General features: G+C 38.9%; 1 protein-coding gene across 6 annotated transcripts; it reads right to left on the bottom strand.

Moving 5' to 3' along the window:
- Positions 1 to 7,867: 7,867 nt before the first annotated feature.
- On the bottom strand, positions 7,868 to 82,686 carry RPGR (retinitis pigmentosa GTPase regulator). 6 transcript variants are annotated; one of them, XM_043896964.1, is made up of 18 exons: positions 82,501 to 82,686; positions 80,057 to 80,182; positions 79,524 to 79,616; positions 77,333 to 77,395; positions 74,728 to 74,886; positions 73,236 to 73,385; positions 70,188 to 70,346; positions 65,110 to 65,265; positions 60,424 to 60,548; positions 57,791 to 57,976; positions 56,592 to 56,763; positions 52,681 to 52,778; positions 52,227 to 52,289; positions 37,308 to 37,442; positions 35,644 to 35,701; positions 34,267 to 34,355; positions 25,386 to 25,567; positions 15,562 to 15,719 (listed from the first exon to the last, which is right to left on the bottom strand). In XM_043896964.1, the coding sequence occupies exons 1-18, from the start codon at positions 82,661 to 82,663 to the stop codon at positions 15,704 to 15,706; spliced, it is 2,193 nt and encodes a 730-aa protein (XP_043752899.1). In that variant the 5' UTR covers positions 82,664 to 82,686; the 3' UTR covers positions 15,562 to 15,703. The 6 variants fall into 6 exon arrangements, with proteins under 6 accessions (XP_043752900.1, XP_043752899.1, XP_043752902.1 ...); XM_043896968.1 differs by lacking the exon at positions 15,562 to 15,719 and adding an exon at positions 49,028 to 49,963 and having other exon boundaries at positions 24,909 to 25,567; XM_043896965.1 differs by lacking the exons at positions 15,562 to 15,719; positions 25,386 to 25,567 and adding an exon at positions 7,868 to 8,263.
- Positions 82,687 to 111,331: the final 28,645 nt, after the last annotated feature.

Genomic DNA, 111,331 nt, shown 5'->3' with positions numbered 1-111,331 from the left:
CAGGCTCCTCTGTCCGTGGGGATTCTCCAGGCAAGACTACTGGAGTGGGTGATCATGCCCTCCTCCAGGGGATCTTCCCAATCCAGGGATCAAACCCAGGTGTCCCACATTGCAGGAGGATTCTTTACTTTCCCACCAGGGAAGCCCAGAAAAAAAAGCTAGGAATGTATATAGAAATATCTGTATTTGACATTTTAGTGATTTAGAAAGCCTTTGTTAATTTTAAGTGTCTGCTGACTGACACTATGGGTAGTGTAGTCAATGAGAGATCTCAGTAGACTAGGGTGGGGGTGGGCGTCAGGAAAGCCATTATAGAGGAGGTAAGGCTTAAGATAGATTTTGAAGGAGAGAGAGCAACGTGACCAGAAACACAGAAGTGGGTGTGTGCACTGCAACAAGCCAGGAGCAGAATGGTCATGTAGGGACACAGTGGGAGAGGCAGCTGGAAAGGAAAACTGGAGCCAAATTATATAGGTTTTTTTTTTTTTTTATATAAGTTCTTGAAGAGTGGCGAGAAGCTATGCACTTGATTCTAAAGCCTAGAACCTATAGGTGATTGATTCTCATGGAGAATGCAATATGGCCTCTTAGGGTTGTCAAAAATACCTGCTTCTGGATAGCCTGATTTGCACCACCTTGCCAGGGGTGCCTTTCTCCTTTGCTTCTTTTCCAGCATCCCTTTGTAGTGAAATAGTAAGTAACAAGCCTTTGTGGCTGATGGGTGTGTGTGGTTTCTCTAGGTATGCTGAAAGAAGAAAAAAATAAAAAGAGTACAAGTATCTATAATATGATCTGTAGATACATGTTTATAGTTTTTAAAAGCATGGAAGTCATATGAATAAAACAGACTCTGAAGAAGATGACTATGGCAGAGGGCGCCATGAGTAAGAAGGAAAATCTAGAGGTAGAAGCTGATGCCTCAGATGCTCTTGGCTGCCAACCCAATATCCATCCTTTGCATCTTCATTGCTGGCAGAGCCCCGATTTTATTCATTTCCCATCCATGCCCCACAGAATTAGGGGAGGGACTTCCCTGGTGGTGCAGCAGATAAGAATCTGCCTGCCAACAGAGAGGACACTGCTTTGATCCCTAGTGTGGGAGGATTCCACATGTCGCAGAGCAACTTAGCCCATGTGCCTCAACTACTGAGCCTGCACTCTAGAGCCTGGGAACCACAGCTAGTGAGCCCGCTTGCTGCAACTACTGAAGCCCATGTGCCTAGAGCCCATGCTCCTCAACAAGAGAAGCCACCACAATGAGAAGCCTGAGCACTGTAATGAAGAGTAGCCCTCGCAAAGCAACAAAGACCTACTGCAGCCAAAGATAAATAAATAAATAAGAATATGGGGAGTGTGACACCTTCCCCTGCTCCAGAGGCAAATCCTATTTGGTCTAAGTCAATCATGACAGTCCTGTTCTCTCTACCAGGAATCTGCTTAAGAGAGTGTTTAAGACACAGGGGTACATTGAGATTTGAGGGGATATCTGAGAAAGACTTATTCACGTCCCGTTGCAGATCAAATTCCCTAAAAAGCAGACTCTAACATTGCAATGAATATACATGAAAGGAGTATGTGTGCAAAGTCACCTCAGTCATGTCAGACTCTTTGTGAACCTTTGGACTGTAGCCCACCAGGCTCCTCTGTCCATGCGGTTCTCCAGGCAAGAATTCTGGAGTGGGTTGCCATGCCCTCCTCCAGGGGATCTTCTTGAACCAGGGATCGAACCCATGTCTCTTATGTCTCCTACATTGGCAGGTGAGGTCTTTACCACTGGTGCCACCTGTCAGTCAGTTCAGTTGCTCAGTTGTGTCTGACTCTTCGCAACCCCATGGACTGCGGCATGCCAGGCTTCCCTGTCCATCGCCAACTCCTGGAGCCTATTCAAACTCATGTCCATCGCGTCAGTGAAGCCATCCAACCATCTCATCCTCTGTTGTCCACTTCTCCTCCTGCCTTCAATCTTTCCCAGTATTAGGGTCTTTTCCATCAGGTGGCCAAAGTATTGGAGTTTCAGCTTCAGCATCAGTCCTTCCAATGAATATTCAGGACTGATTTCCTTTAGGATGGACTTGTTAGATCTCCTTGCAGTCCAAGGGACTCTCAAGAGTCTTCTCCAACACCACAGTTCAAAAGCATCAATTCTTTGGTGCTCAGCTTTCTTTATAGTCCAACCCTCACATCCATACATTACTACTGGAAAAACTATAGCTTTGACTAGATGGACCTTTCTTGGTTAAAGTAATGTCTCTGCTGTTTAATATGCTGTCTAGATGGGTCATAGCTTTTCTTCCAAGGAGTAAGTATCTTTTAATTTCATGGCTGCAATCACCAACTGCAGTGATTTTGGAGCCCCCCAAAATAAAGTATGCCACTGTTTCCACTGTTTCCCCATCTATTTGCCATGAAGTGATGGGACCAGATGCCATGATCTTAGTTTTCTGAATGTTGAGTTTTAAGCCAAATTTTTCACTCCTCTTTCACTTTCATCAAGAGACTCTTAAGTTCTTCTTCACTTTCTGTCATAAGGGTGGTGTCATCTGTGTATCTGAGGTTATTGATATTTCTCCTGTCAATCTTGATTCCAGCTGTGCTTCATCCAGCCTGACATTTCACATGATGTACTCTGCATATAACTTAAATAAGCAGGGTGACAATATACAGCCTTGAGGTACTCCTTTCCCAATTTGGAACCAGTCTATTGTTCCATGTCCAGTTCTAACTGTTGCTTCTTGACATACATACAGACTTCTCAGGAGGCAGGTCAGGTGGTCTGGTATTCCCATCTCTTGAAGAATTTTCCACAGTTTGTTGTGATCCACACAGTCAAAGGCTTTGGCATAGTCAATAAAGCAAAAGTAGATGTTTCCTGGAACTCTCTTGCTTTTTCGGTGATCAAACAGATGTTGGCAATTTGATCTCTGGTTCCTCTGCCTTTTCTAAATCCAGCCTGAACATCTGGAAGTTCACAATTCACATATTGTTGAAGCCTGGCTTGGAGAATTTTGAGCATTATTTTGCCAGCATGTGAGGTAAGTGCAACAGTGTGGTAGTTTGAGCATTCTTTGGCATTGCCTTTCTTTGGGAATGGGATGAAAACTGACCTTTTCCAGTCCTATGGCCACTGTTGAGTTTTTCAGATTTGCTGGTATATTGAGTGCAGCACTTTCACAGCATCATCTTTTGGGACTTGAAACAGCTCAACTGGAATTCCATCACCTCCACTAGCTTTGTTCGTAGTGATGCTTCTGAAGGTCCCCTTGACTTCGCATTCTAGGATATCTGGCTCTAGGTGAGTGAGCACAACATTGTGGTTATCTGCATCACGAAGATCTTTTTTGTATAGTTCTTCTGTGTATTCTTGCCACTTCTTAGTATCTTCTGCTTCTCTTAGGTCCATAACATCTGTGTCCTTTATTGTGCTCATCTTTGCATGAAATGTTCCCTTAGTATCTCTAATTTTCTTGAAGAGATCTCTAGTCTTTCCCATTCTATTGTTTTCCTCTATTTCTTTGCACAGATTGCTGAGGAAGGCTTTCTTATCTCTCCTTGCTATTCTTTGGAACTCTGCATTCAAATGGGTGTATCTTTCCTTTTCTCCTTTGCCTTTCGCTTCTCTTTTCTCAGCTATTTGTAAGGCCTCATCAGACAACCATTTTGCCTTTTTGCATTTCTTTTTCTTGGGGATGGTCTTGATCACTGCCTTCTGTACACTGTCAGGAACATCTGCCCATAGTTCTTCAGGCATTCTGTCTATCAGATCTAATCCCTTGAATCTATTTGTCACTTCCACTGTATAATCTTAAGGAATTTGATTTAGGTCATACCTGAATGGTTGAGTGGTTTTCCCTACTTTCTTCAAATGAATCTGAATTTGGCGATAAGGAGTTCATGATCTGAGCCACAGTCAGCTCCTGGTTTTGTTTTTGCTGACTGTATAGAGCTTCTCCATCTTTGGCTGCAAAGAATATAATCAATCTGATTTTGGTTTTGACCATCTGGTGATGTCCATGTGTAGAGTCTTCTCTTGTGCCTCCTGTACTTGTGGTCAATACCTGTGAGATCAAAGTGAAGGCAGCAAGATGTGGTAGAGGGCAAAGTTCAGCTATAAAGTAGCCTCCACAGAGGCCTCAGTCAGTCCACCAAGGAACTCTATGGTCTCACAGAGTTGTTCTGAGCTGGGTGGAAGAGGCTGGGTCCTTATACATTTGAGATACTTGGATGTGGGCTGCTCCCAGGTAGGCAACATGGACTTGGGAAGACAGTTATCTTCAGCAAAGAGCATTTCCAAAATGAGTTGACAGCTGTGGGCTCTCAGAAGGAAGCAATTTCGGTAGCTAGGAAAATAAGTCCCTTTAAGCCTGAAGAGGGATATAGGCAGCATCCACCCTACTCCTAAAAGAATCATACAGACAAGAGAAGTCCCTCTTTTCCACTAATGTTATGTATGGAGGAGATGCATAGAATGCATCAGCCATTTTCACAACCAGCTTGAGACTGGTGCCAACACACGTGGGGAAGGGGGGAAATGAAGAAAACTGCAAAAGAAACAAGCCCCGAGCCCAGATCTAGGATGCCTGTAGCCTACCTGGAATTCTGGAATGCTTGATATCAGTGGTAAGACATGTCCTTATTGTTTGTAATAGTTGAGTTAGGGTTTTCTCTTACTTGCATCCCAAGAATCCTAGCCAAGGAGGGGTAGTTCCAGCAACAGATAATAAAGTTTGGAAAAACACAAAGAATGGGAAAGAAGGCATAGGTAGAAGAAACATGACAAAGACAGCAGCAGGAAAACTGAGGTCCTGGCAGAATATGGGATATGATGGTGACTTCTTTTTTTATAGTTGCCACAACTTTGTTTTTGGAATGGTCAAATAAATTAGATGGTACTAGTATTCTGGCAAATATTTAAAGTGATTGATATGGTAGATATGTGTTTTGTGCTAGCCCCAATACCCCTTCCAAATAGTACTCCAATTTCTTTCTGGGGAACTCCCACTCCTGGACAATCACGGGATTTCAGGAGGTCACATTCATCAAATTCTTCCTTATTTCCCCAATACAGTGTAAGTTAGGTATCTTTTCTTGGTCATTTGGACCTTGAATCTAGAACAAGTAACAGAATAATGACAAAAAAGTTGGAGGTTTGTTTGTTTTTTTTTTTTTCCTTTAACCTAGGAGCAGTGCCCAGGTGTTCCTACAACGCCTGTTGTTAGGGAACTTAAAATGTAGGAAGTCTTGCTCAGACTTCAGAAGCGAGAGAGCAGGCCTCTGATCTGTCTGGACACTGCCCGGATTACATGCCTGCCCTCAAGCACATCAAGTTAGGCAGCACTTTAGATAAGAAAGAGAGTGGATCTTGAATCCTTTTAAGCTCCTGAGGGCCTGGCCAGCCCCACTGGGCCTAACAAGTTTTATGACTCACAAGGTAAAGCAAATAGCATTGTAAAAGTTAAACCAGAGCGGCATTTTTGCATGCAAACTGATGATGATGTCAGTTCGCAGCCTGGTATTTTAAGTGGGAGCCCCCCAAACTCCAATTTGAAGTCTTACCCATGGGATGGACACACTGCCCGAGACCTTTTTCCAACTGGGACTCCAGGTTGCTGTTAACCAGGGACTTCCCAGCAGTTTAAGTCTGGATATTGGTTGGCCAATTTGGTGATGTATGTGCTGTTACTTTTCTCTATTGTTTCTATTTCTCTTCTTTTAATGACTGCATATTGAAATGAAATCAAATAATATTCTATAAAAAATTGAAATTGTGTGTAATGAGTGGTTTCTTTTGGTAATGAATCCTTTGAACCTAAAACTAAAGTAAAACTTGTAGAAAAATACCTGTTTCCTGTGCGCCATGCCCCCAGTCAACACTGGCCTCCTTTTGCTTGTTTCCAAGTCTTTTTCTTCTGTCTCATATTGTGCACTCCTGGAAGCTTACTCATTTTCCACCAATACCTAGTCTCTCTCTTAAAAAAAAGAACTCCTACAAGGTCCTACTGTATAGCACAGGGAATGATATTCAATATCCTGTGATAAGCCATAATGGAAAAGAATATTTTAAAAAAGAATGTAGGGACTTCTCTAGTGGTCCAGTGGTTAAGATTCTTCCCTCCCAATGCTGGGGGCCTAGGTTCAATCCCTGGTCAGGGAACTAGATTCCTCATGTGGCAACTAAAATATCCTGAGTGCTGCAACTATGATCTGGTGCAGCCAAATAAATAACTAAATTTTTTTTTAAAAAAGAATGTGTGTGTGTGTGTGTGTGTGTGTGTGTATACATATATAAAACTGCTGGATAGCAGAAATTAATACAACATTGTAAATCAACTATACTTCAAATTTTTAAAAAATGACTGACACCACCCACTGCCAGAACTCCTGAGCTTTAGCTAGGCACTTGGATTCCCAGCTCAGGATGATATTTCATCTCTGTTTGCAATTTGGTGTCTTTATGAGGTTAAGTGTTGGTCACTGGAGTGAAGCAGAAGTAATGATATTTCCAATTTGTTCCCCTACAATGGAAGGTTCATGTGCTCTCATGAGCCTTTCCCTTTAATCTTGGCTGGGACACGATGAGAACTAGATCCAAGCTAACTTGAACCATGAAATAAATGGAAGCCCTCTATTGAGGATAGCAGAGCAGCTTTACTAGCCTTGGACTGCACATTTCTGAACTGAGAGAGAAACATATACCTTGAATAAGCCACTGAATAGTAGTTCTCTGTTGCAGCATCTTGACATGTGCCCTGAGTGATATAACTTCCAATAAGTTCTTAATTTATGATCAAATATATTTATCTGACATGCAAAAGAAACTAGTGTTAGCAATATGAAAGTTTTAATAAAATTCAAACTTTGGTGGGGTTTAGTATCCTAAATATTGGTGCATAAGAACTATTTAAACAGTTCAGCAGCCAAGAGAAGCTTCTGCAGACACTGGAATATTTATAGTGTAAGACAGGAAGAGTCATGGTATTTGTGTTTCCATAAGGCCAAGGAACCATTTTCATCTTGGATCCAATCTAGAAATTATTTTTCCTGCCAAAGCCCAACTTGGAGAAAATCCTCTCTTCACCAATGTGGAGCAGAAGCCATAGGAGGAGAAAACTGAGTTTCCACTGAAGAGAACAGAGCCACAGCACAGAGAATATGATCTTCTTTCCAGAGTTGTACGATAAAAGCCATGTGTTTTTTTGCAGGGTTGGAGGGGACAAGCCTGCCCAGTAATGTAGTTGCTACATCTCACAACTGTAAACTTTGAACAATTACTCAAAGTAGACATAATTTTCTATAAATTTTCCAAACAGCATATGGCACAGATATTTACTGACCACTATATATCTATGTGCTCCCCTACATTTCCCAGCCTTCTTGCAATTAGTCAGAAACATGGGGTTGATTCTGGTTACAAGTATAATGTATCATGCCTAGGTTCTAGCATTTAAGAGTCAACAAGTGTAGTTAAAAACCTCCCTATAAAGAAAATTCCAGGCCCTGTTGACTTCACTGGTGAACTCTACTTAACATTAAGAAATACCAATTCTCATAAACTTGTAGAGAAAATTGAAGAGGAGGAAGTACGTCCTAACTCGTTTTATGAGGCCAGCATTATGCTGATAGCAAAACCAGACCAAGATATTACTGTTAGGAAAAACGCCGCGGGAGGAAAAAGCCGCCTCTAAGGACCGGTGGTAAAGGCCTTTTATTAAGCGTCGCTCTCGGGCAGAACTCCCGGGGGCTGGTGAGTGAGGAGACAAAGGGAGTCTGCAAGGTATGAGGGGTGGGGAGGGGTTTTATAGTCTGGGCAGGCATCCAGGCCAGGTCTTTTCATATAAGGAAGAAAGCGCGGGCTACAGCGGTGGTCAGTGTCCGAGGGCTTTATGTTGGTACCTGATTGGGCCAGGCTGCAGGGGGCCAGCCCCTGGAAGTTTAGCCAGCCTCCGGAATTTGCCTTGCAGCACTTTCCCGGGGGCATGCCCCGACCTTTCATCCCGGCCTTTTTGTTATAGGACAAGGGGCGCCGGTTCTCTCTGGCTATTTCCTGCTGAACGGGGGCGACGAGGGGTAGGGGTCAGCCGGGACGAAAGGTCAGCTTATGCAGGATTGTGAAGTGGGTCTATGTCTTTTTGATTGAGTCGAATATAAGCTGTTAGGAGCATGGCCCGTCCGGTCGCAGCCTGCGCTATTTCTTGGACCCAGCGAAGAATAAGTTGGACGAGGCAGGGGCCTGTGGTGAGGCCCAGAACCAGCAGGAGTATAGAGCCTAGAAAGGGCAAGAGGTATGGGAGTAAACCATTGAGTCTGGTCCAGAGGGGGCTTTCTTGGAGCTGTCTGCGCCTTTGTTCCAGGCCTGACGGTTGGGGCCGATAGGGGATGTGGAGATGCCAGTCGATGTCCAGGGCCGTAGCCACCTGCTGGGAGATCTGTGAGAGTATATATATATATATAATTTTTTTTTTTTTGGGGGGGCCAGATGTTAGGAAAAACGCCGCGGGAGGAAAAAGCCGCCTCTAAGGACCGGTGGTAAAGGCCTTTTATTAAGCTTCGCTCTCGGGCAGAACTCCCGGGGGCTGGTGAGTGAGGAGACAAAGGGAGTCTGCAAGGTATGAGGGGTGGGGAGGGGTTTTATAGTCTGGGCAGGCATCCAGGCCAGGTCTTTTCATATAAGGAAGAAAGCGCGGGCTACAGCGGTGGTCAGTGTCCGAGGGCTTTATGTTGGTACCTGATTGGGCCAGGCTGCAGGGGGCCAGCCCCTGGAAGTTTAGCCAGCCTCCGGAATTTGCCTTGCAGCACTTTCCCGGGGGCATGCCCCGACCTTTCAATTACCAAAACACAAAAACCACCGAAGAAAACTACAGATCAATTTCCCTCATGAACACAGATGTAAAAATTCTTTAAATTTTAGGAAACTGAATCAAACAATATATAACATAAAAAGTATAACGCATCATGACCAAAACGAGTTTAGCATAGGAATACAAATATTTTAACATTCAAAATTCAATCAATCTATTTCACATTAACAGACCATAAAAGAAAAACTATATGATAATCTCAATACACGCAGAAAAAGTATCTAACAAAATTCAACATCCATTCCCCATAAAAATTTTCAGCAAACTTGAAACTAGAAGGCAACTTCCTCAGCCCAATAAAAAGCATTTATTTACAAAAGAACTACAGCTGATATTATAATTTATGATGAATGACTGAATGTTTTTCCCTTAAGATCACGATAATCACTCTTGCCGCTCCTATTATTATACTGAAAGAACTAAAGCAATCAGGCAAGAAAATGAAAACAAAGATATTCAGATTGGGGAGAAAAAAGTAAAACTGTCTATTCAAAGATAAAATGATTGCCTATGTAGAAAACAGAGTCTTCAAAAAAAATTAGAACTAGTGAGTTCTCTATACTATATATTATACAAACAATTGAAAGTTTAGGTGTAAATCTGACAAAAGCTAGTAAGATCTGAATACCCAAAACAATAAAATATTGCTAAGTGAAATTAAAGTTCATGGAACAGAAGACTCAAGATTGTTAAAACATCAATTCTTCCCAAACTGATTTATATATTAAATTTAATTCAATTCTCACAATCTCAGTAGACTTCTTAAATAGAAATTTACAGATTGATTCTAAAATGGATACAGAAATGTAAAGGGCCTCGAAGACAAAAAAAAATGTTTTAAGAAAAACTTGTAGGAACAACACTCAAAGATTTACTAAAAAGCTACATTAAAGAAGACAGAGCAGCACTGGCATAAAGGTAGACAAATCAATCAATGAAACAGAACAGAAAGTCTAGAAATAGGCCCACACATATAAGGTCAACTGATTTCTGACAAAGGTGCAAAAGCAATACAATACAAAAAGGACAGTCTTTTCCTTTAGTGCTGTAATAGTTTAACATGCATATTGCAACAAAAAACTTTGAGCAATACCTCACACTAAAGACAAACACCAATTCAAAAAGGGTAATAGTCCTGAATGTAAAACAGAACTGTAAAACATCTAGAAGAAAATATAGGAGAAAATCTTAGTGATCTTTGGATAGGCAAAGATTTCTTAGATATGATATCGAACGCACAATCCATAAAAAATATGTTAAAATGACTTCATCAAAACTAAAAACATCTGTTCTTTAAAAAGCAGTATTAGGAAAGTTAAAAGACAAGCCACAGATGGAGAGAAGATATTTGCAAATCACATATCCATAAAGAACTCTCAAAACTCCATAATAATAAACAACCTGACAAATTTGGAAAACATAATCCAAAGTAGATAAATAGATGACAAATAAGCACAGAAAATATTCTCAACATCATTAAGGAAATTCAAATTAAAACCATGAGAATGCTATGTACTATTCAGAATGGCTAAAATTCAAACGACTTACTGTATGCACGAAGTGTTGGCCAACCCACTTTGCTGATTCACACTGAATTTCTGATCTGAGCTCAAAATAAACCATTGTTAAGCTACTGGCTTTGAAGTTTATTTGTCATCATAGCCCATTCAAATTCGATTAGGAATGCAGAACCACTGTAAACCACACAGAATTAGAAATTTATCATAAGGATTAGATCTTAGGCGATTGTGGGAACTGGTGAGAACTCTAAGAAATGCTGTTGTCTCTGCACCTGGTGATGAGCCTGGACTCCCTGTAGATAGCAGGGGTAGCTATCAGAAAAGAAAGCTGAATGTGAAGTGGGAGAGAACAAGTGGAAACCGGAACATGCAAGGACAAAGTGAAAATTGTCTGTTATCACCATCTCCAGCTTCAGTGATGTGGGTGACCAGAAATTGGCATCATTTGTTACGCAGCTGCACATGTGTGTAGTCCAGAACTTGAAGAAGCTGAAGTAGGTCAGGCAGAAGCTGAAGAACCTGTGTGTCCAACTGACAAGTGGTGCTAACAAAGTGAGTCAGAGTATCAGTGGCAATGTGCGTGCTCGGCAGTATTCCCTGGCACCTTACACTGACCTGAATCTTTACCTTCTAAAATCTCTTGTGGCCAACCAGAAACCAGAACCATACAAAGGCAATTCTCAGAAACACAGTTCTGGGGTTAGCTAAGCTGACATAGTACAAAGGCAATACATGTAGCCTAACTCAATACAGACCCCAGCAGAGATGGCAACATGACCCCCAGAAGAGGACTTGTCAGCAGAACTTGAGTAACACAAAATAAAACAATACAGGATCAAAGTGATCATTTTATTAGCCACACCTGGCTAAGGATATTCATCAATTCTTCAGAGGAAAACAAAGGAAATTCATGTGGAAATGACTGTACACAATGCAAAGCATTGTGATTAACAGCACAGGTTTTATAAAGTTAGAAATCCGTTTAAAAGCTGTGTGTTCTTATGCAAGTTCATTATCTTCTCTGTGACTCAAGTATACATTGAAAATTGAGAAAATAAAACTCTTCTCATAGTGTGAGGATTAACTGACTTAATAAAAAGAAAGCACTTAGAACAGTGTGATGTAGCAATGCTTATTAACTGCTATTGTAATAATTATTGTATATAGTCATGCTTTAACTTTGTAATGAGATATACACATGTATGATTCTTGGTAAATTTCTGGGTTGTCTTCAAGAAGTTCTGAATGAAATGCTTCTTCCATGTGTTACGGTAGGTAGATACTTGGAATGGGAGTTTCTGCCTGATAGTTGTAGGCAACATTCTGGTGTCCAGAATGGGGAAAGTCAAGTTTAAAGTCTTTCTTGCTGAATGCTTCCATTTTAGAAGGTATCTGTTACATTATATACCTCATTAACATGAATTATTATCACTTCTACATATTTATATGTCTCATCAATACAGGAGTTCTGACATAGGAAAATGATATATTCATTCCATGAATAATCAGAGAGAAGGCAAAACTGTTTACCTTTTAAAAATCTCTTCTAAAAGCTGCCCTGTGTGTTCAGTGAAGACTTCTTCTCAGGTAAAGTCAAAGTAGTTAAGTGTGATTGCAGTTCATCAGACTCAATTCTGGACCTGGGGTGATTTTTCACTAGACTGTGTATACATGTGCACGTGCGTGTATGTGTGTATAAGACAGGCTGTTACCAAATGAGAGTTTGTATTTAGTAGATTTTCACAGCCAATTTGGTTGACTGTATTTTGCTATTTTAAAATAGCCAATACCTTTTGGGAGGAAGGCCTGGGGAGCCACGATTATGCAAGACCAAACTGGTTAAGAAAGTTTATATAAAATCATCTCTTTTTTGTAACCCAGATGTGGCTGAGCCTTTCAAATTTCTGTTAGCCTAAAGAAAAGAAGTCTTTAATGATATATAAAATATCATGGAGCTGCATCCTAATGAATGTCATGTCTGGGGTCTTTCCAGGGTCTCCAGAGGAGTGAGCAGGGCTCTTCTCTAGTACCTGGTGGTTGTGGACAATTTCATGCCATGGTTCACAAAAGGGGTCGAATCTGTCCTTTTGTCTCTAGCGGAGCCCATAAGAAGAAACATTGCCTCAAGTTCCCGTCTACTGCTGTCCACTGTTCAACTTGAAAAAATAAATCCATACTTAAAAAATTTTTTTTATTTTTTTAAAATTAAAAACAATTTTTTTATTTAATGGATTTTTTAAAACTGAGGGATCATTGTGGAAAATATTTGTTTGATAACAGAAGCCTGATTTTTAGCTAAGGCACACTGCTTCCCAGAATAAATGACTACATCTTCTGCCTCTGACCCCCCTGTTGTGGAAACATGATCAAGTTCTAGCCAATGGGATTTAGTAGAAGTGCAACTTTGGGAAAGTTGTTTAAAGGAGCTGAATCAGTTGGGGGTGGGGGAGGGCTTTAAGTAAGCCCTTGTTTTTCTTCATTCTCTCTCCTAGACTACATATATAAGTAATGGCTGAAGTTTCAGCATCCGCCTTGGAACATGGGTTGACCTTAAGGACAGAAGTAGCCATGTGGTGAAAATGGCTGAGCAAAAGTGAGGAGGATTCTAAATTACTGATGGATTTTATGGAGTTGTCATAACAATTGAAGACTGTCTACCTGTGAACTTGTTTTATGCAAAAGAATAAAACCATTGCATTCATAGCTACTATATTCAGGTCTCTATAATTAATTTCTGAATGCAATTACTGATACAGTTAGGAAAACTTGGGTTATTTATCTCCTGGTTCAGGTCTTTGCCAGGATGGTACCCTCTGTGGATCCTCCTTCAGCTCCTAATCTAGCTTTCCCACCTCAGGTTGGTGACAACTGACTAAATTCCAATGGTCACTGAATCTTCCTCTATATGATTGCCTCATTCCTTTCTACAGGAAGAATTTAACCCCTGGGTTTCTTCAAGCATCGAGCAGTATCTTTGATTTCAGCTAGTAGACCTGGATAGAGACCAGTTGTTAGTTCCAGAGCAGTCTCAGTTTTATGAGTGAGGATGGTCTGAGTCATCCAATTCTAATTTACACAGCTCCTCAGTGAAAACTGTGAAGTGGATGGCCCATTTAACTACGCCACCCATGGTATCAGTTTAGGTCCTCCAGAAAGCAACTGCCAATGTGAATTAAATATAGAAGAGATTTATTGGGGGTAACACCTGTAAAGGACAAAGGGAAGAGGATGAAAACCCACAGATTTGCCAGACAGAAGTGATGAATTTGGTTTGTAACAGAGGGGGAAATCTTCCCAGCTTTGCTACTCCAAAGCTGAGGTCCTAGTTTGGGGCTGATTACAGCCAGATATTTAATGGGGAGATCCTAAAACCAGTGAACCATAGCAGTGCTGAGGTAAGTCCACACCAACACATGGACTGCTAAACTAAAAATATGGGGAAGATCCAAAAGATCCTGGGGAAAAGTGAAAGCCAAGGGAAATACAAGAACTGGCTGCAAGTTGGAATGCATTCCTTAACCATGCACAGTTCAATCGGCAGAGGTTAGAAGTCCAACGAGCACAACTGTTTGAACACAACTTCTGCCAAATTAACTGGCTAACCAACTAAGCTATTCAGACACATGGGCAACCTTTAGGAAGTTGGGCTAAAATGTAAAACTAATTAAAAATCTGAATAGAGACATCAGCAGGTAGATGCTGAGTGAGGTGACATGGTGGGGGTTGGAGGTAGGTGAAGACAGATTCTATGGTTTAAGTTCAGACAAGTAACTAAGCATCAAACAAAACAACTATACAAAAAACTTTCAAAAAAATAAAACAATCAAGTTATTAGAAATATTCTATAAAATATTATTAAAAATGTCCACTTTTAAACCAAAAATTACTGGACAAAGAAACTGAAAAATGTACCCCAAAATCAGGAAAAAGCAGTCAATAGAAATCAACTCTGAGTAGACCTAGATGTTAGATTTAGCAGAGAATGTCTTCAGAGTAGGTATTATAAATTTGTTCAAGTAATTAAAGAAAACTATGTTTAATGAATTAAAAGAAAATATGTTAAAAATGAGTCAATAAATAGAGAATCTCAATAGAGAAATAAAAATCATAAAAAATGACCAAATGAAAATTCTAGAGTTGAAAAGTATAATAACTGACATAAAAAATTTAACAAAGGTGTTTAAATATCAGAAGGTGTTAAAAAAATTTAACAAAGGAGTTTAAAACTGTTTTAAGTTCCATTTTTTAAAGGCAGTTAGGATAAATTACTAGTCTTTTCCTACTAAAACAATTTCTAAAAGAAAATTATTTTCAAATGTTGCTTATGTTTCTATTTCCTCTTTTTCTGGGAACTTTTGAGGTGGTTAATAACTAATTGTTGAAATATTAAAATAATTTTCCAACTACACTGAGCCTTACACAAATATAAGAAGAAATTTCCTGCAGTAGTTTCTGAAAGGTCAGATTTTTGCCCCAAGACTTAGAGCATTTGGTAGGCTATTTTATCATTGATAAAACCATTTGTATTATTTTCAGAAACTTGGGCATGGCAGGTAGTTGCTCAAAGGAAAATGTACTATGCTTGTATTACGCAACCAAACTCCTTCAGCTTCTTCAGCTATGCTTAAATCCAAATGGTTCGGGGGCGGGGGGTGCATGTTTCTTTGCGTTATTTGGTTTTCCATTTCTCTTTCAACCATAGCTATTTCAATCCCTTCAAGGCCTCTTTTTACTGCCTATAGTTTACAAAATGTCACATTTCTTCCAACTTCTCTATTTTCTCTTTTATGACCATTCCCCTTAGTATTAGATACCAATCCTGACGAAAGCTAGGCCTCTTTTTGAGAATTCAAAATCTACAGAATCGGGAATTTTAAGGAAAAAGCGACATATAGGCTTGCAAATCAAACACCCACTGCCTAATTGACACTGATTTTATCCGTTTACATATACTTCTTATTCCTTTTTTTATTGCTTCTTCCACACACTGTCTGAACCCTGTGTCTTATATTTCAATTCTTGTTGGAAGTAAACGTTGCTGGCTTTCTAAATAAAAATCCTGCCACTGTGAAGTCATAACCCTATGATAGAGTTCTGACACTGACCTCATGCTGAAGACTCTGTGGTGTGGTCTTTTGGAGTACTTTCTCTTCTGACCCTTGAAAATACTTACTTTGATATATTTGTGGCTGGAGTAATCCCTTTATTAATGATTGTGAAAGATGGCCCAAATACCATGCAATTATGTTACTCTATTCAGCTTTGCGGGAAGGAGGCATAAAATCCCTTGTAAGCCATCTCTTCTTGGAAACAAAACTTGCTTTCAAATCAATGCAAATGGGGTCTGTTACAAACACAGGAAACAGACAAAATGTATTGATTATTTCATTTGTTTGATGTTGAGGCCCTTATATAAAAATAGGGGATAAACTCCTGTTTCAGTAGATCATAGATATTTTCTACTTTTCTATTTCTTCCTCTTTCTACCTCTTCCCACATGTACAAATGCTATTGCCATCACTACCACAGAAGCCAAAGCTTTTCTAGCATTTTTCTTTATGAAAAATGGGGTAAGGTTACATTCCACGTGTGCATTCTTCTTGGAGTACCTCTGTGATATTCATCTCACTGACCACATCCTATTTATCATATGTGCTAAGACATACAGTACACATGTTGTGGATATAGATAACAGTTTTATATACTGTAATAATGCATAATAAGTGAATTTTTCTCAAGTCCCTATGACGGCATGGGAAGTTTAGGAAGGGAGGAAACATATCTGTGTGGATCTTCACTGAATACACTGCAGAAGAACAGAGCTGATAAACAAAACCTAGAGGGCAAAACCATTCACTAGGGTACAAGGGACACAATCAGGGGTGATGTCAGCAGGTCCTTGTGATCAAAAGCAATAATAGGCTGAGAAATAGGGTGGGAGGCCTCCAAAGCCTAAATTAAACTCTTTTATGTATTTTCCAGTATTCTTAGTAACACACAACTATGCTTTGGAAACTTGGCTTTTTATGCTGTTGGCAACATCTTAATAATGAGTTTTAAATTATAAAAAGTATAAAGTATTCCACAGTCCTTCACTCTTATTTGTGAAAATACAAGGACATGCCCTCCATTGGCACACAGATTAAGTATATTCCATTGTGTAGAGCCCTTGTTTTCCTAGGCTCACAATCAGCCAACATTTTTCAGTTTCCCTTATAGAAAGTTGGGCCCATGCCATTGAATGCCAGTGGAATCTGGGCATAAGTGATATATACAACTTCCAGGCCTGGAGGATGGCAAGACTCCAAGGGAATACTAAAGCCACCAAATGATAAGAGACAAGGTTCCTGAAATACTGTGTGGAGCAAGGTCATCTATACACCACTGGTGTATTCTGACATGACCAAGAAATAAACACTCAGTGTTAACTCAGATTTGGAGAGTCTTTGTTACAGAAATTTAACTACTAAGACTAATACAACTAGGATCTTTCAAAGAAAATGATGTGGAAATCTCTTCTAATTATTATAGTAGTTTGCTTGTGAGAGATAACATTCTGAAGTTTTCTAATAATTTGTCAGTTCAAATAAATTATTCTACACTTGATGTTAGATCATAATTACCTTGGAAACTATTTTAAAGAGACATAACCAGTCCTAGCCTTGACCTAGTGAGTCAGAACCAGGTAGATCATAGGCAGTCACATTTGAAAAACTTTCCTGTGTTTTACATATACCCTTGGCTAAGAACTACTACTCTAGGATAACCCAAATTTTACCTTTAGATCAAAAGTTAGATTTTCAAGTCTCATTATTTAAGGTCCACCTAATTTATTTGACTGAATTAGGTGTTTTAAAAAGTGTATTTGATGTTATTGTAAAAAATCAATGTAATAAAATTGACCTTTATTGGGTGTACAGTTTTTATAATGTATAGTTTTAGGCAATACCACCAAAATCAAGATATAGAACAGTTCCATCACTCCAAAAACACTGCTTCCTACTATCACTCTGTAGTCACATTCTTCTCCTACTACAACCCACTGCAATCACCCAAGGTCAGCAGAAAGAAGAAAATAATATAGATTACAGAGGAAATAAAACAGATAAAAAGCAATAGAAAAGATCAATAAACCCAAAAGCTGGTTTTTTCTGAAAAGATAAAACCAACAAACCTCTAGGCAGGCTTATCAAAAAGCAAAGGAGGAGGATTCAAACAAACAAAATAATAACTGAAAGAGAAGAAATAACAACTAATACCACAGAAATTTTAAAAAATCATAAAAGAATACTATGAACTTATGCCAATAAATTGGACAATGTAGAAGAAATGAAAAAGTTTCTAGAAATATACAGCCTGCCAAAACTGAGTCAAGAAGAAATAGATAATTTGAACAGGCTGATCACCAGAAGTAAAATAGAAACATTAATTTAAAAAAAAACTCTCTGAAAACAAAAGTCCAGGAACAGATGGATACACTGTGAAATTCCACCAAACATACAAAGAAGAACTTATACTTGCTTCTTAAACTATTCCAAAAGATTGAAGAAGAAGGAAAAATTTCAAATTCATTCTATGAAGCCATCACCCTGATACCAAAACTAGACAAGAACACTACAAAAAAAGAAAATTACAGGCCAATACCTTGATAAATACTGATGCAAAAATATTAAACAAAATATTAGCAAAACAAATCCAATAATATATAAAAAGTATCATACACCATGATCAAGTTGGATTCATTCCAGGGTCACAAGAACAGTTCAAGACATGCAAATTAATCAATGTGATATAACACAGAAACAAGAGAAAAGAACCACATGATCATCTCAATAGATACAGGAAAAGCATTTGATAAAATTCAACATCCATTTGTGACAAAAACTTTCACCAAAGCGGTAGAGGGAACATAGTTGTATATAATAAAAGACATTTACAACAAACCCACAGCCAACATAATACTCAAAAGTGAAAAGCTGAAAGCCTTCCTGCTGAATTCAGGAATAAGACAAGGATGCCCATTCTCACTACTTCTACACAACACAGTAATGGAAGTCCTAACCACAGTAATCAGACAAGAAAAAAATAAAATAAAAGGTATCCAAATTGGAAGGGAAAAGGTAAAACTATTACTATTTGCAGATGACATGGTACTCTATATAGAGAATCATAAAGACTCCATATAAAAACTATTAGAACTAGGGAATTCCTTGGTGGTGCAGTGGTTAGGACTTGGTGCTTTCACTGCAGTGGCCCAGGTTCAATCTCTGGTCAGGGAACTCAGATCTTGCAAGCTGTGTGGCATAGCCAAAAAAACCAAAAACACAAACAAAAAACAAACCTAAAAATCTATTAGAACTAAGAAATTCAGTAAGGTAGCAGAATCCAAGATTAATATCCAGAAACCAGTTATATTTCCTTACACTAACAATTAAATATCAGAAAAAGCAAGTTAAAAAAATGTCAAAAAATACATATGAATAAATTTAATCAAGAGGTGGAAGACCTATATGCTGAAAATGATAAAATACTGATAAAGGAAACTGAAGATGATTAAGAGAAATGGAAAGATATCCCATGCTTTTGGATTGAAATAATTAATATTGTTAAAATGGCAACACTACCCAAAGCAATCTACAGATTTAATGCAGATTTTATTTCACTGCTGTACAATAGAAATTAACCCTACATTGCAAATCAACTATACTTCAATTTAAAAAAAAGTACATCACATACTCTGCTGAAATTCCATCACCTCCACTAGCTATACTGGAAGCAGTGCTTCCTAAGGCCCACTTGACTTCACACTCCAGAATGTCTGGCTCTGAGTGAAAGACTATACCATCGTGGCTAGCCACATCATTAAGATCTTTTTAGTACAGTTCCTCTGTGTATTCTTTCCATCAAGGAGATCAATAAAGATAGTGGAGGTGATGGAATTCCAGCAGAGCTATTTAAAATCAAAAGATGATGCTATTTTAATATGTGATGCACTCAATATGTCAGCAAATTTGGAAAACTCAGCAGTGGCCAGAAGACTGGAAAGTCAATCCTCATCCCAATTCCCAACAAGTGCAGTACTAAAGAATGTTCAAACCACCGGACAATTGCACTCATCTCCCATGCTAGTAAGGTTATGCTCAAAACCCTCCAAGCTAGGCTTTAGCATTACATGAACTGAGAACTTCCAGATGATCAAGCTGGGTTTAGACACAGCAGAGGAACCAGAGATCAAATTGCCAATATTCGCTGGATCACAGAGAAATCAAGGAATTCCAGAAAAACATCTACCTATGTTTCATTGACTATTCTAAAGCCTTTGACTATGTGGATCATAACAAATTGTGGAAAACACTCAAGAGATATGGGAATACCAGACCATCTTACCTGTCTTCTGAGAAACCTGTATGCAGGTCAAGAAGCAACAGTAGAACCATGAACAGAACAACTGACTGGTTCAGGATTGAGAAAGGAGAACAACAAGGCTATTTACAGTCATCCTGTTTATTTAACTTATAATTAGAGCACATCATGCGAAATGCCAGACTGGATGAGTTACAAGCTGGAATCAAGATTGCCAGGAGAAATAACAACCTCAGACATGTGGATAATACCACTCTAATGGCAGAAAGTGAAGAGGAACTAAAGAGCCTCTTGATGAAGGTGGAGGAGAGTGAAAAAGCCAGCTTAAAATTCAATATTAAAAAAACACTAAGATCATGGCATCTGGTCTCATCACTTCATGGCAAAAGAAGGGGAAAAGGTGAAAGTAGTGACAGATTTCACTCTTCTCAGGCTCTAAAATCACTGTGGATGGTGACTGCAGCCATGGAATTAGAAGATGATTGCTTCTTGACAAGAAAACTATGACAAACCTAGACAGTGTGTTAAAAAGCTATGAAAAACCTAGACAGTGTGTTAAAAAGCAAAGATATCACGTTGCCAACAAAGGTCCATATAGCCCAGGCTATGGTCATCCCAGTGGTCACGTACAGTTGTGAGAGCTGGACCAGAAAGAAGGCAGAGCACCAAAGAAGTGATGCCTCCAAACTATGGTGCTGGAGAAGACTCCTCAAAGTCCCTTAGACAGCAGGAGATCAAACAAGTCAATCTTAAGGGAAATCAACCCTGAATACTCACTGGAAGGACTGATGCTGAAGCTGAAGGTCAAGTATTTTGGCAATCTGATGCAAACAGCTGACTCACTGGAAAAGTCTCTGATGCTGGGAAAGATTGAGGGCAGAAGGAGAAGAGGGAATCAGAGGATGAGATGGCTGGATGGCATCACCAATGTAATGGATAGGAACTTGGGCAAACTTCGGGAGATGGGGAGAGACAGGGAGGCCTGGCATGCTGCAGTCCATGGGATCACAAAGAGTTGGACATGACTGGGCAACTGAACAACAACAACAATGGATATATATGTATTACTCAATTACTCAGCCATAAAAAATAATGAAAGATACCACTGCAGCAACATGGATGAACCTAAAAGAATATCACACTAAAATGAAGTCAGACAGAGAAAGACAAATACTATATGGGGGGCTCAGAGGTAAAGAATCCACCTTCTGATGCCTGCCACTGCAGGAGACACAGGTTTGATCCCTGGGTCAGGAAGATCCCCTGGAGAAGGAAATGGCAACCCACTCCAGTATTCTTGCCTGGAAAATCCCATGGACAGAGGAGCCTGATGGGCTACAGTCCATGGGGTTACATAGTCGGACACAACTTAGCGACTAAACAACAATACATGGAAATCTAAAAAATAATACAAATGAACCTATATACAAAAGAGAAACAGACTCATGGACCTTGGAGATAAACTTATGGTTATACCAAAGAGGAAAGAGAAGGAGGGAGGGATAAGTTAGGAGTATGGGATTAAGAGTTACAAACTACTGCACATAAAATAGATTAAGCAACAAGGATTTACTATATAGCACAGAGAACTATAGTCAATATACTGTAGTAACCTATATTGGAAAATAATCTAAAATATATACACACAAACACATATATAGCTGAATCATTTTGATGCAGACCTGAAACTAACATACTACTGTAAATCAATATTCAATTCAAATATGAAAGCTTCAATTCAATTTAAAAAGTTTTCCCAAATTAGTTTACATTTTTATATAACTTTTGTTAATTCTTAATTACTATATACAGTAAGTTAAATAATTATACCAATTAAGGAGTTAATATAAATCTGATGCCAAGTTGGAAATTATAAACTACCTAAAAATATGAACTGAAATATTCCTATGTACAGAATTTTAATGATTTTAAGCAACTGATAGACAGAAATTATAAAAGAAAACTTGTTATAAGAAAAAAGCTCATAGGGAAAATTCTGTAAAATTTTAGAAGTATTGTGCTAATATTTTGACAAATTCTAACAAATTACTTGTGAAGATTACTTCTGATAAACTTCAAAAGCTTTTCTAGAATATAAAACATTTTTTCACCTTGGGATAGGTATTTATCACTAAATCAGACAAGTTTTCTTAAAGTAAAAATAGTACCATCATTTAAATTTAGATATAGCTCTCTAATCCACTGCTAACCTTACCTTTAAGACATCTCATCTATCATACCTGGAGAAGGGAAAGGCTACCCACTCCAGTATTCTGGCCTGGAGAATTCCATGGACTGCAGTCCATGGGGTCGCAAAGAGTCTGACACGACCGAGCAACTTTCATTTCACTTCATCTATCATAACATACATATTTATATCATATCAGATGAAAATAAAAGCAAATTTGGGAATGCAGCTTGCCCTGGTCAGATAAGACTTCCTGCTGTAACTTTTGTAAATACTTTTAGGGTTAGGATACTATTTCCTGATGTTTCAGTGACTAGGATTGTGTATTAACAGTACGCCAAAGTAGTCATCCATCACAATTGTTGGAGGAACTGCTTACTATTAAGCTTGTTTGTTGTCTTTTAACTTTAATGTAGATTCTTCCAGGAGAAATATCTTACTTCATTATATTCAAGATAATAATATTCCATCATTCTCCCTCAACTCCCCATACTCCCAAGAAGGCTTAGTATACATTTGTATGCAACAAAAAATTACCTTCTTAGCAGAATGATCACTTTCTAAGTAATTTTTTAACTCTCATTTCCAGAGGCCAAACAAGGGAAGATTACAACTGAGATAAATCCAGGACCTAATTAATTATTTCAACATATTTTTCCTTGTAAACAAAATTCTCTTGCCAAAATAATGTACTTTGTTTAAAACTGAGGTCACAATTTGCCCTTTGTGGCCAAAATTGGGCCTGCAGCTACGGTTTGGTTCTCCCTGTTTATATACACATGCATGCACGCATGGACATGCACATGAATGAACTGCCTATATAAAACCCCGCATTTCCAGGGTGAGATGTATGGAGAGAGTAACATGGAAACTTACATTACCATATGTAAAAGAGATAGCCAATGGGAATTTGCTCTATGGCTCAAGGAACTCAAACAGGGGCTCTGTAACAAGCTAGAGGGGTGGGATGAGGTGGGAGGTGGAAGGAAGTTCAAGAGGGAGGAGACATATGTATACCTATGGCTGATTTATGCAGATGTTTGGCAGAAACCAACAAATTCTGTAAAGCAATCATCCCTCAATTGAAAAATAAATAAATTTTTTAAAACCCTACATTTCCAGCTTCTTTTGAAAACAGTTGAGTGTCTGGCAATACAGGGCCCAGTATTGAGAAATAGCAATTACCAGCTAGAACAGATTGGCAGCAGCTCCAATATGCTTATCTGTTTAGCCTCTGAAAATACTTTAGTTATGCGATCCCTGATTTAAATGCATTTTTTGTCCAATTTAATAAAATATTCCTTCACTCCCGAGATGAAGACTTTCCAACTTTCTAATCTGAGGCCCTTTCCCAGAATAAAACTGATATTAGCTTTCACTGCTGCATAACAATTTACCATAAACTTAGTGGATTAAAACGACATGTATTTATTATCTTGTAGTTTTCATAGGTCAGGAGCCTGGGTACTACTTAGCTAGGTCCTCTGTTCAGGGCCTCACAAAGTTGCAATCAGGATCAGCCAGGGCTATGGTCAAATATAAGCATTAAATTCCTCTTCCAGGCTCACTGGTTGCTGGAAGAATTCAGTGCCTTGCAGTTATAGAATACATAGGACCTTCAGATCCTAGAGGCGTCTCACTCTAGCACATGACTCTCTCTATAACATGGTAGTTTGCTTCTTCAGGGCTTCCCTGGTGGCTCAGAGAGTAAAGAATTAGCCTGCAATGAGGGAGACCTGGGTTCGATCCTTGGGTTGAGAAGATGCCCTGGAGAAGGGAACAGCTACTCACTCTAGTATTCTGGCCTAAAGAATTCCATGAAGTCACAAAGAGTCGAACACAACCAAGCGACTTTCACACACACACACACACACACACACACACACAAGGCTGCTTCTTCAAGGCCAACAGGAGATCATCTCTACTGCTTTGAATTGCTGTGACTTTGTCCAACTCTGATATCTAGAGCTTTTTTGATAGGGTTAATTCGATTAGGTCAGGCCCACCTAGGATTGTCTCTCTTTTGCTTAACATTAACTGATTAGGAATTTTAACTGTATCTGCAAAATATTTCACCTTCTCCACATAATATAACATAAGCAATGGAATGCTAGCTCATCATATTCACAGTTTCCCCCCTATACTCAAGGAGAAGGGATTACTCAGGGCACATATACCAGCAGGCGGGAACCTCAGGGGCCATTTTAGGATATCTTGCCTATCACACTTGGCATGTCTTAGTATTATTTGTGAGTTTCACTTCCACTTGGTTTCTATAGTTTATATTTTTGGCGAAGTATTCTTACAATATTGTACTATAGTGGCGACAGCAAACATTTTTTATTCAATTTACCTTTAATAATATAAGAATTCTACTAAATGTAGTATGAGACTGTTTTGCAAGATTTCAAAATCAGGTCTATTCTAGACTAACATCCTTTTAGCCCTTGTGCATGAAACACAAAGATGGAGTTTATCTGTTCAAATGGAGCAATGGTCGCTGTGATTGAATAAGAAAATGATTTAGTCAGAAGCTAGAATGGGAAAAATGAAGGCAGTTGCTCAATTTTTTTTGAGTTGCTCAAAGTAGCATCTGTGAGCATAGGAAAGCAATGTTTCTATTCGACCTGACTTAGCAGCTCTACCGTTCCTATTTCTTGTGGCGGAGCCAACCCTAGTTACCACTGTCAGTGCTAGAGACAGCTGGAATGAGCTGGCCAGGCTGTGTCTGCTTCTCCTAGGTTGGTGATCTGTGGCATGGTCAAACAGTGCAGATCACACCACATAACCTGCAGTGTTTTCATGTCAAACCTCAACAGTTTCTCCACAAAGATGTCCTGTTTACAGAGATGCCCTCCTATTTTCTTTACTCAAAGGTAGATGCATTTTATGTCTTTCAGTATTTTAAAATTAATATTTTTGCCCCTGTTTTGTATACTGATACCTCCAAGTACCCCCAAATTTTATTCATATTCATCCATGTAAACAGTGGAACTGACCAGATGTAGTTTATTAAAATATGTTCATTCAAAACAATTTTGACTCAGTTTTTGAAAATTGCAAATACATTCAAAACTGTTACAGTGTCATGAGGTTGCAAATATTGTCTTATGAAATTATAATAAAGTTGTTTAGCAAAACTATGAAATATTATAATTTAACTTTCACATATAAAAATATATTTTATATTGCAACACTGAACAGTTAAGGCCACAACACTTGAAGGAGAGCTTGAGATAAACATATTCTGAAATTGCTTGTCAAAACTGTCAGTATTTAAATAAACATCAAAACTGGTCATACTATTCAAATCAGATAAAAGATATTAAGTTATATCTTAAAAGTTTTTCATCAGAAATTTCTTTCAGAACTCAAGAAGTTTTTCAAGTATAAATTACAATGTGCTTGGTGACCATGAACACACAAACATAGATTCAAAGTATTGTACAAGATTTTGACCTTCTCTCCATATTGGGGGGTGAGGTATCCTGATGATTTTGCCCCATGTGGTTCGGGTTGGCATCTTTCTTATTTCTTTTAAAAGCTATTTGGTCTCCTATTGGTTTTATCTCTGGGAGTGGCTCATTATTAATCTGCATAATTTTCTGACTCGTCAATGACATTCTTTTAAAGAGGAAAATCTAGGAAAAAAACACACGCAGAGAATTCACTTCAGTAAATCAAACAGTTACTTAATAGTATTTAGAGGGTATAATTTTCAATAAGTCTTAACATTATTTCATCACATTTTTATGAGGCACCACAATGGTACATTCTCAGCATCCGCCAGCCTTTTTTCTTTTACCAATTGCTATCATGATTCTTCCCTAAAACAAGACCTTTTGGGGTTTACACTTCAACACTATCAGTAGTATTGATATCTGCTATTTGTTATATGTCATTTTTCTTCAAAGAACTAATTTTACTTTGTTTTGTTATAAGAGGAAAAAAGATGAAAACCGAGATATTCTACAGGAGGACACACCTCCCCGTTCCTTATAGATCAGAATTTCTGGCAAAATGTTACTGCTGCCAAATGAGTGGGAGCCCCAGGGGTCTGAGTAGGCAGTTCAACGCATGGACCTATGGCCCAGGCAGGGCCAGGGCTACAGCAGGCAGAATGCAGCTAACAGCTGAAGAGATCAAAGTACCTCATAACCCAGGGACTCCAGGTGGGCAGAAGAGACAGAAGAAGAAAAGAAACAGAGGAAATGCCTAGTGTAAAGGGAAGCAGAGGAAGAGGAGCCAGCACTGGGAACTGAGTTTTCTAGGAACAAAATCAGCATAAAGAAGGATCTCAGAAATCAGAGGAGGAGAAGTGGCCAAGAAGAGAGTGGCCATCAAGGCACACGCAAGACACATCAAGGAAGATGATAACTGAAAAGTGCCAAATGATTTAAGGCCTTTGAGGATTTAGCCAGAGAGAAAACAGGGTTCCTAAAGAATGACAATCCAAATAATGGTTTTGACATGATGCCAAAACCAAAAAAGCACCCCAAGACCTGGCTCTTTCAGAAATTAAAATGGTGCTAAAAATAATAGCTCAGCCTTCTTTATGGTCCAAATCTCACATCTGTACATGACTCCTGGAAAAATCATAGCTTTGACTATACAGACCTTTGTTGGCAAAGTGATGTCTCTGCTTTTTAATACACTGTCTAGGTTTGTCATAGCTTTTCTTCCAAGGAGCAAGTGTCTTTTAATTTCATAGCTACAGTCATCATCCACAGTGATTTTGGAGCCCAAGAAAATAAAGTCTATCACTGTTTCCAGACCATAAAGAAGGCTGAGTGCCAAAGAACTGATGCTTTTAAACTGTGGTACTGGGGAAGACTCTTAAGATTCCCTGGATAACAAGGACATCAAACCAGTCAATCCTAAAGGAAATCAACCCTGAATATTCATTTTAGGACTGATGCTTGAAGCTGAAGCTCCAATACTTTCACCACCTGATGCAAAGAGCTGACTCACTAGAAAAGACCCTGATGCTGGGAAAGACTGAGGGCAGGAGAAGGCGGAACAGAGGATGAGATGGTTGGATGGCATCACTGACTCAATGGACATGAGTTTGAGCAAACTCTGGGAGATGGTGAAGGACAGGGAAGCTTGGTGTACTGAAGTCCATGGGGTCGCACAGTCAGACACGACTGAGTGACTGATCAACAACAAATATTAATAGCTTAGCTTACCTTTAAAGAATGGAGGAATGAGAATGAAAAGTTCTAACCCAAAAAGTCAAGAGTCTAGAAAAAGAGTCTATGAACTAAAATGCAATGTTCCTGTTAAATGTTCCTGTTATTGTGTAGGAATACACATCTTGAAAAATTCTGCCACTACAAAATAACTAAGAAATGCTGAAGAAGTATACAAAATATAATTTTATACTGTGTAGGCAAGCTCACATAAAAATGAAGGGAAATTCCCATGGGCCAAAAAATGAAGAGGGAGCAGGAAGCCTCAGAGATAAGTTGAGTATTGAAATGTTATTTATTGATCTCATAACTCTTGGATTTTAATGATTTGATCTCACAAAATGTGGAGAACTAGAACTGAGACTCCTGTGTAAAGTGGGGGCCCTCTAAGGACTAGGCCTTTAATGTAAGTCTATCTACAAATATTGGAAGATAACAAAATAACATCTCTCTCAGCTTAACAATGTTTTCCTAACGTGAGTTTGGAGTTCACATGTACAGTAATCATGGGAAACTCTTAACTGAGACATTAACTGAAAATGGTCCTGGAACGGTAACACTAAGCGGAGCTAACAGAATTTTATACAAATTCTCTATGGATTGACTTACCCTAATCTAAGCTTTAAAGCATTTCTACAAAAAGTCCTGGTTAAACATGAACTCACAATCCAAATTTAAAAATACAGAAGGAAACAAAAGACCATTAGCAAGTGAGCCAAAGCCACAAACAGGTTTAGACTCTGGAGGATGTTTGACATTGGAATAACTATATACAGAATACAAAATAAGTATGCTTACATTACTTACAGGACTATAATAAAAAACACAAACATAAAACAAGGTAATATCAGATAGATTTGAAAAAGAGTTGGAATAGAATATCTCACTTCAAAATGTGAAAGATAACCGAAATTAAAACTCAATAGGGAGGTTAAATAGCAGATTAGTCTTTAGATGAAAAGATAACTGTGAAAAAGACAAGCCCTGAAATTCCCCAAATATCACTTAGATATAGAAAATATTAAAGTAATATTTAAAAGACACAGATAACAGAATGAAAAGTTTTATTATATTTGACTTGCAAAGAGAAGAGAGGAAATATTCAAAAATATAATGGATAAGAATTTTCTTAAAATGATGAATGACATGAATTTTCAGATTCAAGAGTCATAATGAATTAGAAGTAAAAAAAAAAAAAAGCCTCACATCTAGGCATCATATAGTGAAATGAAGCACATCAAAGACAATGTAAAAACCAGCCAGAGAGAAATGACAGAGTATATGTGAAATTATCAGACAATATACTCAAGCAAATGTCTTAATAGTAACAATGGGAGCAGATACTAAAAGAAAATAACTGTCAACCAGCCATAATATCATTTATTTTCAAGTGAAAGAAACTGAAAAAGTTAACTACAGAAAGAAATTTATGACAGTAACTTCCAAAAGATTTCTTCAGGAAGAATAAAAACAACATTACAGAAAGGACATGTGAGATGTGAAAAGGAGTGGTGAATAAAGAAAGCGGTATAACAATAACATTATTTGATTGATGAGGTTAAAAAACTAAAATACTTGATACAATAATATGTAAAATGGGAAGAAAGGGGTGATAGAAAACTCTTCTAAGATCCTGATAATATTTGGGGAAAAGGAACATTCATTAGCATTAGATTTTAGGTACTGTATATGTTAACACTTTTAAAGTCAGAATCCAGCTTATAGGCATTTACAAGAGACGCATCTAAACTACAAATAAAAATATAAGAACAAAAAAAGATATATCTGATAATATAAAGTAGCATTTTTTTTTAGGGACCAAGAAAAATACTACCAATGGTAAGAAAATAGACTTAAACCTAATGGCATCAATAATCAGATTAAATATTAAATAAAGATTAAATATAAACGGTCTAAATACTCTAATTAAAAGGCAGAGATTTTTAGATAAGATAAAAAAAAAAGCAGGACCCATTTATGTGCGTGCGTGCTAAGTTGCTTCAGTCATGTCTGACTCATTGCTACCCTATGGACTGTAGCCCTCCAGGCTCCTCTGTCCAATGGGATTCTCCAGGCAAGAATACTGGAGTGGGCTGTCATGCCCTCTTCCAGGGGATCTTCTCAACCCAGAGATCAAACCAGCATCTCTTACGTCTACTGCAATAGCAAGTGGGTTCTTTATCACTTCTTATGTCTCCTGCATTGGCAGACGGGTTCTTTACCTCTAGTGCCACTGGGGTCTAAATGCTCCAATTAAAAGGCAGAGATTTTCAGATTAAATAAAAAAGCAAGACCCATCTACATGTTGCCTAAATCAAATGTACTTCAAACGTTAAATCACAAATGGTTTAAAAGTAAAGTATGTTAAAAGATAACTCTAATTCAAAAAAAGCTATAAAGTGTCTATATAATATCAGATCAAGTAGATTTTAGAGCAAAGAATATTATTAGGGATAAAGAAAGTCATTTCATGATGACGGAGTCAATTCAGAGGATGTAACAATTCTAAACATTATATAGAATACAACCAAATAACAGCTTTAAGACACATCAAGCAAAAATTAATAGAAGCACAAGGAAAAGTAGCAAATCCACAACTCTAGTAAGGGATTTTTTTTTTTATAAAGTTTTATTAAAGTATAAAGAAGATAGAGAAAGCTTCTGACATAGGCATCAGAAGGGGGCAAAAGAGTACCCCCTAGTAAGGGATTTTAATACTTTTCTTTCAATAACAGAACAAGTAGACAGAAAAACAGGAAGGAAAGAAACTTGAACAACACTATCGACCAACTTGACCTAATTGCCACTGATAGAACACTCCTCCCAACAACAGTATTCTTCTCAACCTTCTTCTCAAATGACAACTTACCAAGATAAACCTGATTCTGGGTGATAAAACATGTCTCAATAAATTTAGAAGGAATCAATTCATACTAAGTATTTATCCAGTCACAATGTAATTAGAAATTAATGACAAAAAGATGACTAGAAAAATCCCTTGCCTTGCTAAGACACTTCAGCCGTGTCCAACTCTTTGTGATCCCATGGACTATAGCCCATCAGGCTCCTTGGTCCATGGGATTCTCCAGTCAAGAACACTGGAGTGGGTTGCCATTCCCTCCTCCAGGGGATCTTCTCCACCCAGGGATTGAACCTGGGTCTCTTACTCATCCTTAGCAGACAGGTTCTTTACCACTAGCACCACCTGGGAAGTCCAGAAAAATTCCCAAATACATAGAAGTTAAATAACCCATGAGTCAAAGAAGAAATCAAAAGGGAACTCAGAAAGTATTTTGAACTGGATAAAAATGAAAACACAACATATCAAGTACTTCAGGGGAAATTTACAGCACAAAAAGCCTAAAAGAGAAAAGAAGAAAGGTCTTAAATCAGTGACCTCAACTTCCATGTTAAGAAAAATTTAACAAAATATTGCAAAAAGAAATTTGAAAAGACATCAGTAAGAGAAATGTCATGTTCATGAATTAAGAGACTTAACATTGTTAAAATATTAATTCTCCCCAAATTTATCTGTAGATTCAAAAATAATTTCAAATCAAAATCTCAGCAGGCATTTTTTTTTCAGTCATTGACAAATTGGTTGTAAAAATTCACATTTTTAAGTACAAAAGGTCTAGAATAGCCAAAATATGTCTGAAAACGTACAAAATTGGAGGACTAACTTTCTGATTTCAAGACTTATATTAAAGGTATAGTCATCCAAACAGTGTGGTACTGGCACAAGATAAACAGATCAAAGGAACAGAGTCCAGAAATCGGTTCACACATAAAAAATCAATTGCTTTCTGAAAAAGGTATGAAGGCAATTCAGTAGAGAAGGGATAGGCTTCTTTTTTTCAACAGATGATGCTAGAATAATTGTCCATATGCAAAAAAAAAAAAAAAAAGAACTTCAATCCATACCTTTACCACAATAAGAAATTAACTCAAAATGGAACACCACTCAGCAATATAAAGGAATGAACTATTGATACATGCATGGATGAATCTCAAAACAGTTATCAGTGATTTGCTGAGTATGGCAGGGGGATGTGGGGTGTAGACAGAGATTACAAAGAGGCACAAAGAACCGTATGCTCATGATGGCACTGTTCACGCTCTTGATTGTGATTATGCTTTCACGGCCATATATTATGTTAAAATTAATCATACTACATACTTCAAAAATGCATAGTTCATTTTAGGTCAATTATATCTAAATAAAGCTATTTTTAAAAAGCAGGGGAGTAATTATTGGGTGGGTATGAAAGAGATCCTCTCATGTATTAAGCCTGAGAAAACTGATAGCAGCAGGAAACTGTAAGTGTAATTGACCTAAGATTTTCTTCACGACACAGTAAAGCTGTGTACTTGGGGCAAACGTGCTGAGTTGTGCTGCCATGGTGAATAAAGCATAGTATCAGAGAAAAGGAAGCCATCAGGAAAGGTAAGACCCCACATACATAATTTTTGGTGGAGAAATTCTCATCTCAGCTTCTTGTTATTTACAGTCATGACAATAAATAAGAAATCAATTGACTGCACCGGTATGGGGAATTATCCAGGAATCTGCCATGTTCTAGCTAGTTTCTGAGGGACAGCAGTGGTTTTTTAACCTCTGTATACCTGCAGCTTTCAGCCTTGTGCCTGGCACATAAGAGGCTTCCAGTAAATATATGCTAAATAAATACATGAATAAACTAATTTCATGATGGGAAAAAATTATTATTAATGGCTAAGAAGCTTCCTGCTTTTTTCATTAGCTTACTTAGGTGGAAATTAAGCCAATAACACATTTTTCTTAGTGGCTAACTGTGGATCCAAATTTGGGACAGTTTAGAAAAGCGTATTTGGCAATTTCCAGATATAACAATCATCAAAAATCTCTGCCACCAATTAAAATCATGGGTCCTAACCTGGCTATCCGAAACATTTAAAATCATCAAAACAAAATTCAATGGTGAATTCCGTCTTGCAGACACCAAGAGTGTAATTATTTCTTTTCTTTTTTGTTTTTTAGATTATCTCTGGAGTGGCTGTCTAATTAAGGGAAGGGATGTAAAATTTCAAACACCTAATTATTTTGATATGAGTTAATGCATCATTTACTTCCCAAGTTTTAAAAACAGTTTGATTTGTTTGGCTTAGATGGTACAAACAGGTTAGAGACATTGTAAATTAAAATATATCATGTGGGAAGGATTGGAAAAAATCTCATCCAAATCATCTACTTCCTTTTTAAAATATACAGAATAACAGCCTACTCTTTAAGTTCGAAGTATATTTATTACTGCTTGACTTTTAAAAATATAATTTCCATTACCTTTTGTTTCTTTTCTTTAACATGTATACTTACTGAATTATATTTTTCCATTAGGTATAAATGAGAAATTAAGCAGAATCAAACCTTGAGACTGAATTCGTCAGCCCGGCACTCTGTATCCTGGCCCGGCCTCACCTCTGTCGTGTGGGCTGGCGGGGCTCCCTGCTTGGCCCGCTGTTACAGGCGCCTGCCACACAGTGTTCCTTCTCTGGCTCAGGCCTACCCTGTCCCGTGTATTCAAATGCTACCATCTATCGACAATGCTGAAGACTGGAGAGCCTGAAACATTCCCTAAACTCGACCACGTATTCTAGAATAAGCATTTTCATTTGGTCAGAGGTGTGTTTCAGTTTTTTTTTTTTTTGCTGCTTTGTTTCACTTTTCCTCTCCTTGGGTTCTCATGTCTCCTGACTCCTTTACTTTTCATCCTTCTCCCTCATATTTGATTTTCTTTGCCAGACTCTCTCCCTGAGCTCTTTATAACTGAAAAAAGTTTTCACAGGAAAGCTACAAAGTGTAGTGGTGGAGTATCTGTTAAATGTTCTGTTCTACTAGACAGAAAATCTAGGAAGTTCCTAAATCCTGATGTTCTAGCGATGCTCATTATGATTCTAAAAAGGATAATAATTCTGAAGTGTCCTTTGAGCCAGGTCAAAGACATCCTTAGGTACAGTAATCCAAACTTATAAGATACTTTTAGAAAGACAAAAATGGTCATGAAAAAATTTTTAGTAAAAGATAACAATATGGATATTTGGGCTAAAATAACTGTTGACATTTCTGAAGTAATTCTGAAAGAAATTTCAGAGTGGCATATTACCCACAAAGATGGCAAAAGACGACTGTTTACTACCCTAACGATGGCTCCTGGCTTTACCTTCATTCTTTCCTTTTTCTTACCCCCTTACATTTTACAATTCATTGTCAACCAAAAATATTTACTGAGCATTTGCCATATACCAGAAACTATGATGTGCACTACTAGAAAGCAAAACAGAAAATAGTTTCTGTCCCCATGGAGCTGAAGGCCAGTGCGGAGACAGAGACATAAAGTAAACAAATATACAAATGACTCTGTAATTGCGAACTGTGACAAACACTAAGAAGTATAAGAAAAAGGGTGCTATGTAAGAGAATAATAATGAGACATAATTTAAGTAAGTGCTGTTGGTCACAAAAGGCCTCTGTGGAAATGACATTTAAGCTGAGACCTAAGGTTGAATAAGAATTTAACAAAGCTTTTCATTTTTCTTGTCTTCCATGTTTCCTTCTAACACTTCTACCTGGAAATGTGGTCTCATGATTAAATAAAGTTCTTCTTCAAGTAGAAAGACTAATTTACTTCCAAGAAGAAGAAACGTATCTATCAGACTTGTAAAAACTCCAAAACAAGTATCAGTCAGGAGACACTGAAGTAGCATGCTGTCTTCTAAGCACAATCATCAGTTTTTTTTATCCATACTATTTCTTGTCTTACTCAGCCTTACTCTCTTCTAGACTCTCAGGATATTATACTCTTATAATTAAGCAATAGAGTTCTTTAACGTATCTTTTCCTGTATGATAAATCAGTATGCATGGGATGATTGAAAGGAACATGCTATTACATTTTGGCAGAGCAACTTGAATCAGAATCTTGAATCATAACGTCCAACAAGTCAATAGGCACGTTAAAAATGTGAAACATCACCTGGAATTCATCACATGTTCTTGGGCCACCAAAACTCATATTAAGGGAGTTAAATTATGTGGATCATTATATAGAAGTAGAAGAAGCAATTCAATACTTTGGCCTTAACACTAAATGAAAAATTCATTTCACTTACCTTCGATTTTTTTATGTCTTTAGCTGGTGTTGATTCACTATCTTCCAGGATTTCTGAAGAACTACTCTTGGCACGATCACACATATTTCCTATGATAGGATATATTATGAAATATTTTTTCTAACTAATGAGAAAAAGAAAAGTCCTGCTGCTTTCTGTGAAACACTATCAACCATGAATTATGGGGTAATACTAAAGAGTAGTGGACAACTGCATATTTCTTGAAAAGTTAAGGCAAAATTATCAGAATGACCTAACCAATGCTGTAAATGTTTAGATGATCAGTACCCAAATATAGCAAAGATAACTGTAAATGTTAGGGAAGACTTCTGTAAAATATAAAGTACCTTTTAAAATAATAAACTTAGTTGTAATGAAATTATCTGTACCCAAATGGACATGTTATATCTTTTGGTGTTTCATATTAATCCGTATGTTACATAGCTGAATAATGATCTTGCAAGTATACTCATGAAGCATGTGTATTCTTCTAATTTTATATTATCAACAGCCTAAATCTGAAATTTAATTTCTTTTTAACACTTTAGGTTATAGGATGTAGAATACTTAGCAATGACAAATATTTTAACATTTTGCTTAAAATATTTTAAAACTTACTATCTTTCTGCAGAAGTTAGAAGGAAAAAAGTATTAGGGGAACTACTCCTTCTTTTGCTTAAATTCAGATGAGATATGCACTACTATGGAGAGTTATTTGTAATGACACTGCAGCAAAAGCACACAGTGATGTTATGGTATGGAAAACAATATAGGGCTCATAGAGCAAAAACACCAATGGTTTGGGTGTAGAAACTGCAGGTCTCAAGGGCAGTCATAGTCTCTTCTGTTCTGCGGCACCTGTTCTCTGACACCAGCAGCAAGGCGTGGGAAAGGATTCCTCTGAAGCGCCTGTGGTACCATCAAAGACTCAGGTCTAGGCTCTGGGGGAAATAACTGGATGGCTTGCTGTGGCTCTAGGCCAGCATGGACATTGGTGACAGGGTCTGGCAGTGCTCACCAGACATATAAATGGGGATCTGGGACAAATGCCCAACTTCATAGTACTGATTGAAAAAAACAAGTAGTAAAAATGCTGTTCTAAATCACTTAACACTGACACATGAGCAGCCATGAGTGATGGGAATATTTCCATGTAAAGAAGCCATGGTGGTGATCAATGAGAACACGTAATACTGTGCCACATACTTCATAGTTTATGAGGGTCATGTGACAATAAAGTGTACAATAGAATATATGTGTGTAAGCTATGTGCTTAGTTACAGCACATATATGTATACATATAGGTACATATGAATGTAGTATGCTACATATCTAGCCTTTTTAAAAGTATGCTTTTGAAGTCAAATATGCTCACACCTTTTGGATTTTCATTGTATTCATGAATGGCTCGTTCTTCTTGGTTGAGTCTTTCATCCTGTAAACAATAAAGAAACAATATAATAAGAAACATATTAAAAAAAAAAAATAAAAAAAAAAAAAAGAAACATATTTGTGCTGGGCTAGAAAACCTAGTCTTGGTTTTAAGCAGAGTTCTAGAGTCGGTCTCTAGCTAATAACATAAACGTGTGACAATTACTTCTCTTTGCTGGACTCTTGCCTTAGATAATTGCTAATGTCCTTCGCTAGCATAAAACTGTATGATTAACAAGAAGTGTATATTCAAGAATTCTACTCAAAGAAGATTCAGGAACATTGACTGGTATATGAATTAGCTCAACATTTTATAATGTCAAATTGGAGTTTAATGAATTCTATACTAAATAATTTCAGGGACCACCATACCTGGAACTCATAAATATTCCTTATAAAACAGAATTTTCCCCTTATTCTGAAAGAAAACAATAACTGCTAGAATGTATTTTTCCCTCAGTGAAAGGAGTCTCGGAAAAAGAAGTAAGGGAGAGAATGACCTCTAGAGCACAATACCATTTCGTAAGTTAAAAATACATACATACAAAACAGTACATGTTTTACAAATATACATTCAAATAAAAGGAAAGCATGTTTTAATGGTTGTCTATGTTGGCATCCCACTCCAGTGTTCTTGCCTGGAGAATCTCAGGAACGGAGGAGCCTGGTGGGCTTCCGTCTATGGGGTCGCACAGAGTCGGACACGACTGAAGTGACTTAGCAGCAGCAGCAGCATGTTAAGGAAAAGGGGAATGTGGGGCTCAAAGGGAATCAATTTAAATAAAGAGAGAAGAGCCTCGCACAGACAAGTGATGGTAGTGTTTCATTAATGAGATGGCATGATTAACTCAGAGCTCTTTGCAACCAATCTAAAAAATGAAATGAAAATGAATCAATACAGTATCATTCGGTTTGGGTTTCTGAATTCCATACCTCTGAAATGAATCCAGAGTAGTGCTAGAAAATGAATGATTTCAAACCTACCACTTGTCTCCTAGCAGGTTCACTCAGGGAAATCTGCCTGTTGGAAGAGATGGTTTCGGCATCTCTAGCTCCACTTTCAGTATGACTTTCTTTTCCTCATGGAGGCCTCCTCCCATTCCTCCTATAAATACTTTCTCCCAGACCACACCTGTGCAGAACCAATCACAACCTCAAACACTGCTGTGAACAACTTTCATTTGTCCATGGCCATGTAAAAATACACGTGTGTGTGTGTGTGCACATACACATCCCATTTCTGCCACTAGTACTGGGCTGCTAATGTTGTAATTTTATCATTTCAAGGACCTGGTACTGAATCTCTTGGTTAATTTCTCAAGAGTGTACTATACTGGCCCATATTAATTTACTTTCACTCATCTGAAGAACGGAATGCTACCAAGAAGTGTGGAAAGAATGCTAGAGGGAAAAAAAAGGTGCCTGATTCATAAATCTGCCTAAGTTTTGTCCTACAGCACATGAACAATGTCATTCACAGAAGTATTTCTGTTCTCCATGGAAGTTGGAATCTGCCCTCTGCAGAGACCAGGAGACCCATAAGCTTTTTCTTGAGCAGGATCTCAGGATTTAAGCACATATCATCATACATTTTCAACGGTTGTCAATACCTTTTTAACTGAGTTGTCAGTGTCACTGTGATTGTCTTCAGGAACACTGTTATTGTCTTCGGTATCTTTCTTCTTGCCTTCTGTATATTCACCAGTTACCTCAACCAGGTCTTCATTTTTGAGAAGTTCGTGATCCTGTGACAAAATTGATAATCAAGGAAGAGTTAAAATTTTCTTTCTTAACAAAATAAGAGATGTGATATTGCTGTCATAAATAATTTACACCATTTCAGAGAACACACAGACTATGAATTCAAATATGAAAGTCAAAGAAGTAAAATACTGAATAATCCTTGCCCCATATCAAGTTACTATATTACTGAGGATTTTATACATGTTACTCTATTTCAACACTTTCAATGACTAGGGTTCCCAAAGTTCTTTTCTGCACCTACAGTAAGGTTAAAATGGAAAAACAAAATGCTTTCTGGGCTGTCTCAAAAGAATGCTTTTAAATATTAGAGAAGTTCAAAAGCTTTCTAGCATACTGTAGCATTATAACATAATCTAATCATATGTATATACTATGTTCATTTCCCAAAACATAGGGATTTAAGATCACTTCAGAAGTATAATTCACCAGTATCCAAGAGAGAGGTAACTATAATTACTTACATTCTGGGAAAAAGATAAAAGGGACATAGGCAGTTTAAGTGGTTTGTTCTTGGTTTTTTGAAGCAGATGGAAAACCAAACAGAGGCAGAACTTTGTCCATCTGGCTCCTGTCCTGTTAATCCAAATTATAAAATAGCCTGTCTACGGATTTGGTAGACTGATAATAAATCATGTAATGCTCGTTAAAGGCAGAAAATATTAGTTTTACCCTTTATTCTATATTGATTATATATTTTTTGCCATTTCATGTTTTGGGTGGAAAACTGCTTATTTATTGTCACTAAGAGACTGGACTCTTTATTGGACATTTTTACCTACATTTTTCATTTATGCACTTCACTAAAGGCACAATGGCCCCTAAAACAGGTAGTTTTAGGCCCCTAAAACACAGTAAGTAATCTGTGCCATTCACTCCTTTGAAGAATGTTTTTACAAAGTTCACCTTAGCCATATTTGCCTGAGACCATATAAGTCCTTTATATCCCTTCAACACTGTAACTAGCTGCTCATGGTCACCTTCCTAGTGGCTCTTTGGCTAAGGAGAAGCCTGACACCTGACAGAATCTTTATTGGGTGGTTAGAAAAGAATGTCTCTAATAATTAACTCACTTTTTTTTCCCTGGCAAAAAATATAAATTGTGAGAGCTCAGGCTAGGGAAAGAATGTATTTCACACCTCAGTAACACATAGAAGTGGCATCCTCAGGCCAGTAGCACTAAGGGTATGGCCTGACAGCACTCCCACTGAGGACAAGCAATCCAGAAGTGAAGCCTTGAGATTGTAATAAAGAGTTTCAGAAGCTACTGTGGGAGGGCTTAATTTCAGCTAATCAAGGTCATGAGGTAGTGCACTCAGGAGGGGAATACAGGAGGAGGCAACAGGGTAGAGAGTTACACTGAAGGATGTGCTACATGTTTAGGTTGGCTAGGGTTCATGACAAAGTTGCTACCCTTTACCAAGGACTCCTAAAGCTTTCTTTTTCTTCTGCATGCTTTCCCCTTTAAGTGACTTCTATATTATGGCTAGCCAAATGCACATGACAGTTAAATAAAATAATCAGAGATCACTTTACCTTGGAAGAGAACGGGAAACAAGATTACTAGAGTTAAGACTTAGGTCTGATAAGTAGATGTATTCATAAATGTACATTATCTGAAGGCCAACCAGAAAGGAACAGAGCTCTTGAGACAGAGAACTTCAGACTCTGCTCACTTATCTCCCAGAGGGAGGAGCAGTGAGCTGTGTCCCATCAAAGTCCTCATTTCTTGGACAGTTTGGATAATCTAGGACCTGGATCAATTGTAACTGTGCTAGTCTACTAAGGTATTAATGTAACCATAGGATATCATGCTCTTATGAAAAGAAACATGGAGTTTTACCTGATTTTAGAAGCAAGACATCTTGCTTTTTTTAATAATAAACTACTGGGTTGGCCAAAAGGTTCTTTTTTTTCCCCCATAAGATGGCTCTAGTAGCACTTAGTTGTCTTTAACTTCATTCAAAACAATTTTGCTAGATTGTATTGTGATGGCTATCATATCAGCATACATTAAAAAAACTTATCAAAATTGGTGAATTTTTGTGTAGCCATTTTGATATTGAAGATGGAAGAAAAAAGCAACATATTATGCTGTATTATTTCAAGAAAGGTAAAAATACAATAAAAATGTAAAAAAAAGATTTGTGCAGTGTATGGAGAAGGTATGGAGAAGTGTACAGAGAAGTGACTGATTGAATGTGTCAAAAGTGGTTTGTGAAGTTTCATGCTGGAGATTTCTTGCTGGATGATGCTTCCCAGTCAGGCAGACCAGTTGAAGTTGGTAGTGATCAAATCGAAACATTGAAAATAATCAATGTTATACCATGAGAGAGATATCTGACATACTCAAAATAATCAAATCAAGTGTTGAAAATCACTTGCACCATTTTTGGTTATGTTCATCACTTTGATGTTTGGGTTGCACATAAGTGGGAAAAAAAAACCTTCTTGACTGTATTTCTGCATCCAATTCTCAACGAAAAACAAAAACATTCCGTTTTTAAAACAAACTGTAAGCAATTAAAAGTGGATACTGTATGATAATGTGGACTGGAAGAGACCACCAACCACACCAAAGGCTGATTTTCATCCAAAGAAAGTGATACAGTGTATGTGGTGGGATTGGAAGGGAGTCCTCTATTATGAGCTGCTTCCAGAAAACTGAATGATTAATTCCAACAAGTACTGCTCCCAATTAGACCAACTGAAAGCAGTACTCTACAAAAAGCGTCTGGAATCAGTCAACAGAGAACGCATAATCTTCTATCAGGATAATGCAAGACCACATATTTCTTTGATGACCACACAAAAACTGTTCAGCTCGGCTGGGAAGTTCTGATTCATCCACTGTATTCACCAGACATTGCACCTTCAGATGCCCTTTTGGTCTTTACAAAATTCTCTTAATGGAAAAAATTTCAATTCCCTGAAAAACTATAAAAGGTACCTAGAACAGTTTTTTGCTCAAAAAGATACAAAATTGGGGGAAGATGGAATTATTAAGTTGCCTGGAAAATGGCAGAAAGTAGTGGAACAAATCGGTGAACACAATGTTCAGTAAAGTTTTTGGTGAAAATGAAAAATGTGTCTTGTATTTATACCTTAAAAACCAAAAGAACTTTTGGGCCAACCCAATACAATTTTACTCATTAACTTTATATAAATCTATAACAATGAAGAACTGCTGGAACTATGTCATTTTCTAAGTTTGAGAAAGCTCTTAGAAAATGCATTGGTGATAGAAATCACATCATCAATTGCAGCACTTTGCACCTAATTAAGCACGTTTAAAATTAATCTATACACATCTGGACAACTACTTTAAGTCACATACATCACTTACCTTCAAACTGAAACAATTTAGGAGAGACTGGCAGAATACTGTCATTTCATAGAAAGAAAGGATAAAGTTTAAATACATTCTTGTCACCAGAACCACATCAGATGTAAAGAGGTATTCTGGAGTGATCAGGGGAAATCATCTTTGTGCTAGGACCCCAGTGAAGAAGTGACTGGGCCTGACTCCCGCAAAAGAACCCTTGTTTCATTGGTCAGACACAGCGAGGGTACCTGCAGTCTTTGGTCTAGACCAGGGCAATAGCTTTTACATTTCTTAGGGGAAATACTAAGAAACCAAATGTTTCTCAAAAGGTTTCAGTTTCCTTAAGAAATGAATATACTGTATGCTTTAAGAACTAGAGATTGCAATCAGAAGTTGGCCAAGTGGTGACCCTGGAGGGGGTGGCAGATGGGAGGGGATTGAAGAGGCGCTTCCTGGGAGCCGACACTGTGCTTTTCCTTGATCTGGATGTTGACTATATAGGTGTGTGCAGTTTATAGAAAATATATTGAGCTATATATGCATGAGATATATACTTGCCTATGTATTAACTTCAAAAGTTTTTTTAAGTTAAAAAAAGACTATAACGTGTAAAATTTTGCTCTACAATTCTGGATTCATGACTTGCCTCAGTGTCACAAGGATAGAAAATATTTTCCAAACAACAAAATAAAATATAGCATAGAACTTTATACCTAAATCATCAGGTGGGAAAGTGCATATTTTAAAATCTCAGTTTCAAGGCATTTTTTTTTTTTAGGACAAGAAGAGCTGACATATAAATGCATGTTTTAACTACACTAGAAATAACTGAGGCTGGAGTGGAGAGTGGGAAGAGCACTAAATACAAAGATCTCAATACTGTTTTCTAAGCCTTGCTCCACCACTCTTGGCCTGAGCAAGGCACCTACTTAATGTCTGTCTATAAAATGGAAAAATTATCAAATGTTGACATTTATCAACCCCTATCTAGGAGGGTCTGTATCAAGATGAAAAAGACTATTTACAGAGAAAATAACATGAGCAAATAAGTATTTGTATGTAAACAGAATTGATTTTGTGAAGTCCATTCTATAAAAAGTAAGATAGAATCCCAAGTATGCATGGAGGATTGTCACAAAACAAGAAGCTTGGACACTTTTTGCCATGTCCCAGATCTTATCAATAGAAAGTAGTTCATTTAAAGTGTACAATTCTCTGTTCTACCCTCTTGTAACACATCCCTTTATTCTCTGCCAGGTGCCTGGCAGCCAGAGCAAGAGCGGGACGAAGGTCTGTCAGGAGGCCTCCACTGAGCTATAGGCCTGTGTTGCCACCGGGCATGATACTCTTAGATACTCAGGTTTTCCAAGCGAAGCCCACAAAACAGTATTTTCAATGTAAAATCTGATATGTCAATGCTGGCATCTGATTCAAATGTTTATAAAATCACTATGTATACCAAACAAGTCTATAGGCTGGAGTGCACCCAACAGGATGCCAGTTGTGACTTTCCAATTCTTTGCTTCTAAGGACACCATTATCTCTAAACTTCCCCTTCTTTCTATGTGCCCATCTGTTACTTCATTGCTAATCCTATATTTTCAGCAGCAAATACGTTACAGTAAGACTCTGAAAAGAGGCCTGAAAAAAGGAATGTAGTCTTATTCTTGTTCTCAGCTTTACTCTATTATTTTTCCATTTTTCCTTAGAAGATTGATCTTCCTCTTTATCTTAAACAAACACATGATCTATGATTATAATTTATGTGTCTTATTTTTTAACTATTTGATAAAAAAATTAGGATACAGAGGGAACTCTGGTCCCCTGACAGCACTAATATCTAAATTTTAGGCTGAGGCTAACCATGTGAATGCCATCAGCCTTTCATCATGGTTCAAATGCTGAGGGGCAGCATTTGACTCATGTATGGTGTGTAACAGGAGTTTCACTCCACCCCATAGTTAAGGGTTATCATTATTGTAATCTATTTCATTCCCATGGATCTACCTCCATAAGCTAATTTTTGAGGGGTTGCTATGTTGTATTTAAATAAAAGTAAGGTTTACAGGCACATGAAACTATACTGATGCACATCGGCCAGTGACTTGGAGATTCATGATGATAGCATTGTACCTAACCTGATGTGATCAGAGAGGATAATTAGAGTGATACAGATTAGCATTTGCTGAGTATTGCTAACATGTTCCATGTGTTAACTAACTTAACTATTAAAAGACCCCCCTTCCTTTACTAAAAGAAGGAAGTAAAACTCAGAAATGTTAAAAAAAAAAAAAACTTTTCCAGGTGTCCACTCAGCTAATCAGTAAGGGCTGGGACAGGAACTCAGGCCTACTGGACTATAGAGCCCATGCTCTGAACCAACTCTGCCCAAATAATTTGCAGACTGTAATGGCTGCCCTCAGAGTTGTTTTTGTTTTTAAGAAACCCTTACTGATATTTAAAGCACTGCAAACGTTTTTGTTGATAAGCTTCCATCAGTAATATCCTATTCTTATGTATCATCATATATAATAATAGCAGATAAAAATTGAGAATTTTTCACCCCAGAGCTCCAAAGTCTCTTGAATATACATCTCCCTTCCTAAATTGAGAAATATGCCAGCAGAGCTCTTTGATATTTATTTCTCAGAATCTAGTTCTGATTCTATGTCTCTGCAAGGCAGACCTCTTGGAGTTCACTCTTTGATGAAACGTGGGCTCTGCCCCAGCCCTGTGGCCCTCCACTGCTCCTTCTTCCTTGGCTTTGGGGACCCCTGTCTCCTAGAAAGTGTTCTTACCCTCGCTCCTTCTTAGACTTCCCTTTCTCAATCTGCCCTTACCTACTCATGTTTCCCTAAATTCTCTCTGCAGTTCTCTTTTCTTTTCACATTCTGAATGCTGCCTCTCATTCAAATCCAGTTTTTAACTACATGCATAAGCTGGTGATACTCAGCATCTTCCCTGAGTGCCAGACCCTGATGTGTATTTGTCTAATGAACATCTCCTGGATGAAAAAGCCCCAAGCAGTCTCCTCAATTTGCCCCTACTCCTCAGTTCTCAGCCTCCATGCATAGCAGTCTTTCTTCCCAATTCTCCAAGCCAGAAACAGGAAAAGCTTGGCCTTTTCCCTCCCTCCAAGCTCCGTATCTTTACCCAATTCTACGCCCTCCAATTCTATCCCTATATCTCTTGTAATGACACGTTTCCAACCCTCCATCCTACTGTCCTAGTCCAGCCCCGCTTCAGTCTCTGCCTGTTCAACTGTAACTGCCCTCTGACTGCTATCCCTGACTCTGGTCCTCTCCCTTTCTATTCCACCCTCCATCCTGTTGACAGATGGATGCCACAAAAGCCCAAGTGTGACCAACCTTACTCCTGTTTAACATCTTTTATAAACACAGAAGGTCTCACGCCTCTCTGTCTAGTCCAAGGGTACTCGAGGCTGCAGTCACACTGAAACACTCTCCTGGCTTCCATCGCCCAGCCCACTCTTTGCCGGGATAGGTTTTACTTTTCATGACTCACTTCCCATTTCCCTATCACTCCCGAGAAGCCCTTGCCTTGTCTTTCTCGGTGGCAGCTGAAGTGCCACACCTGAAGCACTCTATTATGCTGATAAATTTTCTGGTCAATCTGCAGAAACAGCTTAGAGTATAAAAACCACGTTCTTCTTATCCATTAAGGGATTTAATGGAGGAAAGCCAGAGATTCATCTTCAAATCGTATTTTTATCATTGGGCAGATAAAACTATCTGCCCAAGAACACAGGGGTATCGGCAAATACAAGGGCACTGTTAAGCAACAGTTCAGGCAGAGTTATAGGAACTCTTTCATCCTGGTGTTCCTTCAAGAAATCTATACCTACCTAAAGTCCCTGATAGGTTGGAGGGCCACAGGAGGTTAACTGAGAGCAGCCCTCACTTCTTGAGATCCATCTGATTTGGGGTAGCTTCTGTCCTCTTTTTGGTGCTTGGTACATAAATATTTGTTGACTGAATAACATGCACCAAATATAAGTTATGTGTCAGGTACTGGGCATGAAATACAACATTTAACTTTCACAATGGAAAGAAGGAAAGGACGGAATTACAGCACCTTCCTCCGTGGTAGCATTTTATTTTTAATCTACATGTATACAGTACAGAAATCAATGATTTCTATAGTGAAACAATAGAGAACATTTCAATTACACTCACCTGGAGTGCTGCTGGTCCGCAGCGGCAGATGTTTCTGTTGTCCTCCTTTGTATCTTACCTTATTTTTCTGCCAGAGTGCTCATTTGAAACTGTAATTCAATGGATTCTACATACACAACTCACACTTGCCTCAGAAATGATCACTGATATTGCCTCAGAAATGATCACTGATAAAGTACAGTAAAAGCCTGATCAACCATCAGATGTGGACAATAAAGAGGGAACTAGCTACTCCAATCTACCCAGCCAAGTATTAATTCAGGTCTGAAGATGAGTAGGCCAGTGCTCTTTTAAGCAGAACACTAGGCCTGCATGAATAAATGCTTCTAAAAGAGCACAATTTTTTTGTTTGTTTTTGGCTAAAGAAAGGTAAAGAAAAGGGTACGAAATGCTGTTTACAAATGGCTATCTCAACTGGTTCAAATACTGAGATGGACATATTTTAAGAGCATCATTTCAGTATTGAGGGCTGATTATCTCTTGAGTGGAAGATGAACACCCACACCTTTACCACTGTACTTGAGCTGAAGAGTTTCTCATCTCCTTGGAGGTTTTTCCTCTATGAACTCCACTTCTGTCATCCATCCTATTTAATCCTAAATCTACTTCTAAAACAACCACGTTTGGCACTAGAATCAACACAACACATACATTTTAATCTAGGTATTAATTCAAGTCTAACACTAATGAGTGTGGTAGAACACTGCAATGCCAAACCCACATATTTGGTTAGTTAGTGGAAGCTACCAGAAAGTCTCGCAGCTAAAAGAAGATTTACAACTACCTTAAGGAAATTTTCCACTTTCTGAGTCTTTCTCCTGATGGAAAATCAAATGTGTAAAGAATTCAACCTACACAAAATTCACAGGATGTCTACCATCACAATCCTCCTTGATAAAAGCAAAGTATAAGAAATCCATCATGTCTAAGATATTGAAGGGGCTAGGGAAGGAAAGCTTTGAAGAAACAAACAAACTGGCTGCATTATATACAATGGAATTACTCTAGTGGAAATCTAGCCTCTCTAAAATTCAATATCTAAAAGTTTCTCTTTTCACAAACAACTACTGACTGTATACATTTAATTTTTATTTTACTTGAAACATTCTGACAAACAACAAACAGAGAATTACAGAATAGTGAATGAAGAATACATTGACGATAAGTAATAGACATTGGGAATGGCAGTACTGGGAACAAAGGTCTGACAGTATAGTGAAAGCTCAGAAATTATAGGGGATGGAAATACAGAATTACAGAAGACAAAAGATTATTAAAGCTGTCATAATTTAAGAGTAAATAACATTTTATAGAAAACTGGATTAATTGTAAAACATGATTTCTCTCCCTTAAAAATTTTCTTAAGCAAATCACAAACATGTTAGAGTGAAAGAATCTAAGAGTTACAAAGGGCTTTAATCATTATACCATCTAATCCAGTCTATTTTACAGATAAGGAAACCGAAGCCCAGTGAGTAGCTTTGCCTGGCCAGCAACCACTTAAAAGATTTTCATACTTCTAGAATATATGTTCATTTTCATTTCATTATATATTCTGTCATTTACCAAACAGTAACTAAAAGAGACATTAGAGTCTAAACTCTGAACCCAAGTGTCACTTTGTAGACTGTTGCAAAAGGGACACATTAAAGGTAAAAAGCACTACTTTAAAAAAAAATGTGAATTCCTCATTTAGCTTTAAAATAACACCCGTTCTTATAAAATTATTCTATATGGTGGGCAAACTGTAGTCATAGACTGAAAAAAACTATGCTAACATAGATAGTTATAAGAGATTAGACATTTTTATAACCCTTAAAGATCTGTGCCATTTTTAAAGGGACTTACTCATATACACAAACAAAATACTTTTATAATATACTCCTTCCTAAACACTGTCTTTAGTGAGGAATTAGAATATTAACTATATGCTATGACCTTTTGATATTTTTCAACTATATATTTATAACTTGGGGGGGACACCAAAATATTAGTTTAAGAGAAGCCAAAATTTACCAGTGCCTCAAGTTATCTTTATGTACCACATGTAAAGTAACCATGACACAAAATCAATGTAATAGAATGAGTGCCTATTATGCATAAGATGTTAAAATTGTTTGGCTGGACATAATCAGGTCAAATTTTAAATCTGTTACTTCAATTCCAAATAATGTGGTAATACATTATTCCAAAATTTTTTGGAACCTGGTGGCCCATTTTCTAAAAGTTGTTTTGACTGCACTGGCATTTTGAACCTCTGTACTTCATGCCCTTCCCCCTTCCCCTCCCTGTGAGTAGTAAACTTTTTTGGATGTGTTCTATCTTTGTCATATTTCCCAGATCCTCTGATTTGGCTCACTTTGGATTCCCTTCCCCCACCCTTTCTTCCCTGCCTTCCACTTTCTGCACTGCCTGTCTCCTGGCACTTTCCCTTCTCTTCCTCATCGTTCTCATCTTCTCCCTTCTCCTCTTCTCGGCCATTCTCCTTCTCTTTCCTCTTCCCCACTGCCCCCTCCTCCTCTTCTCTCTCACTGCCTTCCCTCTCTCTCTCCTCCTCTCCTTCCTCCACTCTTTCTTCGCCCTCCTCTTCTCCCTCTCCCTCTCCTCCCAGTCCCTCCCCCTCTTTCTCTCCTCCTTCCTCCTCTTCTCCCTCCTCTTCCTCTCCTTCCCCCTCCTCTCCTTCCGCCTCTCCCTCCTCCTCGCCTTCTCCCTCTTCTAACTCTTCTTCCCCCTCTCCTTCTTCTTCTCCTCCCTCATCCCCTCCCCCCTCCTCTTCCTCCTCTCCTTCCTGCTCCCCATCCCCTTCCTCCTCTCCCTCCCCATCTTCTTCCTCCTCTCCCCCCTCTCCTTCCTGCTCCTCCCCATCCCCTTCCTCCTCTCCCCCCTCTCCTTCCTGCTCCTCCCCATCCCCTTCCTCCTCTCCCTCCCCATCCCTTTCCTCCTCTCCCCCCTCTCCTTCCTGCTCCTCCCCATCCCCTTCCTCCTCTCCCTCCCCATCCCCTTCCTCCTCTCCCCCCTCTCCTTCCTGCTCCTCCCCATCCCCTTCCTCCTCTCCCTCCCCATCCCCTTCCTCCTCTCCCTCCCCATCCCCTTCCTCCTCTCCCCCCCCATCCCCTTCCTCCTCTTCCCTCTCTCGTTCCTGCTCCTCCCCATCCCCTTCCTGCTCTTCCCCCTCTCCTTCCTGCTCCTCCCCATCCCCTTCCTCCTCTCCCTCCCTATCCCCTTCCTCCTCTCCCTCCCCATCCCCTTCCTCTTCCTCCTCTCCTTCCTGTTCCTCCCCATCCCCTTCCCCTTCTCCCCCTTCTCCCTCCCCATCTCCTTCCTCCTCTCCCCTCTCTCCTTCCTTCTCCTCATCCCCTACCTCTTCTACCTCCCCATCTCCTTCCTCCTCTCCCCCTTCTGCTTTCTGTTCCTCCCCATCCCCTTCCTCCTCTCCCTCCCCATCTCCTTCCTCTTCTCCCACCTCTCCTTCCTGTTCCACACCATCCCTTTCCCCTCCCTCCCCATCTCCTTCCTCCTCCTCTTCCTCTCCTTCCTGCCCCTCCCCATCCCCTTCCTCCTCTCCCTCCCCTTCCTCCTCTCCTTCCTGCCCCCCCTCCTCTCCTTTCCCCTCTCTTTCCTCTCCTTCCTGCCATCTCCCCTCTTCTAACTCCTCCCCCTTCCCCTCCTGCTCTTCCTCCTCTTCTTTCTCTTTCCCTTCTTCTTTCCCCTTGTCTTTCTCTTCTTCCCCTTCTTCCTCACCTCCCTCCTCCTCTCCCTCCCCACCTCCCTGCTCCTTCTCTTCTGCTTCTTTCCTCCCTGTGCTTCTTTCCTCCTGGTGGCCCTGTTCCCTCTCCTTTGGCTGTTGTTCCTCCTCCTCCAGGTCTTTCTCTCCCTTCCCCAGGCTCTCTATTACTCCCTCTCCCATGTCTTCCCCCTCTTCTCCTTCCTCACTTCCTGTTCTACTTCTCTGTTCTACTCCTGAATTACCTTCCTTCCTGATTCCCTCACCTCCACCTTCAGGCACGTGTTCTGCCTCCCCCGCTAGCTTTCCCTTGCCTTCACTCACCTTAGCTCTGTCTGTAAGGTCATCTGACAGGAGCTCTGCTTCCTCCTCCTCTTTTTCTCCACACTCCTCCTCATTTGCCTCTATCTCTTGCTCCTCTTTTCCACTTCCTTCTGAATCATCTTCTCCTTCCTGTTCCTCTGGGATCCTTGATAAGTGATCACACTTAAACTCATATTTTGCCATGATTCTGGATAGCCTGTGTTTGGCCTCTTCACGTTCAATAAATTTTCTGCTATACCACAAGTTTTGATCAATTTCCACTTCATCATCCTCTTTCTCGCCATTGCTAAATTCTATTGACTCAGGCTGCTCGAAACCATCAGCTATACTTTGCTGACTTTCACCTTCCAAATAACTGTCTTCCTCCTCTATAGATTCTTGTTCACTGACAAAGATCATATCTGGCTTGTTCCCTTTACTTTCCTTAACAAAATCTTTATCTTCTTCATCCTCAATATTCATGTCTCTATTTGGTAAGTCGTCAAAAAATGTATCAATATTTTTTCTATTCTCTTCAGTTTTTTTTATATCCTTCAGATCTGTCATTTTCACCAGATCAGTTTTCATATCAGAGACTATTTCTTTTGCTTCTGAATCCTTCTGACTTTGTCCTTCATCACTTTCCTTTTCTATTTCCTCACTATAAAGTGGATAGACACTACGCTTATTTTCATGTCTAAAGGTCCCTTTTTGCAAACCCTCTGCACTGGTGCTGGTCTGAGGACTTTGCAGGTCTGAGTCACTACCTACGTCCTCGTCTGAAAATGCTTCCATAGATAAAGCCGCTGGCATCACGTACATTCCTTGTGCCAAAAGTTGTTTATATACTCTCCCATCTGTCACTTCTGGGGACATCTCTTCATTTTCATATTCATTACTATCATCATTTTCAGTATAAGTTGTATGCTGCTTCGGTTTCTCAATTATTTCTTGTTTCTGTAAATTTTTTGAAGTAATCGTCATACTACTAATTAGCTGATAAAGGTAACTTATTTACTACAAAATACTGCCAAGATTTTGAATTATCATAAATTTCACCTGGAGAATTAAAATGCCCAATTTTACCAGACATTTTCCTCAGATTTTGGTGGGTTTTTTTTGGAGGGGTATAATTTATGCCATTCTCTGTCTGTGGAGCATCTAATTTTGATTCAGTAACATGAATCTGTGTTTAACTTTCAAATTTACCACCTGCCTTAACTTTGCCATTACTCACAGTACCAATATTAATCTCTGCCCCTTTTCTTAATCTGAATCAATTCTTAAATATGTTTCCAGACTGATTTTGAAAAATACTGTTAAAAAATGCACTCTTTTCTACTTTCCCTATTGTTTTGTCAAATTTTGATTGGTCTTTTGAGTCCACAAAATTCTCAAAATCAAAGAAACTAAATGAAAATATGAATTTTTAAAAAACTTGAAATAAGAAAAAGCTTATTTCTAGAAGAAAAAATCTGAAAATTACAATGAAATATTTTTATCAATGCACTACATAATAATGAATATGTTTTTCTTTTCTAAACAACATCTTTTGAGTTTTCAAATTTTTGACCCTCTTCCTTTTATTTACTATATTCTTTAATTATAATAATTTGCATACATAAAAAACTATGAGAAAAATACTGAAGGCAAAATATAAAATTTTATAAGCTTTCTATAAAAACTTATATAATGAACCATTGAGGTTTTAATGATACATTAAGAATATGAAATTAACTTGTTGCTAGACAAAATAAGGCAAATCAAATTGTTGATCTAAATTCTATAAGCTAATGGACTGAAATAGTCTCTAGATAGTAAAAGCTCACTAAATCAAGTTTTATAAATTGTGAAGAGTGCTAGACCTAGGAAGAGGTCATTTTTTTGCTAAACAAATTATTAAAGCAGCACACGTTAAAAATATATAGAAATGCTATAATAAATCTTTTTTATTCACTAAAGTAGGCTTGGTAGGGCCTCTACGGAAAAGGACTATGTGAAATATAAAATACATATTAGTTTAAAAGAAAGTGCCTTCCTTTTGTTTGTTCTAGGTCTTTTCTTTAAAGTCACAATTCTTTCAATAGCCTTAAGACAGAGGCCCAGCTGTCAAAAATGATTTGTAAATGCATGTGCCTTTATTTCCTTAGCACAATAAAGCAGCACAGAAGAGGCAGCGCCCAGAGTCTAAGAGGAAGGAAAGACACACAAAAGATGTCTGCTTGGAAGTACAGTCAAGTCAACAAATCACTGAGCTTTGACAACTGTGTTAGGAAAAAAGCCCTCCCATATTCAAAAAGAATGCTGTTACTCAACATGCCTCTCAGTAAGATAGAGATATGACTAATGAGGACTGGCACTAAATTTTTATAATTTACCCAGATTCTCTTGCATTTCAGTGACTTTCATTTTAAGAATTTTTAGTTTAACAATGTGGCAAAGGTACTAGAAATATAAATGAAATGCGTTCTGTAGCCTTTGTCCTTCAATTTGCATTTCTCCAATTTATGTTTCTAATCCTGAACCCTTCATCATTTCACCTCACTGGTCTTTCAAGCCAGAAAATGCAAATGATTTCAGGTCAGGTTTTTATCTCTCCAGGATTGTGAAAAAACAGAATATTCCCTCCTCTTCTATTCATTTGTTATTCATTAAAAGTCTCTATCACTAATGCATGGTTTCTGACTAATTTCCAAATGTTCAATATTGTTTTTATGCTGCCAATTCCTTGATAAATTAAAGCCTATTACAAACACTGTAAAAGCAATTAGCAAATATTTTAACTAAAAACCACAAAACTTTAGAACTGGAAAAGAGGTTAATATCATCCTGTAAAGTCAGCAAGGTAACTCACCCAAAGTCACACTAAAACAAAGGGTGAGAGGCACTCATAAACAACTGGAGCCTCTTCTAATACTTAAGAATGGTAATAAATATCTTTTGCCTTGATGGTAACAAAGTATGGATACTGTCACTTATTAATGACTTCAAAGAGCAAATTTCAGCAGTGAAATTCTGCCAGTCTTCTTGTATCACAGAAAATACATACCAACAGAATAAGCCCAAATGGAGACTATACATATTGTATCCCCGTCTTTTAAATCCTAAAATAAGTTGAATACTTACCTTTCTTGAGTTCTTTCCAGAAACCTTTCAACAAAAATATAAACAATTCAAACTGTTCTTCCCACCATAGTAAAAATAACTCTCTGTATCATACCTTTTGCTTTTGAACTGGCGATAATTTTAGTTTTTCATTGGAATTCAGGTGCAACATGTGTGTCTGAAATAAATTTTTAAAAATATGTTCTAAAAAAATAAAGACTATATAACTGATTATATACTTATACATATGATTATATATTTATATATCATTATATGTTGATTTAAAATACATATAAATAAAAGTAATACAAAATAGTTCGGACAATCATATAATCAACTTTCAATTGCATACTAATAATGAGGGCTGAAATTAATTTTACAGTACTTAATCTATACTTTACTAAATCTGAGTTTAAAATAATGAATGAAACCAAGACAAAAACAAAAAGCTTTTTTCTATGTATATAATGGCTTAGGAGGTACACATATACACAGACATACACATACAAATACATGAGGAACTAAAACTCAAATTTGTATCTATATTGCACAAATAGGAAAACCAGTACCATATTTAAGATATCAGCAGTTTCTCCAAGGCTTTCTGAATCCTCTGCTGAAAGACTGTCTGTTTCTTTCTCTTTGGTCATTTTATGTTGAAAATAATCTGAATGATTAACATAGAAAAGATAGAACCAGATTTCAACAGAAAAGTGAAAGACAACTAGACAATAAACAGAAATTATTCTGCAATATAAAAGTACAGTTATAATTTTACTAATAGGTCAGTTGGTAAAGAATCCGCGTGCAATGCAGGAGACCCTGGTTCGATTCCTGGGTGTGAAAGATCTGCTGGAGAAGGGACAGGCTTCTACAGAATACACTCTGGTATTCTGGCCTGGAGAATTCCATGGACTGTATAGTCCAGGGGGTCGCAAAGAGTTGGACACAACTGAGTGATCTTCACTTTCTTTCACTTTCAAATGTCTTTTAACCTCATACTAAGGGAACTGAAGAGAATTCATTCACAGTGATAGCAGGTTTTAAAATCTTTCTGAAAATTTAAAGACCCTGACACTGATAAGATAACAACTGCTTCATTCATATGAACAGAGAAACATTATTCCTTTGGGATAAATACTACGAGGTATCAAGCACTATGATGGCCAGTGCCCAAAAGATCCCCATCAACTTATACCCTCCTGCTATGCATACACTTGTGTAGTTCCCTTCCACATTTTACCAGGTTGGTCTGTATGGCCAATAAAATAAGCAGATCAATTTGATGTTACTGTGGCTTATGTCTCAGTCCTATCTCGCTCTCTCCACCTCCCCCCCTCCCTCAGATCACTTGGCTCTGGGAGAAGCCATGCTGTGAGTATACCCAAGGAGAAGCCCATGTGATAAAGAAGTCCAGCCTCCTGCCAACATGAGTGAGCTTGCAAGAGGAGCATGAAATATCCTGACCCAGAATCACTGTTAGACTGGTCCTGGATTCTTGACCCTTAGAAACTGTGTGAGATAGTAAACGTTTGTTGTTTTAGCCTAAGTTTTAGGGTCACTGCTCATGTAGCAACAGAAAAATAGTACAGAGACCCAGAAACTTTCACAGAAAACCATAAGATTATTACATCATAAAGCAGATAATGGAAAGTTACAAGCTTCATTTGACCTTACATTTGTCTCAATTACTATATCCCCATTTAGCACATATATACTTATTTGAGAGGAGCTCCTTAATAAAGTCTTCACTGAAAATGCCAGTCCACAGTGCTCTCTCCCTTATAAATTCGTTCAATTCCAATGAATGAACAATCAGTTTGTCTTCATTCCATGTGAGGTATTAGGTAGGGGATACCAACTTAAGTAATTGCTAAATCTTAATGAACTTATAGTCTATAAGGGAATACAAAATATGTGATATAGGAGAATGAGAAATCCCATCCAAATGTGGGAGATGAGGAAAATTTTTCACTAAGGAGTTACAGGGAATGATGGATGAGTAGAATTCTGAGAGGTAGGGATGGAGGTAAATGGGGAAGAAAAGAAGTCTAGTGCTAACAGAAGCTGTGGAACAGCTGCCCTGAAAGCTTACCATGTGCTTGGGACAAAGGCTTTTATACATGTCAAGTTAACTTCATGATAATAAGAGAGGTAAGTGTTATATCCCCATTTCACAAATGAATACATTAAGGTTCAGTGACACTCTGCCTTCTGTCCTGATCTTTCCCTGGAACTACTCTTGTCAGGATCACCAAAAATGTCCAGGATGCCAGATCCATGGGATGCTTCTTTACACTCCTTTTTCTTGAGCTTTGAGCAGTACTTTGAATTTGTGACCCTAGTCTCTCATTTCCCTCCTTCTGCCCTACTGGCTGATAAGGTTGAGAAAAGTGGCTTTGCTGGTCTTCCCTCTCTTACCCTCTAAGCGTCAGACAGTCTCGAGGCAAAATGCTGAGTGCTCTTTTCTACTTCCATGAATTATAAATACCATCTCCACATTGACGGTTTCCAAATTTCTATTTCTTGTCCAGACCTCTATTCTGAATGTTATGCTTTCATTTTCAACAGCCTGCTTGATATTTCTACTTGGATGCCTCACAGGGATCTCAAACTCAGTTTTTAACTTTTTTCCTTCAAAGCAGTCAACCACCCTCCTGCCTACACATCTATGTGTAATTTATGAACAAGTTTAACAAGTTCACCTGGTTCTATGTGTAAAATATATTTCCCATGGGCTCACTTTTATATCTACTGTGAACACCTTAGGTCTGTACACCATCATCTCTTGCAAAAGGTTCTCAAGTTTTCTTCCCACCTCTAGTCTGGTATCCCTGCATCCACATGTAGGCAAAAATGATCATCTTAAAACATAAATGGGATTGGAGCACATTACTCCACTGTTTAAAATCCTTTAATGACTTTCTATTACACTTAAGAAAAACACTCAAATCACTTAGGCCTCTCATGGCCTATAAAACCATGATTTTTTTTTGCTGTCTCTTTTTCCAACATCATCTTGCCCTGTCTTTTCCTTCACTCTTGATTTTCCTTCACTCACTTTCTCTTCAACCCCAATGATCTTCTTTCCTTTTCCTATAGACTGCCTTTAACTACATTATTTTCTTTGCCTGGAATAGACACATCCTCTCTCTTTGTGTGGTTATTTTCTTACCCTTTGTTTTAGCTTAAATGTCACCTTGTCATCCATGTCTTCCCTAACCTCCTTATCTCCATAAGAAACACTGAAGTCTGCAAATAATTTAGAAAAAGTCACATTATATGTTGGATGTGTGCTCAGTCACTCGTGTCTGACTCAATGTGACCCCAAGGACTATAGACTGTCAGGCTCTTCTGTCCATGGAATTTTGTAAGCAAGAATACTGGAGTGGGTTGCCATTTCCTCCTCCAGGGATACAACTTACAAAATACTTATTAAGTTTGTTTTAGTAAACAGTCACAAGAAGATAAGGGATGGCTTTTCCTTTTACTCTAAAAAATTCTATCTTCACATTCTAATCTCTGGAAGTGGCAAACAACTTGCCCCAAACCATAAACTTGTCTTTTCCTTGCACACACTGTTGTCAGAATCTACTTTTCCCAGGTACAGGGCTGAAGAGTACCAGTGATTCTTATTTCCAAAGGAAACACAAAAGTTGTGGCAAGATGTAAGAAACCCTGCTCCTTATCAAGGTCCTGGATGTAGGGAATATTCCATTCCCATGGTCTACAGTCCTTGCCTGAGTTCCTGACCCTTTGTTACCTCAACCTTTTCTGTAGGTTCCTGAGCCCAAAGATATTAAAATGATCTGTCCCACTGTTTTTAATCCCAGATGCCCAGATTATCTTCTTAATTCCAAACCTACTGCTTACTCTGCTTTCCTAGTCCTGGCTTCCTGCCCCGTCCCTATCATCTGAGCACATGCCATGCGGCAACATAAACACATTCCTAAGATACATATAGTTAATAAATGTTGGCGCTGGCATCTGCTCCCAGATCAACTGGACTCTACATCCCATACTCCTAGCCATGATGCTATATTGCCTAAACACATAACTTCACATAGGGCCAAAAGACCTGTATGCAAATCCTGTTCATTTCATTTATAAAACTGAGTAACCTTGGGCAAGTCACTCAATCTCTTCAAAGCCTTGTTTTTCTCATATATAAAAATGAAGAATCTAACTCCCACCTATTTCGGGTTGCTTCTGGGTTTAAAGGTGATAATGTAAGAGAAGGTGATATGTATGTTATACACTGCTCTATAAAGATACGCTGCTGTCATCACATGGGATTTTTAAGGTCATCAGAGATGCTTTCTGTTAGTCAGAGTATTCCTGGATTTGAATTCGAATGAGATGTCAGTCTCTAACTAGGAAGAAAACAATTTAAGTGGAGAAAATATCTGAAGATGAACATGAAAACAGTAAGAATAAACGGTACATTTCTTCTGAGAGCAAGCAGAGCATCAAATGTTACCTGGCTCCATTGGGGGCGGAGAGTTTTCATTTTCAGTCATCATTTTCTCTAGCAGGTTAGTTGTAGACATAGAGAAAGGAACTAAGCGAGGCAAAAAACAAATGGGTTGTGGGGAAGTCCCTTCAACTGGAGGTAGTGTTCCCGTCATTCGAATAGAGTCTGGGGATTTCTCCTTTAAAGCAAACAGGTTAAATAGACTGTTAGATGATGTCATATATTTAATATTGATGTAAACTGCCCTGAGGTTGCAAAAACTATCGAAGAGAGAGACTTCAGATTGGCCAACATCCTACAATGTTCACTCTTGAATAATCCCCAAGGGCTCAAAAATGTTTTGTTTTGTTGCCTCTATGTCTAAGTTGCTCTAAATCGTCAATCTGGAGCTATGTTTTTCACCAGATGGGAAAAGTGTATGTGTGTTTTCTCTGCCTTCCCTGAAAGAAAACAGTTACTCAAGAAACACAAACCAACTACAAAATACTTACGGGATATTTCTTAATTTTTCCATATATACTTTTTCATAATAAAAAGCCAAATGTAACTTTTTACCTCTAAAGGCATACATTTGGGAATTTAAAGTAATTTTTATTTAAAAAGGAATGTCTCCTTTAAAAATTACTTGGGATTTTACTTTTTAAAATATAAGTGTCATTGTAATGATCATTTTATTTATTTTATTTTTTTTTGGTGATGATTTGTTTTTGTTATTATTACTACTTTTTTTCTTTCCATTTATTTTTATTAGTTGGAGGCTAATTACTTTATATAATGATCATTTTAAAGCACAGAATGAGAATCCCTAAATTTAATTAAGAAAGAACATTCCCTCTTTCAACCCAAAGTCCTTATTTTTTGTTTTCAACCTTTCATTACTTATACTATATAACCTTTCACTGCTCATGACGTATTAGCTTTAAAAGACAAAACCAAAATAGTAGTCAATTCATATACAGTTGAGACAACAATTTAGCAGTACCACTGTCTACAAAGGTTATCTATGATCATCTCAATTTTCTAATTTAACAGTTTAATTCTGAGTTTTCTTTAAAAGTTTGTAAGCCATTAATTCTAATCATTTTATATAGTAAATTTATCTAAGAAGATCCTTCTTTGGTTTAAAAAGAAAATAAATTTGTTTTCTTCCAGTTTTCTTTGCAGCACTAGACAGTCTTATTATATAGAACAGGTCACAAACGTACCCTCTCTCTACGGCGCACACGTGCTGATAAAGATCTCTGCAGCATGTTTTCTAAAGGTGGATCACTGATAGGCACAGATATAGCCGAAGGTAAGCAAGAATTATTTATTTCATCTGGCTCAACATCTTCTGCCATACCAAGTCGTGGAGTGGCAAAAACTAGCATGTGACATCCACCACAAGCAACCTGCAGCATAAATTCACCGATAAATTCATCGACATTGGCTTCAAACACAAATGGGTTTTTAGCAGTTTTTAGCTACAAAACATTAACTTAGCAGTAGACCTCCTAGACTGAATGATTGAATCTATCTCCTTCTCTCCCTCCACACACACACACACACACACACACACAACACACACACACACACACACACACAAAACACACGAATTACAATATATATTCTTTAAAAACTATTACGGAAAATTAGACCAAATCTAATACATCATTTTACTTTCAACTGAATATATAGTATAGAGAAAAAACTATCTGGCACATTATATTTCTCTTCACAAGTTAGAAAATGCTATTTTAATCTGGGAGCAACACTAACAACTTGAAAAAAATCAGACAAGTTCTACTTAAATATAAGTGATCCATGGGTCATGTCATTGTACAACAAAAACCATCACAATATTGTAAAGTAATTATCCTCCAATTAAAATAAATTTAATAAATTTAAAAAAGTAATAAGGGACCCAAGAATACATCAGTCTCTTGGGATAAACATGTCTTCAAGCCTTTCTCTTTACGTGAAGGTTTCTTAAGTTTAATGCTTAAAAGCCCCAAAAGCAAAATGCAAGCATGCACAATGGTGAAAGAATGAAAAACGTAATCAACATCTTAAGGACTTTAAGAAATAAGTAGTTTTCAATAAAATGCTTAAAAAAACATTATGTAGTGTTTACAATATAGAGACTTTTGGTATCTTCATAGAGTTCTACATTGCAACATAGAATAGCATACCCTGAACCTTTCCTTCATAATATTTCCAAAGTTAAAATGGATCTGTTTTATGTATAACATTTAAAAAAATTATCTTCCCCATAAGATTATACAGGGGCTTCCCTGGTGGCTAGATTGTAAAGAATCTGTCTGAAATGCGGGAGACCCGGATTCAATCTCTGGGTCAGGATGATCCCCTGGAGAAGCGAGTGGCAACCCACACCAGTATTCTTGCCTAGAGAGTCTCATGGACAGAGGAGCCTGGAGGACTATAGTCCATGGGGTTGCAAAGAGTCGGACACAACTGAGCAACCAACACACACACCCGCACACAGGATTATAAGCTCAGTGAGTGAGAATCTGGTCTCAGTGTTCATCACTGCATGCTCTGTATTGCTCATCCTCAGTCCAGTATCTTGTACCAAGCAGGTATTCATCAAATAGGTGTCAAATCAAGAAATGGGAAGTGTTCCACAGTATGAGGCTCTGAGCCTCTGGGGAACAAATTCCAAGTGATATTGTTAGGGGAAGCACACTGACTGAAACTGTGCACCCTGGCCAGGCACCACAGTAACCATTTGCATGAGTTATTTTACGACAGGAGGTCCTGGTAAGGAACAGGGAACTAATAAGCTACCACCAACCAGAAGAGTTCAGGAAAGGTCAAAAGAAGACACCACATGTCCGACCACCTCCCAGAATCCTTCTGTCTGGCATCCATCTTGGCTGAACAAGGCATGCACCACTAGGAAGGACTCTGAGTCAGAATGACTGGCTAACGACAACTCGGAAACTAACCCCATCACCATAAAACCTGAGACTGCGAGCCACGTAGCAGAGCAGTTCTCCTGGGTTCCCTTACCCTCCTGCTCTCCACCCGGGCGCCCTTCCCAATAAAATCTCTTGCTTTGTCAGCACATGTGTCTCCTCGGACAATTCATTTCAGAGTGTTAGACAAGAGCCCAGTTTTGGGCCCTAGAAGGGGTCCCCCTTCCTGCAACAATATTATCATCAGTGTGTGTGTGCATGTGTGTGTGCCTGTGGTGTGTGTGCACACAGTTGCTCAGTTATGTCTGACTCTTTGCAACCCCATGGACTGTAGCCTGCCAGGCTCCTCTGTCTGTGGGATTTTCTAGGCAAAAATACTGGAGTGGGTTGCCATTTCCTCTTTCAGGGGATATTCCTGACTCAGAGATCAAACTCAAATTTCTTGCATCTCCTGCACTGCAGGTGGATTCTTTACCACTGTGCCACCTGGGAAGCCCTTACTATTATCACAGACTAAACAAAATTTTCATCTATCGTTCTTAATTGGCAAGTGTTAGAAACAACAGAGATATGGTGCCTAATGCGGACAATACTGAAACAACACTTAATCCAAATAGCACTTAGCTAAATAAAAGTATTTTCAAAACTCATTTATTATCAGCAGGATCTGAGGGTCTGAATGGTATCTAACCCAACAAACATTTACAGATGACTACTATGAGTGAGAAGAAACACTAGAAAAAGGACAGATTTTCAGTGTTGTGATGTCTGACATTTGGCCTTTAGGACACAAGTATATTCACTAGATAGAGCCATGATAATATTTCATCTAAATGTAAAAGGACTCATTTTCTATGAAATCCCAAAAGAATCAAATATAGGAATATGAACACGTAAACAGGGAAATGTGAAGCCCTTACCAAATGTACTATATACTTCAAAAAATTAGAACACAATGCGGGAACGAACTGATTGGTAAAATTCTCCATTCCGAGTCCCAGTTTTCCATGTCGACCGTCTCCAAAAGTATACAAAAGGCCTGATTCTAAAATGAAAAAAAGAGAGAATTATGAAAGTGTTACTTTGATGGATCTATTTGTAAACAGTAGATATATTAATTGACATTGCAATTTTCCCCTCATATTCTGCATTGAATTTACTCTGGTCCATTGATGTTTCCACACTATGGTTTCTGTTGTCCACACATAACATTAGGCAATAGATACCACGAGAATAAATCACTAAGCCCTTGGTGGCTTGTGAAGTTGAGACCCAGTCCTGCGAGGTGTTGTATGGAGCAGCAGCAATCCAGCATGAGCTCTCATGATAAATACCACCTTATCAAAGAGAAGGAGATTTTTGTATTCTGACCTTCTACATCCCAATTTATTTTCTTTTTCCCTCAGGTCATTGAGGGTTTGTCAACTCTGGCGCTACAGACATTTGAGGTTGGATAATTCCCAACTATATGGGTTTGTCCTGTGCCTTGTGGAATGTTCAGCAATATCCATGGCTTCTATCTATTAAATGCCCGCCTCTGCAACTATGACAATCAAAAATATCTCCGATATTGCCATGTGTCCCCTGGGGAGACCAAAACACCACTAGACTGGATCAATCCTCTCTCTTACTTCTGCTTCGGGGTTGTGGAAAGCTCCTGAAGGAAATGCCATAAACCAACCATGCTGCTTGTTGGGGATACCAACATTGGGGGGGGGGGTCCCCTGTACAGCCGGGCCCAAGATAATGATGAGTAATTTTGTCACCTCGCCAGTTAATCTTTTTGTCTGCGGCCATAGCAGCTAGTCTGAACCTTCACTCCTCAAGCCTTTCCTGCATACTCTCCATCTCAAGTGAGGTCAGTGCCATGGAAGCAGAAATAAAGGAAATGGTGCCAGTACAGGTACAGAGGAGGGGCTCTCCCTCTAAACCAGTGATTAGGAAAGGCTTTCAAACTGAAGCTGAAAGGATTAGGGTTTAGCTACAAGAGGGAGGGAGCAAAGAATTTTTCAGGCAGAGGCCAGCAGTACATACCAAGCACAGAAAGCATAACACAGTCAAGAAGCCGAGAGGCAACCAATGTGTGTGGAGCACAAAGGGGAGAGTGGTATGAGATGAGTCTGAAGAGGTAACAAGGAGCCACACTGCAGAGTATCTTATTAGCTCATATTAAGCATTTTTGAACTCTACATTATGAACAAGTAAAAGTGAAAGTCGCTCACTCATGTCCAACTCTTTGCGACCCCATGGACTATACAAGTCCATGGAATTCTCCAGGCCAGAATACTGGAGTGGGTAGCCTTTCCCTTTTCCAGGGGATCTTCCCAACCCAGGGATCAAACCCAGGTCTCCCACATTGCAGGCAGATTCTTTACCAGCTGAGCCACCCGGGAAGCCCAAGAACACTGGAGTGGGTAGCCTATCCCTTCTCCAGGGGATCTTCCCAACCCAGGAATCGAACCGGGGTCTCCCGCATTGTAGGTGGATTCTAAGGCAGATATTAAGAACACCAATAACCTAAATGAATGGTTTTAAGCTGGGAAATGACAAGATCATATTTGGGAACTTGCACTTTAAGATGGCAAAGTAACCGTATACTAAGAAAAACCAAGAGAATTTTCTGAAAAAATAACCATAATTCACTGAAGTGGCAAGTTCAAAACTTAATATATTAAAAACAAAAAGATTCCCTATAAATAACCAATAAACCAGCATTTAGATTCTCAATTTAGATTGTTATAATTCTTACTTTTAGGTATTTGTTTCCTTTCTTTATGTGTACTCCCTATTTTTGTTGCTTTCCTCCTCCTTTTTTTGACCCTGATTTCCTTATTCACAAGGGCTTCCCTGGTGGCTCAGCTGGTGAAGAATCCGCCTGCAATGCGGGAGACCTGGGTTCGATCCCTGGGTTGGGAAGATCCCCTGGAGAAGGGAATGGCTACCCACTCCAGTATTCTTGCCTGGAGAATTCCATGGACTTTGTAGTCCATGGGGTTGCGGAGAGTCGGACACAACTGAGTGACTTTCACTTCCCTTATTCAAAATGTTAAGGTTTTTTTTTAAACTTGAGTATCTTTAGCCAGAAAAAATAAGCTCTGATCAAGCTGTCCGATCACACTTCCAACCTCAGAGAGCTTTTAAAAACATGAACCACTGGCTATAATGGGGAACTGGTAAGAACTTTCTGATAACTCACTACATACCTCTCATTAGTCTTGAACAACAACAAAAAAATTCATAACATCTACTCCTGCGGAGGACTCACGACCAAAACAGTCAAACAAAATTAATAATTCAATTATTTGTGCTATAATTTCTTTCATCAGGAGGAAAGGTATTACAAAATTTTAACCAAATAACCTAATTACATGTTAAAGGATCTGTAAAAAGTGTATATTTACTATTGTGGTGAACCAAGGATGAAAGAGCAGATAAAACCAAGGAGGGTCTTGTAATGCAGGAATGGAAAAACCAGACCCTTATCGTCCTTCCCTCCTCCATGTTGTAACTATTAATGGAACAGTATAACCTGTCTCCCCTCCTACCCCATTCAGTTCAGTTCAGTCACTCAGTCGCGTCCAACTCTTTGCAACTTCATGGACTGCACGCCAGGCCTCCCTGTCCATCACCAACTCCCGGAGTTTACTCAAACTCATGTCCACTCAGTCGGTGATGCTATCCAACCATCTCATCCTCTGTTATCCCCTTCTCCTCCCACCTTCAATTTCCCCCAGCATCAGGGTCTTTTAAGTCAGTTCTTTGCATCAGGTGGCCAAAGTGATGGAGTTTCAGCTTCAACATTAGTCCTTCCAATGAATATTCAGGACTGATTTCCTTTAGGATGTATTGGTTGGATCTCCTTGCAGTCCAAGGGACTCTCAAGAGTCTTCTCCAATACCATAGTTCAAAAGTATCAATTCTTCGGTGCTCAGCTTTCTTTATAGTCCAACTCTCACATCCATACACTTCCCCCACCCAGTATACTGGGTGTATGCCTCATCCAATCAGCAAATGACCCACAAGACCCCATCCCACTCCTTGTACCCTGGGTATAAAAGTGTACTGAGGACCCCTATTCAACATCGGTTCTTCCTTGAGCTGGCCCACTGTTCTAACAGTGTCTCCCACTCTAATAAATTTTATTTTCCTCTCATTCTGTCTCATGTCTGGAAATTCTTTTCCAGTCTGCACCCAGACCACGACAACTATCAGTGGCAATTTAGATAGAGTTGATGGAAAATGGCAGTAAGGACAGAGAAACTGAGTTTAAGGGCCCAGCAGTAAGGCATACATATCAACAACTTTTCTGGGACTATGAATGAATAATTCTTTACATTGTGTATAGTTCAATTTCATGCTACATTAACAAGGACTTTAAGGTAGTAACAAGGATGTTCATTAACATAACAAGGATGTACATTAACAAGGACTTTAACGTAATGGGCTTCCTTTGTGGTTCAGATGGTAAAGAATCTGCTTGCAATACAAAGACCCAGGTTTGATCCCTGGGTTGGGAAGATTCCCAGGAGAAGGAAATGGCAATCCACTCCAGTATTCTTGCCTAGGAAATTCCACAGACAGAGGAACCTGGTGGGCTACAGTCCATGGGGTCACAAAGAGTCGGACACGACTTAGCAACTACACTTAGCGACTGTACTTTTAACAAGGACACTGATACTGGAAAACAGGCAACCAGTGCTCTCTGAAAGGTTCTTTGGGGAACAAGGGCCAGTATATGGCAGTACCTTGCATTTGCTGATCCCTACTTCCCCCAACCAGATACCATTAGATGAGCTCCACCATAGCAGAAACTTTTGTAGAGAAGGAGGAAAACACAGAAATACCAGTATCTGGATTATTTCAAATATTATATGAGTTACGACTTTTTAATGCTTTGCTTTTTCGATAGAACTGTGAGCTATAAATAAAAAAATTACAGAGCCTTTTGTTCCAAAGCAATTAAAATTGTGCAGTGTATGAATTATCTATGGGTGAGTCAGTCATTTTAGGGAAGCCCCTTTACTGAGTCCTACACTGGCAGCACCTAGTTTCTGTGGTTGAGAAGTAGGCCCAAAGCAGCATCTTCCCAGATAGAAGGAGAAACTACAGAGCAGGAGAGCGAGAACTGCTAGCACTGTGGAGAAAGTAGGAAAGTTACTCCTGAAAACACCTCCTAGTGGCAGAAGCATTCTAAGAATTTACTCAGCCTGAATGGTACTGTCAGATTGAACACGGAGAATGTTTTAAAATAAGTTCCTTCTTAGGAGATTTTCCTCTTGGTGTGAGCAGAGTTTAGAGCCTTCAAATCAATAGTTTCAAAAAGACTCCAGCTTTCTGCCAAAGTATAATACTATGGTCTCACCTCTGAGAGCACTGACGTATTTTGAGGCTCTAAATCTTCGGATCATTTACACTGATTTTAAATTGAACTAAAATATGAAAAAGGAGTTTACAACTTTATACATTGGCATATTAAACAAGGAATTACATTTTCTCACTTATTAATTCCTCTGTTTTAGTCAGATACATTCATTCTCTATAGTATTTATTTTGTAATAAAATATACCCAGTTCCATTAAGTATATTAACAGAAATTTGATCCATACCTGTTATCAAAGCTGTGTGATTTTCTCCACAGCAAACGTGACTTATTTTCTTATCCTTAACACTCTCAATGACTCTGGGTTCTGAAGTTTCAAAAATGAAAGTGCCAAGACCCAGTTGACCAAACTGTCCCAGCCCAAAGGTATACACGGCTTTCTCTGAAAAGGGAGAGGCAAATACCAGAAAAGGATTTCAGAGATACAGATACTGTCATCATTATATCTGGAAAAATGGTGATGGATCCTCTTCTATAAAGTACGTTAAGGGTCTCTCAAAGAAACACTCATGTAAGAATACCTAATACTTAACTATATATTCGATAAAGGAAGAGAAAAATGACAAGGTACACAGTTGTAACAATTATGTCATGGGCCTAATTCCATCTCTTACATATAATGATAGAAGGAACTGCTAAATACACAAAAGTCAGTGAAACCAAAAAAGTCCCTATAATTACCACTCAGTCAAAAAGCATCAGTTGTCATTAAGCTAATTCCTTTCACTGACTTAAATAAACGAATAGTGTTTCCCACAGAAAAGGTCCTTACTTTTAACAGTAGTTTAATGGAATAACCTATTTTAGAAAATAATCTCAGAGGAAAATCTGCATGAGAATTAAAACTTACAGCAGATATGCTACATTTATTCACAGGTAAAGCTCATTTAGAGCTTCCCTGGTAGCTCAGCTGGTAAAGAATCCACCCGCAATGCAGGAGACCCCAGTTTGATTCCTGGGTTGGGAAGATGCCCTGGAAAAGGGACAGGCTCCCCACTCCAGTGTTCTTGGGCTTCCCGGGTGGCTCAGATGGTAAAGCAGCCACCTGCAATGTGGGAGACCTGGGTTCGATCCACGGGTTGGGAGGATCCCCTGGAGGAGGGCATCACCACCCACTCTAGTATTCTTGCCTGGAGAATCCCCATAGACAGAGGAGCCTGGTGGGGGCCATGGGGTTGCAAAGCCTAGGACACGACTGAGCTACTAAGCACAGCACAGCACAAAGCTCATTTATTACGAAGTGCAATAATAATCAGAGGAGGGGAAAAGCCTTTCCTCTATATTATTTAAATTTTTAAAAAAATTTTATTGAAGTATAGTTGATTTACAATGTTGTGCTAATTACTGCTAGACAGCAAAGTGACTCAGTTATACATATATTCTTTTCATATTCTTTTCCATTATGGTTTATCATAGGATACTGAATATAAAATATGACCTTGCTGTTTATCCATCCTATGTAATATTAGTAGTTTTGAAGTGATTCCAAATGAACTCCAATAATTTAGTAAGTATTAGCTCATATAGTCTTGAGAAATGGAAAAGCCCAAGAACAGGATAAACAAGTGGCGACGTAAGTGTCCTTTTAGACACACAATGCTTCTGGGCCCCTGCCTCAGGAGGCACAGTGTCGACTGCATTGGTGTGCTTCTCCGCAGTGCAACACATTGCCTCTCCTGCTGCAGTTATAGAAGCGAGAGCTTCAGATTCAGATAGAAGCCCAAACCTTCATTACTACTAGCTGTGGCAAGCAGACAAGCTACTTAAATTCCCTAATGCTGTAAACTCTATCTAAAAGACCTGCTGCGAGGATTAAATGAGAAAACATACAGGAAGGTTTAAAAACACAATGGGACAGTCAGTAAGTAGTAAAAGAACAATTTTCTAAAAAGTAATTATCTAATCAACTCACCTTATTGGGACAACACAGGATACTGATGAACACATAACTATTGTCATATAGTTTTACATTTTTCTTTCTAATGTTTACTTCATGAATAAGACACAAAGATATTATTGCTTAAAGACAACACAGTGTCAAGGATATGAAGCCACACTGAGGCAATGGCAAAGAGACCTTTATTTTAGTGTAAAAAACACTATCTCTAGTAAAACTAATAATCACATAGCATATCTCCAATTCTAAACATTCAGCTTAATAGGAGGATGTTGGGTAAGTGAAAAAACTGTCTATCTCAAGCTGGCCAACAATTACTCCTAGTTTCTTGGGCTGTGAAATTAGGCTGTTCAGGCAGACTGAATCAAGTTACAAAAGTTTTGTCCTTATTCTGTTCCCTTGTGTGCTTGAATGATTAGCAATGACAATAGCTTCTATTATTTTTAAGTGACTGAAGACTCTTACCTAAGGACATTATATACAAAAATCAATATAATTTTTAGTCATCCCACCTTTGTAACATTTTTAACAATGTAATTCAATGTTAATAAATAATACCGTCTTAGGAAAACAGATTTGATTAGTTGGCTTCAGACAAATATTACTCTAATTTCACAGAATACATTTCATTTCACAACTAGATACTTGTGTAGCCCTGTAGAGATCTTAAGTTTGTCTAAATATAATCTGGAGAAGTTAAGTTCTTATTTTCTTTGAGGGTCCAGACTTCATTGTGAACCCAATCTAATAACCAAGCCTTTCTTGTCTTCTGATAACTGCTGTGGATGACATACAAAATGACATGGATCACTCGGTCTCACTTAAGTCTGTCCTAGTCCCAGTCTGATACTTTCTCAACAGCAATCCATCGTTTCCCTGACTATCACTACAACCAGTAGCTATATTGTGTAATCTATCGTAGTTATATAAAAATATCAAGTTTTAAATAAATTTATCAACAATGAACTAATTATCTTTAAAGTATTTTATTGACTTTAAGATCAGTAAAGTCGGATCTAAAGAGACTTTTAAGATCAGAATTACCGACACAAGAAAAAACAAAGCTGGGGAGGGCCTCCAGAGAATCATCTAATCCAAGCCATTCCCTTTAGTTAAGAGAACCATTTAGAACAGATGATTAGCTATTCTTGGCTTTATGATCTTGCAAAGTATCTGATAACTCTTAGGTATTTAACTTAGTACTTACTCAAACTGATGATCATACACTCTTTAGGTTCATTTCTTTATCAATTAGGACTAAATATTTAATATTTCTATCCATACTACTTCAGAACACAGGTTTCTCACCAGGACTGGCTCATAATAAAGCCTTCAAAGGTTCATGAATAAATTTTAAAAAATAGGCAAAGTAGTGAATCTTTCATACAGATAAATTTATACAATTTAAGGGGGTGTCTTTTATTATAAAATTAAGAGCTTTAAAATTTTTGTTTTGAAAATGACCCTTATTTTATGATATAATGGTGAAAACAGATTGCATTTTTCTTGCAATGTTCATATTTAGCCAAATGCAAACTGGAAGTTGGCAATCTTCTGTAGGTCCTCATATTTTCTTACAAAATAAAAAACTTAAAATATAAAAACTTTAATGATCTGTGAGATTCGAAAGTCTCCAAAAATCTGGAGAAAACAATCAGGTTCTGGCAACATGGCTTTTTACTTCAAAACAAAGCTCACAGAAAGCTAAATGTCTATTATACTATAAGAAACTATCACACTTATGTGCATATATGTGCATTTAAAATTTTAAGTATAATTAAAAGATTATCTTGAAAATATTTTATAATATATGGTTTAATGACACATTTTATATAGTCAACATTGCGTCCTTCAGAATAACTGTCAATTACCTAGTAAATTAATTCTTTCTATAATCTTGGTATAAACCTAGTAAATTAATTGGTATAAACCTTGGTATAAACCTAGTAAATTAATTCTTTCTATAATCTTGGTATAAACCAGAGAAAATACATGATGCAAGAATAAATTGCATTTCTGCCTACAGAATAAATTTTCAGATAATTTATAAAGATTAAAGTTTAATTCCTAGAATAAATCTTTCAGAAATTATATAAAAATTCACTTTATCAGCAGAAGTTTAAAAAAAATCTTAAACTTCAGAATTATTTCCAAATTTAGAGTGGAGGACCTGGAAAAAAATATTTCTCACATTGAAAATATTCCATCTGGAAATTGCAATTATGGGAAACCATAGCTTTATAAGCATGACCAGGACTAGAATAGGAAGTCAAGGAAAAGTGATGTAAGAGAGGAAAATCTAAAGATAATACACTGCTTAATCACCTTGCAACATTTAAGCAATATCTAAGAATTGGATGTTATTTAAAAATTTGTCTAGAACACTTCTAGCTTTGGGTTACTGAAGATTAAGTGGTGACTTCAAAAACTGTTTCTTTTTACTAAAAAGTATCATAATTATTCACTACCTAACTGCATTACCTCTATACTACTCATTTAAAATAAATCTAATGCTGAACAAATCTGGGAGCATCAATGTAAGCATATTAATAGGTAGTATATTTTAATTATATTGATTAGCATCCTAAGAAGTCACATATCATACCAAAAACAAAATTCAGAAGCCAAAAGGGACATTATCATTAAGGTTCTAACTCTGTATTCTTATCTGTCATTTAAAATCTTAACCCCCTTTAATGAATTACTGTAACAGACATAAAAATCACAAAGAAATCACCAAGTTAGATATTGTGAATATCAAAGAAAAGAATTACCAATGACAAGTAGAAAAGACTATTAACAAGGAGCTTCAAAATATACTTCAAAATACTTCAAAATAAAGTATTTCAGAAAAATTAATGTCAATTTTAAATATGGAATACATATACATGAGGAAAACAAAGTGTTCTTGAAAATAAGCTAAAAAAGTTATTTGCTTCCATTAAAGGTGTTAAGGTCATGAAAATGTCAATTATGTAAGCAAAAACGATTCAACAAGATTCATTTTTTTTCTACTTAGCAATATCTTCCATAGGCCAGAAATGTTAACTAACTATAGGAACAAAAAGTAGAGATCTTAACGGAAAAAGATGCAAAGTCAACTTACATGAAGTATCTGAAACATACAAACTCACTGAGGCAGAGACTTGAATGGTGGTTGCCAGGAACTAGGGTGGTGGAGAAGGGAGCTGCTAATAAATGGATTTCAGCTACGCAAAGGTGAAAGTTCTACAGACCTGTCATACCAGATTGTGCCTATAAGATAACATTACTGTATTATACAGTTAAAATTCTGTTAAGATGGTGGATCAGATGTTAAGTGTTCTTACCACAATAAAAATAAGCGAATGTTAAAAAAGGTTTTCATTAGGTACCACAGAAAGCAGGGAACGGAGCTGCACCCGTACCTGTAAGAACAACTGTGTGCCCTCCACCACAAGCAACTTGGATCACCTTCTCAGAAATTCCAGGCACCAGCTGGGGTACTTTGTGATTGACCAGGAGCTTTCTGGGAAGACCTAACTTCCCACTCTCCGGTTCTCCAAAGGTGTACAGTTCTCCCTCAGCTATTGAAGAAAAAAAAGAGGGATCGATGATGACAGAGACATGAACAAAATACTGGTCTTTTTGGTACATGTTCTTACGTTTGAAAAAAAATTTAGAAAACATAAACTTAATAAATCTGACCTTTCTTGAGATACTTAATAGTAAGGAATAAAGGTAGATTTTCCCTTCCTCTTGATTATTCTAATCCAAAATCTTCATGAAGAATTCATGACTATCACTACCAGTAACAACTAGAAAATTATTTTATCTGTTTCACAATACATAGACAAGATGATCTTACTTCTTCCACTTACTTTTAATAAAGAAAAATGTCTAGACATTAAATCCCCAAAAGGACATGGATTTTGTCTTGCTCACTATGATATTTATAGAACCTAGTAGTGTGTCTAGTCCATTAAATATAACACTTATTGCATAAATAATTGCTTTTCATGAAACTTTCTGTAGAAAACTCACTTATGTGTGAAGCAAATATGGTGAGTGAGCCTAAAAATGGCAGGTTTTACTCAGATGGCACTTTTTCCAGATAGACACTCCTACTAAGGAACTCATGTCATTTAATTGCTGCCTTGTCCATACCAATACTATTGATTTGCTTCTGTTATCACACTTAGCACACTATATTATGAGCTTCATGAAATCAGGAACTATTTTGTTCATTTCTATGAACTGAAGTGAGTCCTATAGAGCAGGAATTTAAAAACTGTGGTAAACACATAATCTAATCATAAGCTTCTACATCACTCATGCAGAAGAGGTAATACAGCACGTCTTGTTGTATTACTCGCATGTCTCCAAGAGAACCACACCACGACTGACTGCTGACTAACCCCTGGGAATGCGGCCCTTGGGTGTTTTCTTTAAGCTGGTGATAGGTGATTCTGTTACACACACCTGGAGAAATGAATTATGCCAGCTTAGCCAGAAGCTAAGAAAGGGCTGCTTTGCACAAACATCAACACTGATGATGTACACCTGGTTTCACTGTTGAAGGGCCTGAGCTGCAGGTACCATGACGAGTTGCTAGGAGGATGTGCCTACATGACCAGCCACCCACAGAAAAGCCTCAGACCCTGAGAATAGAACAGGGCTTCCCTGGGCAGAGACATCACACACACATCCCTGTAGTTCAGTGCCAAAGAGAAAACACATCTCGTGTGGCCCTGGAAGAGGAAGGACTGGGAAGTGCATATGGGACCTCTCTGAAGGATACGTATCTTTCCTTTGTTGTAATAAATCTTAGCTATGAGTATAACGAGCTGTCGAAGACAGAGCCCTTCTAGCAAATCAAAACCTAGGGAAGTTGTGTGACATCTAACACACAAGGTAGGTGTCACTTAAAACTTGGTCAAATACTGCAAACACAGCCAAACTCATTTTCTAGATTGATTTGCACAAAAGTGAAGTTTTCTGTACCACAACTTTTTCTGAAGTACTCAGCACGGAAGTGCTCAGTAAGTCAGCATGCCTCCCCCTTTCCCCATGCTTCTTGCTTCTCATATGAAAGGAATTTCTAAGTCTAGACAAGTCTCTTTCTACTACTGTCTGTAAATTCCTGCTGCTCCCCACACCTTCAATGGATGAATTGCATGGTATGTGAACTATACACCAATATAGCTACTTTTTTTAAAGGCATAAAACAGAAAACAAAACAAAAAAGTTCAATGTAATGCCTATCAGTTAAAATGATTAATTGCACTTGTTTCTCTAATGGCTAAAGCAGTAGTAAATAAAAATTGATACTGGCAATTTTATTAAGGCCTAAATATAAGACAATGCTTTATTTGTTTTTTCATGTGTTTTTTTTTCTATTTTTTGTTTTGTAAACAAAGTGAGCACAGACTATACCAATCTCAGGAGCCCTAAAGTTGGAAATAAGTTGGTATGTGGTATTGGCCCAAGGAAAACAATTTATCATTCATTCACTTATCTCCTTGTTCAACAAGATTTATTGATCGTCAGTTTCTTCAAGACACAAACTGACACAATAGTGAACAAAACTAGCCAAGTCAGAGTTTGCCTTTTCTTAGGGCAAACTACTACCAAGTCATTGGTAAAGCTGGGGGGCACTAAGATGGGACAATAAGCATTTTCTAAACCTGGATCTGAGGTGCGCAGAATAAGAAATAAATGTATAACTATTTAAGTGACATCTATACTGAGAGTTATAACTACTCTAAGTATAAATACTTAGAAAGATATCTAAGAGGATCCATAAAACTGTTTTCCTAGGGGTTTTTATTGTTAGAAAAACCATCAATAGGATGGAAAACCAAGATCATACTTTTGCTGTTACTGCTAGAGTAGATGGAGGTTGTAATAGAGTCTAGCATTTAAAATATTTTAATTAAGGTAAAGAAGGCTGCCAATGAGTCCAGGAAAAGGAGAAATTGGGGACCCTGAGAAAAGTCCCACTGAAGGAAAGCATATCCCATATTCCTTTTCCATCAAATCTTCAACCCTATTCCTACAATGAAAATCTATGACTTATGTGCTGAAATGATAAAAGCAAATTATCAGGCCAAGATCAGAATACATCAAAGTACAGAACCAAGCAGATCCAGAGAAAAGAGGCTCATGGGTCTTGTTTTTAATGGCAAAGAAATTTGAGAACCAACATTTAGAAGGGTTTTTTATATATGAAATTTATTTTCCTAATAGATCTAATTAATTCATTAAAATCAGTTAACATGTCAGATAGTTTGAAATTATAAACACTCATTATTAAAATGAAGAAACACTGTGACCAGAACAGACCAAAATTATTTCGTCAGGAGTACCATGACGATAGTTCTATAGAAATGTAGAATGTTATGTTATTTTATTATTAATTTAGTAATAACTTAGACATGGGAGATAACATAAGAAATTCAACTGTTCTGTCTTACTTGTTACAAAAGCTGAATGGTAATATCCGCAAGAGATCCAGGAGATAGGTTTTCCAATGGTCACTTGATGTGGGACACATATATTTGTTATATCTTGTAAACCAATTTGCCCTTCGGAATTGTCACCCCACATGAAAAGCTCGCCATCCTCTATAGATAAAACATGAAGAGGAAAAAACATTTTAAGAGGTAGCAGGGATAGCAAGTTATTATATTCCCAACAGAACATTTATTTTTTAATTTAGAAAAAAGATGTATCTTGAAAGAAAAGTACTAAAGACATTTACACCAGGGAACTACTTAACAGTACTATTTCTATTATGAAATGTTTCTATAATGATAAAGGATAGAGAATAACCTAAAGTATATCACTTTAGTCACACCCATATTTCTACCTCAGTAGCAAAGACAGAATATAATAACCTTTCCTTATTCTAAAGTCTCTAAACAGAAGATGGTTCCCTCCTTTCAAGCAGTCTACCTGTAACTGAACTGAATGCCGGCACTGCACATCTCCCAGACAAGCCCCAGGTCAGAAGGACTGGGACTACTCTGCTCTGAGAACACTGTGGGAATGACGCTTTAGAGGAAGAAAAAAATTAAATTTATTTTGCTAACTTTTTCTTGTACAGGTGAAAATACATAATCTAACTTCAGAGATTAGGAGATATATTAGCATACCTAACATCTCAAAACCAGGCTAACTTCTGTGCTTTCTAATAAAGGTTGTGTTGTCAGGGGGAAAAAAAACTAAGAGAAATATTCTGGAAAAGAATGATCAAGACTTATTTACTTGTATCTTTTAATTAAAAGTTTTAAAGTCTGAAGTGTTTCATGATAAAGCAAATAAAAGGAAATATGAAAATAAGAACCAAAAGGAGGAGGTCTAAACGCTAACTGTGTGGGTGAGAGAACTGAAAGGATGCAACTGCAGATCCGACTCTGGCTGTCCTGCCGGCCAGAGCGACAGTGCACCTCACACACCTCTCTGGACTGGAACAGAGAAGTACACGGCAGCTTCTTCAGTGAGACATGTTAATCTCGGCTCCAAATTTTAAAGAAATTTCTCATATGGGCTTTTGATAGGCAGAGCAGAGTGATGCAATGACCATTACAAACTATATTTTAGTAACATATATCCCGCAGATTTCTGGGATATTTCTGACAGCAACTTCACTAAAGCTGAAGTATAACTTTCAGAACATGCAACGAAGGTACCATTTAAGAATATCTAAAGAAACAGATGAAAAAAAAAAAAGAAACAGATGGGTAGTACAGCTTAAAAGTTACTTAACAATTACCTTCTGTATGTATATAAGCATAAACTTGTAATATTTGTCATGATTTTCAGTTCTATTTTAAACGTCTTCTGAAAACACATGGTCAATGAAAGAAAACGAAACAGGACTGCTATCTTCAGTTTACTGATTTTGTATATCCTGGTCTGAAAAAAAGGGCTGTGTCCCAGTTTGAAATGGAAAAAGAGTCTTACCAGTCAGTGCAGCTGAAGAGTTAGACCCAGCAGACAGCTGTTTAATCTTATGCTGGGATGTAAAGAAACTAATTAGATGGAAGGCACTTCTTTCGTCAGTATCACCAAGTCCAAGCTGCCCTTCATTATTTCCTCCAGTAGCATATACTTTGCCTCCTCCTGCACATGGAAAAGAAAACATCAGTATATCACAGTCGTCATCTTTAGGAGACAGTCCAGTGTATACTAGATAGTCTATTACCAGTGAAGAAAAGTTGAAAGCTGGCATTATCCTACAATTTGGTGAACAGCTTCCTTTTGGTGTCAAAAATACAGCAAAACAAGCAAGGCTCTACATTTCTGTGAGATTTTATAAATTATTCTAGGGTTTAAGTAGCAATCGAAATGCAGAACTATTAATTCAGAGCAAAAAAGAGGAAAGTAATTTCCAAATTAGTTTATAATCCAAATCAAACCATTTTAAAAGAGATGTGGTTCATTAATTTTAACTTCCATACCCATTAAGGCTAAGATACAATAGGTAACAAATAAGTATTCAATAAAATGAGGCAAATACAAGAAGAATCTAATTAGAAGTGTGGAAACTCTATGTTGCATAATTGTTTTAATTTTCTATATTTAATTTTCTGCCTTCCTAAACAGGAAGGCAGTCCAGCACTGTGTCTAGGCAAGAGCACACAGGACCAGACTTTCTGGGTGCAAATTCTGGCTTGCCACTTATCAGCTGTGTAACTTTGGGCAAGCTATCCTTAACGTCTCAGTGTCTCATTTTCCTCATCTGTAAAATAAGATAATGATAGTGTCTACTTCATAGAGGTGTTATGAAGACTAAATGAATTAACATTTATGAAATTCTTAGAATAGAATCTGGGACACTATAAGCACTGCATAAATGCTAGTAATTTTCTTAATCACATAGTGTATCATTCCTAGATAATAAACACTGCCAGTAAGCTCTAAAGTAATGAAACGTAAAGATATACATATTAAAATGACTTGTATCTGTCATAAAAATGCACATGGCAGTAAAGCCTCACTAAATTATAGGGGAAACTGAGCACAAAACCATTCTGTATCAGTAAAAATTTTAAATTAGATATTATGTTAGAAAGAAATGACACCTAATTGAGGAAACAAGACTAGCTTTCAAACGGAAGAGGTTCGAAGGCCACAGGAAATTGAACCACACAATTTAAAACATATGGAGCATATCAGAGTTGGTGGAATGCTGAAGCAGTTCAGAGAATGACACAAGGAAAAAGTTGAATAGTCACAAAAAGCTCTATGGAAGAAGGAAGACTTACACTGGATCTTAAAAAGACAAAAATCTGAATAAGAGAAAGAGAAAAGACACTTTAGCAAAGGGAAAGTATTGAGTGAGGGCAGAGAGGTGAGGTGGGGGCTGAAGCAGTGAGAAGAGCCTGAAGACAGAAGCAGCTGTGTGTGCGGGATGGAGGTGGGAAAGACTGCTGGGTGGTCAGGGCCTGGATATCTAATTGCTCCAGCAGGATTTATTGGAAACTACCTTTCCTCATGGAATTGCCTTGGCACCTTTGTCAAATATTACTTGGGCATAAACATGTGGTTTTATATCTGGACTCTACTCCGTTAATCTTTGTCTATCTACTTACTAAGAGCACACTGTCTTGATCATTGTAGCTTTGTGTGTGTGTTAGTCACTCAGTCGTGTGTGACTAAGACCCCATGGACTGTAGCCCATCAGGCTCCACTGTCCATAGAATTCTCCAGGCAAGAATACTGGAGTGGGCTGCCATGCCCTTCTCCAGGGGATCTTCCCAACCCAGGGACTGAACCCGGGTCTCCCACACTGCAGGTAGATTCCTTACCCTCTGAGCCACCAGGGAAGCCCCACTGTAGCTTTACAGTAGGTCTTAAAATCAGGTAGTCCTCCATTCTGATCTTTTCAAAACTGTTTTGGCTATTCGAGGTCCTTGGCTTTTCCATATAAACTTTAGAATAACCTTGTGAATTTCTACACACACACACTCATACACACACACGGCCTGTTTGGATTTTGATTGGAACTGTGCTAACTCACATCAAAAGCCTTTTAGGAAGGGCTTCCACTCACCCTCTGAAAAGAAGAAGAAAGAGCAAGATAAGGAGCATGCGGCCCCTGAAGGTGTGCACACACATAAGGAGATGCTGTACCTTGACATCATCCAAGAAAAGAAGCTTTTTCTTCATCCACTTAACATTTATCTGCATATTTTCATAGGCAAACAAGTGTACTGTCCATTTCCATTTTTTAAAAATCCTAATCTTACTGTTACCAAGGTACCATTTCTATTAATTTTACAAAGTCACAAATGTTACTGGAGTGAGACCTCGGTCCTCAGACTGGACAAGAAGTCAAACAGATTGAATGAAGTGAAGTGAAAGTTGCTCAGTTGCATCCGACTCTTTGTGACCCCATGGACTATACAGCCCATGGAATTCTCCAGAGCAGAATACTGGAGTGGGTAGCCCTTCCCTTCTCCAGGGGATCTTCCCAACCCAGGGATCGAACCCAGATCTCCTGCATTGCAGTCGAGATTCTTTACCAGCTGAGTCACCAGGGAAGCCCAGAGATTGAATACTATACCCGTTAAAACCAGGGTGTGGTTCCTTCCGCAAGCAACAAATTTCACTTTTTCCGGTTTTAAAGCTAAAAATATAAAAATATGACAAGTAAGATATTTTATGATTATATGGAAATGATAAATAATCCAGGTCAAATGATGACCAAGTTGTAGAACAGATTTAAACCCAGGCCTGTCTGACTTCTAAGTTGATTTTCATAACTAATAAATCAAAAGTTTCTGGAGATAGTTGTGCATCATAATAACCAATGATGTTCTGAAAAAAAAAAAATACAGATAGCTTAGCCTGACCCCTGGAGAATCTGAGTTAGTAGGTCTAAGGTAAGACCTAGGCATCTATATATTATTTAAAACTCCACAAGTAATTAGTATGTGCTGAGATCCACTGCATTGTTATGCTGCCTTTTCTCCAACCTGATCTATTGCCTAATCTGGCATTACCATCATCAAGTTTACTTTCTACCTCACACAACAAAACACTAAGTTAACATTCATAGGCATTTGTTATTGTTTAGTCATACAACTACAGTAAAGTTCTTCATTCATTCATTTACATATCAAAAACATTTACAGAACATCTCCTAAGTGCTCAGCATAGGGGCTGCAAATATCACTAAGACAGAGTCCCTGGCTCAAAGATCTCATAGTCTAGACAATCTTGTTAGCTTGTCTATTAGATATATTGGACTTCCCTAGTGGCTCAGATGGTAAAAAATCTGCCTGCAATGCAGGAGACCCAGGTTCAATCCCTGGTCAGGAAGATCCCCTGGAGAAGAAAATGGCAACTCACTCCAGTAATCTTGCCTGGAGAATGCCATGGACAGAAGAGCCTGGTGGGCTACAGTCCATGTGGTCTCAAAGAGTTGGACACAACTGAGCGACTAACATGTTCTTTACGTGTTAGTCTCAGATTTTTTACCATCTGAGCCACTAGGGAAGTCCAATATATCTAATAGACAAGCTAATAAGATTGTCTAGACTATGAGATCTTTGAGCCAGGGACTCTGTCTTAGTGCTATTTGCAGCCCCTATGCTGAGCACTTAGGAGATGTTCTGTAAATGTTTTTGATATGTAAATGAATGAATGAAGAACTTTACCGTAGTTGTATGACTAAACAACAATAACAAATGCCTATGAATCCACTTTCATCAGATTTTGAACAGTAAGCATAGTGGGCACTGTAAATAAACCCAAGGGTTTAGTAGCTTGTGCTCAATAAATATTTTTTGACTTAGTGGAATACTTTAAAAGTTCCACAACAATATCTACAAATAGCATGTGTGAGTATGTGTGTGTTCGTCACCCAGTCGTGTCCGACTCTTTGCAACCCCACAGAACCCACCAGGCTCCTCTGTCCATGGAATTCTCCAGGCAGGAATACTGGAATGGGTTGCCATTCCCTTCTCCAGGGGATCTTCCTGACCCAGGGATTGAACCTGGGTCTCCTGAATTACAGGCAGATTCTTTACTGTCTAAGCTACCACGGAAGCATGGATATGATAAATTACACTGAAATTCTGAGCTCAAATAAAAAATCTGGCTACAAAGATAAAGAATCCTGCTCCTGTCAAGGAGTCTCTATCACCATTCAAGTATAGCTGACGTTCATGGGTTAAACCAGACAGAAGCTTTTGCACATAATGGCAAGAAAGCTTTGTAAAGGTATTATATTTTCTGGGACAATCCAGATTTGAAACATTTTGTCCTGTTGTTCTTGTAAGAACACTAGTACTAATCAACTCCTAAGTCTGATGTTTTCTTCAGCACATCTGCTAACTACATACAGCAGGGTAAAGTGTGTTTTATAAAAACCTGCAACTACATAGAACCATGATGTTCACAACTCGTAACAAGTGACACAGAACTCAAAATTGTTTGTTCTCTGTATATACAATAAGAGTAATATTTAAGTAGGTTTACAAAACAGGCAAAAAAAAAAAATAATGTTCAAGTACACAGTACTAAGGAATCATTATTCCCTTTGTGGTCTCTGGGTTTAAAATCAATGCAATTTTTAAATCCTAACATATAAAAGTAGTTCTGAATATCACATGAAAAATAAAGTTAAATGCCAATAATATTCAAGTAAATCTCAGTGAACAAAGAACTAAAGGCTTTATTGTTTATACTAAAGAATTACACAATCAATAGAAAAGTACTTTTAAAGTGATAAAGAAGAAAAGACCCCAAACCTTTGATACATGTTGGCTTGTTAACAGTTGCTTTTGATCCTAATCCTAACTGTCCCCAGTTGTTACTGCCAAACATGAAAAGCTTATTATTTCCTGGTGGGAAAGAAACAGAAATAATAAACTGAAGCATTTTCAACATAATGTGAGATGAAGTCATTAGAAAACAACAAAAAAGCTGTACTTAAACAATGTTATCGGTTTTACAGGTTAACTTGCCCATCTACCTATAGCTATATTCTGTTAGTTGTGAAGAGTTTCTAAGATTATACAGTAACAGTTTTTTGATGTTGTGAATATATTCAAATAGATTTATTCTAAGAAAGCAATACGCAAAGAAAATCACATGTCAGTATACTAAGGGAACTTAAAAGTCTTCCCTGATAAATCAATTTGTCAAAAATTCTCTGGCAAAGTAAAAAAACAAAAAACAAAAATTCACTTTCTATATATCTTCAACATGTTTCAAACAACATATCTACAATACTTAGGATTCTCTAAGTATTACTATCTTCATTTAAGATTTTAACACCTACCTGTAATAATAGCAGTATGTTCATCTCCACATGAAAGAGACATAGGTATATCATTTTTAAACCAAAATTTGCTGGGAATATTTCCAGCAAATCTGGTTTTTCCAAATGTAAACACAGCACCCGAATCTGCAAATAAATGAGACAAATATATGAGAGTTTTGATTTCACAAGTTTATGTTGCCCGTTAACTAAAATACTTTTCCAGTACTTTATCTGCTCCACACGGCCTACACCCTCCTTCTTCCAACTTAACTGTTTTACTCCCCAGACTTCATTCTAGTTTTATTTATAAGATCTAATAAATCAAGTAAATATTATCTGTTTACTGGTGTAAAGTAAGACATATACTGTCACAATGACTAAGAGTCCTGCTGCCACAAGGTGGACCATCTACTCCTTGGAAATAAGCTGATACCCTCAATCCCCCACTCACACTGGTGAACGTCGAACAGTCTAGCCTCTGACTGAAGGCTTTTCTCCACACACAGAAATAGGACAGCATTGAGTTTCATCAGTAACATTGTGAGGATGCAGGATGTTGAGATTTGGACATTCTTAAATGAAGTCATTAAATACTACCTGATAAGAGGAGTATTCACAAACTGGTTTACTCCAGTATACTATTTTGGAGAGAGACCAAAAACTTCTATGAGATCCCAAAGGTATTAATATCTAAACACACACACACTATATGGGGAGAGAGACCAAAAACTTCTATGAGATCCTAAAGGTATTAATATCTAAACACACACACACCATCTAAACACACACACACACACACACACACACACACACACACACACACGCGAGACCAGATTCCGCTTTTGAGGAAACCTCAAGGAGGATGACTACACACAAAGAAACTAAACAGGTATCAGAAAGAAAGACATAACAAACCTAAGTATTAATAATAAATACTAATGCTCAAGAGACTTGCCACTGTGGAAAAACCTTTTGAGAACTGTGAGGTGTGTGAGTTCAAACCGATAATGATTTAGGAGGCCAGGTTCTAGAACAGGCTCTGACTTTTTAATAAAAGGAATAATTACAACTGTTTTGTCCTGCTCTGGCTCCCCAAGAAGCCTTCACCCGGTTACCCTCCCCCCAAGCCAGGGGGCCAGTGGCTCTGTGCTGGCCTGGCGGCATCTTCTGTCGATTGATACTGTCATTTTGTTTAGTTTCTTGTATGTCTCACTAGCTTGTGAACTCGAGGCAGGAACTGAATCACGTTTGAACCCAAGAGCCTGGCAGAAATGCAACGATTCTGCTCTAGTGTTTTTTTTTTTCAAACTGTTGCTCCTGACCCATACAAGTGAAAGTCGCTCAGTGGTGTCCATTTGCCGACCCTATGGACTATACAGTCCATGGAATTCTCCAAACCAGAACACTGGAGTGGGTAGCCTTTCCCTTCTCCAGGGGATCTTCCCAACCCAAGAATCGAACCCAGGTCTCCTGCATTGGGGGCAGATTCTTTACCAGCTGAGCCACAAGGGAGGCCCAAGAATACTAGAGTGGGTAGCCTAGCCTTTAGCCAGACCTTCCTGACCCCAGGAATCGAACCGGAGTTTCCTAAATTGCGGGCGGATTCTTTACCAACCGAGTTATAAGGAGTGGGTCAGCAAATCAACTTAGTGGGTCATCTATAAAACTCCTAGAGGAGAACATAGGCAAAACACTCTCCGACATAAATCACAGCAAGATCCTCTATGACCCACCTCCCAGAATACTGGAAATAAAAGCAAAACTAAACAAATGGGACCTAATGAAACTTAAAAGCTTTTGCACAACAAAGGAAACTATAAGTAAGGTGAAAAGACAGCCCTCAGATTGGGAGAAAATAATAGCAAATAATGACCATTTTTAAAAAGTAAAGTATTACAGGAAAGATCTGAGCACATCCCAAGTGGCTAAAATAAGTATTGCTTCATGAAACGTCTATTTCTGTTACACAGAATGTACGTGGTACTCGGTCACAATGCCAAAGGTTATTCCTGAAGCTCAGGGGTAAAGTCTCCTAAAAACCACTCGCTAATGGCTCCCTCCTTTCTCCAATTTGTTTCCCCATCCTTTTACCGCACGTCCCCCGGTTAGCCAGTCTTTACTGCGTTCAATACACAACCGGGTTCTGAGAATCTCAAAGGAAGTACTTTGGGAAGATCATAGGGAGGTGAAAACTGCCCCTGCCTTCGAGAAACTATCTAAAACTTACTTTAAAAGAATTAGAAGAAAGACCGGCACCCCCTTCCCCCGTAGTCTCCCTCCTCTCCCTCCTTTCTTTCCCCTCTCAGTCAAGCGCAAGGGCGCGGCCAGACTCCGACCATAGTCGGGTGGCCGCGGCCCAGGCCTGTCCCCCGACGGGGCCGGCCCAGAGGCGGGGCCTGGCCGTCCGCCAGCCCGCTGACCCTCCCTCCCGGCCCGCCGCCACCGCCGCGGGCGCCACTCACCGGGCACCATCTCATCGGGTTCCCCCATGGTAATGGCGCTATGGAAAGCCTGCTCCTCGGCCAGAAAGTCGGCGGGGTCGACTCGGCTGGGCCTAAGGCAGTGCCTCAGCTCCCAAGCGGGCGCCGGGAGCCCCTTGGGCCCCCATAGCGACACTCCGCGCATCCGCGACGCCAGTGTTCCCGGAAGTCAACAAACGGCCGCTAGGGGCAACGGGGGCGGAGCGTTATGGCGCGAGGCAGCGTGGGCGCTGGGGGGAGGGAAGTGGAAGGTGGGCAGCCAGCGCGGCGCAGGCGCAGACTCAGCGGACGGTTAAGGTAGAGGCCGCGCGCCCTCTGGTGGCCGGAGCGGAGGTGTGGTCGCGCCGCGCGATAATCCCGGCCCGCGTCTGGATGGTGACCAACGTCACAAATGTCACACCCCGTCTCAAGCTACGTGACACAGGCAAATGTCAACATACAGCTGTGTTAATACTAGTACCTGTGACCATGTATAACTAAATGAGATAGGCGCTCTGCCCAACATCCTAAATCATATTTGTATCCCCATCGTCTAACCCCAAACCTGGTATATACTAGATGCTCATTAAATACGTATTAGATGAATGAGTCCTACTACAGCCCTGCAAGTTGGCTAATGTTACCCGTTTAGAGATGTGAGGATTATACGGTGGGAGAACTCGGGTCCAGTTTACCTAGTCCTGCTGGTAATCTGAACACTTCCTCCTCCACTACCACCACCCCCCCACCACACACACAGAAGGCTGAGGTTTCCTGAAATCTACAACTGACTTGAACTTGCACAAAGAGATTCACCCACACTAGAACACACACAGTCCTAGTATTAGCCAGATATGTCAACATTTTTCTCCAGTTTCTCCTGTGAAGGAGAAATGTTGCCAGTCGTATTAACAAAGGATGGCCATCAAGCCATCAGGCACTTACCAGAGCCTCCAGTGGTGAACCCTGAGGGAATTTAGGATGGAGACGAAGGACCTACCCAGAGCTAAGCCCCGCCCCTCACTGCAGCCACCCACAAAGGTGCGCCCTGAGGGGCCTCAGCATGGGGAAGAACAGGATATCAAAGGAATGATTTCCCTGAGCACAGACTCCTGCATCTCCCCAAACACAGAAGAGAGCTAAATTCGTAAACTTGGGTTTCCCAGGTTGGCTCTAGAGGTAAAGAATCCACCTGCCAATGTGAAGGTTCGATCCCTGGGTTGGGAAGATCCCCTGGAGGAGGAAATGGCAACCTGCTCCAGCATTCTTGCCTGGAGAATCCCATGAACAGAGGAGCCTGGTGTGTTACAGTCCATGGAGCTGCAGAGAATCAGACATGACTGAGGGATTAAACACACACACATTAATTTGAGCTATCTAACAGTAAACTTTTGACTATCTGGTTTTTGTTATAAAACTCCTATATAATCCTGGCTCCTCCCTTACCTCTTTGGAACAGTCCTTCAGAGCTGAGAGGCTGTCTCCTGGGCTTAAGTCCTCAGGTTCATCCACCAAATAAAGCCTAATTCTCAACTTTTAGACATGAGCTCTAAAATCAGACAAAGTTGGATTCAAGGATCCTGGACTTTCTATGTGTACTAGTAGAGTACCGACTTTCTCAGGGAGTTTGCCTGAGTTTTCTAGAGTTTGTAGATTAGGAGGGGGAGATTAAACTATCCAATATACAAATAATTGCTTACTTACAAAGCAAAGTGGGGGTTACTAAGAAAGTGTTTAAACCAGGAGCACTGACCTGGAGTAAGAGGTTAAGAAAAACTTAACTGGGTGAAACAGATCACCAGCCCAGGCTGGATGCATGAGACAAGTGCTCAGGGCTGGTGCACTGGGAAGACCCAGAGGGATGGGATGGGGAGGGAGGTGGGAGGGGGGATTGGGATGGGGAACACATGTAAATCCATGGCTGATTCATGTCAATGTATGACAAAACCCACTACAATATTGTAAAGTAATTAGCCTCCAACTAATAAAAATAAATGGAAAAAAGAAAAACTTAACTGAAGAAAGGACATTGAATCTAAGAACTGAGGAAGGAGAAGCTGGGAGAGTAAGAGAGCTGCGGAGCAAAGAGGAAATCAGCTACCGAGATGTGTAAGGAGCTTGGCTTTTTCCAGGAGCTCAAAGAGGTAACACTGGCCCATGGCAAAGTGGCAGGATCTTGGGCCTGTTGCAAACCTGAGATTTTATCCTGAGGACAATGGGAAGCCACTGAGAGTTTGTAAAATGTGAATTGATGGAATCCGTTATATATATTCCTGCAATCACCCTACCTGGCTGCTTTGTAGAAAATAATTTGGAGCAGGGAGGAGGATTTGGACCTATTGCAGAAATTTAGATAATCGTCATGCGGGCTTAAAATTGGCACCTGAGAGGAGCAGACAGGTTCAAAAATATTTTAAGAAGGAGAATCAACAGGAAATGGTGTCTGACTATTGACTCCCAGGCAGGCCAGGGGCTCTTATAGCAACAGCAAAAGAAGGGCCCAAAATTATTTTGGAAAGGATTCAATATTCTGTTTGAAAAGCATCAGAATAGTCCCTGTGGGAAAATCAAAATTTAAAAGACTTACTTTAGTTATGATATGCTTTAGTTTGTTTTTTCATTTCAAAATAGAGTTAAGCACATTTTTGTGCTGAACCCTCCCCAAAGGATTGATGCAACACTATTCCCAAGTTCCAACATAAGCAAATAGGTGGAGGATGGCGCCATTTACTGAGATGGGGAACTCAGAGGATGGAGCAAGAGGGGTTGAAATTAAGTAAGCAGAGGGTTTTCCCAGGTGGCTCAGCGACAAAGAATCCACCTTCCAATGCAGGAGACATGGTTCGATCCCTGGGTCGGGAAGATCCCCTGGAGGAGGAAATGGGAACCCACTCCCAGTATTCTTGCGTGAGAAATCCCATGGACAGAGGAGCCTGGCAGGTTACAATCCATGGGGCCACAAAAGAGTCGGACACAACTGAGGGGCTGACCGTCCAGCCTTGCCCACACTAAGACGTCAAAGTGGAAGCATGGAACTGAGCAGGCAATTGGTGAGCAGAAGCTCCAGGTGGAGTCACCCACTTGAGGGATGCCTGGGTCTGCATAGTGATAGCAGCCTTAGCAAAGACTGCTAGGTGAAAGTGAATACAGGATGAGAAGAAAAGAGAGGCTAGGATGAGTTGTGACAAAGGCTAAAATATAATCACCCAGCACCCAATGATGAAGCTGCAAAGGAGTCAGTGACCAGAGAGAAAGAGCATGAGGTTTCATCAGGAGGCTGTGGATAATCTTGTCACATGATGCTGAGAAATGATGTAAGGTGAAAACCGTCCACTGAATTTAGCCAAACAGAGATCATCATCGGGGTTGAAAGTAGCTGTTTGGTAGAGCGGTGACAGAAGAATGGTTATCGTAGTAGTTGGAGAGGGGGGACCCTGAGGGAAGGAAGTGAGGGTGAACACTTCAGAGACAGGAGAGGAGGAAATGAGGTGGATGGTGGGCTTTTGTGAAGCTTGGAGAGACCTGGGAATGCTGAGGGACAAACTGAATAGAAGGGGGGAAAATACAGATTCAGGAGAGTGAAGGAATAATCACTAATGGAAGGGAGGAAGAGACAGCATCCAGATCTCATGTGGAGGGACTGCCTTACTGAGAAGAAGAGACACTACTTCTAGCATAACGAGAGGAAAGGAAGAACACATCCTTTCACAATATACTACAGCTACACATGGTGGCTCAGACGGTAAAGCGTCTGCCTACAATGCGGGAGACCCGGGTTCAATCCCTGGGTCGGGAAGATCTCCTGGAGAAGGAAATGGTAACCCACTCCAGTATTCTTGCCTGGAAAATCCCATGGATGGATAAGCTTGGTAGGCTACAGTCCACGGGGTCGCAAAGAGTCGGACACGACTGAGTGACTTCACTTTCACACATACATCTACCATTCCTTGGTGGCTCAGATGGTAAAGAATCTGCCTGCAGTGCAGGAGACCCAGGTTCAATCCCTGGGTCTGGAAGATCCCCTGGCAAAAGGAATGGCAACCCACTCCAGCATTCTTGCCTGATTTGGGCTTCTCAGGTGGCTCAGTGTTAAGGGATCCACTTGCAAGGCAGGAGACGTGGGTTCGATCCCTGGGGCGGGAAGATCCCCTGAAAAATGAAATGGCAACCCACTCCAGTGTTCTTGCCTGAGAAATCTCATGGACGGAGGAGCCTGGTGGGCTGTAGTCCATGGGGATGTAAAAGACACATGACTTAGCAATTAAACAATAACAGCCCATATATCTATATCTACACAGTAATGATATCAAATACTATTGATACATATGATATAGAAATCTCTCATATAGGATAATACTATGGTCTATTTCAGAAAGTTGTTATGGGGTTCTGGGTAGTACTCACTGCTTGGTGTCTGGCATAGAGTAACATGCAACAGTATTAATAAGGCAGAGTCTGCTATGCTTTCAATGCATCAGTCAATGTAACCCAGGCTATGCTGCAGTGTGAACACCACCCACATCTCAGTGGCTTAACACAAAAAAGTTTCCTCTTCTTACCACCCATTGGCCAGATCCCGTGTTCTGTTCTCCTGAACAATGTATGGTGGTGGGGAACTGTGGGAGCACTTCTGACATTCAGTGAATAGGAAACACCTCTGCCACATCCCTGTAGCAAGATGTTTTCAACCTGCAGAGTCACCTCCTTCATGTTGGAGAAGGCAAGGAGTTTGAAAGTAAAATTTCATGACTCCCCACTGCAGTCACGTGATCTTTGGTGCCCCCTTCATACATGGCCAACCACTCATATGTGCTGTGTTTAGTCGCTCAGTTGTGTCTGACTCTTTTTGACCTCATGACCTGTAGCCTGCTAGGCTCCTCTGTCCATGGGGATTCTCCAGCAAGAATACTGGAGTGGGTTGCCATGCCCTTCTCCAGGGGATCTTCCTAACTCAGGGATCGAACTCAGGTCTCCTGCATTGTAGGCAGATTCTTCACTGTCTGAGCCAGCAGGGAAGCCCAAGAATGCTGGAGTAGGTAGCCTATCCCTTCTCCAGGGGAATTTCCCGACCCAGGAATCAAACCAGGTCTCCTGCATTGCAGGTGGATTCTTTATCAGCTGAGCTACCCAGAAAGCCCAGCCACTCATCCGCTCCTTAGCAAATCACGCTGATATACACAAGTCATCACACATCTGATAATAGGTACAACTCTTGGCAAGTTCTCCTATTAATTCTTGCTGTGACTCATTTATGGAGCATTTTGTGTCAACTAAAAATAGACACATCTATGAACAAGGAAGACATTTGATGGATTATACATCCTAGCTAAACTAGTTCCTTTCTCGACAGCATTCAACAAAACTTTCAAAGCCTGCATTTTGAACGTTATCACTACTCGGCTACTATCGCTGCTTATCTCTCTCTCTGGAATCAGATAAACAGATGTGTCTCCACTTTGAGAACATCACTATGAAATCCCATAAACATGTGAATTTACAAATTAGATTCTAACAGCTTCTTTTATTTCTGAAATTTTGTAGTGTCCTTGGTAGCTCAGATGGTAAAGAATCCACTTATAATGCAGGAGACCCAAGTTTGATCCCTGGGTCAGGAAGATCCCCTGGAGAAGGGAATGACAATCCACTCCAGTATTCTTGCCTGGAGAATCCCCATGGACAGAGGAGCCTGGTGGGCTACAGTCCATGGGGTTGCAAAGAGTCGGACACTACTGAGAAACTCAGCACACACACACACACACTCCAAGATATATGAATTGAGGACCTACAGGTCCAAGGCTGGACTTTTATTTATAAAGAAGAAACAGAAAGGTGGGGATTACTGGGCTATTACCCCAGGGAAGAAAATTTGCATATTTCTTAACCATTTAATCTAGTATTTAAAAATCATTCACACACATACAGATCATCTACTGGTCTTGTTAAAATTTAGATTCTAATTTAGTGATCAGAGTGGGTCCTAGGAATCTGCATTTATAAACAAGTTTCCAGATGCTATCAATGCTACTGGTTCTTGGATCACACTCGGGGTAGCAAGGGATTAACTTGTGGAAGAGCATAAGTAGTTTATAGAAGCAGTAAAGGAAAAGGCTGATAAATTAGATTTTTGCTGTTCATTACTGAGTTGTATCTGACTCTTTGCAACCCCATGGACTGCCAGGCTCCTCTGTCCATAGGATTTTCCAGGAAAGAATACTGGAGCGGGTTGCCATTTCCTTCTCCAGGGGATCTTCCCAACCCAGGGATCAAACCTGCATCTCCTGCACTGGCAGATGGATTCTTTACCTCTGTGCTACCAGGGAAGTCCCTGGTAAATGTAATTATGGACATTTAATGGATAAAGGATCTAGTATTCAGAATATGTATAGAATACTAACAAATTGATAAGAAAAAGACAAAAACATAAGAAAGAAAAAATGAGCAAAGGGCATTATATTAACAGAGATAAGTATTCAAGTGGCCAATAAGCACGTAAAAAGATGTTTAATCTTACTGGAAATGAGGAGAATGCAAAATAAGTGATAATGAAATGATATTTTATATTCATATTATTGGCAATATAATAATATTGATAAGTGTTTTTAGGAATACAGGTAACTTGCTAGTGAGAGTGCAAATTAGTACAAATGCATTAGAAAATAATTTGTCAAAACTGAAGTTGAAAAGATAACCTGTCCCAAAGAGGCATACATGAGGATATACATCTCAGCATTGTTTATCCTAGAAAAAAGTGGAAACAACCTAAATGTCCATCAGTTGAGGAATGGATACTATTTATTCACACAGAGGACTATCATATAGCAGTTATAGTGTCTGGACATGAGGTTTTATATGTCTGGACATGAGGAATTCTCAACAATTTCTCTGTTGAGAAAAATTTTAAAAATACAAAATATGTGCTATGTCATGCTATTTTATCTTATAAATTTTAAACACATGATAACTAGAATATTTGTGTAGAGACATGCAACATGATCATTCATGGGAAGGACAAACATCATTTTAGGAAGAGTTATTTCCTCTGAAACAGGAAGGAAGGGTGAGAGATGAACAGTGAAACTTCATAAGTTTCAATCATGGTTTACTTCTTTCAAAAGAACAGAGATCTCAAACAAATATGGTGAAATGTTAATGTCTTTTCAATTACAGTGGTTATGTGTGAGTGACTATTATATTATTTTCTGTACTAATTTCCTGTACTTTAATGTACAAGTGAAATGTTTTGATTCAGGAACAAAACAACTTATTTCTCTTAAAGTCAACATGATTGAGGCATAATTTACTTAAGAATGGATACACCCATTTTAAGTGTATACTTTGATGGGCTTTGACAAATGTATATACCATTATGCCATTTAATTACCACCCTAAGCCAGATATGTGTTTTCCTCCTCCACTTCCACCTTCTAGGAAAAAAACCACCATTCTGATTTTTCATCATGCACAGATTAATATTATCTTTTGTACAATTTCTTTTGTGTCTGGTTTCTCTCAGGAAAATGTCTTTGAGAAGATATCATCATATATTGGTAATTTGTTCATTTTTATGGATATACCTTTATTTCTCTGTTTACCTATATTGATGGACATTTGGGTTATTTCCAGTTTGGGTCTCTAATAAACCAAGGTGCTATGAGTATGCACAGGGTTTTTTGTGGACAGATGCTCAAACTTCTTTTGGGTAAACATCTAGTGACATTTGTCAATTTATGTATTGCAAATATTTTTCCTTAGCCAATGGCTTGCCTTTTTTCAAATTTTAAAGACAAGAAAAGGAAAAAATAAATAAAAGGAACTCCAGCAATGGACAAAAGTAGGAAGCTTGTACCAAAAAATCCAAATTTTAAACACATGAAAAGATAACTTACTATTAAAAGTGCAAGTAAAGCAATAATATTTATTTATTTTGCCTATTAGGCTGGCAAGGATTAAGAAGATTGCCAGGACCTAGTCAGCAGGAGAAATGAGCATATTTATTCACACTTTGTGGAAATTTGAAAAGGTGTGACCTTTTCAAAGGCAATATAAATTAAACATATTTTCTTAAAAGCATACAATTCTTACTCATCATACTCACTTCTGTAGATATGTGGTTCCAGAACTTTTTTTTACAGAAAGTTTGTTTTTTTACAGAATTTACAGAAATATACAAATTTGCACCAAAAATATATACCAGGGCATTTATTACAGCATTGTTTAAGAAAAATTAAAGACACATAAAGTATGTCAATAAGCTAATGAATAAGTAAATTATCAGGCTTCCATACAACAGAATACTATGCAACCATGAAAATCAGTATAATGAGTTTGTGTGTATTTATGTGGGAAGATATCTAAGATCACATTTTTAGTGATAAAAACAAGTTGTAAAATAATATGCAGAGTATTACCCTACTATATAAAAGTAAATTAATAGATATAGCTACATGGATAGGTTTGATATACACATAGGTAAATATCTGGACCAACCTTTACGATGCCATGCAGTAGTGGTTACCTCTGGGGTGAGGAATTAGAGGGGACTTCTAATTTCTAATTCATCTATATCTGTATGGCTTTATTTTTTTAATAATGAACAAATTTGCTTCTTCAATCAAAATAAAAGGTTTGAAATGAAAAATAATAAATAGAAAAGCTGATAGAAGCTGACAATCATAACAGCTAACATTTAATGATTATTTATGATGTGGTAGGCATATTTCTCAGCACTTTACATGTATCAACTTATTGAATCCTCACAAAACTCCTTGGGGTATATTTTATTGAGTCCATATTACAGATGAAGACACTGAGGTACAGAGAGATTAAGCAACTTGCTTATGATCAAACAGCTAGTAAGCAGTGGAGTCAAGATTTGAAGTCATACTTGTCTGTCTACAATACCCTAACTCTGGGGACTATGCCATTTGTCTACTGAGGAAAAATTAAAATATGTTAGGAAGGAAAAGGATATCTTAGAAGATCCTAGTTCATAACAGTCCTGAAAAACTGGCTACCCATTGACTACTGTACAAGTTGTGAGCATAAGGTAATAATGACTGTGTCTTTTTTAATTTTATTTATTTATTTATTGACTGTGTCTTTTTATTGGTTTCAATGTATACCAGATACCTTATTGGGGCCTTCTACTTACATTATTCCTTTTGGCTACAAAATATCAAAATATATCTGCAAATTCCTCATATTTTATCATCTTCAAAATTACCTCCCTGCTCCAAAATACCATCACCTCTCATCTGGAGTACTGCCATCATTTCTTTCTTTTTTTTTTTAATGGTCCAAGTTTTTATTTGTAGCACTAGAGTACAACATACATTATCAATTATCTGTTAAAGTCAAATATCACTGTAATTAGTTTTTTTAATTGAAATATAGCCGATCTACAATGTTGTATTAGTTTCAGGTTTACAGCAAAGTGATTCAGATATGTGTGTGTGTGTGTGTGTGTGTGTATTCTTTTTCAGATTCTTGTCCCTTATAGTTTATTGCAAAATATTGAGTAGAGTTCCCTGTGCTATATAGTGGATCTTTGCTGGTTATTTATCTCACATATAGTAGTGTGTATATTTTTCTAATTATCCCACCACACCCTTTTCCTCTTTGGCAGCCTTAAGTTTGTTTTCTTTATCTGTGAACCTAGAGGTTATCATACTAAGTGAAGTAAGCCACACACAGAAAGACAAATATCATATGATATTATTTATATGTGGATTAAAAAATAAAATGATACCAATGAACTTATATACAAAGCAGAAATATACCCTGCACATCACAGTGTCCTGCCTCCACCATAACAGTTTTCACAACCCAGGAGTCAGAATGATCCTTTTAAGGGAAATGCCTTCCTCTTTTCAAGACCCCCCAATCGCTTCCCTACTCATTCAAAATAAAAGGCAAAGTCCAGCCAATAGCCTACATCATTTGGCTCTCTACCTCAATGAGCTCATCTCCCATCCCAGACTCATAAGCAAGGAATCATTAAATCACTCTACATGTGTTAATGATCTGTAAGTGATTCTATTAGTAAGTATTGAACCAGTAATCAAGCTGAGTTTTGACACTGGTTACTGGACTCCCTACATTACATTGTACTTTGATAAAATGGTTATTTTTTTTTTGCAGGAATATGAGACATAACATAGATATCCAAATGAAATTTCTCCTTCTCTGTGCAGCCACTTGGTCTAGCATTGCTGAAACTGCTGGGAATGTGCTTTGACTCTTTTGGAAGAGACTCTGGAGCCTGAGTTATGTTCTAGTAAAAAGCCATGGAGGTGAAAATCCGAAATCTCTGTACTTGTACTAGATTCATAAAAGAGATTTATTTTGAAGAACAATTTGGAACTTAAATGGATGAAAAATATTAAAGATTTTCAAGAAAAAAATATGCTTTGGGGTGACAAAGAGTGGCTGTAAAGAAATGGACTTGATGATCTCCTATGACTCATAGACTAACTCAAGAGACAATTCGACAAGAAGAATTATGAGGGGTATATGGCAGTAGTTGTATGACTAGGTTATTTCCTAGATGACTACTTCTAAGGCTCATGTGATGCAATGATAATGCCTTAGATTATGACACTCTTGTTTGTGCCAGACATTGGTTTAAGCACTCTATGTATTAATTAAGTTTGCCTATCACAGAAAACTGAGGTACAGAGAAGTTGTGACCTAAAGTTAGCTAAAATGTGGTAGGGCTGAGGTTTGAATACAGAGTCTAGTTCCAGAATCTAAGCTCCAAAAACTACACTATGTTGTTGTTGTTGTTCAGTCACTAAGTTGTGTCCGATTCTTTGTGACCTCGTGGACCGTAGCCCGCCAGGCTTCTCTGTCCTTCACCATCTCCTGGAGTTTGCTCAAATTCATGTCCACTATACTGCCTTTTGAAAGAGCACAGAGTAGGGGTCTTCAAACTTATAGATCACACATCTCATTCATAACCAACCAGAAACCAGAAAATAAAAGAGCTCGTCTATGTACCCATGCACCTCAACTTTCCTAGGTAGATATCTAGCATTTGAAGCTCTCAACTGGTAACAGAGTCAGTGAAAAGTTGGAGTAATGAGGCTCAGAAAAAATAAAGGCAGAGATCGAGAAAAGGTACACAGCAGAAGCAATACGTGTGTGTATGCATGTACTAATATACTGTGTATATTGTAAAACATACACAAAAACTTAAATGATGAGATAAAGAATGCTGCTGCTGCTAAATCACTTCAGTCATGTCCGACTCTGTGCGACCCCATAGACGTCAGCCCACCAGGCTCCCCCATCCCTGGGATTCTCCAGGCAAGAACACTGGAGTGGATTGCCATTTCCTTCCCTAATGCATAAAAGTGAAAAGTGAAAGTGAAGTTGCTCAGTCGTGTCTGACTCTTAGCGACCCCATGGACCGCAGCCCACCAGACTCCTCCATCTATGGGATTTTCCAGGCGAGAGTACTGGAGTGGGGTGCCATTGCCTTCTCCAGAGATAAAGAATAAACATAACTAAAAGCTCTAATATTTGGTTTGCTCCACCAAGATGGATTATCTTGAGCATCCCCTCGGTGGGGGGAGGGGAGGATCACACACCTCAATTGAGAGAATAGGCTTGCGATTGCATGGTTTTGAATTCTGGCTTTACCACTTGTTACCTGAGTCATCCGGGCAAGTTGCTTATTCTTAGCCTCTGATTCTTTATCTGTTAAATCAGGATAATAACTCCTAATGTGCTTGAAACCTGTAGTGCCTGGCTTTCAGCGAGTTTTTTCCATATGGTTTACTTTCCCTCATAATACAAATTCCCCTTATTTGCTTCATGGTCTGTGTCTTAAAATTCACTATTCCATTAATGAAGTTGGAGGCAGCTCTGCAGTTTGATTTGGTGTGTCTAGGTGGCGCTAGATCAATAGCTTTGTCATGCTGCATAATTCCAAACATTGTACTGCTGTCTGACAGCAAGAAAACTGTTGGGCAGAGACATGGAGAAGAACCAATGTGCATTTTAATTTGCACAGAACACTATAGGAACTGGGAGGGAAGGAGGACTTAACGACTGTACAGACACTCAAAAAATGAATGGCCCGACTGTTCAGGAATTGTGTATCTGTGAACAAAAGTTCCCTTTTACATGTGCTATTTGTCATCGCCCTTTGTGATTGGAATCGGGCTTGAAGACTCTAAGAGCATTTTGAACTATTTTTATCTGTGCCTTTACATGGGTAACTTTTTCCTAACAGGGTCCCTTGGCTACAGTCAGCGACTGAAAATTTCACCTTTGACCCCAACTCTGGGCTTTTGTTTCTTCTTTCCCCTCCTCCTAGATTGCTAGGACTGTAGGGTTTCTTTGCAACAAAGCTAACCAGAAAATAAATATACTTGAAGGCATGTCAGTCAGGTTTCTGACAAACAAGTGAAACCTTCTTATTAGAATAATTTGAAATGGGTTTATTGACAAAGGAACAAATGTCAACGGGCTGGAAGGGGGTTGGGGCACAAACACAGGTATAGCCAAGACCCAGGGCTAAAGGCCAGGAACTGTTGCTCTTCCTTGGCCCAAAGAGATGGAGCGAGGGAGAGTTCATTGGAACTTGGAAGGAGCGTGGTATAAAGTAGGTCACCTTGATAGGAACATGCATTTCTATCAAGGAACAGCCAACCCAAGGCAATCTCATGGGAAACCAGGAGAATAAATCTGACTTCACTCTACTCCCCCTCCCAACTTTCCTGGGTAGATATTTTGCACTAGAGGCTATCAGCTGGTACAGAGAATCAGTGGGAAGATTGGGGAATGGGGCTCATTTAAAAAAAAAAAGGCAGAGATCAAGGAAAGCTACCCAACAGGAGCAATCTGACTAGGATACCACTGCTGGATGGACACCTGCTCTCACTATCCTTCTAATCTCTTCCTTCATCTTTCAGTTACATTCTTGAGAGCAAAGTCCTAGATGGGAACATCCAATTGGCTGAGGTTAGTTCACCTGCTAGATCACCCTCTTTGCTAAGAGGTGGGGACAGGAAATATTGTCTCCTTTGCTTCATCAGGGGCTTCCCAGGTGACTCAGACAGTAAAGCGTCTGCTTGCAATGCAGGAGACCAGGGTTCGATCCCTGGGTTGGGAAGATCCCCTGGAGAAGGAAATGGCAACGCACTCCAGTATTCTTGCCTGGGAAATTCCATGGACGGACAGTCCATGGGGTCACAAAGAGTTGGACATGACTGAGCAACTTCACTTTCTTTCACTTTGGCTTCCTTGATGGGAACTGGACTGCTACCTTCTTTTAAGACTCACACACTTGGGAATTTCTAGATATTCAGAAGGGCTCAAAAAACAAGGCAGTTTTCTGTCTCCTCTAAAAAAAGACAAATCTCCATTAACAAATGACCTCCTAAATATCCTTTGTAATCTGCAGCAGTAAGACTGTCAGACAAAAGTAGAGATTTGGTTTTTATTTCCAGTTCTCTGTCTTTTCTCTCTCATTTCCTTCCTTCCCCATTTCCTAATCTTAGGAAGTTCCCTTTATCTCTCTAGATCTTTCTACAAGAAACCAGGACTAAGATCCTCAAATCTAATCAGGGGTTCAACTGTTGGACAGCCAAATAATATAATCAGCCCACCCAATAGAATGCCTTAATCAATGATTTCCTGATAGAACACCTAAACCCGTTGTGCTGTTAATATCTAAACTTTATTGAGCATGTATTTCTCTCAATACAATGTTGAGATTTTTTTTTTGCAGCTGCTATTTATATAGAAGGGCTTCCCTGGTGGCTCAGTGATAAAGAATACTCCTGCCAAGTAGGAGACTCAGGTTTGACCCCTGGGTTGGGAAGATCTCTTGGAGAAGGAAATGACAACCCACCCCAGTATTCTTGCCTGGGAAATCCCATGGACAGAGGAGCCTGGTGGGCTACAGTCCATGGGGTCACAAAAGAGTCAGACACGACTTAGTGAGTAAACAACATTTACATAAAAAGTGTTTATGTTTATGTCCGTAACATGCAGTGTAGCATTTTTTTTAACAGATACAGTAATAAATGAAACAGACATAAGAGACTTTTGCTTTTTTGTGTGTATCACAAGGAACATCAATATTTCCTCTGAGAAACCCACTCACAATTTTCTTGAGACTTCCTTGTCTCCAGTCTTGAATCGTATTCCTTCCATGCACCTAATCATTTGGCCAAATTAACTAGTGTTTATGAATCAGAATAGACCCATGCCTCAGGGCTTCTCTCCCTCCAGGTCAAATGTCAGGAGGTATAAGGCTTGATACCTGGGAGCATTTTCCTTCTTCATCCCTTGGATTCAATATAGCTGTTCAATCTACAGTGAATCTTTCATTATTGTATCCAGACAATCCAAAATCACATTTCTCATCCTTGATCAAGCATCCTTAGGCTTTATTCTCACACACACTTCCCAGAGTTTTTCAACATAAACTAGATATCTGGGAGTTCTTTGGCCTTCTCTGGCTTTGACTTTGTCATTGCCAGCCCACTCCAAGGGCCATGCTGGAATCTGACAATCTTGGAGGTTGGTGGAGAAGGATGAAGTGAACTGACTTCAGCTTGCAAGGCAACTCCCTTAAGTAATAGAATGTCTTCAATCAAGAAAAGGACAGTTTCATCAGACAAGCTAAGGGAGATTTCTTGAGCTGACAAGGGAGATTCAATGAGACTTAAGGGTTCAGCACTCTTAGGATTCTCTAAATCCTCTCATATATTTCCATGTCAATTTTCCAGCATTCGGTCTAACCCAAATAATGCCAAAATGTGCACCTCAGAAACCTGTCAGGGTTGTGAATACCACTGACACTGTAATTCATCAGCACCCAGGATCAGACCAAAGTTTGAGTTTATCTTTGACCATCTCAGATCAGTGCAGGCCAATGACTTTTTCCCGCCATTAAGCCATACATTATAAGAAGCAGCCATTTCATTGGCTGTCATTGAACTCTTCATGCCCTTCATGCTATTCTTAAATCATATTCTTCATCAGCATTCCAGGTGGCCATAAGCAATGGTTTAAGCAGCTGTTTTGCCACTGTATTTCCGAGGGGGAGTTTTAATGTCATTTAATCATTCTAGATTTTTTTTTCATTTATTTTTATTAGTTGGAGGCTAATTACTTTACAATATTGTAGTGGCTTTTGTCATACATTGACATGAATCAGCCACGGAGTTACACGTATTCCCCATCCCGATCCCCCCTCCCACCTCCCTCTCCACCCAATTCCTCTGGGTCTTCCCAGTGCACCAGGCCTGAGCACTTGTCTCATGCATCCCACCTGGGCTGGTGATCTGTTTCACTATAGATAATATACATGCTGTTCTCGCGAAACATCCCACCCTCGCCTTCTCCCACAGAGTCCAAAAGTCTGTTCTGTACATCTGTGTCTCTTTTTCTGTTTTGCATATAGGGTTATCATGAAGCTGTGGTACATATACACCATGGAATATTACTCAGCCATTAAAAAGAATTCATTTGAATCAGTTCTAATGAGATGGATGAAACTGGAGCCCATTATACAGAGTGAAGTAAGCCAGAAAGATAAAGAACATTACAGCATACTAACACATTCCAGATTTTTTATCACTTTTCCCTAAGGGTCAGTTGCCTGCAGTTCGCTTTGTGGTACAGATTTCTGAATCAGTCAGAGTTCTTGGGGTTAAAAAAAAAAGACAGTGGGAAATCATCAGGAAACTCATAGAATTCCTGGAGAGGAATGCTTGATTAAAGTATGGAAAGTAGCGAGGCAAGGTAGCAGATTGGGTTAGGATGGTACTGCTGACTCTGCTGTAGTCCACGGCCACTGCTGGCTCTAGTCACTATGGCAAGAGTGTGCCAGTCGCTAGACACTGCCAGAAAGGCTGGTAGATCACAGCATTGTCGACTCATCTCCCAGGCTCTTTTTCCTTAGTCCTTCAAGATTCAAAGCCCCAGGTGAGAGAATCTGCTGGATCACGTGCCCATGATCTGACTTTGCAGGGGGTGGAGAGAGGGAGAGAATATTTTAACACCAAGGCTCTACACTAACACTCACACAATGAGAAATGGAAGGGGTTTTGGAAGCTGAGTACAGTAAGTCCCCTACATATGAACCTTCAAGTTGAGAACTTTCAAAGATGTGGACGAGCCTTCGCATGTCTAATCATGTAAGTTAGTGTTCGTGTGTGGTATATACATTGTCATGTGCATGCATCCTTTATGCTTTTGTGTACTTTACTGGACAAGACGGTGTAGAGTATAGTATCTTTATTTCAAGCCCAGGAAGTCTGGAAGCAGGTATAAAAGCAGCAGTGATGTAGCTGGTACTGCTAAGAAGTGCCAAACGATAACAATGGAAATAGAAGAGAAAATAATTGAGAGAGTGGAGTGAGGAGATAAGATGGTAGACATTACTTATTTTGTGTTTGCTTTTTATGTATTATTTGTGTGAAAAGTATTACAAACCTATAACAGTACAGTACTGTATAGCTGATTGTATTAGTTGGGTACCTAGGCTAACTTTGTTGGACTTACAAACAAATTGGATTTATGAATGCACTCTCAGAAGGGAACTCGTTTGTATGTAGGGGATTTACTTGGTGAAAATTCCTCCTACTCAATCATGGAAAGAGCTTTCACTAGGAGTCCACAAGCTGTTTTCTATTTCTCATTCCCTCACTGGCTTTCTTTTTCCCTCATTACCAGATTTTGAGAAAATCAGTGTACCTCTCTGGTCCTCTGGAGAAGAAGTGAAGTCGCTCAGTCCTGTCTGACTCTTTGCGACCCCATGGACTGTAGCCTACCAGCCTCCTTGTTCCATGGGATTTTCCAGGCAAGAGTACTGGAGTGGGTTGCCATTTCCTTTTCCAGGGGATCTTCCCGACTCAGGGAATGAACCCGGGTCTCCCGCTTTGTAGGGATGCTTTACCATCTGAGCTACCAGGGAGGCCCCTCTGGAGGAGAGAGCTGGACTAAGATATCAATGGTCCATCTATGTCTAACACTCTATGATCTCAGATCTCTGAAGAATCTAGTAAGAAAGGTGCTATGATTACATTAAAAGTTTAATAAAGGCAGAATCTAACATCTTTCCTTTTATCTAATGAGTAGTTTTAGAAGATCATTTTTGACACTGTTTCTCATTGTATGTGAAAGTTCTACATATGTCAACAAGCCATAATATGTATAGAATTCCTCTTATAATAGTAGATATTGAAGAATTTTGACCATACTTGCCTTTTGACATTTCATTTTTATTTCAATAGCTCCCTCAGTACCTGTCTCCCTCCCATCCCCCACCCCATGATCCCACCCAAGTTAAAATGTATATAAAAATCAAGGTGAACCTTAGGGAAAGCAGTGATAAAGGAAGTTAATATTCCAAGAGGCCTTAGGGTCTTATCAAGGTTGAATCATCAGTTTTACTTTAAATCTCTTATCTATCTAATTATTTCACCACTTTGATTAAATGAAGCTAAAATTGGTATTGATGAAAAGAGAAAGCACAATCAAAGAAGCAGATAAGCAAATAATTGAATGCAAATAACATTTAATTATACTCACTTAATAAAGTTAAGGAATAGTGTCAGGTGCCAACATTACTTTGTCAAATCAAAGGGCAGTGTTGGGATAAAAATAAAATCACAGATGGATTTGAAAATTGTAATCAATTTCAAAATCATTAAATAATACTTTTATATGAATTTTTTAAAATTAATTAATTTATTTTTTTTCAGTGGGTTTTGTCATACATTGACATGAATCAGCAATAGATTTACACGTATTCTTTTATATGAATTTGGTTCGAAAACAACCCTGGATCCTGGGTTGTGAATATGTTCAGAGCTTCTAATAGAAACCCAATTCTTTTCATCATGCCACATGCATTATTCATTTGTCAAATCCTACTAAAGTCCCTAGTCTTCCCTAAACACAAAGAAATAGGTGGGCTTCCAGGTAAGGCAATTATACTTAATTTAAACCACTCTCTATAGATAACCAACAAGAACCTACTGTAAAGCATAGAGAAATATATTCAATATCTTTTAATAACCTATAATGGAAAAGAATCTGAAAATACATATTTTATATACATATATATAAATCACTTTTCTATGCACCTGAAACCAACACAACATTATAAATCAACTATACTTCAATAAAAAAAATTTTTTTTAAGCTGTCCTATCCCAGGTAGCTCAGTGGTGAAGAATCTGCTTGCCAATGCAGGAGATGCGGGTTCGATCCCTGGGTCGGGAAGATCCCCTGGAGTAGGAAATGGCAACCCAACTGCAATATTCTTGCCTGGAGAATCCCATGGACAGAGGATCCTGGCAGGCTACAGTCCATGGTGTCACAAAGAGCTGCACACGACTGAGCGACCAAGCATACACATGCACATAGGTATCATAATAGGAAAATGAGCAAATAGCTTTTCTGTAAGTTGATTAAACAGTGTCTTCTAAACTCAATAATGTGTTTACTCTGTCCTTTACCTAATCCAAGGTTACCTGGATGATTTCTTCTCTCTGTCCGGTTCCCTGCTGCTCTGAAGCAGGGTGCATAAGAAACACCGGGTAGTGATATAAACTAACAAACACTTGCCGAAGAGATGTGGACTGCACATTCATTGCAGACAAAGAGCTCGCAGGTAAGGGAAGAGTCACTGATGTCATTAGAAACTGAAGATGATCGTGATGTGTTATTCTCATATGGATGCTGCAAAATGAATTTGCTCACATCTCCAGAGACATTTTATGTTCAATTGATTAGGGACACTGACACCAACTTTAGAAAATGACGGGGTTGTTTTCATGTCCCTCATGGCTTTGAACAAACAGGCTATAGTTGTAAATTTTAACTGGCAAAAAAGAGTAGGGTCCATGGTAGCAAAGAGATTTTATGATCCATTTTTATGATACCATTTTGCTATACTGGAAGGCAATAATGACTCTTGGCATTTAGAGAGTCCTTCATATCTTCAAAGCACTTAGTAATCAGTAATTCCTTTATCTCCCTTCCATCTCAAATGGGATAGGCTGGTTAGCTGGCAGGGTTTCAGAAGGAAAATACTATCAGACAATAAGAGATTAGAAACCTGAATAGTTAGGCAGTTGAAGTATTAAGGGTGAATAAGTCCCTGGTTTTTTCACCATTTAAGGGGAAAAGGGAAAGAGAGGACAACACATCACAGGTCTTCACTGAGAAACATTATCTTTGTTTCTTTCTTATTTCTGATTAGTTTAGAGCATAGCAATGAAAAAAAGTAGGGCACCTCCATACTTCCATTTAGGAAAGCAAAAATCATAAGGCAACAACTAGGGCAGGCATGGGGTCTCTCACCACATGTACTGATGCTAGTAACTAATAACAGCTAACATCTATTAAAAACTGAGAGAGGTGCTGTACTACAGGACTCTATATCCATCACCGCACTTCATCTAAACAACAAAACCAAGGGATGGGGCTGCTGGTACCACCAGTTAAAGAAAGGGGAAATTGAGGCTTAGAGAGAAATTTGCTCACAACAAAGAGCTCTCCAACAGAAATGGAATGACTCCCACATCCCTAGATTCATTCTCCTTCTATTGCTTCCCAGGTGATTTGTTTATCCCTTAGTAATAACATGGGCTTCCCAGGTGGTGCAGTGGTAAAGAATCTGCCTGCCAATGTAGGAGAACTGGGTTCAATTCCTGGGTCAGGAAGATCCCCTGGAGGAGGAAATGGCAACCTGCTCCAGTATTCTTGCCTGGAAAATCCCACAGACAGAGGGACCTGGTGGGTTACAGTCCATGGGGGGTCACAAAGAGTGGGACAAGATTGAGGAACCGAGCACTAGTAGAAACACACTGTAACAATTGAGGATGACCTGGGAATTCATGAACTCCAGTTAATGAATGCTGGAGGATGAGGGACTTCCCTGGTGGTCCAATGGTTAAGACTCTTCATTTCCACCACAGGGGGCGTGGGTTCAATCCCTGGTCCAGAACTAAGAACTCCCACTTGCTAGGAGGCAAAAATGAAAAAAAAAAAAATGCAGGAGGAATGAAATCGGTATTGGTAAATGCCCAATCCCCAAGACCTAGATGCCAAATACTCAGAAAAATTCCAGGAAAAGGGCTTGTTTCTCTCCTGTTTTGGAGGCAAGATTCCCATAGTTAATCTTCTGGACGCTGGGTAGGTCCCATCTTTAGAAGCCACAGAATTATTACCAGTGGAGCAGCCTTAAGAGAAGAAGGCTGCGATTTCCTGTTGGCTTAAGGTGAGGACAGAGCCCTTCCTTAGCAGAGGTGGCCAAATACAACAATCATAATCAGGTCAAGTGAATTTTCCAAGTACTATCTAGAGGGAGACACCAAGAACTAGAAATGGGCATGGAAGTCGTTCACTAAGCTGTAATTTTTGAGAACATACAGTATATATGTCCTAAGCTCAGGAGAGAATATCCCTGTGGAAGTTATTATTGGGACAGTGCTTCTTTTGGTTTTGTTGTTGTTTTCTTTGCTTGTTTTTGGTCACGCCTCGCAGCACATGGGATCTTAGTTCTCTGACCAGGGATCGAACCCATGCCCCAGGCAGTGAGAGCACAGAGTCCTAACCACTGGATCTCCAGGGAAATCCAAGACAGTGCTTCTAAGCCAAGTCCTGGGCAGCAGTAAAGTGATCCCCATAACCTCACAGGGGCCCCACATCACTCAAACTCTAGAAAGATCTGGCTGTCCTAGGGAGCATCACGGATGATTGTTGAGACAGTGGTGAACTTTGAACGTCTGTGATTTCCCTGTTTGCTTAATGCCTGATAGCCTCTGGTCTGCTAATAAATCTCCTTTATGCACAGCTTGACCTCTATGCTTCTGAGGGGAGGAATTGGAATCAGCCTATGGGGGAAGAGAAGGCTGTAGGATTCTGGGTGGGAGCTTGAGTAAACAATAGTGCACTCCTGAAAGATAACCTCACCTTTTGTATCTCATCTGCCATTGACATAAAGGTTGGATCAGATTTATTTACCCTTTATCTACCTCCTGAATTTCGTGTGAATTTCCCAATCTTGTTTTCTAATGCTGAAATTTACCAGATAACAAAATAAAAAGCCCCAGGCTTGAAAACTTGAGATTTTTATCCTTATCTAAGCTCTGAAAAATCCTAGACTCTGCTTAAAATCAACAACTGCCAGAGTAAATGATTAACAGAAGAATGACTTCAGTGGAAATATAGTTTATAAGACAACAGAGAAGAGAGATTACACTTGAATTTGATGATCAGCATTTCGCGCTCTGGTTCAGAATTTTGGTCCTATGTTGGTCTTCATGTAGCACCCCGTCTACCTTCTTCATATGCCTTGGTTGAAAGGGTATGGTGGGAAAGGGAGTGGAGAGGGGATCAGAGATCATCTTCACTGATTTCACAATCTCCCTTAGGGCCTGCATGTTTGAACAAATACTTAGCAGTGAGGTAGCAAGAAAACACCCCCGAATCAATATTTCAATATTTTGACGAAGTCCCATTACCATCTGTTAATTAAAAAGTAATTTTCAGATTATCAGGTGCTCTGTGGTTGACATATTTATGAGTGGAGAGGAATATAATAGTAGCCAGCTGATGGGTGGTTTACTTCATAATTCTGATTTGTTTTCTTTTGTCAAGTCCTATGCAGATCCAGACCTCATAAGAATACATTTTTACAGTAGGGCACAGGTTTATATTTTATGATATAGTGGCTCAGATGGTAAAGCATCTGCCTGTAATGCAGGAGACCCAGGTTCAGTCCCTGGGTCGGGAAGATCCCCTGGAGAAGGAAATGGCAACCCATTCTAGTACGCTTGCCTGGAAAACCCCATGGACAGAGGAGCCTGGTAAGCTATGGTCCATGGGGTCGGTCCATGAGGTCACAAAGAGTCGGACATGACTGAGCAACTTCACTTCACTTACAGTTTATGAAGCACTCCAGGGACATTAATACAAAAGGATTTTTTGGATTCTTCAGCAAATTAGATATGACCAAGGACATAGAGAGCTCTTCATAAAAAGGAAGCTGTACATCCTTATGCCCCAACTGACCCTGCAAATCTAAACCTCTTACCTTAGATAAGACATCTCAAAATGGATCATAGATCTAAATGTAATTTATAAGGCTATAAATTTTCAGAAGGCATAGAAAATCTTTGTGACGTTGGGTTAGCAAAGAGTTCATAAATATAGCAGCAACAGTGTAATCCACAAAAAGAATTTGATCAAAATTTAAAACTTCTGCTCTGTAAGAGAATGAAGAGACAAGCTACAGTCTGAGAGAAAATATTTGCAAGTCGCATATCCAATAAAGGTCTTGTATCCAGAATATATAAAGAACTCTCAAAACTAAAAAAAAAAAAATCAGAAAACAAACAACTCAGTTAAAGAATAAAGTAGGGCAAATAGGCACATGAAAAGATGCTTGTTTCACTAATTATTAGAGAAATGCAAATCCAAACTACCTCACATTGGTCTGAGTGGCCATTATTAAAAAATCTACAAATAATAAATGCTGGAGAGGGTATGGAGAAAAGAGAATCCTTCTACACTGCTGGTGGGAGTGTAAATTGGTGTAGCCACTATGGACAACAGTATGGCAGTTCCTCAAAGAACTAAAAATAGAGTTGCCATATGATCTAGTAATCCTACTCCTAGGCATATATCTGGACAAAACTATAATTAAAAAAGATACATGCATCCTGACATTCACAGCAGCACTATTTACAATAGCCAAGGCATGGAGACAACCTAAATGTCCATTGACAGATGAATGGATAAAGAAGTGTGGTACATATACATACACAATGGAATACTACTCAACCATTAAAAGAATGAAATAAAACCATTTGCAGCAACATGGATGGACCTAGGGATTATCATACTAAGCAAAAGTAAGTCATAAAGAGAAAGACAAATGCCATATGATATCACTTATATGTGGAATCTAAAATATGACACAAAACAATATATCTTTGAAACAGAAACAGACTCACAGATATAGAGAGCAGACTTGTGGTTGCCAAGGGGGTGGGGGAGGGATGGATTGAAAGTTTGGGATTAGCAGATGTAAGTTCTTATATATAGAATGGATAAAAAACAACATCCTATAACATAGCATAGGGAACTATATTCAACATCCTGTGATAAAGCCATAATAGAAAAGAAAATGAGACTATGAAAAAGAGTATGTATATGTACAACTGAATCACTTACTGAACAGCAGAAATTAATACAACGTTGTAAATAAACTATACTTCAATAAAATTTTATAAACAAATAAAGTAGCCCAACTTGTTAACAGATACACCAAAGCTTCCCAGATAACTCAGGTGATAAAGAATCCGCCTGCAATGCAGGAGACCCCGGTTTGATTCCTAGGTCAGGAAGATCTGCTGGAGAAGGGATAGGCTATCCACTCCTGTATTCTTGGGCTTCCCTTGTGGCTCAGCTGGTAAAGAATCCGCTTGCAATACGAGAGACTTGGGTTCAACCCCTGAGTTGGGAAGATCCCCTGGAGAAGGGATAGGCTACCCACTCCAGTATTCTGGCCTGGAGAATTCCATGGACTGTATAGTCCATGGGGTCACAAACAGTCGGACACGACTGAGTGACTTCCATTTCACTTCACCAAAGAAGATACATGGATAGCATGTGGAAAGATGCTCAACATCATTAACCTTTAGGGAAATACAAACTAAAACCACAATTAGAAACCACTACATACCCATCTGGGCAGCAACTATGAAACATACTGATAATGTCAAGTGCTGACAAGAGCACAGAGCAACTGGAACTCTCATGCTTTACTGGGGGAACCACAAAATGGCACAGTAACTCTGGAAAATATTTTGGAAGTTTCTTCAAAAGTGAAGCATGTACTTCCCATGTAACCCTGCCATTCTACTCCTAAATATTTACCCAAGAAATAAAATTTCTGTTCACACAAAATCCCATACATAAATGTTTGTAGCAGCTCTGTGTGTAAGTTCCAAAACCAGGAAACAATCCAAATGTCCCTTAATGGGGAATGGATAAACTGTGATATACCCACACAATGGAATACTAGTCAACAACCAAAAGAAAGAAACTAATGATAAACACAGCAATACAGATGAATCTCAAAGGCATTATGCTGAATGAAAGAAACCAGTCTCAAAAGATTACATAATGTATAATTCCATTCACGGTACACTCTGGAAATGGCAAAAGTATAAGGAGAGAGAAAGCTCAATATGCCAGGAATTAGGGATAAGAGGAGGGTGTGACTACAAAAGGATTTAAAGGAAGGTTTTTGAGGGGAACTGTTTTGTATCTTGATTGTGGTGGTGGCTACATCAATCTATACATATGTTACAACTCATAGCACCACACACACAGAAGTTATTTACTGTGCTAATTCTAAAAGTTTAAAAATTACAAAGCATATTAAATACATTCATTTAACCAGAAAAATAGAGGAAAATAATATTGTTTTCATTGGCAGATAAGGAAAGTAACTTATGATGTCCAAGGTCATTCAACCAATAAATAGTAAGTTCTGAAGTAGAACCTGGACTTATGAAATACATGATTTTTTTCCTGTTTTTACACGAGTATTAAATTTCAAAAATCTAGCCAAATTTTGTATTAGTTAGCATGCATTTGGTTGTGTATGTGTGTGCTAAGTTGCTTCAGTCATGTCTGACTCTCTGCAACCCTATGGACTGTAGCCCGCCAGGCTCCTCTGTTCATGGGGATTCTCCAGGCAAGAATACTGGAGTGGGTTACCATGCCCTCCTCCAGGGGATCTTCCTGATCCACGTCCCTTATGTCTTCTGCATTGGCAGGCAGATTCTTTACCACTAGCACCATCTGGTTGTTGGTAACAAAAATCCCAATTTGGAGGGACTTAAACAAAAAGATCATTTACTATTTTATTTATAATTTTATCATTTATTTTTACTAATTTTTTTGAGCTGTGCTAGGTGTAGACTTTCTCTAGTTGCTGCAAGTGGGGGCTGCGCTTCCTTGCAGTGCTTGGGCTTCTCATTGCAGTGGCTTCTTTTGTCACAGAGAGTGGGCCCTAGAGCGCACTGGCATCGGTAGACTTGGCTCCTGAGCTCTAGAGCACAGGCTCAGTAATTGTGGCACACTGGCTTAGGTGTCTCTCAGCTTGTGGGATCCTCCTGGACCAGGGATCGAACTTGCGTCTCCTGCATTGGTGGGCGGATTCTTTACCATTAAGCCACCAAAAAAGCCCCTATTATTTTACTGAGTTGGCCAAAAAGTTCATTCAGGTTTTTCTGTAACATCTTATGGAAAAACCCAAGCAAACTTTTTGGCCAACACAATATTCAGATGGTAAAGAATCTGCCTGCAATGCGGGAGACCTGGGTTTGATCCTTGAGTTGGCAAGATTCCCTGGAGGAGGACATGGCAACTCACTCTAGTATTCTTGCCTGAGAAATCCCATAAGAGGAACCTGGTGGGCTACAGTCCATGGGATTGCAAAGGGTCAGGCACAACTGAGCGACTAAGCAGAGACAGCACAGCAATGCGTAACAAGGTGTCCAGTGGTAGGGACAGTTGTGAGATTGGTTGATTTTACAACTCAACGATGTCATAAATGATCAAGATTCCTTCCTTCTTTCACTCTGCCAAACCACAGTTTCATTCTAAGGCTGCTTCTCCTCATGGTCACAAGATGCCTACTGGTTTCAGGCAGATATATGCTTCTTTATTCATATCTGGTGGAAGACAGACTACCAGCAACAATCCAACAGAGCTTGTAACTGAAGTGTGTCCTGCATGCAAATACTGTGGTTTCTTAGGATCTTAGAGACTCTAGACAACCTGCCATAAAAAGTATTTATGTAAATAGTAACCCTTTGAAATAAACAGAGCCTCTCACTGCAATTAACAGCCATATGTCTTATTTGTACAGAGCTCAGATTTGCAATAGATCTTTGGCAAAATAGCTATGTCAATGCTCTTAGACACTGCACCCCATGTTTGGTTGAAGCTGAAGGTGAAAGTCGCTCAGTCATGTCAGACTCTTTGCAACCCCATGGACTGTAGCCTGCCAGGCTCCTCTGTCTATGGAATTCTCCAGGCCAGAATACTGGAGTGGGTAGCCATTCCCTTCTCCAGGGGATCTTCCCAACCCAGGGATCGAACCTAGGTCTCCTGCGTCACAGGTGAATTCTTTACCCTTTACCATCTGAGCCACCAGGGAAGCCCATATTTGGTTAGCATGTTAAAATTTCCCAAGCAGTGTCATAGCCCATGTTGATAAAACCTTTAGTTGAGCAGATGAGGACCCTGAAGGTCTTAGAGGAGTCAAGCGACTTGGCCAAATTCACCATTAGTTAGTGACTCACCCGGAGATCACATTTGATCTTCAAACGTCCTTCCCATAATTCTTTCCTTTACGTAACATTGATTCCCTCTTCAGTGCTTAGATTTCACTAGGGAAGTGCCGTAGCACTTGCAAAGAAATATTGCAAGTTCATATATGATACTTTTAAGCTCTAAATGTCAGGAAATGATTTTTATATCCCTAATGGTGACATTTAGCTATTTGGAATTTTAGACCAAGTGTGATAGAATACACTTGAAATCCTGGAGTCTATGTAACTTCTCCATCTCTCTTCCCTTACCATCTACCCAATTGTCCTGACAGGTGGATTCTAAGCCCTAAATCTCTCTTGCATCCATCTCTAGTTTTCTATTTCCACCGCCCTAGTATGTTCTCAGGCCTTTATTATTCTATTTATTTACCTTCACTTGGAGGATATTTGCTTTACAATGTTATATTGGTTTCTGCTCTCCAACAAGGCAAATCAGTCATAACTATATATATAGTTATATATATGTATATCTTGTCTGTCTTGAGCCTCCCTCTGACCCCCTCAATCCCATCTTTCTAGGTCATCACAGAACACCAGGCTGGGCTCCCTGTGTTATACACCCGCTTCCCACTAGCTATCTATTTATACATAGTAGTGTATATATGCCAGTGCTACTTTCTCAATGAGTCCCACACAATAACCTCTCTTTGTCTCAATTTTCTCCCCACTGTACTTCTTACACAGTACTGCTGGATTAAAGCTTTCGAAACACAATGCAGACAATGGCATAGGTCCTCCTGTCTGCCTCAGCTCTAAAACTTTAATAATCTTCCTCTGGCTATAAATTCTTAATTCCATAATCTGGATTTCAAGGCCCTCAAAAATCTGGTTCCATTATTCCTTTCCAGTCTTGAGAGAATCCTCCTTTCTGGGTGGGAGTTGTCAGCTCACAATGACTTGCAAGAGTCAATCTTACACCTCTCTTCCCAACTCTGTGTTCAGTGATGTCACTTTGTAGCTTGAAGCCGTCCATGGTGGGACCATTTATACCACACACATTGGTCAATGCCACAAGTCAGAACTTTTTTTCTTTTTTGAAGAGCTGGTTATTAAATATTTAGCAGCATACCACCACCATACAGGGTAACCAGGACCAGACCTGAGAGTGTTTGAAATGGTATAGGATACAAAGATGTTGACACTGAAAGCCCAAATCAGAGATAGGAGGGCCGTGGGGAAACGAGTAAGAAGCAGAGCACTGAAAAACTGTTAAAAAGGTAGACCTGGGCAAAGGCTGGGTTCCCATAGAAGCAGATATTGAGAAAGGGATTTGGGTTCAAGTAGTTTATTTGAGAGATGATCCCAGGAAGCACTGGTACAGGATGGAGGGAAGTAAGACGGTGAAGGAAAGGCAGTTAATAGAGGGTGAATCGATAGGCAGGTGACTACTGTGGGCAATCAGGGCTTAGTCCCACTGGGGACCTATGGAAGGGCATGTAAAACATGCCTCACGGTTGCCCACACAGGACTGAGGAGTATGAGGACTTTATCCTCAGCCAGACAGCTGTAGGCCTGTGCAATAAGAAGTGATAGGAGTTCCCTGGTGGTCCAGTGGTTAAGACTCTGTGCTTCCCCTGAAGGAGGCCCAGGTTCGATCCTTGGCCTAGAAACTAAGATACCTGCATGCTGAACAATAAATCCAGAATTAAAAAAAAAAAAGTGGCAGGTATGCTTCCCCAACAACAAAAGTCATCACCCCCTCATCATGATCTCTGTCCTAGGAAACTCTTACAAATGATTTTTTTTAAGTTCATTTCTATGCCAGTATTATTATTGTATGCCAATATTATCCTAACCAGTTGCTGTTTTATGCATTTTATATAGTAAATTTCATCTGAAGTAATGAGAATCACTGCAGATGGTGATTGCAGCCATGAATTTAAAAGACGCTTACTTCTTGGAAGGAAAGTTATGACCAACCTAGACAGCAGAGATATTACTTTGCCAACAATGATCTATCTAGTCAAGGCTATGGTTTTTCCAGTGGTCATGTATGGATGTGAGAGTTGGACTATAAAGAAAGCTGAGCGCAGAAGAATTGATGCTTTTGAACGGTGGTGTTGGAGAGGACTCTTGAGAGTCCCTTGGACTGCAAGGAGATCCAACCAGTCCATCCTAAAGGAAATCAGTCCTGGGTGTTCATTGGAACGACTGATGCTGAAGCTCAAACTCCAATATTTTGGCCACCTGATGCGAAGAGCTGACTCATTTGAAAGACCCTGATGCTAAGGAAGATCGGGGACAAGAGGAGAAGGGGACGACAGAGGATGAGATGGTTGGATGGCATCACCGACTGAACGGACATGGGTTTGGGTGGACTCCAGGAGTTGGTGATGGACAGGGAGGCCTGACGTGCTGCAGTTCATGGGGTCGCAAAGAGTCGGACATGACTGAGCAACTGAACTGAATGCTTAATCCCAAACAATGATACTATGGATGAAAAGTTC

The sequence above is a fragment of the Cervus elaphus genome, chromosome X (assembly GCF_910594005.1).
Source record: "Cervus elaphus chromosome X, mCerEla1.1, whole genome shotgun sequence".
Lineage (NCBI taxonomy): Eukaryota > Metazoa > Chordata > Mammalia > Artiodactyla > Cervidae > Cervus > Cervus elaphus.
The sequence above is the reverse complement of the archived record's forward strand: the minus strand, read 5'-3'. Positions and strand labels throughout refer to the sequence as shown.

Excerpts from the sequence above, each read along its gene's own strand:
- RPGR (XM_043896968.1), bottom strand. The coding sequence starts at position 82,663 with ATGCGCGGAGTGTCGCTATGGGGGCCCAAGGGGCTCCCGGCGCCCGCT. Across the intron at positions 73,386-74,727 it reads CTCTTCAGCTGCACTGACTG|AGGATGGCGAGCTTTTCATG; the intron begins GTAAGACTCTTT and ends TTTTATCTATAG. Across the intron at positions 56,764-57,790 it reads GTGTGCGCCGTAGAGAGAGG|GAGAAATCCCCAGACTCTAT; the intron begins GTACGTTTGTGA and ends TTTGCTTTAAAG.